Genomic DNA, 128963 nt, shown 5'->3' with positions numbered 1-128963 from the left:
TCTCCTGCCTCAGCCACCCGAGTAACTGGGACTACAGGCCACCACGCCTGGCTAATTTTTTGTATTTTTAGTAGAGACTGGGTTTCACCGTGTTAGCCAGGATGGTCTCGATCTCCTGACCTCGTGATCTGCCCGCCTCGGCCTCCCAAAGTGCTGGGATTACAGGCGTGAGCCACCGCACCCGGCCTCGGAAACATTTATTAAGCAGCAGTGTATCAGCTGCCTGTCACTACCGCTAATTATAGCCAGCATTTTGTAGAATACTTACCATTTGGCAGCTGTCATCTTTGTGCTTTCATGTGAATTACCTAATTTATGTCCTTTCATAGTCCTACTGTCTCCATTTTTGGATGAGGAAACTGAGGCTTAAAGTAAACTACTTTCCTGAGGTCACATGACTGGTAGCAGGGGAACCAGGGTGATAAACCTGGTCTGTCAGGCTGCAGAGCCTGCACTTAGTAACACATGGTCCCAGCCAGCACTGGGCTAGATGCCAGTGATTCCAGACTAAACTGGCCCCTGCCATCTGGAGCCCAGTCTGGTCGGGAGAAGAGGACCAGAGTGATGGGGCATCAGCAAAGGCCTGGAGAGCAGAGAGGAAGTCACCTATCAGGTAGGGACTGTTGTCATTTCCATTTTCCAGGTGATAAGATGGCTGCAAAGATTTACTTGCCCACAGTCTGAGAGGCAGAAAGAGCAGAACTGGGTTTTTAACAAAGTCTGATACAGGGCCTTGGCTCTTAATCACTATACTGCACATTAGAGGGCAGGATGCAAGTTATTCTCCTTTTTATTTTTATTTTTTGGGGATGGAATCTCACTCTGTTGCTCATGCTGGAGTGCAGTGGTGTGATCTTGGCTCACTGCAACCTCCGCCTCCTGGGTTCAAGGAATTCTCCTGCGTCAGCCTCCCGAGTAGCTGGGACTACAGGTGCCCGCCACCATGCCCGGCTAATTTTTTGTATTTTTGGTAGAGAAGGGGTTTCACCATGTAGGCCTGGCTGGTCTCCAACTCCTGATCTCAGGTGATCCACCCGCCTTGGCCTCCCAAAGTGCTAGGATTACAGGTGTGAGCCACCGCGCCTGAACAGGGTCACTTCTTAAGGCGAGTGCTCGCCAAGACTGTTCTTGGGCCACTTCCAGTCCCACTTCCCACTTCCTCCTGGGCAAGCAGCTGACAGCCCTGACGCCATCCATCTTCTGTCTCCAGCTCCCGCACCTCTTGCTCCATGAGTTTGGATCTGTGGATCCTACCTTGTGCCTATTGGATTTTATTGCATGGACATCCCACAAGCGTAACAAATAAACATCTACAACTTCTTCTCAAGGCGGTTCCTGCCTCTGGATTTCTTATACCTGGAAAGGGCATGACCCCTGGGCTAAGAACTCAAGCCGTAAATCTGAGCATCAGCCTTGCTTAGTTTTCTCCATCTCCATCAGTGATCAAGTGCTGTGTGACAAGTTGCCCCAATATGTAGTGGTTTAAACCCACCATAGTTTATTGCCTCCTGTGACTCGTCTGGTTTCACGTGGGCTCCGTTAATGTGGCTTCATTCAGCTGGGAGATGGTTGGAAGGTCTCAAATGGCTTCACTCTCACACTGGCCTTGATTCCCCCGTCGTGGCCTCCCTCTCTCATTTTTCAGTGGTCTAGCCTGTGTACCTTTAAATGGCAGCTGGGAATGACAAAGCTGGGAAGTGGCAGTCACTTTCACCATGTTCTCTCTGTCAAAGCGTCACAGACACAGACTCCTCCTGTTGATGAGTGGGGTACCTATACAGGGATGGGGGTTAATGTTGTCCATAGAGACGCCCACAGCACCCCCTGCATCCAATCAGAAATCAGGCCAGCAGCTGCACCCCCAGGTGGTAGGCTGGTAGCACACATGACCCCACTTCTCTCCCTGTCTGGATCTGTGCCCTTGGCTGCTGAACTTTGCAGTACCCTCCCATGTGCGGGGAGGGGGTTCCATCCTACTCCTTGACTCTGTGCTCAGGCATGTGACTTATTTTAGCAAATGTGATTCAAGCAAAAGCTTGTAATGGGGCTTTTGCCTGTTTTAATCCCTCTCCAGCTCTCCTGCCATTTAAAGGTACACAGGCTAGGAGAAGGTCTGGGCTGGCCCATGGGAGGTGAACTGGAACTGAGCTGGGCCACCCCAGTGCTCTCAGTGAAGGCCCCTTAAACCAGCGGCCCGAGACACATGAGAAGAGTCCAGCCAAGAGCTGCAGATCCACCCATCCAGACCCACAGATGCACCCATCCAGACCCACAGATCCACCCATCCAGACCCACAGATGCACCCATCCAGACCCACAGATGCACCCATCCAGACCCACAGATCCACCCATCCAGACCCACAGATGCACCCATCCAGACCCACCGATCCACCCATCCAGACCCACCGATCCACCCATCCAGACCCACAGATCCACCCATCTAGACCCACAACTGGCCATAGACGCATGAGTCCTGAAGAACCACCCGGCCAATGCACAGGCTGGTGAACTAGCTAAATGCTGATGGTTTGACACTGCTGAGTTTGGGGTGGCTATAGACAACTGACACTCCATTCCTTCCAGCATCCCTCCTGCCTCAGCTGAGGCCCCCTCCTCCTCCTGCTCCTGCAACAGTGTCTGTTTCAGCCAGGATAGGCTAGTCTATGCTGCCAAAACAGACATCCCCAAACTGAAGTGGCTCAAGGCAACCAAGTTTATTTTGGCACTTGCTCCATATGTAACTTCATGGACAGAGGTCCCTGCTCCTTGTGGTTCCTCAGGGACACAGACTGAAGCAGAGGACACAAGCCAGGGGAATTGTACCCTGGTTCTGAAATGCTTCCACTAGAAATGACACCTATCTGCTCACTTTTTATTGGCTACAATTAGTCACACACGTCAGGTGCAGTGGCTCACACCTGTAATCCCAGCATTTTAGGAGGCCAAGGCAGGAGGATCGCTTGAGGCCAGGAGTTGGAGGACAGCATAGAGAGACCCTGTCTCTACAAAAAATTTAAAAATTAACTGGGCAAGGTAATGCTTGCCTGTAGTCCCAGCTACTTGGGAGGCCGAGGCAGGAGGATTGCTGGAGTTGGAGGCTGCAATGAGCAATGAGCTGTTAACACACTACTGCCCTCCAGCCTGGGCAGCAGAGTGACACCTTGTCTTAAAAAAAAAAAAAAAAAAAAAAAAAGGCTGGGCGCTGTGGCTCACACCTGTAATCCCAGCACTTTGGGAGGCCAAGGCGGGCGGATCACGAGGTCAGGTGTTCGAGACCAGTCTGGCCAACATAGTGAAACCCTGTCTCTACTAAAAATACACAAAAAATTAGCCGGGTGTGGTGGTGTGCACCTATAATCCCAGCTACTCAGGAGGCTGAGGCAGGAGAATTGCGTGAACCCGGGAGGCGGAGGTTGCAGTGAGCCAAGATTGTGCCACTGCACTCCAGCCTGGGCGACAGAATGAGACTCCATCTCAGAAAAAAAGAAAAGGCTGGGCGTGATGACTCGTGCCTGTAACCCAGCACTTTGGGTGGCTGAGGCGGTTAGATCACCTGAGGTCAGGAGTTCAAGACCAGCATGAGTAATATTGTGAAACTCCATCTCTACTAAAAATACCAAAAATTAGCTGGGCACAGAGGCGCATGCCTGTAATCCCAGCTACTTGGGAGGCTGAGGCAAGAGAATTGCTTGAACCTGGGAGGCAGAGGTTGCAGTGAGCTGAGATCACGCCACTGCACTCCAGCCTGGGCAACAAGAGCAAAACTCTGTCTCAAAAAAAAAAAAAAAAAAAGAAGTCACGTGGTCATGCCTACAAAAGTATAGGAAGTACAGTTTTATATGACTGGAAGTGGAGGAAAACCAGATATCCAGGATCGCAGTGACGTCTCCCACAGTTCCCTGAATTGTTTCTCAGTCTTCACATTCTTTCCCTATGCAAATCAGACCAAGTCACTCTGCTGCTCATAAACCATCAATGACTCCCTATGGCCCACAGGATAAGGCCCAATTTTCACATGGTGTTCAGTGGCTTCCATGACTCATTTTGACCCTTCCAGCCTGAGTGTCACTGAGAATACCGAGTCTATTCACTAAACAGCTGGCCTTTGCCTGGCACCCTACTTCATTGCTGTTACTCACACAGGCCCTTCTGCCAGGAATGGCCATTGCCTGTCCCTCGCCTGTCTGGCTGTGGCCCAGTCCTCTGTGACAGGCCTTGTCTCAGCAGCATCTCCCCATGGAGGCCATTCCTGGCCTGCGGAACTGAACACAGTGCGTTCCAGAAGTCTGAGCACGGTTTTCCATTCTAACAACTTCCAGAGTACAAATGCCATAAACTTAACAAAAATTAGCATTTGAAATTTTGTGTAATTTTCCTTTACACTTACTTAGTTCTGTGATTTTGAAAGACTAGATTTTAAATTTAAATTTAAATTTTTTTATTTCAGTCCCTCTGACTGAAGATGGTGAACAATGACTAAAAATGAAAGTTAAATTTACAAAGCTAAGTAAGTGCCAAGGATTTAAATAGACTTCAAAATAATTAAAAAAATAAATCTGTAAAACTATAGAGTCCAAAGGTCAAGGTTGCTAGGAGTTCAGCGAGTGGTAGGGGATAAGGGGTAAACAGGAGCCCGGGGAACTTTCAGGGCAGGGAAGCTGCTCTGTGTGACTCTATAATGGTGGATGCATATCATTATGCATTCGTCAACTCCCATAGAACGTACGACACCAAGAGTGAGCCCTGATATAAACCATGGCCTTTAGTTAATAATAATGTGTTAATATTGGTTCATCAACTGTGACAAATGTACCACACTAATGCAAGATGTTAAAAATGGGGGAAACTGGCCAGGCGTGGTGCCTTATGCCTGTAATCTCAGCGCTTTGGGAGGCCTAGGTGGGTGGATCACCTGAGGTCATGAGTTTGAGACCGGCCTGGCCAACATGGTGAAACCCTGTCTCTACTAAAAATATAAAAAGTAGCCGGGTGTGGTGGTGTGCGCTTGTAGTTCCAGCTACTCGGAAGGCTGCAAGGCAGGAGAATCGCTTGAGCCTGGGAGGCGATCTCACCACTGCCCTCCAGCTTGGGCAACACAGCGAGAATCTGCCTCACCAAAAAAAAAAAAAAAAAAAAAAAAAAGATTCGTGGATTAGTGGATGAAACAAGACTAAAACCTGCTTAGAGCAGCTAAAAATTTAGCTGGTGATTTCAGCCAGACAGGGGCACTTTAAATATTCAAACAAGGTCAGCGAGGACCCTTTGAAAACATAGGAAGTGCCTGCGGTTCCTTAGTTATACCAGCAGATGGAGCGCTCCCCCCATCTATGATCAAGGTACTCAAGCAATGGAAACAAAATTAAGTTTAGGTGTAGACAATTTTCTACTTCTTCCCTGGGATCCGGCAAATTTAACAAGGGGCTATATACACACCAGGTGCTCAACACATAATTGAGTCGAAAAACAAGGCTCAGATGCATTATATAGAGAGAAACTGGAAAGGACGTGGCTCCTTGAATGCCAGGTGTTCGCGTTCAAGCTCCCTGTCTCAGTTTCCGTCTCTGAAAAATGTCAATAATAATATTCAAAGAATTATTGTTGGGAAGATTAAACAGGTTAATGAGTAAAACTGTTTTTTAGAGTGTCTGGCACATTTAAGCCCTATATAGGTGTTAGTAATTATCAGTTTATTTCTTTTTTTAAAGACACAGTCTCGCTCTGTCGCCCAGGCTGGAGTGCAGTGGCGCAATCTCGGCTCGCTGTAACCTTCACCTCCCAGGTTCAAGCGATTCTCCTGCCTCAGCCTCCTGAGTAGCTGGGATTACAGGTGCCTGGCACCACGCCCGGCTAATTTTTGTATTTTTAGTAGAGACGGGAGTTTCACGATGTTGGCCAGGCTGGTCTGGAACTCCTGACCTCAGGTGATCCGCCCACCTTGGCCTCCCAAAGTGCTGGGATTACAGCCGTGAGCCCCCACTCCCGGCCGGTTTATTTCTTAAGCTGCTTTGTTGAGGTATACCTGATATACAACAAACTGCACATATTGTGAGTATACAATTGCCAAGTTTTGACATACGTATATACCCAAAGGTTTCCTTGTGGTCCGTTCTTGTTCTTTAGCAATCACTGACGTGTTTTCTTTCACTGTAGATAAGTTTGGATTTTCTAGAATTTTATATAAATGTAGTCATACAGCATGCACACTTTTTAATTCAGCTTCTTTCACTCAGCATATTTATTTTCGTTTCATCCACATTGTTGCGTGTATGAAGCTCGTTTCCTCTGGTTGCTATGTGGTATTCCATTGTATGATTATACTACAGTTTGTTTATCTGTTAATGGACATTTGGCTGTTTCCAGTTTTGGGGTGTTACAAATAAAGCTGCCGTGAACATTTTTGTGCAAGTCTTCATAGTGACATATATCTTCATTTCTCTTGCTTAAATACCTAGGAGTGGAATGGTAGATGTGCACTTAACTTTTAAGCAACTACGAGGCTGGCGCGGTGGCTCATGCTTGTAATCCCGGCACTTTGGAGGCCAAGGTGGGTGGATCACGAGGTGAGGAGATCGAGACCATCCTGGCTAACACAGTGAAACCCCCATCTCTACTAAAAATACAAAAAATTAGCCGGGCATGGTGGCCTGTAGTCCCAGCTACTCGGGAGGCTGAGGCAGGAGAATCGCTTGAACCCAGGAGGCTGAGCTTGCAGTGAGCTGAGATCGTGCCACTGCACTCCAGCCTGGATGATGGAGTGAGACTCTGTCTCAAAAAAAAAAAAAAAGAAACTACAAAGCTGTTTTCCATAGTGATTATGCATATTCACCTGCAGGATACGAGACTTTTAACTGTTCCATATTCTTACCAGCAATGGGTACAGACAACCTTGGATTTTAAATATTTCAATAGATGCATACTGCTGTATTACTGTAGTTTTAATTTGCATTATTTTAATGACTGTGTCAAACATCTTTTCTTTTTCTTTTTCTTTCTTTCAGTCTTTTTTTTTTTTTTTTTTTGAGACAGAGTCTTGCTCTGTCCCGGGCTGGAGTGCAGTGGCCCAATCTCTGCTCACTGCAAACTCTGCCTCCCAGGTCCAAGTGATTCTCCTGTGTCAGCCTCCCGAGTAGCTGGGATTACAGGCGTGTGCCACCACAACCAGCTAATTTTTGTTTTTTAGTAGAGACAGGGTTTCACTGTGTTGGCAAGGCTGGTCTCAAACTCCTGACCTCAAGTGATCTGCCCACCTCGGCCTCTCAAAGTGCTAGGTTACAGGTGTGAGCCACCAGGCCCGGCCTGAACATCTTTTCATGTGCTCACTTGACATTACATATTTTTTGTTGAGAGTGTTCATTCAAATCTTCAAGCCCACTTTATAAAATTTGGTAATTTATTATTGAGTTTTGATATTATGTAGATATTCTGGATGGAAGTTTTTTTTTTTTTTTTTTTTTTTTTTTGAGACAGCGTCTCACTCTGTTGCCCAGGCTGGAGTGCAATGGCATGATCTCGGCTCACTGCAATCTCCGCCTCCCGGGTTCAAGCAACTCGACTGCCTCGGCCTCCCAAGCAGCTGGGACCACAGATGCACGCCACCACGCCTGGCTAGTTTTTGTATTTTTAGTAGAGACTAGTTTTCTCTATGTTGGCCAGGCTGGTCTCGAACTCCTGACCTCAGGTGATCCGCCTGCCTCGGCCTTCCAAAGTGCTGGGGTTACAGACGTGAGCCACTGTGCCCAGCTGGAAGTCCTTTATCAATAATGTGTTTGGCAAATGTTTTTTCCTAGACTGTAGCTTGTCCTTTTAGTCTCTTAAAAGTGTCTTTTGAAGAGCCATTCTTAATTTTGATGAGGTTTTATTTGTTCATTTTTTTCTTTTATGTATTGTATTTTTGATATTATATCTAAGATAGAGTTAACTGAATGCGATGTCACAAAGATTTTCTCCTGTTTTTCCTTCTAGACATGTTATAGTTTTAGATTTTACATTGAGATCTCTGATCCATTTGGAGTAAATTTTTGTAGCTAATTTTGGTATGTGGTGTGAAATATGGGTTGAAGTTCATTTTTTTCTGTTTGGATATCCAATTGTTCCAACACCGTTGGTTGAAAAGGCTAGCCTTTCTCCACAAAATTAACTTTGTACCTTCATTGAAAAATCAATGGACCATTTCTGGACTCCTTTCTCTCTCTATATATATATATGCACATACACACACATATATATACACATACATATATACACATACATATATACACATGCATATATGCACATATATATATATACACACACATATATATATACACACACACATATATATATTGAGCCGAGGTCTCACTATGTTGCCCAGGCTGGTCTTGAACTTTTAGGCTCGAGCAGTCAGCCTGCTTCAGCCTCCTAAAGTTCTGGGATTACAGGTGTGAGCCCCTTCACCTGGCCTGGACTCCTTATTCTGTCCATTGATCTATTTGTCTATCTTTATGCCAATACCATACTGTAGTTTTATAATAAGGCTTGACCATGATCATACCACTGCACTACAGCCTGGGCAACAGAGTAAGACTCTGTCTCAAAAAAAAAAATAATAAAAATAAAATAAAAATATATAAGGCTTGAAGTCAGACAGCCTAAATCCTCCAACTTTTTCTTTCCAGAGTTGTTTTCAGCTATTCTAGGTCTTTGAATTTTCATACAAATATTACAATTAGTTTATTAATTTGTACCAAAAAAGCCTACTAGGATTTTGAATGGGTTTGTATTAAGTGTATCCATTAATTTAGGAAGAATTGACATCATAACAATATGAAGCTTTCTGGTCCACACATATGACATATCTATTTAAATTTCTATTTTATTTTATCTATTTTAAAATTTCTCTCAGCAATAGTTAGTAGTTTTTTCCCCAGTCTTTTTTTTTCTCTTTGTTTTATTTTGGATACTTTCTATTGCCATGTCTTCAACTTCACTAATATTTTCTTCTACAGGGTCTAATTTGCATTGTTATGAATGGAATGTTTGTGTCCCCCCACCCCCCCGCCCCCAGATTCACATGTTGAAGCCCAAACCAAATACCAATGTGATGATATTTGGGAATGGGGACTTTGGGAGGTGATTAGAGCTAGATGAGGTCATGAGGATGGGGTCTTCATAATGAACTTTGTGTCTTTATAAGAACAGACACCAGAGAGCTTGTGCCCTTTCTCTCTCCATAGGCACACACCAAGAAAAGGCCATGTGAGGGCAGATTAAGAAGCCAGTCTGCAAGCCAGGACTATAGTCCCCACCAGAATGCAACCATGCTGGTGCCTGGTCTTGGACTTCCAGCTTCCAGAACTGTGAGAAAGTAAGTGTCTGTTGTTTAATCCCCCCCAGACTATTATGTTGTTATAGCAGCCTGAGCTAAGACATGTTCTTAATCCCATCTTGCATCAAGATGGGATCAATATTTTGCATCTCAGACATTATAGTTTTCATCTCTAGAAGTTCAGCTTAGGTTTTTTTTTGTTGTTGTTTGTTTGTTTGTTTGTTTTTAAGTATCATTCATTTTTAAGACTAAATGTGCTGAATCTTTTTTCTAGTTTCTTGAACACATAGAATACAGTTATAATAATTTAAAATATCCTAATCCACTAATTCTATTATCTGTGTTATTTCTGGTTTAGTTTCAATTGATTGATTTCCTCCCCTCATTTTGGGTCATATTTTCTTGTCTCCTTGCATGGATACTACCTTTTTTTTTTTTTTAATTGCATGCCAGAGTGCTAAAAATGCTTGTGCTTTTGCAAATATTCTTGATCTTTTTTTTTCTAGGACACAGATAATTTACTTGGAAACATTTTTGTCATTTTGAGACTTCCTTTTGAGCTTTGCTAGATGGGGCTGGGCGCGGTGGCTCACACCTGTAATCCCAGCACTTTGGGAGGCTGAGGTGGGTGAATCACTTGAGGCCAGGAGTTTGAGACCAGCCTGGGCAACATGGTGAAAACCCTGTCTCTACTATAAATACAAAAATTAGCCAGGTGTGGTGGCACATGCCTGTAATCCCAGCTACTTGGGAGCTTGACGTGGGAGAATTGCTTGAACCCAGGAGGCGGAGGTTGCGGTGAGCCAAGATCAAGACGTTGCACTCCAGCCTGGGCAACAGAGTGAGACCCTGTCTCAAAGGAAAAATTTTTTTTAAAAGTTTTGTTAGATGGGACCAGAGTGGTATAAGTCCAGAGCTCATTTTGCCCTAATACTGAGGTAAAACCCTTCTGGGATCTGACTTGATGCTACATGAATTATGACATTTTCTATTGCAGTTGTTGGGATCAGGAACTACCCAGCCTTGCATGAGCTCTGGGAATTGTTCCCTTTAAGGCCGGGGTGGTTCTTTCCCCAGCCTGGGGTTGTTTGCTTGCATGCGCCTGCTCAACTGAGGACTTAGGGGGGAGCCCTCTGCCCATCTCAGGGCATTCTCTGCGTGTCCCTCTGCTGCCTCTGCTCCATCCTTCACACCCTAGCCACATTGGCACTCCTGCTTCCCAGCTCCGTCTCTTGAAGGTCAATGGACTCCCTTTGGCGGACTGTTCCTGTGCCAACGCCTGGAAACTTTCCCCAGGCAGTCAGCTGGGCAATTATAGGACACACTTCATCTCTTTCCCACAGCTCGGGGATCGCCGTCCTTCAAGACTTGATGGCCAGTGTCTGGAATACCATTGCTTTATGGATTTTGAGTGTTTTTGGAGTCATTTCAGGTAGGAGGGTAAGATCAATCCTTGTTTACTCAATCTTGTCTAGAAGGTGAAATCTATTAGATTTTTATTGATATACATATATATGTATATTTGTATTTAAACACATATATATGTTATATATATGTTTGCTTTTATGTTTTTGAGGAATAAATATATAAATAATGGTATGGAAGGGCTTGATTGAAAAGTGAAAGTCTTCTTCTGTGCCCCATTCCCCTACTTCACACCTGCCCAGCTCCCAAAGATTTCTCACTTTGGCACTGTTTCCTGTATATCCTCCCAGAAGTGTTTGTGTGTACAATTCCATATTTATCTGCTTAAGTAGTATCACACTGTATTTGCTGTTTTATACCTTGGTTTCTTCACTTAATATATCCTTTTTTTTTTTTTAGACAAGGTCTTGGTTTGTCACCTGGGCTGGAGTGCAGTGGTATGATCATGGCTCACTGTAGCCTCCACTTCCTTTGCAGCCTCCACTTCCTGGGCTTAGGTGATCCTCCTACCTCAGCCTCCCAAGTAGGTGGGACTACAGGTGTGTGCCACCATGTCTGGCTAAATTTTTTATTTTTTGTAGAGGTGGAGTCTCACTATGTTGTCTCATTTTGGCCTCAAGTGATCCTTCCACCTCAGCCTCCCAAAGTGCGTGAGCCACTGTGCCCAGCCACCTAATATAAAATCTTTCCTTATCAGCCAATACTGGTCTGACTTACTGTTTGTTTTTGTTTTTGTTTTTGTTTTTGAGATGGAGTCTCTCTCTGTTGCTCAGGCTGGAGTGCAGTGGCGTGATCTCGGCGCAATGCAAACTGTGCCTGCTGGGTTAAAGGAATTCTCCCGCCTCAGCCTCCTGAGTAGCTGGAATAATGGATGCATGCCACCACGCCTGTCTAACTTTTGTATTTTTGTTAGAGACGGGGTTTCGCCCTGTTAGCCAGGCTGGTCTCGAACTCCTGGCCTCAAGTGATCCACCTGCCTCGGTCTTCCAAAGTGCTGGATTACAGGTTTGAGCCAATGTGCCCGGCCACTTAATATGAACGCTTTCCTTATCAGCCAATACTGGTCTGCCTTACTCTTTCTGTGTTGCTGAACTTTCTGTAGAATGGGTGTTCTATATTTTATTTAGCTGCCCTTACTTGGGGATATTTGGTCAGTTCTACCTTTTTTTGCTGCTTGCAGTCAATGCAGCAATGAACATAGTTCTGCATGTGTTTTTAGTACACGTGCGTGTGTCTGCAGGTAGATTTCCTGAAAGATTATTGGATCCCTGGATGCCAACCAGGGCCAGTGCTCTAAACACCAGAAAGATTTCTTCTGAAACTGAAAATGAAAAACAAAATGCTTTGCTATAAAATACATTTTAGGTTTCGAAGGGTACAAACTGGTAGCCGGGCATGGTGGTGGGCACCTGTAGTCCCAGCTACTGGGGAAGCTGAGGCAGGAGAATCTCTTGAACCCGGGTGGCAGAGGTTGCAGTGAGCCGAGATTGTGCCACTTCACTCCAGCCTGGGTGACAGAGTGAGACTTGTGTCTCAAAAAAAAAAAAAAAAAAAATTGAATGATACAAATTGAGATGGATGCTGAATTGTAAGCAGAGCACGTTCTTTTTGGGTTTTCTCTGTCTCGTGTGTGTGTGTGTGTGTGTGTGTGTGTGTTTGTGTGTGTGTGTCCCCATTTCCCTGTTTCCTAAGCACTGCTTAGAGCCACCTCCAGTCACAAATTTTGGCTTCAAGGAAGGCAAAGGTTAGACAAGATTCCTGCCTGCCATGGGGTGCGCCAGTGGAATGCCTGTTGGCTTGAGTGGCACTGACGACTCATTTGATCTGAGGGATTCTCCCTTTCTTGCCCTTCTTCTCCTCCATGGAGTACCACGTTGCCTCCAGCGCTTGCAGGGATCTGGGGCTGGGTGAACAGGGACGAGTGAGGCTGTGTAGCTGCTCCCGGGCTGGTTGGAGGGTGCTGGGTGCCTGCTGTGAGCAGGCTGTGAGTTGGGGCTGGGTGGGGACAAGGCCGGGAGATGACAACATGAAGTTCTCAACTCAGGAGGCTCTGCCATGACAGGGGCTCAAAACCCAACAGATGCCATTGCTGCTGCTACCACCTTCTATGCCAAGCCCTTAGGAAACATTTCTCCAAGCACAGCCAGCCTCCCTGAGTCAAACGCCAGCAAATTACATTTTCACCGTCCTATTGTGTGGTTCTCACGGAGGGGTTTCCTCTCCGCCTCCCATGCCAGGCTGAGCCCTCCAAGGTTGGGGTTTGTGTCTCATCTGTCTTTTTCTTCTTCGATGACTCCCATGCCTGAGCTCACACACAGTGCACACACACATGCACCCACACTGACACACAGCCTCACACCTCTCCAGGCTCACTCTCACACACAGAACTCGTTCACTCTCACGCTTACATATACACATGCACACACATACTCTTAACACACACTGTCACACACACCTACCCCCACTCACACCCATACTCAGCCACACACACATTCACACACTCACATTTGCTGTTTCTCACACTCACGGCACATTCTCCCACTGATTCTTTTACAGACTCACGCATCCACACTCACACATTTACACACACACTATCCTCTCACACACCCATCCTCTAACCTACGCACACAAACAATTTGCATTTGCATATACACACACTCATACTCACACACACACACTCATTCTCACTCCCGTTCTTATACACTCAACACACCTGCACTCACAGTCACACACCCAGTCTTTCACAGCTATCCGCATGCACACTCTGGCCACATCCCCTGACCCAAGACATATAATAAATGCTGTAATATGCCCCTATAGCATATAATATACCCATATGCTATAATAATACCCAGCAATATTCTGCTCCTGCCCTGCAGCCATTTAGCAATACCTTTCAATGGGTCAACATTTGGAATCAGTAATACATTACCATGGTTCAAAATACAAAATGTGCAAAAGAGCACACCTGGAAACTCTCCCTCTTGCCCTCTGCCAGCTCCTCTCCTGTCCTTGGTCCTTCTGGCGGGATGTGTGCCTCTGCAAACACCACCCTCCACCCCCGTTTTCAGCCAAATGACAGCAGATTGGAGCCTTGCCTCTCCCTGCACCTCATGTATCCCTCTTCACGGTTACTCCACATTAGCACACATAGATTTTCTAGCCCCGTGCTGTCCAATATGATAGCCACTGGCCACATGTGGCAATTTAAATTTCAATTAAGAGTTGACTAACCAGATTTCAAGTGCTCAGTAGCCACATGTGGTTAGCACAGAACAGTACATTTCCATTGCTACAGAAACTTCTGTCAGACAGTGCTGTGCCAGCTGTCACCTAAGACGGTCTCTCCAATGCATTCCTGCAGCAGGCAGATGGGTTTCACATCAGGTTCACAGATGCAGCGCGGTTTCTTTCCAGTCTGTGGAGCTCAAGCAGCTGTCTCAAAACAATCTGGGCAGGTTCCAGGCAGAGATGGCAGAAAATGGCCCGGCAACCTTGACCTGGAGCATCCAAAGTGTGGGAGGCCCAGGCGGGGGCGCAGGATTGGGAATCCTGCTCCTGGAGACAGTGAGGTCTCTGCCTGTCCCATCTCACCGACCCTCCTCCTCCAATGCCCACACAGGGTAGGATTCTGCTGACCATCTGGTATTTCAGAAAGAGAATGTGTTTCCCATGAATAAATACGGTTTAAGAGAGACTGAAAACAATGTTTTGGTGACGGACGAGAGGGCTCTAAGCGGTGGTGTAGCTAGGGTATCTGCATTGGAGTAGATCATTTTTTTTTAAACACTTTCCTCCACTGTACAACATTTTCAGTAATAGTTATGTTTTTGGTTAGTTTTATGGTTTTCTAACAAATAAAAGGAGAATATAGTTCAATTTTTGTTTTTTTTTTTTTTTTTTGAGACGGGGTCTTGCTCTGTCATCCAGGCTGGAGTGCAGTGGTAAGATCATGGCTCATCGCAGCCTCAACCTCCTGGGCTCAAGTGATTCTCTCACCTCAGACTCTCTGAATATGTGGGACTACAGGTGCACGCCACCATGCCTGGCTAATTAATTTTTTTTTTTAATAGATGGGGTCTCGCCATGTTGCCCAGGCTGGTCTGGAACTCCTGGGCTCAAGTGATCCTCCTCTCCTCGGCCTCCCAAAGTGCTGGGATTAGAGGTATGAGCCACCATGCCTGGCCAATTTTTTTTTTTTTTTTTTGAGATGGAGGCTTGCTGTGTCGCCCAGGATGGAGTGCAGTGGCATGATCTCGGCTCACTGCAATCTCCGCCTCCCGGGTTCACACCATTCTCCTGCCTCAGCCTCCCAAGTAGCGGGGACTACAGGCGCCCGCCACCATTCCCAGCTAAGTTTTTCTATTTTTTAGTAGAGACGGGGTTTCACCGTGTTAGCCACAATGGTCTCGATCTCCTGACCTCGTGATCCACCCACCTCGGCCTACCAAAGTGCTGGGATTACAGGTATGAGCCACCATGCCTGGCCAATGTTTTTTTTTGTTTGTTTTTTGTTTTTTGAGATGGAGGCTTGCTGTGTCGCCCAGGATGGAGTGCAGTGATGCGCTCTCGGCTCACTGCAAGCTCCGCTTCCCGGGCTCACATCATTCTCCTGCCTCAACCTCCCGAGTAGCGGGGACTACAGGCGCCCACCACCACGCCCGGCTAATTTTTTCTATTTTTTAGTAGAGACGGGGTTTCACTGTGTTAGCCAGGATGGTCTCAATCTCCTGACCTCATGATTCACCTGCCTTGGCCTCCCAAAGTGCTGGGATTACAGGCGTGAGCCACCGCACCCGGCCACCTGGCCAACGTTAAAGACATTGTTTGGAATCAGTAAACGATTTCATGGAGGAACTAAAAATGTCATGTTCCAAACAAAAATATTACACCTTGCAGGCTGCACTCTGCTTTACTGTTGGACTCTTGACATAGATTCTTATCTTTCTTTACAGCAGGGAAAAATGCATATGGGTTATACACACATGCACACATGGAAGCAGAGATCATATTTTGTCCATATATATTATATATGCAAAGTCAAATATCAGAAATTTGAGATTAATTCTTTCCTTCAAGGAGCCCCACCTTGCTTAGGAAGATCAAGCAAGAGCCCCAAGTGGATGGCAGACTTTCATGGGGTCTGTCCTCACTCAACTCCCCAAATCACTCAAGCAGCTGACCTGGAGCCCAGATGAGCAAGGTCCCAGACACCTCCAGCCTGCAGAGAGCAGTCCACCCTGGAAATCACCAAGGGACATTTTTTGGCCTCTTGCAGTCCTTTTCTAAGGCTCTGCCTTCCCCTCCACAGCAGCCCCTGTAACTGGCATCAGTTTGGGGGAATCTTGGGAAGCCCCTTTCTGGCCTTGGTGTTCACGCCTGAGCTCCCCTACACCAGAGCACCAGGATCCCAACCAACTCAAACAGGCAGGAGCTGCCACAGCTGAATGGGATCTGTTGACATCTGAGCCAGGGCCCAAGGAAAACCCTGTATGCTCCCCGCAGAGACCCTTAGAACAGAATATATGCACGTAAAAAGTACATAGTAATAAAGTGTATAACAAGAGGTCAGCAGGAACAAGAAATCATCAAGATGATATATTATGGGGGCCGGGCGCGGTGGCTCATGCCTGTTATCCCAGCACTTTGGGAGGCTGAGGGTGGTGGATCACTTGAGGCTAGGAGTTCGAGACCAGCCTGGCCAATGTGGGGATACCCCGTCTCTACAAAGAATACAAAAATTAGCTGGGTGTGGTGGCACGCACCTGTAGTCCCAGCTACCTGGGAGGCTGAGGTAGGAGAATTGCTTGAACCCAGGAGGCGGAGGTTGCAGTGAGCTGAGATCACACCACTGTACTCCAGCCTGGGCGACAGAGTGAGACTATTTGAAAAAATATATATATAGCAAGTAAAAAATACACACGCTCTTCAATCCTGCAGCTTCTTCTGAAGTTATCTCACATATGCCCAAAAGCGTATATGGAAGGATATTTATTGCTTTTAACATTATGCTAAGTGAGAGTGCTAGACTCAAAGGACAGCATCTTATATTATTCCTTTTATGTGACGTTTGTGGGGATCAAGGGCCCTGTTGGTGGCAGGGGGAAGGGACAAGGAGACTTCATCGGGTGATAGAAATGCTCTAATCTTGGCTGTGAGTGGGGGCATGCCTGCATGACTTATTCAGGACTCAGGAGCTATGTGCTGAAGGAGGAGAATTTCACTGCGTGAACATTGTACCTCGATAAACTTAACTTAAAAAAAATTGCACGTGGAAAGATATTTATTGCAGCAATGCTTGTGGTAGCAGAAGCCAGGGAATAACTCAAATGCCCAGCCATAGAGAATGGTCAAATAAATAATGGTATATCTGTACAATAGAGTACTACACAACTACTAAAAAGGAAGAGAGAGATGTTTATAACTCGAAGTGGTATGGTCTCCAAGAGCATTTGTTATGTGGAAAATGGTTTGTATGGTATTAACCATTTATTTTATTTATATATATGTATATATATATATATATATATACATGCAGATATCATAGATGATATTCTTCATATCATAGTGTGTTAACAACATTAGGGATATTATAAATATCATAGAGATGATATTCTATTAATACCATTGTGTGTTAACACTAGAGGTATTATAAATAAATATCATAGAGATGATATTCTATTAATATCAAATGCAAAAGCATAAAACCCCCTGAGAATTAAAATGAATGAAAATCTATTCACCTTTTTTACCACCCCGACAATCCTAGGTCTACTCATAGTAGATTAATTATTTTATTTCCCACCATGCTATTTCCTACCTCAAATCACCTAATCAGTAATCGATTGATTTCCATCCAATAATGATTAGTTCAACTTGTACTAAAACAAATAATAATCCCCCATAACATTAAAGGACAAACCTGTTCCCTTATGCTGATATCCCTAATTCTTTTTATTGCTTCAACCAATCTCCTCAGACTTCTTCCCCATTCATTTACACCAAGTACACAACTATCAATAAATCTAGGTATAGCAATCCCCTTATGAGCAGGAACAGTAATCACAGGCTTTCGCTTTAAAACCAAAATATCCTTAGCTCACTTTTTACCACAAGGCACACCTATGCCACTTATCCCTATATTAGTCTTCATTGAAACTATTAGCCTATTTATTCAACCAATAGCGTTGGCTGTGCGATTAACAGCCAACATTACAGCTGGTCACCTACTAATACACTTAATAGGAGATGCCACACTAGTACTGTCAACTATTAGTATCCCCACAGCTTCAATATCTCTCATTATTCTAATCCTACTGAGTATTCTCGAATTTGCCGTAGCTCTTATTCAGGCTTATGTCTTCACACTACTAGTAAACCTTTATTTATATGATAACATGTAATGACCCACGAAACACATGCCTACCATATAGTTAATCCCAGCCCCTGACCACTAACAGGAGCTCTCTTGGCTCTCCTAATAACATCTGACCTGGCCATACAATTTCACTTTAATTCTATTATCCTTTTAACCCTAAGCCTAGTAACCAACACACTAACTATGTATCAATGATGACGTGGTATTCTCCGAGAAAGTACATTTCAAGGCCACCATGTGACAATTGTCCAAAAAGGTCTCCGAAAAGAAATGCTTCTATTTATTATCTCAGAGGTGTTTTTCTGTACTGGTTTCTTCTGGGCATTCTAGCACTCTAGAGCTTAGCGCCAACTCCGGAATTAGGGGGATGTTGACCTCCAACAGGCATTCTTTCCTGTAACCCTTTAGAAATACCTCTCCTCAATACATCTGTGTTACTTGCATCAGAAGTTTCCATTACTTGAGTTCACCACCGCCTGATAGAAGGTAGTTGAAAGGCAAATAATTCAAGCATTATCCATCACGATTACCTTAGATATCTGCTTCACCCTTCTACAAATCTCAGAATATTTCAAGACCCCTTTTACTATCTCCGATGGAATTTATGGCTCGACATTCTTTATAGCCACAGGCTTACGCAGACTTCACGTCATTATTGGATCAGCATCTCTCACTATCTACCTCCTCTGCCAATTAAAATATCACTTTACATCCAACCACCACTTTGGCTTTGAAGCCGCCACCTGATATTGACACGTCGTAGATGTAGTGTGATTATTCTTACATGTCTCTATCTACTGATGAGGGTCCTACTCTTTTAGTATAAGCAGTACCGTGGACTTCCAATCAATTAGTTTCGATAAGATCTGAAAAAGAATAATTAACCTGACACTAGCCCTAGCAACCAACACTTTACTGGCCCTATTACTAATAATAGTTACATTTTGACTCTCACAACTTAATATTTATATAGAAAAATCCAGCCCTTATGAATGTGGATTTGATCCACTAGCCTCTGCCCGCCTCCCCTTCTCCATAATATTCTTCCTAGTAGCCATCACATTTCTCCTGTTCAACTTAGACATCGCTGTACTACTACCCCTGCCATTGAGCCCTTCAAACAAACAACCTAACACTAATAATTAGCACAGTCCTTATATTAGTTATCATTTTAATCCTAGGCTTAATTTATGAATGAACCCAAAAAGGGTTAGATTGAGTTGAATTGATAAATAGTTTAAGTTAAAATAAATGATTTTGACTCATTAGATTATGATAGACCATATTTACTAAATGCCCTTTATTTATATTAACATATTAGTGTATACCACAGCACCGCTGGGAATATTAATCTATCAATCCCACTTAATATCATCCTTATTATGCTTAGAAAGCATAGTATTATCAATATTTATCATAAGTACTCTTGTAACTTTAAATATACATTTTATTCTAGCATCCATAATGCCCATTATCCTCCTAGTATTTGCTGCCTGCGAAGCTGCAGTGGGCCATGCCTTGCTAGTTTTAATCTCCAACACATATAGCCTAGATTATGTAGAAAATTTAAATTTACTCTAATGCTAAAAGTTATTATTCCAACAATTATACAGTTACCAATAACATGACTCTCAAAAAACTCTATAATCTGAATTAACATAACTATTCACAGCATATTCATCGGCCTCATTACTATTTTTTAACCAGTTGAACGATAATTCATCTAACTTCTCATTAACCTTGTCTCCTGACCCGCTAACGTCACCCCTTCTAATCTTAACAGCCTGACTACTACCTCTTATAATTCTAGCAAGCCAATATCACCTGTCCAATGAATCACTTCTATGAAAAAAACTCTACATTTCCATATTAATTTCCCTATAAATTTTTTAATTATAGCATTCACAGCCACTGAACTAATTATATTTTATATCCTCTTTGAAACTACACTTATTCCTACCCTAATTATCATCACCTGCTGAGGTAACCAAACAGAACGCCTCAATGCAAGCTCATATTTCTTATTCTGTACACTAGTGGGATCCCTTCCCCTACTTGTCACACTTATCTATGCTCAAAATGTCTCAGGTTCACTAAGTATGCTAATAATGATGTTTACCACTAAAGATCTATTAAATGCCTGATCTAATAACATTATATGACTAGCATGTATCTTGGCTTTTATAGTAAAAATACCTCTATATGGACTTCACCTATGACTTCCCAAAGCCCACGCAAAAGCTCCTACTGATGGCTCAAGAGTACTTGCAGCAGTACTCCTAAAACTAGGCGGCTTCAGTATCATACAGCTTACCCTTATCCTCAGCCCCCTAACAGAATACATATCCTACCCTTTCCTCATATTATCCTTATGAGGGATAGTCATGACAAGCTCTATTTGTCTACGACAAACCAATTTAAAATCACTTATCGCTTACTCCTCCGTAAGCCATATAGCACTTGTTATTACAGCTATCTTCATTCAAACCTCTTGAAGCTTTACAGGCGCAGTCACCCTTATAATTGCCCATGGACTCACTTCATCCTTACTATTCTGCCTAGCAAATTGGAACTATGCGCAAGTCCATAGCCGAATTATACTACTTACCCAAGGCCTTCAAACATTGCTTCCAATAATAGCCTCCTGATGACTTCTAGCAAATCTTACTAACCTTGCCTTACTCCCTACTAATAATCTAGTAGGAGAACTCTTCATCACTATGGTTTCATTCTCCTGATCAAACACCACCATTATGCTTATAGGACTTAATATGCTAATCACACCCCCTTTTCTCCCTGCGTATGCTAACCATGACACAATGAGGAATGCTTGCATATTACATTAACAGTATTAAACCCTCCTTTACACGAGAAAATACAGTAATACTTATACACCTTGCACCTATTTTCCTATTATCCTTAAACTCTAAAATTATTATGGGATTTGCGTGCTGTAAATATAGTTTAACCAAAACATTAGACTATGAATCTAACAATAGAAGCCCGCAACTTCTTATCTACTGAGAAAGTATGCAAGAACTGCTCACTCATGCCCCTGGGTCTAACAACATGGCTTTCTCAACTTTTAAAGGATAAGAGTTATCCGTTGGTCTCAGGAACCAAAAACATTGGTGCAACTCCAAATAAAAGTAATAAACATGTACTTTTCCACTACTATAACAATCTAATTCCCTTAATCTTACCAATTATTATTAACTTAGCCAACTCCTGCAAAAAAGATTCATACCTATACTATGTAAAAATATCTACTGCGTGCGCCTTCATCGTTAGCCTCATCCCTATGGCAATATTTATATATACAGACCAAGAAGTAATTATCTCAAACTGACATTGAATAACAATCCGAACTCTTAAACTCTCACTAAGCTTCAAACTAGATTACATCTCCACAGTATTTCTCCCAGTAGCAGTATTTGTTACTTGATCTATTGTAGAATTCTCAATATGATAAACTCAGACCCTAACATTAATCAATTTTTCAAATACCTACTCATTTTCCTCATCACAATATTAATTCTAGTTACTGCCAATAACCTCTTTCAACTTTTTATTGGATGATAAGGTATAGGAATCATGTCCTTCTTATTAATTGGCTGATGATACGGCCGAGCAGATGCTAATACAGCAACCCTCCAAGCGGTTCTTTATAACCACATTCGTGACATTGGCTTCATTTTAGCTATAGCATGATTCCTCTTGTCCTCCCACACATGGGAGCTTCAACAAGCATTTATTATAGATTCTGCCTCCAATTCCCTTCCGTTAATTAGTCTTCTCCCAGCAGCAGTAGGAAAGTCAGCTCAATTCGGCCTTCATCCCTGACTTCCTTCCGCCATGGAAGGCCCAACCCCACTCTCAGCCCTACTCCACTCCAGCACTATAGTGTAGCAGGAGTTTCCCTGCTCATTCGCTTCTACCCTTTAATAGAAAATAAACTATTAGTGCAAACCTTCACATTATGCTTAGGGGCTATGACCACTTTATTTACAGCAATCTCTGCTCCAACACAAAATGGCATCAAAAAAATCGTAGCATTCTCCACCTCAGGCCAACTAGGCCTTATAATAGTCACAACTGGCATTAATCAACCACACCTAGCATTTCTTCACATCTGCACCCATGCCTTTTTTTTTTAAAGCTGTATTATTTATATGTTCAGGATCCATGATCCATAACTTCAATGATGAACAAGACATCCGAAAAACAGGAGATGTATTCAAGACTTTACTCCTGACTTCCTCCTCCCTAATTATTGGTAGCCTCATACTTACAGGTATGCCTTTCCTCACAGGCCTTTATTCTAAAGCTCTTATTATCAAAACCGCAAACACATCATATACCAATGGCTGAGCCCTCTCTATTACTCTTATTGCAAACTCCCTAGCAGCTGTCTATAGTATCCGAATTATTTTCTTCGCTCTGATAGGACAACCCCGCTTTACAAACCTGATCATTATTAACGAAAATAACCCCTTCCTAATTAACTCAGTTAAATGCCTAATAATTGGCAGTATCTTCGCTGGATTCCTTATCACCAACAGTATTATTCCTACTTCATCCCCCCAGACAACTGTACCGCGTCACCTAAAACTGACAGCAGTAGGTGTAACCACCCAAATAAATTAAAAACACTGTTAACCCCATGAAAGTTCAACACAATACCACAGCCTACAGCACCACTGACAATTAACCCTAAGCCCCCATAAATGGGAGAAGATTTCAAAGAAAAACCTACAAACCCTATAACCAAAAGAATACTTAATAAAAATAAAGCATATGCCACTGTTCCTACATGGACATAACGATGGCTAATGGTATGAAAAACCATCATTGTACTTCAACTATAAGAACACTAACGACCAAAATACACAAGACGCACCCACGAATAAAAATTATTAACCATTCATTCATTGATTTCCCCATACCATCCAACATTTCCACATGATGAAACTTCGGCTCACTTCTTGGTACCTGCCTAATTCTCCAGATTATCACGGGATTATTTCTAGCCATACACTATATGTCAGCTACCTCAACTGCTTTCCCTTCAGTCGCCCACATCAGCCAAGATGTAAATTATGGCTGAATAATCCGCTATTTTCATGCTAACAGCGCCTCAATATTCTTCATCTGCCTCTTCCTACACATTGGCCGAGGCTTATACTACGGGTCATTTATATTTCTAGAAACCTGAAATATTGGTATTATCCTCCTACTCACAACCATAGCAACAGCATTTCTAAGCCACATACTTCCATGAGGCCAAGTATCATTGTGAAGTGCTACAGTAATTACAAACCTAATATCAGCCATTTCGTATATTGGAACTGGCCTTGTACAATGAATCTGAGGTGGATTCTCAGTTGACAAAGCCACCGTTACATGATTTTTCGCCTTCCATTTCATCTTACCTTTCATCATTACAGCTCTAGCAACTGTTTACCATTTATTCTTACGTGAAACAGGATCTAACAACTCTTCAGGAGTCTCATCAGACCCAGACAAAATCACTTTCCACCCCTACTGCATGATCAAAGATATTCTAGGTTTAATTTTTCTCCTCCTCCTCCTAATAATTCTAACACTATTTTCACCTGAACTTCTAAGCGACCCAGATAATTACACTTTGGCCAGCCCACTGAATATTCCACCCCACATTAAGCCAGAGTGATATTTTTTGTTTGCGTATGCAATTCTACGATCCATCCCTAACAAACCAGGAGGTGTACTAGCCCTGATATCCTCCTTTCTCATTCTAGCAATTATCCCATGCTTCACACATCTAAACAATAAAGCATAATATTCCGTCCATTAAGTCAATGCCTGTTCTGAATCTTAGTAGCTGACCTGCTCACCCTCACATGAATCAGAGGACAGCCAGTCCACTACCCTTTCATTATTATTGGACAAACAGCATCCATTATGTATTTCTCCACTCTCCTCACCCTTATGCCACTCACTGCCCTGATGGAAAATAAGCTACTTAAATTAAACTACCCTTGTAGTATAATTCAATACTCTGGTCTTGTAAACCAGAAATGGAGAATTCTCTTCCCAGGACAACTCAGGCAAAAAGCATTCCCACTTCACCATCAACACCGAAAGCTGAAATTCTAATTAAACTATTCCATGTACTTTTCTCAGCACACATTTTAGCTACCATGTCAGTATTAATAAACTAGCACTAATACATTAGTGCTTCTATGTACTTCGTGCATTACTGTTAGTCCCCAAGAATAATATATTGTACTATATATGCTTAATCGCACATAGTACATTCATATTTTAAAGTACATAAAAAGTTAGCCCACATACATATAAGCATGTATCAAAATTTCTTAATCAACTATAGAACATATACTATTATTAACTGTACAATAAAATCTATCCAACACGCATATTCACCTATATGAAAAACCCTTAATATTACATAGGAATATTACTCCACGATATGGTTTGCAGTATCCAGGAGGGAAGAGGGGGTGATATTACTCCTCATATCGGGGGAGGTGTTCACCCACCCACGATATGGTTCGTAATATCCAGAGGGGGAGGTGGGGTGATATGACTCCCCATATCGCAGGAGGGTGATCATCGCCCCACGATATGGTTTGTAATATCCAGGGGGGGCGGGGGGATGGTATTACTCCCCATATCGCGGGGGGTGTGATATGCTTCATAATATCCAGGGGTGGGGAGAGGAGGGTGATATTACTCTCCACATCGTGGGGGGTGTGCTGTGGTTTGAAATATCCAGGGAGGGAGAGGGGGGTGATATTACTCCCCACTTCGCAGAAAGCGTTCACCCCTCTGCGATGCGGTTGGTAATATCTGAGTGGGGGGAGAGGGCGGTGATATAACTCCCCATATCGCGGGGGTGTTGACGCCACTGCAATGTGGTTTGTAATATACAGGGGGGAAGGAGGGATGATATTACTCCATATATCGCGGGGAATGTGATATAGTTTGTAATATCCAGGGGAACAGAGGGTGATATTACTCCCCATATCGATGGGGGTGTACATCTCCCTGTGATATGGTTTGTAATATCCAAAGGGGGATAGGGTGATATTACTTTCCCTATGAGGGGGCTTGTACAACTTCCCGTGATATGGTTCGTAATATCCAGGAGGAAAGAGTGTGATATTACTCCTTATATTGGGTGGGGTGTACACCCCCTGTGATATGGTTCGTAATATTCAGGGGGGGAGAGGGAGATATTACTCCCCATATAGCGGGGGGTGTACACCTTCTTGTGATGTTCGTAGTATCCAGGATGAGAGATGATAATATTACTCCCCATATTGCCGGAGATGTACAACGTCTTGTGATATGGTTTTTAATATCCAGAGGGGGAGGGGATGATATTTCTCACCATAGCGCAGGGTGTACACTTTCACGTGATATGGTTCATAATATCCAGGGGTGAAAAGGATGATGTTGCTACTCATATCATAGGGGGTGTACCGCCCTTGCAATATTGTCCGTAATATTCAGGAGGAAAGAGGATGATGTTACTCTTCATATCGCAGTAGGTGTACAGTTCCCTGCAATATTGTCTGTAATATCCAGGGTGGAAGAGGATGATATTACTCCCAATATTGCAGAATGTATACACTCCCTTGTGACATATTTCATAATATCCAGCAGTGAAGAGGATGATATTACTCCTCATACTGCAGGGAGTATACACCTCCCTGTGCTATTGTTCATAACATCCAGGGAGGGAGAGGGTGATATTACACCCAATATCGCAGAAAGTATACACCTTGCTGTGATATACTTCATAATATCCAGGGGTGAAGAGGATGATATTACTCCCCATATCGCAGGGGGTGTACACTCTCCTGTGTTATTTTTCATAATATCAAGGGAGAAAGAGGATAATATTACTCCCAATATCACAGGGGATGTACACCACCCTGTGATATTGTTCGTAAAATCCAGGAAGGGAGATGATATTATTCCCCATATCGCAGTAGGTGAACACCCCCTGTGATATTGTTCATAATATCCAGGGGGTGAGTGGATGATATTACTCTACATGTCACAGGGGATGTACACTCCTAGTGATATTATCTGTAGTATCCAGGTGTAGAAAGGATAATGTTTCTCCCTGTATCGCAGCGGGTGTCTGCAATATAGTTCCTAATAGCCAGCATAGCCAGCAAGGAAAAGGATGGTGTTTCCCCATATCGCAGGGAAATGCTATTCTCCTGATATCACAGTGGATGTACATACCATGTGTACGCTCAGAAATATTATTCATAATATTCTGGGAAGATATTACTCTCCTAATAACAGGGGGTGTACACTATGTGTGTACACCTTGGGATTTTATTCGTAATATCCTGAGGAAATACCCTGAGGAAATTCGAAATATCCTGTTCACACCCACTGTGATATTATTCATAATATCTGAGAGAGATATTACTGCTAATATCACAGTTGGTGTACATCATGTGTGTACATCCTGTGATATTAGGAGTAAAATCCTAGGGAGATATTACTCCTAATATCATAGTAAATGTACATCATGTGTGTACACCCTGTGATATTATTTGTAATATCGTAGGGAGATATTATTCCTACTAGCACAGTGTGTGTACACCATGTATGTACACTCTGCAATATAATTCATAATATCCTCCAAAGATATTACTCCGAATATCACAGTGGGTGCACACCCTGTGATATTATTTATAATATCCTAGGGAGATATTACTCCTAATTTCTCAGTGGGTGTACACCCTGTGATATTATTCATAATATTCATAATATATGGTGATATGTTACTTCTAATATCACCATGAGTGTATACCCTGTGATGTTATTCCTAATATCCTCAGGAGATATTACTTTTAATATCACAGTGGGTGTACACCATGTGTGTATGCTTTGTGATATTATTCATAATATCCTGTGGAGATATTACTCTAAATATAAAAGTGAGTGTACACAGTGTGTGTACACTCTGCGATGTTATTTGTAATATCCTTGGGAGATATTTCTTTTAATATCACAATGGATGTACACCATGTGTGTACACTCTGCGATATAATTCATAATATCCTCCAAAGATATTACTCCAAATATCACAGTGGGTATATACCATGTGTGTGCACACTGTGATATTACTCGTAATACCGTCGGGAGATGATATTACTCGTAATACCGTCGGGAGATGATATTACTCGTAATACCGTCGGGAGATGATATTACTCGTAATACCGTCGGGAGATGATATTACTCGTAATACCGTCGGGAGATGATAGTACTCGTAATACCGTCGGGAGATGATAGTACTCGTAATACCGTCGGGAGATGATAGTACTCGTAATACCGTCGGGAGATGATAGTACTCGTAATATCGTCGGGAGATGATAGTACTCGTAATATCATAGTGAGTGTACACTATGTGTGCAAAGCCTGTGTTATTATCTATAATATCCTCAGGAGATATTACTTCTAATATCACAATGAGTGTACACCCTGTGATATTCTTCATAGTATCCTAAGGAGATATTACCCCTAATATCACAGTGAGTGTACACCATATTTGTACACTCTTTGATATTATTCATAATATCCTCAGAAGATATTACTTTTAATGTTACAGTGGGTGTACACAATGTGTGTACACCCTGTGATATTATTTATAATATCCTAGGGTGATATCACTCTTAATATCAAAGTGGGTGTACAACATGTGTGTACACCCTGTGATATCATTTGTAATGTCCTAGGGAGATATTACTCCTAATAGGACAGTAGTTGTACACTTTGTGATATTATTTATAATATCCTAGAAAGATATTACTCCTGATATCAAAGTGGGTGTACAATGTGTGATATTATTCATAATATCCTAGTGAGATATTACTCCTGATATCCCAGTGGGTGTACCACCTGTGATACTGACCGTAATATCCAAGGGAAATATTACTCCTAATATCACTGTGGTTGTACACCCTGGGATATTATTTGTAATATCCTAGGGAGATCTTTCCTTTAATATCACAGTGGGTGTACACCATGTGTCTATATCCTGTGATATTACTGGTAACATCCTGGGGTGATATTACTCCTAATATCACAGTGGGTGTACACCATGTGTCTATATCCTGTGATATTACTGGTAACATCCTAGGGTGCTATTACTCCTAATATCACAGTGGGTGTACAACATGTGTGTACACCCAGTGATATTATTTGTAATATACTAGGAAGACATTACTCCTAATAGCACAGTGGGTGTACACCCTGTGATATTATTCATAATATCCTAGGCAGATATTACTCCTAATATCACAGTGGATGTACACCATTTGTGAACACCCTGTGATATTATTAATAATATCCTGGGGAGATATTACTCCTAATGTTACAGTATGTGGACAGCCTGTGATAATATTATTCATATTATCCTAGGGAGATATTACTTCTAGTATCATGGTGGGTGTACATTCTTTGATATTATTCATAATATCTTAGGCAGATGTCAATCCTAGTATCACAGAGGGTGTACACCCTGTGATATTATTTGTAATATCCTAGGGAAATGTTATTCATCATATCTTGGGGAGATATTACTCCTAATATTACAGTAGAGGTACCCCCTGTGATATTCGTGATATCTCAGGGATATATAATTTCTACGATCACAGTGAGTGTACATTCTGTGATATAATTTGTCATACCTTAGAAAGGTATTACTCCTCATATTACATTGGGTATAAACCTGTGATATTATTCATGATATCTTAGAGGGATATTACTTTTAACATCATAGTGGGTGTACACCCTTTTACATTATTTGTAATATCTTAGGGAGATATTACTATGAATATCACAGTGAGTGTACACCCCATCATATTATTCATGCTATGTTAGGAAGATATTACTCCTAATATCACAGGGGATGTACACCCTTTGAAAAGATTCGTGATATCTTAAGGATATATTACTGCTAGTACCATGATGGGTTTAATCCCTGTGATATTACTTGTGGTATCTGAGGGAGATATTACACTTAATATCACTGTGAGTGTACACCTAGTGATATTATTCATGATATCTTAGGCATATATTACTTTGAATTTCACATTGGGTGTACACCTTGTAATATTGTTTGTAATATCTTAGAGAGACATTACTCATATTGCAGTGGATGTTTACCCTGTAATATTCGTGATATCTTACATGTATATTATGACTAATATCACAGTAGGTGTACACCATGTGTGTACACCCTGTGATACCATTCATAATATCTTAGGAAAATGTTACTCCTAATATCACAGTGAGTGTACATTATCACCCTGTGATATTATTCGTAACATCTTAAGGAGATTTTACTCCTACTCTCACAGTGGGTGAATACAATGTGTGTGTACACCATGTGATATTATTCATAATATCTTAGGAAGATATTTCTCCTAATATCACAGTGGGTGAACACCATGTGTGTACACCTGTGATATTATTTGTAATATCTTAGGGAGATATTACTCCTAATATCAAAGTGGGTGTACACCCTGTGATATTATTTGCAGTGTCTTAGGGAGATATTACTTCTAATATCACAGTGGGCATACACCTTGTGATATTATTTGTAGTATCTTAGGGAGCTATTCCTCCTAATATCACAGTGCATGTACACCCTGTGATATTATTCATAGTATGTTAGGGAGATATTACTCCTAATATTACAGTGGGTATACACCCTGTGATAGTATTCATAGTACCTTAGAAAGATATTATTCCTAATATCACAGTGGGTAGACAGCCTGTGATATTATTCATAGTATCTTAGAAAGATATTACTCATAGTATCACAGTGGGTGTGCAGCCTGGGATATTATTTGTAGTATCTAAGAAAGATATTACTCCTTATATCACAATGGCTGTACACCCTGTGTTATTATTTGTAATATCCTAGGGAGATATTAGTCTTAATATCACAGTGGGTGTACACCCTATGATATATTCATAATATTATTACAAATATTAGGATAATATTAGTAATATCCTAAGGAGATATTACTCCTGATTTCACAGTGCATGTACACCCTGTGATATTGTTTGTTGTATCTAAGAAAGATATTATTCCTAATATCACAGTGGGTATACACCCTTTGATATTACTCGTAATATTTTAGGTAGGTATTACTCCTAATATCACAGTGGGTGTACACCACTTCTGTGATATTGTTCCTGATATTCAAAGGTGAAGAGGATAATATTATTCCCAATATTGCAGAGGGTGTACACCCCCCTGTGATATTGTTCCTAATATTTAAAGGAGAGAGGCTGAAATTACTCCCAATATTGCAGGGGGTGTACACTTTCCCTGTAATATTATTCATAATATCTAGCAAGGAGAGGATGATATTACTTATAATATCACAGGGGGTATACACTCCCCCTGTGATATTATTTATATCCAGGGGGAGAGAAGAGGATATTACTCCCAATATGGCAGGGAGTGTACACTTTCCCTGTAATATTGTTCATAATATTCAGGGAGAAAGAGGATGATGTTACTTACAATATAGCAGAGAGCGTACACCTTCCCGTGATATTGTTCCGAATATCCAGGAAGGGAGAGGATGTTATTACTCACAGTATTGCAGGGCGTGTACACCCCTTCTGTGATACTGGTCCTAATATCCACGGGGAGAGAGGATGATATTACTGTCAATATTGGACGGGGTATACGCCCCCCGATGATATTATTTCTCATATCCAGTGGCAGAGAGTATGACATTATTCCCAATATTGCAGGGGGTGTACACCCGCCCTTGTAATATTGTTTCTAATATCTAGGCGCGGGGAGAGGATGTTATTACTCCCAATATCGCAGATAGTGCACACCGCCCCTGTGATATTGTTTATAATATTTAGGGGGTGAGAGAGTGATATTACTTCCAATTTTGCAGGAGGATGTTCACATTTTCTGTGATATTATTATTAATATCCATGGGAGGAAAGGATGATATTACTCCCAATATCGCAGGGGGTGTAGACCTCCCCGGTGATATTGTTTCTTATATCCAGGGGAGCAGAGGATGATATTACTCCCAATATCGCAGTGGGTGTATGCCCCTGCTGCGATACTGTTTTTAATATCCAAGGGAGAGAGGATAATATTACTCCCAATAGCGCAAGGAATGTACACCCCCCTGTGATATTGTTCCTAATATCCAGGAAGGGAGGGTGATATTACTCCCAATATCACAGCACGTGTGCACCCTCCCCCTCTGCTATTGTTTATAATATCCAGAGGGGGAGAGGATGATAGTACCTCTAATATCGCAGGGGGTGTACCCTCCCTCTGTGATATTGTAATGTTCTAATAACCAGTTGAAAAGAGGATGATATTACTGCCAATATTGCAGGGTGTGTACACCCCCCTGTGATATTTTTTGTTTGTTTGTTTTGTTTCATTTTGTTTTGTTTTGTTTGAGACAAGTCTCACTCTGTCGCCCAGGCTGGAGTGCAGTGGCGCGATCTCGGCTCACTGCAAGCTCTGCCTCCCGGGTTCACGCCATTCCCCTACCTCAGCCTCCCCAGTAGCTGGGACTACAGGCGCCCGCCACCACGCCCGGCTGATTTTTTGTTTATTTTTTAGTAGTGACGGGTTTTCACAGTGTTCACCAGGATGGTCTCGATCTCCTGACCTAGTGATCCACCCACCTCAGCCTCCCAAAGTGCTGGGATTACAGGCGTGAGCCACCGCGCCCGGCCGATATTGTTCTTAATATCCAGACGGGGAGAGGATGATATGACTCCCAATATCGCAGCTGGTGTACATCTTTCCTGAGACATTGTTCCTAATATCTAGGCGGGGAGGGAGAGGAGAATATTACTTTCAATATCGCAGGGTGTGTACACCTCCCCTCCCTTGATATAGTTTCTAATATCCAGGGAGGAAAGGGATAATATTACTCCCAATATCGTAGAGGGTGTACACACCCCCCTTTGATATTGTTCTTAATAACCAGGGAAAAAGAGGATGATATTACTCCCAATATCGCAGAGGGTGTACACCCCTGTGTGATATTGTCACTAATATCCATTGGGGGGGAGGATGATATGTGTCCCAATACCGCAAGGGGTGTACACACCACCTGTGATATTGTTTATAATATCCAAAGATATGAGAGGATGATATTACTCCCCAAATAGCTGGAGGTATACACCCTCACTGTGATATTGTTTATAATATCCAAAGATATGAGAGGATGATATTACTCCCCAAATAGCTGGAGGTGTACACCCTCCCTGTGATATTGTTCCTCACATCCAGGGGTGGGAGAGGATGATATTACTCTTAATATCATAGGATGTGTACAGCCCCCCCCCTTGGTATTGTTTATAAAATCCAGGGATGGAGAGAATAATATTATGCCCAGTATCGCTGGGGTTGTACACTCCCCTGTGATATTGTTCATAATAATAACCCATTATTATTATTGTGATATTCAGTGGGTGAGAGGATGATACTGCTTTGAATATTGCAGAAAGTGTACACCCCTCTGTAATATTATTTTTAATATCCAAGGAAATGAAGATGATATTACTCCCAATATAGAAGGAGTTGTACAACCGCCTGTTATGCTGTATGTACTATCCAGGGGGAGAGAGGATGATGTGATTCCCATTATCGTAGGGGGTGTACTCCCCCCTGTGATATTGTTCGTAATATTCAGGGGAGAGAAAATGATATTTTTCAAAATATCGCCTGGGGTGTACACCCTGCTGTGATACGTTCATAATATCCAGAAGTGGAGAAAATGGTATTACTTTCAATATCGCAGGGGTTGTACACTCTCTGTGATATTGTTTGTAATATTTAGAAGGGTAGGGGATGATAGTATTCCCAGTATTTCAGGAGGTGTACACCCCTCCGTAATATGTTTCTAATATCCAGAGGGGAAGAGGATATTGTTACTTTCAGTATCTCAGAAGGGTGTACACCCCCCCCCACGCGTGACTCATATCCAGGGGGTGAATGGATGATATTCGTCCCAATATTGCAGGGAGAATGTACACTCCTTCTGTGATATTGTTCCTAATATCCGGGGGGGGGGGGAAAGGATGATATTACTCCCAATATCGCAGGCTGTGTACACACCCCTGTGACATTATTCGTAATATCCACTGTAAATAGGAAGATGTTACCACCAATATCGCAGGAAGTGTGCAGCATTTCTGTGATATAGTTCCTAATATCCAAAGGTGGAGAGAATAACATTACTCCCAATATCGCGGGGGTTGTACACCTCCCCTGTGATATTGTTCTCAATATCCAGGGAGGGAGAATATGGTGTTACTTCCCATATCGCAGGGAGTGTAGAGCTGCCCGTGATATTCTTCCTTTATCCAGGAAGGGAGAGGATATTACTCACAATATTGCAGGAAATGTACACCCCTCCTGTGACATGGTTCCTAATTTCCAGGGGGAAAGAAAGGTGATATTACTGTCAATATTGCAGGACGTGTATACACCCCTGTGATGTGGTTCCTAATATGCAAAGAAGGAAAGGATGATATTACTCCCAAAGTCACAGGGCGTGTACACACGCCTGTGATATTGTTCATAAGGTCCAGGGTGGAGAGGAAGATATTACAACCAATATCCCAGAAAGTGTACAGCACTTCTGTGATATTGTTCCTAATTTCCAGGGGAGGAGAAGGTGATATGACTGTCAAAATTGCAGGAAGTGTATACCTATCTGTGATGTGGTTCCTAATATCCAAGAGTGGAAAAAAAGATATTATTTCCATTATCTCAGAGGGTCTAAACCCCCTCCTGGTGATATTGTTCGCAATATCCAGTGAGGGAAAAATGATATTAAACCCAATATCGCAAGAGGTATATACTCCCCTGTGATATTGCTACTAATATCCAGGAAAGAAGAGGGTGATATTACTCCTAATATCCCAGCTGGTGCGCAAATCCCTGTGTTATTTTTCCTAATATCCGGAAAGGAGAGAATGATATTTCTCTTTCTATCGCAGGGAGTGCAGACTCCTCCATCATATGGAGATGATATTTCTTCCAATGTCGGAAACACGGCGAATGAGAGGGGGGAACAGCCGTGGCTCCTAACAGTCAGGGCGGGATAGGGGGGTGCTGTTAGTCCCCATATCGCGGGGGTCGTTCGCCCCTCTGCGATGTGGTTCGTAATATCCAAGAAGAAATTGTATAATATTACTCCTTATGTCACGCGGGGTGTACACCCTCCTTGTGATAGGATTCGTAATATTCGGTTTGGATTTGGTGATGTCACTCCCCATATCGCTGGCGGTGTTCACCCCCCTGTGATATAATTTATAATTTCCAGGGTTGGATAGGGTGATACTACTTTTTAGATCGCGGTGGGTGTTCCATCCTCTGTGGTGTGGTTCTTAATATCCAAGAGGAAAATGTATAATACCACTCCTTATATCGCGCGGTGTGTACATCTTTTCTGTAACATTGTTCGTAATATCCGGTGGGGAATTAGTGATAGTACTCCCCGTATCATTCACCCGTGGTATGGTTCGTCACATCCAGAGAGGGAGAGGGTGATATTTACTACCCATATAGCGGGGGGGTGTACATTCACCTGCGACGTGGTTAGTCACATCCAGGAGGGGAGAGGGTGGTATGTACTACCTGTATAGCGGGGGGTGTACACTTTTTTATGATGTTGTTCGTAATATCCAGGACGAGAGACGATACTATTGCTCTCCATATCGCTGGGGGGTATAAAACGTCCTGTGATCTGGTTTTTTAATATTCAGAGGGGTCATGGATGATATTTCTCACCATACCTCATGGTGTACACCTTCATATGATATTGTTTATAATATCCAGGGGTGGAGAGGATGATGTTGCTACCCATATTACAGGGGGTGTAACCTCCTTGCGATGTTGTTGGTAATATTCAGGGGTGGAGAGGATGACGTTACTCCCCACATCGCAGTGGGTGTACGACATCCTGCGATATTATCCTTAACATCCAGGGAACAGAGGATGATGTTACTCACCTTATCGTAGGAGGTGTACACCCCCCTGCGATATTGTCTGTAATATCCAGGGTGGAAGAGGATGATGTTACTCCCAATATCACAGAAAGCATACACCCCCTTGTGCTATATTTCATAATATCCAGGAGTGAAGAGAATGATATTACTCTCCATACTGCAGGGAGTATACACCTCCCTGTGCTATTGTTCATAACATCCAGGGAGGGAGAGGGTGATATTACACCCAATATTGCAGGAAGTATACACCTTGCTATGACATATTTCATAATATCCAGGGATGAAGAAGATGATATTACTCCCCATATCGCAGGGGGTGTACACCCCCCCATTTTATTTTTCATAATATCCAGGGAAGGAGAAGATGAATTATTCCCAATATTGCAGGGGATGTACACCCCCCTGTGATATTGTTCGCAATATCCGGGAAGATAGAAGATGATATTACTCCCCATATCACAGTAGGTGAACACCCCCCTGTGATATTGCTCATAATATCCAGGGGGTGAATGGATGATATTACTCTGCATATCGCAGGGGTTGTACACTCCCCTGAGATATTGTCCGGAGTATCCAGGTGAAGAAAGGATAATGTTACTTCCCGTATCGCAGGGGGTGTATATAGTCCCTAATATCCAGTGGGGAAAAGGATGATGTTACACCCCATATCGCAGAGTGTATTATTATTCTCCTATTATTCTCCTAATATCACAATGGGTGTACACACCATGTGTACACCCAGAAATCTTATCCATAATATCCTAAGGAGATATTACTCTCCTAATAACTTAGTGGGTGTACACCATATGTGTACACCCCTAAGATTATATTTGTAATATCCTGAGGAAATATTACACTTCTAATATCACAGTGAGTGTATGCCATATTTTCCCACTCTGGGATATTATTCATGATATCCTGGGGAAATATTTCTCTTCGAAAATCACAGTGGGTGTACACCACGTGTGTGCACCCTCTGATATTGTTCATAATATCAGAGGGAGATACTACTCCTAATACCACAGTGGGTGTACACCCACTGTGATATTATTCGTAATATCGTAGGGAGATATTACAGCTAATATCACAGTAAATGTACACCATGTGTGTACACCCTGTGATATTATTAATAATATCCTAGGGAGATATTACTCCTAATAGCACAGTGTGTGTACACCATGTGTGTACAGCCTGTGATATTATTTGTAATATCCTAGAGAGGTATTTCTCCTAATAGCACAGTGTGTGCACCCCTTATGATAATATTTGTAATATCCTAGGGAGATATTACACCTAATATCTCATTGAGTGTATACCCTGTGATATTATTCATAATATCTTTGGAATATATTACTTCTAATATCACAGTGAGTGTACACCTTGTGATATTATTTGTAATATCCTCTGGAGGTATTACTTTTATATCACAGTGGGTGTACACCATGTGTGTACACTCTGTGATATTATTCATATTATCCTCCAAAGATATTACTCCAAATATCAAAGTGGGTGTACACCATGTGTGTACACTCTGAGATATTATTTGTAATATCCTCGGGAGATATTTCTTTTAATATCACAGTAGGTGTACACCATGTGTGTACACTCTGCACTATTATTTGTAATATTCTTGGGAGATGTTATTCCTGATATTGCAGTGGGCGTACACCATGTGTTTACACCCTGGGATACTATTTGTAATATCCTTGAAAGATATTACTTCTAATATCAAAGTGCGTGTTCAACCTGTGTATACCCCCTGGGATTGAATTCGTAATATGATGCAGAGATACTTCTTACAGTATCACAGTGGGTGTACAGCATCTGTGTACACCCTGGGATAGCATTGGTAATATCCCGGAAAATATTACTCCTAATATTGCAGTGACTTGGGGAGATATTACTCCTAATATCACAGTGCATGTACTCCATGTGTGTACACACTGGTATAGTATTCATAACATCCTAGGGGATATTACCCTTAATATCACAGTGGGTGTACACCATATGTATATATTCTGTTATTGTATTCTTAATATTTTGGGGAGATATTACTCTAAATATACAGTGGTTGTACACCATTTGTGTACACCCTGTGATAGTATTCATAATATCCTAAGAAGATATTTCTCCTAATATCACGGTGTTTGTACACGATGTGTGGGATAGTATTTGTAATATTTTCTGGATATTTCTGGATATTTGTAGTATTTGGGATAGTATTTGTAATATTTTCTGGAGTTACTACTCTTAATATCTTACTTAATATATATAAGTAGTATATAAGTAGTAACTTCTGGAGTTACTACTCTTAATATCACAGTGGGTGTACACCATGTGTGTACACCCTAGGATAGTATTCATAATATCCTGGGGAGATATTGCTGTTAATATCACCGTGGGTTTACACCATGTGTGCACACCCTGGGATAGTATTTGTAATATTTTGGGGAGATATTACTTTTAATATCATGGAATATTATTCGTAAAATCCTGGGGAGATATTGCTCCTAATGTCACTGTGGATGTACACCATGTGTTTAAACCCTGAGATAGCATTCATAATATCCTGTGGAGATATTAGTCCTAATATCACAGTGTGTGTACACCATGTGTGTACACCCTCAGGAAGTGTTTGTAATATCCTGGAGCGATATTTCTACTAAAATCACAGTGAGTGTACACCATGTGTGTACACCCTGGGATAGTATAGTATTTGCAATATCCTGGGGAGCTATTACTTCTAATGTCACGGTAGGTGCACATCATGTGTGTACACCATTGGATAGTGTTTTTAATATACTGAATAGATATTGCTCGTAATATCACAGTGGTTGTACACCATATGTGTAGGGCCTGGTATAGCATTCGTAATAACATTGGGTGGTATTACTGGTGATATCACAGTAGTTGTGCAATATGTGTATACATCCTGAGATAGTATTCATAATATTCTGAGGAAATATACTCTCAATATCACATACATGGTGTACACCCTGTGACAGTATCCATAATATCCTAAACAGATATTACCCCTAATATTATGGTGGGTGTAAACCATGTGTGTGCACCCTGGGATGGTATTCGTAATATCCTGGAAAGATATTACTCCTAATATCACAGTGGGTGTACACAAGGTGTGTACACCCTGGAATAGTGTTCATAATATTCTGGGGATATATTACTCATAATATCACTGTGGGTGTATGCTATGTGTGTACACCCTCAGGTAGTATTCATAGTATTCTTGGGTGATATTTCTTCTAATATGACACTATGTGTGTCTATTATTTCTTCTAATATGACACCGTATGTGTACACCAGGGATGGTATTCATAATATCCTGGGGAGCTATTACTCCTAATATCACAGTGGTTGTACACCATGTGTGTACACCCTGTTTTAGTATCTGTAGTATTTTGGGGAGATATTCCTCCTAATATCACAGTGGGTATACATCATGTGTGTACACCCTGTACACCCTCGTATAGTATTCATAATATCCTGGTAAGATATTACTCCTGATGTCATGGTGGGTGTACAGGATGTGTTGGATAGTACTCAAAATGTCCTCGAGAGATACTACTCCTAATATCGCAGTGGGTGTACACCATGTGTCTACACCCTGTAATAGTATTCGTAATATCCTTGGGAGATATTACTCCAAATATCACAGTGGCTGTACACCAGGTGGGTACACCCTGGGAGAGTATTCATAATATCCTGGGAAGATATTACACTTAATATCACAGTGGGTGTACACCATGTGTGTACACCCTAGGATAGTATTAGTAGTATCCTGGGGAGATATTACTCCTAATATCTCAGTGGGTGTACACACATGGTGTATACATTATTCGTAATATGCTGGGAAGATATTTCTCCTGATATCACAGTTGGTTTACATGATGTGTGTACACCCTGGGACATTATTCATAATATCCTAAAAGATATTACTTCTAATATCACAGTTGTTGTGCACCACATGTGTACACCCTGGGACATTATTTATAATATCCTGGGGAGATATTACTCCTAATATCACAGTGGGTGTACACCATGTGTCTACACCCTGTAATAGTATTCGTAATATCCTTGGGAGATATTACTCCAAATATCACAGTGGCTGTACACCAGGTGGGTACACCCTGGGAGAGTATTCATAATATCCTGGGAAGATATTATACTTAATATCACAGTGGGTGTACACCATGTGTGTACACCCTAGGATAGTATTAGTAGTATCCTGGGGAGATATTGCTCCTAATATCTCAGTGGGTGTACACACATGGTGTATACATTATTCGTAATATGCTGGGAAGATATTTCTCCTGATATCACAGTTGGTTTACACGATGTGTGTACACCCTGGGACATTATTCATAATATCCTAAAAGATATTACTTCTAATATCACAGTTGTTGTGCACCACATGTGTACACCCTGGGACATTATTTATAATATCCTGGGGAGATATTACTCCTAATATCACAGTGGGTGTACCCCATGTCTTTACACCCTAGGACATTATTGTAATATCCTGGGAAGATATTACTCCTAATATCAAAGTGGGGGTAGGTACACCATGTGTGTACACCCTGGTATATTATTAGTAATATCTGGGGTGATATTACTCCTAATATCACAAAGAGTGTACACCATGTGTCTACACCCTGGGATAGTAATCATAATATCCTGGGGAGATACTACTTATAATATCACAGTTGATGTACACCATGTGTGTATACACTAGTATAGTATTCGTAATATCCTGGGGAATATTACTCTTAATATTACAGTGGGTGTTCACTATGTGTGTACACTCTGGGATAGTATGTGTAATATCCAGGGCAGATATTACTCCTAATATTACGGTGGGTGTACACGATGTGTGTACACCCTGGGATACTATTATTAATATCTTGGGGAGATCCTACTTTTAATATCATAGTGTGTGTACACCATGTGTGTACACACTGGTATAGCATTTGTAATATCTTGGGGAGATATTACTCCTAATATCACAATGCTTTTACAACATGTGTGTACACCCTGGAATAGTATTAGCAATATCCTTGCAATATATTACTCCTAATATCACAGTGGGTGTACGCCATGTGTGTATACCCTGAGATAGTATTCATAATTTCCGGGGAGATATTACTTTTAATATCACAGATGGTGTACACCATGTGTGAACACACTGGGATATTATTTGTAATATCCTGGGGATATATTATTTCTAATATCACAGTGGATGGACACCCTGGGATATTGCTTGTAGTATCCTGCAGAGATATTACTCAATATCACAGCGGAGTGTACACCATGTGTGTACATCCTAGAATATTATTCATAATATCCTGGGGAGATATTACTCCTAATATCCCAGTGGGTGCACACCATGTGTGTACACCATGGGAAATTATTTGTAATATTCTGGGGAGATATTACTTCTAATATCACAGTTGGTGTATACGATGTGTGTACACCCTGGGACATTATTGATAATATCCTGAAAAGATATTACTCCTAATATCACAGTGGGTGTACACCATGTGTGTTCACCCTGGGACATTATTTGTAATATCCTGAGAAGATATTACTCCTAATATCACAGTGGGGGTACACTGTGTGTGTACACCCTAAGATATTATTAGTAATATTCTGGGGAGATATTACTCCTAATATCACAATGGGTGTACACCATGCATCTACAGCCTTGTATAGTCTTCATAATATCCTATGGAGATACTACTTATAATATGACAGTGGGTGTACACTGTGTGTGTACATGCTGGTATAGTATTTGTAATATTCTGGGGGATATTAATTTTTTTTCTTTTTGAGACAGAGTCTCGCTCTATCGCCCAGGCTGGAGTGCAGTGGCGCGAACTGGGCTCACTGCAAGCTCCGCCTCCTGGGTTCACGCCTTTGTCCTGCCTCAGCCTCCCGAGTAGCTGGGACTACAGGCGCCCGCCACCACGCCCAGCTAATTTTTTTATATTTTTAGTAGAGACAGGGTTTCGCCATGTTAACCAGGATGGTCTCGATCTCCTGACCTCGTGATCTGCCCGCGTTGGCCTCCCAAAGTGCTGGGATTACAGGCATGAGCCACAGAGCCCAGCCTTAATCTTAATATGACAGTGGGTGTACACCATGCGTGTACTGTTTGGGATATTACTTGTAATATCCGGAGCAGATATTGCTCCTAATATCACTGTGGGTGTGCAGGATGTGTGTTCACCCTGAGATAGTATTCATAATAGCTTGGGGAGATATTACATCTAATAACATAGTAGGTGTACACCATCTGTGTACACCCTGGTATATTATTCGTAATATCTTGGGGAAATATTACTCCTAATATCACAGTGGATGTACACCCTGGAATTCACAATATTCAGGGAAGATATTACTCCTAATGTCACAGTGGGTGTACAACATGAGTGTAAACTCTGAAATAGTATTTGTAATATTCTGAGGAGATATTATTTTTAATATTACAGTGAGTGTACACCATGTGTGCACACACTGGGATATTATTAGTAATATCCTGGAAAGATACTACTCTTAACGTCACAGTGAGTGTACACCATGTGTGTACACTCAGGGATATTATTTGAAATATCCTGAAGAGATATTTCTTCTAATATCACAGTGGGTGTACACTGTGGGAAATTATTTGTAATATCATAGAGAGACATTACTCTTAATATCACCATGGGTGTATGCCATGTGTACACCCTGGGACATTATTCATAATATCCTAAGGAGATATTACTCCAAATATCACAGTGGGTGTACACCATGGGTGTGCACTCTGGGACATTATTTGTAATATCATGGGGAGATATTATTAATATCATAGTGAGTGTACACTGTGTGTGTACACCCTAGGACATTATTCGTAATACACTAGGGAGATATTACTTGTAGTGTCACATTGAATGAACATCCTGTGTGTACGTCCTGAGACATTATTTGTAATATCCTGGGGAGATATTACTCTTAATATCCCAGTGGATGTATACCATGTGTACATGCTGGGATATTATTTGTGATACCCAGAAAAATATAACTTTTAATATCAGAGTGGGTGTACACCATGTGTGTACACCCAGGGACATTATTTGTAATATTTTTGGGAGATATTACTACTAATATTACAGTGGTTTACACCGTGTGTGTACACCCTGGGAAATTATTTATAATAACCTGGGGAGATATTACTCCTAATATCACAGTGGGTGTACACCCTGTGTGTACACCCTAGGACATTACCCACAATTCCCCAGGGAGATATTACTCCTAATTTCACAGTGGGTTTGCATCGTGTGTGTACACTCTGGGACATTATTTGTTATATTCTGGGGAGATATTTCTCCTAATATCACAGTGGGTGCACACCATGTGTGGTCACCCACTGTGACATTAGGAGTAATATCTACTGTGATATTATTTGTAATATCCTAGGAGGATGTTATTTCTAATGTCACAGGTCGTGTACCCCTTTTTGATACTATCAGTAACATTTTAGGGATATGTTACTCCTAATGTCACAGGGGTGTACACCCTTTGATATTATTCTTAATATGCCAGGGGGATGTTACTCCTAATGTCACAGGGTGTATATACCCTGTTATATTATTTGTAATATTTTAGGGTGATGTTACTCCTAATATCACAGGGGGTGTATACCCTGTGATATTATTCATAATATTATAGGGGAATTTTAATCCTAATATTACAGGGAGTGTATACCCTGTGATATTATTTGTAATCTCCTAGGGAGATGTTACTCCTAATGTCACAGGGCATGTAAACTTGTGATATTATACTTAATATCTTAGGGGGATGTTAATTCGAATGTCACAGGGGATGTACACCCTGTGGTATTATTCCTAATATTCTAAAGAGATGTATTCCTAATGTCACAGGGGGTGTCCACCATGTATGTACACCCTGTGATATTATTCGTCTTATTCTAGGAAGATGTTACACCTAATGTCACAGCGGGTGTACACCATGTGTGTACATTCACTGTGATATTATTCCTAATATCCTCTGGGGATTTTACTCCTAGGATGTTACTCACAGGATGTACACTCTGTGATATTATTGATCATATTCTAGAGAAATATTACCCCTAATGTCACAGTGGTTGTATACCATGTGTGTACTTCTTGTGATAGTATTCATAATATCCTAGGGTTATATTACTTCTCTTGTCACAGTGGGACTACACCATGTGATATTATTCATAATATCTTAGGGGGATGTTACTCCTAATTTCACAATGGACATACATCTTGTGATATTATTATTATTATTATTATTATTATTATTAATTTTTTATTTTGAGATGGCATCTCGCTCTGTTACCCAGGCTGGGGTGCAGTGGCACAATCTCGGCTCACTGCAAGTTCCACCTCCCAGGTTCACACCATTCTCCTGCCTCAGCCTCCCGAGTAGCAGGGACTACAGGTGCCCACCACCACGCCTGGCTAATTTTTTTGTATTTTTAGTAGAGACGGGGTTTCACCGTGTTAGCCAGGATGGTATCGACCTCCTGACCTCGTGATCCGCCCGCTTAGCCTCCCAAAGTGCTGGGATTACAGGCATGAGCCACCACGCCCAGCCTGTGGTATCATTTTTAATATATTAGGGGGGATATTACTCCTAATGTCACAGTGGTTGTACACCCTGTGATATATTTCATAATATCCTAGGGAGATATTACTCCTAATGTCACACTGGGTATACACCTTGTGATATTATTCATAATATCCTAGAATGTCACAGGGGGTGCGATATTATGGATATTTCATTAATATCCTAGTGTGTTAATGCTAGATATTATAAATATCGTGGATGCTTTCTTAATGGCATAGTGTGTTAGCACCCTGTGATAACATTAGATATTATGAATATCATAGATATATTATTAGTATCACATCTGTTAATACTAGATAGTATAAATATCATGGATATTTTATTAATACCATAGTGTGTTAACACTGGATATTTTATTAATATCATAGTGTGTTAACACTAGATATTATAAATATCATGGAAATTTTATTAATGTCATAGTCTGTTAACACTGTGTGTAAACAGTAGATATTATAAATGTCATAGATATTTTATTAATATCATAGCATTTTAACACTAGATATTATACATATCATAGATATTTTATTAATATCATAGTGTGTTAACACCAAATATTACAAATGCCATAGATATTTTATTAATATTATAGTGTTTTAGCACTAGATATTATAAATGTCTTGGATAGTTTATTAATATCATAGTGTGTTACCTCTAGATATTATAATTATCATGGCTATCTTATTAATATCCATGATATTAATTCCTGAATATATATTATGCATATTTTATTAATATCGTTGTTTTTACACTAGATATTATAAATATCATGGATATTTATAATATCATAGTGTGTTAACATTTGCTATTATAAATACCATGTATATTTTATTAGTATCATACTGTTTTAACGCTAAATATTATAAATGTCATAGATATTTTATTAATAGCATAGTGTGTTAACCCTGTGTGTTAAGACTATATATTATAAATATCATGGATATTTTATTAATATCATAGTGAGTTAACAGTGTGTATTAACACCAGCTACTATAAATATCATAGATATTTTATTAATATCTTAATGTTTTAACACTAGATATTTTCAATATCATAGATATTTTTTAATATTATAGTGTTAACACTGTGTGTTAACACTAGATACTATAAATATCATAGATATTTTATTAATCATTGTGTGTTTACATTAGTTATCATAAATATTGTAGCTATTTTATGAATATTATAGTGTGTTAACACAGTGTGCTAACTTTAGATATTATAAATATCATAGATATTTTATTAATATCATAATGTATTAACCCTGTGTGTTAACACTAGATATTATATTTATCATAGCTATTTTATGAATATCATAGTGTGTTTACTCTGTATGTTAACACAAGGTCGTGTAAATATCATACATATTTTCTTAGTATCATAGTGTGTTATGACTAGATATGATAAATATAAAGATATTTTCTTAATATCATAGTGTGTTAACACTGTAAACACTAGATATTATAAATATCATAGATAGTTTGTTAATATCATAGTGTAACACTAGATATTATAAATATCATAGATAGTTTGTTAATATCATAGTGTAACACTAGATATTATAAATATCAGATATTTTATTGATATAGTGTGTTAACACTAGATATTATAAATATAGAGATTTTATTAATATCATTATGTGTTAACACCATGTGTTAGCACTAGATATTATAAATATATTTTATTAATATCACAGTGTGTTAACACTAGAATTTGTAGATGTGTTAGTTTACTAATATCACATTGTGTTAACACTAGATATTATAAATATCATAGATATTTGTTAACATCATAGTGTGGTAACACTACATGTTAACACTTGATATTATTATAAATATTTTAGATATTTTATTAATATCATAGTGTGTTATATATGACATTATCTAGATATATGCTATATATGTATGAAATATTTCTGGAAAAATCTGATAATATTAGTTCTATCTGAGAAGGCTACAAGAAGCCAAGGATGATGAGAAACCCTAAATTTCACTTTAAACTTGTTGATGTTACACAAAAAACCTTTTTTCCCCTCGCCTCCCCCTACACTTCCTCCAAAATAATATTTTACCATAACCATTTAGTGCTTAAAAAAATACCCAAATCTTTTTCGTCCATTTCTTGGCTGCCTTCTGTGTGCAGGCCCCTCCTGTATGTGACGTCCCAACTTAGAAGATCCTGAGAGGTAAGGGTTGTGAACGTTGGGAGGACCAGGGCCTTCTGATCCCACACTGGAAGATGTGGGTGTGAAGCCTTCCTTAAAGGTTTTCTGTGGAAATGAAATAAATGAGTCTACGTAAAACACAAGAACCTTGAAGGTGCTTACTAAATGTTATCTATCTTCACTTTTGCTGCCTTGGTCCTCTCATACCCACTCCTGATTTTAGGCGATTGGGGGAAAATTGCTATTGAATATCGTACTCTACTAACAAAGACCATTTGAGAGTTAGATTCATCTCTTTCCCAGTTCAACAGCAGAAAGAAGCCCCACAAATCAAGCACTCTTCTTGTTCTGTACCTTGTCACTTTGTTGCTACTCTCACCAGCCAAAGAGGGAGGAAAGTTTCTTGGTGTAATTAAAATATTGTTATAGGCTGAGTGGTGGTGGCAGGGTGGGGGTGGGGGGCTCATGCCTGTAATCCCAGCACTTTGGGAGGCCAAGATGGGAGGATCGCTTGAGGCCAAGAGTTTGAGACCAGGCTGGGCAACATAGTGAGACCCCCATGTCTACAAAAAAAAAAGAAAAATTAGCCAGGCATGATGGCATGCATCTGTAGTCCCAGTTACTCAGGAGGCTGAGGCAGGAGGATCACTTGAGCCCAAGGGTTTCAGGCTGCGGTAAGCTACAATCATGCAACTGCACTCCAGCCTGGGCAACAGAGAAAGAATGTCTTTCTGAAAACAAAAAATTGTTATAGAATATAGAGTTAATAACTTTTCTGGAACAAGAAAGCTCTCATTTTAGATACCCATTCATTCACTCATTCGATAGTGTGCTGGATGCCAGGAATTTAATGGTGAGCAAAATAGACAGTCTCTGCCTCCTGATGCTCAAGATCCCTCCCTCTATTTTAAAAAATCAGGTTATTGAAGTATAATTGATGTACAATAAATTTTACTCTTTTTAGTGGAAACTTCTATGGGTTTCCACTAAATGTGTAACCAACACAATTAAGATCTAGAACATACTGTCTCGCCCCTCCCAATTTTCTTGTGCTCCTTTGGAGTCAACAACTCTCCCCCAACCTCTAGACCCTGGCAACCACTGATCTGTCCTCTGTCCGTATGGATTTGTCTTTTCCAGAATGTGATATACATGGACTAATACACAATGTCATCTTTTGAGCCTAGCTGCTTCCACATAGCTTAAAATTTGAGATTCATTTGTCCTGTTTTGAGTAGTATTGCTGAGTGGTATTCCATGTTACCAATGAACCTTCTTTTTTTATTGGAGATAGGCTTGCTCTGCCACCCAGGCTGGAGTGCAGTGGTGCAATCACAGCTTACTGCAGCCTCCACCTCCTGGACTCAAGCCATCCTCCTGCCTCAGCCTCCTGAGTAGCTGGGACCGCAGGTGCCAGCTACTGTGCCCAGCTCATTTTAAAATTCTTTTGTAGAGATGGGGTCTCAATACACTGCCCAGGTTAGTCTCCTATACTAGTAACTCCTGTACTCAAGTGATCCTCTGGCCACAGCCTTCCAAAGTGCTGAGATGACAGGCATGAGCTACCATGCCTCACCTCAGATGGACCATTTTGATGCCATGTTGGGGACAAAGAAAGAAAGAAAACAACTCGCTTTGACCAAATTGTCCCTGAGCTGATTGAATTCACTGGCTAAACTACATTAATTTTCCTCCCGCCCAGTTGTAATAGGAAGATAAAATGTCACTTCTTGCAACTGAATCTGTAGGTTATGAAACTCACATTCATTTTACTGATTATCGTTTTTGTCTGTTTGTTTTGGACAATATGGCCCCAGCTGGCCTGTAAGTGAGCAAAGGCCCCGCTAAGAGTCCCTCTCCCCAGGCTTTATGACACCAGTGCTGAGTCATAGAGGTTCTGCTAGTCCCCAAGAGAAGCACTTTCGCCTTTCCTGGTGATAGCTTTGGCTCCTTGAGCAGAGTTTTGCCCGAGTGGGGCTCATGAGGGAGGATGGAGTTTCTTGGGACCACTCAGACCGCCAGTTACTGTGGTCCCAGGAAGTGCTGTGGCTTGACCTCACTGCCAGCTGTACAGGCGCCAGTGATCCAGGAGTGCTATCAGCCCTACTACCTGCCCGGGTACCGCTACCTCAATTCATGGAGGCCTAGCCTCTTCTACAAGATAGCCAATGTCCAGACCTGCCCGGACGAGAGCACCAGTACCCTGCGTCCGCCCACCATCCTGCCCGCGCTACGCTCAGCACTCTTCTCTCGTTATAGCCCCCACGACTGGGACCAGTCCAACCAGCTGCAGGTGCGTGGGGCTGAGGCCTCCCGGCTGTGGGCCAGCCAGCTGACGGACGACTCCATGAGGCTTTTGCAGGACAAGGACCAGCTGACGCACCAGATGCAGGAGGGCACCTCCCGGAACCTGGGCCAGAGGCTGTCGGACATTGGCTTCTGGAAGTCAGAGCTGAGCTATGAGCTGGACAGGCTTCTGACTGAGAACCAGAACTTGGAGACGGTCAAGAGGCGGCTGGAGTGCGCGGCCGATGAGGTGAACTGCCCATTGCAGGCGAGTACAGGGGTGGGGACAGGGCTGTGGCTGTCTGATGCGGATACTGCACGCTCATTCCACTTCCCTTGACTGAAGATCAAGGTGGCAGGCACCTTGCAGGTCGGTTTCAGCTGCATCATCGAATACGATCAGTAATACAATCTTAGTCAATTCAGGATAATCCCAGTCAAATCAGGGTTTCTTGGACTGAACAGAATTTCCTTTTCTCCTTGAAGCTACATCAAAGTTGTAGGGGTTTCATGAAAATATTGTGTGCATACTTATGCATGCCTGAGCATGTGTGTGTTCTGGTCCTTAAAGCACATGCTTAAAATAACTGACTTATTTATTTATTTATTTATTTATTTTTTACACAGAGTCTCCTTCTGTCACCCAAGCTAGAGTGCAGTGGCTTGATCTTGGCTCACTGCGACTTCCGCCTCCTGGGTTCAAGCGACTCTCTTGCCTCGGCCTCCCGAGGAGCTGGGATTACAGGCGCCCGCCACCATGGCCAGCTAACTTTTGTATTTTTAGTAAAGACAGGGTTTCGCTATGTTGGCCAGGCTGGTCTCGATCTGATCTGTCCGCCTTGACCTCCTAGAGTGCAGGGATTGCAGGCGTGAGCCACTGCGCCTGGCCTATAACTGCCTTATTTTTCCCCGTAATACTTATCCTCTAACATGCTCTATACTTGATTGAATATTAGAATACAGGATAGTCTCCATCAAGGTAGAGATTTTTGCCTGCTTTGTCACTGATGTATTCAAGACTGCTATTCAGTGCAGGGCACCTGTATGTCTGTGTGGGTCCGTAGTGACCAGTGTCGGTGCTGATTGGTGTTGTTTACACTAATGTTTTGAATGTATTCCCAGCCTAGGACAGAGTGAAGCACAGAGTAGGCATTCAATAAATACATGCTGAATAAATGAGTAAATATCTAACTGTGACTGGGCGCAGTGGCTTACGCCTGTAATCCCAGCATTTTGTGAGGCCGGGGCAGGTGGATCACCTGAGGTCAGGAGTTCGAGACCAGCCTGGTCAACATGATGAAACCCCATTTCTACTAAAAATACAAAATTAGCTGGGTATGGTGGCACATGCCTGTAATCCCAACTACTTGGGAGGCTGAAGCAGGAGAATCTCTTGAACCCAGGAGGCGGAGGTTGCAGTGAGCTGAGATCGCGCCACTGCACTCCAGCCTGTGCCACAAAACAAGACTCCATCTCAAAAAACAAAACAAACAAACAAACAAAAACTAAATGTGGACATTCCTAACACTTCCTTGGTCTCCTAACCTCCAGTTGTGTCCCTGCTCAGTTAGGATAGCTTTTAGCTGCATGTAACAAATACTCCACGATAGTGGTTTAGCCAAACAGGAATTTATTTTTCTGTCATAAGGAAGATTCCAGAGGGAGACAGATCAGGCGGCTGCAGCCTCAACTTGGTGCCAGAAGGGACCCAGGCTCCTCTCTCTGCTCTGCCACCCACAGCATGTGGTTTTTGTCCTCCTGTTCCCAAAGAGGTTTCGTATTTTATACTGCAAGTTCCTGCGTGCCAGGGGCCTCTTGATATTCTCATTCGAGGCAGGAAGGCAAGGGTAGAACAAAGAGCAGACGCATCAATGGGCACCATCGCTTTTTATCAGGGAATGTCTTTTCTAGAAGGTCTGTCCTGTGTTTCCATTTTTAGCCTATTAGCCAGCACTCGTATGGACTCTCTGGATGCAAAGAGGTCTGGATAAGTGAATGTTTCTCATCACATCCAGGAGAAAATCATGGAAGGAGTTGAGTGGACACTGAGTGAGGAATCAGCAGCACCTATAGGAATTGACTTTGGCCACATAGGAAGATGATTGGCTGCTCCCTGGAGTGTGTGGGGAAGTCAGGACCTCTTGCCTGGAAGCCTCCTGCAGCTACAGGGGCTTCCGTAGGAGAGATCCTGCCTCTGGATACCCCTGGGAGACATGGCAGAGTTTTCCATCACTCTTGGATGTCCAAACCCATGGAATCCAGGGAGCAGATTCCATACAACCCTAGATTCTCCCTGGGAAGGAGGATGAGCAGGGCAGCTTTTCAGAGCCCTACAGCAGCATCCCAAACCTACTGCTCTCCCTCCCACTCTCTTCTCACTCCCCCATCCTGTCTGGAAAGTCCAGCTCTGCCTGGTCACATCTGGCTTTCTCTGATCAGCCAAGTGGTGGCAGGGGGACCATCGACATCTCAATTCCATCTCCCGGGCTGCCCCCACAATCCAGGCAGCCTCTCCCTGCCCAGTGTAAGCCACCTCCGCCCTGGTCTCCCAATTCCTGCTCCCTTCCAACCTGTTGTCCTCACAGCAGCCACTGGTTCCCTTGATGGCCTCCCAGAAATTAACATCTTTTTTTTTTTTTTTGAGACGGAGTCTCGCTCTGTTGCCCAGGCTGGAGTGCAGTGGTGCGATCTCGGCTCACTGCAAGCTCCGCCTGCCGGGTCCACGCCATTCTCCTGCCTCAGCCTCCCGAGTAGCTGGGACTACAAGCGCCCACCACCATGCCCGGCCAATTTTTTGTATTTTTAGTAGAGACGGGATTTCACCGTGTTAGCCAGGATGGTCTCGATCTCCTGACCGCGTGATCCACCTGCCTCAGCCTCCCAAAGTGCTGGGATTACAGGCATGAGCCACCATGTCCGGCCCCTCAGAAATTAACATCTTAATTCCCGAATTCCTCCACCCCTCCCCATAACCCCTGTCCCCGCTATTGCTCTAGCCTCACTTCCTCTAATCCAGTGCCAATGGCTTCCTGTCTGTGTCTCTGCTGACCTCAGGGCCTTTGCACCTGCTGTTTTCCCTTCTGGTGCATTCCTACCCAGCTCTGCATCTCTGCTTCTCATGACACAGTCCTTCTCCTCCTTAGAGAATTCCTCTCTGATCACTCTGCTGGTTACTCCTCACCCACTCACCTCACCCTGAATATTTTCCTCTTGGCCCTTCACACAGTTGGAAATGATTGAGTTCCTGGTTTGCTGATGTCGTTTGAGACAGGGTCTTTCTCTGTTGCCCAGGCTGGAGTGCAGTGGCATGATTTTGGCTCATTAGTTGACCTCCTGGAGTTAAGAGATCCTCTGACCTCAGCCTCCTGAGGAGCTGGGACTATAGGCATGCACCACCATGGCTGGCTAATTTTAAAATTTTTTGTAGAGATGGAGTCTCACTATGCTGCCCAGGCTGAGCTTAAGTAATCCTCCCATGTTGTCTTCCCAAAGTGTTGACATTACAGGCATGAGGGAGGCACTGTGCCCCAGCCTGACTGAGTTTCTTATGGGTGTTCTCTCCCCTAGTAGAACACAGGCTGTGTGAGAGCAAGGACTCTCAGCCTGGTTCATTGTGCTATCCCCAGCACCTCAACAGAGCATGACTCACAGAAGGGGCTCCGGAAATCTTTGTGGCACGGGTCAGTGACCCCCTCCCATTTCTGAGTTCTCACATACATTTGCATCCTGACATCCAGACCTTGACATCCTGCTTCCTTCTGCTCCTGGGCCTTTTGTGACATCATGGGCTGGTTTGCCAATCACTGCTGTTCGTCAGCTTCCTATCATAGAGCGCCCCTGAAAAGCCACTTGTCCTGTCCTCTCTTCTGCTCTGCCCAGGTCTGCATGAGAGTTGTAAGGCCCAGGGCTAGGTGGCAGGGTTGTCCTGACCACTTCCCCAAACTGTCCCTCCACTGGGAGATCTGCAGAGAGGGGTGTTCATGCATATTCACAGGTAATATTTATGGGCAGTGTTCTCAGTGATTTATACTTGTCAAGCCAACTTCACCTGCACAATGAACCTGTGAGATAGGCACCAATATGGCACCCATCTGCAGAGGAGGAAACCAGCAGAGAGGTTAAGCAGTTTGCCCAAATGCACACAATAGGAAGTGGTCAAGACCCGATTGAAGTCAGAAGAGAAGCTACATGGAAGATGGCAGCCAACACCATCTTATCTGAAATTATTATGAAGTTTTATTCTATGTATTATTGCATTGTGGGAAGGCTTGGGGCTGCTGATGCAATTATGGGAATCAAAATTGGTTCTTGGGATGCTACTTTATCCTGTTTTCTCTCTGTGGGCCTTGCATCTCCAGATGCCTTGGTCATCTGGCAACCCACAGCTCTCATCCGGGGAGAAGGGGAGGCAGAAGCCCATCCAATGCCCAGTAATGAGGTCACATGAAGCACCCAGGTTTCCAGGAGAAAGGAACAGATTGTGGCAAGGGTGGATGTGGGTCCCTTCTGCTCAGGGTCTACATACAGCTGCAGGAAGAATACGCTCTTTCTGCTGCTTCCCACAGGTGGCCTTGGAGTGTCTGTACCATCGAGAGAAGAGGATTGGGATTGATTTGGTCCACGATAATGTGGAGAAAAACCTTATCCGGGTAAGGTGTCTCCTGGTTCTGCCCAGCCCTGTGAAGGAGGTGGGAAGGCCAGCAGGTCAGAGAAGTTACTGAGCTACCTGTCAGGAGCAGAAGCCACACGTGTCACCCTGTGGAAAGCGAGGGCTCAGGAAGCATGCCACCCATGCAAACCCTAGTTTGCAATTTAGGAACAGGGAGAAATGGAGTCATTTGACCCTCAGTCTTTTCATCTCCAAAAAGGGCATGATAATAATATACCAATAACAATAATAAAAGCTAGTGTTTATTGAGCACCTACTTTATGTCATAGGCTGTACCACGTCATATGCATCATTTAATGTAATGATAAAATAATCTATAAGTGAGTGCTTGGCACATAGTAGGTGCTAAATTTTCTTTTATTCTGGGATTCTATAAAAAGAAAGTAGGCCAAAAAAAAAAAAAAAAGGTGGCGCCTCCACAGTCAACCATTAGCTGCCTGGCCCTGGGGTCATGTGGATTGAGGCAGGGGCCCCACGCTGACACTTCACCTCCTGGGGTTGGGAGTGGTCAGTGAGAGGAGAGGGGAGAGGTGAGGGCTCTGGCCTGAGAGACAAGACTGTGAGGTTCTAAGAGGCACCGCTCTTTCTGACATTTTTCATTTCAGGAAGTGGATTTGCTAAAATGTTGCCAAGAACAGATGAGAAAATTAGCTCAAAGAATAGATATCCAGATGCGGTAAGGGCTTTTTTTTTTTTTTAATTCCCTCTCCTTGGAGTTTGTTTTAGGACTCCCAGTTTTCTGGGGGACAAGCCAGACGGGCCCACTTGTCTCTGAGTGGTTCTTTTGGTCAGCGGTGTGCTGGTAAACGTTCAACAACCAGCTTTCTAGGAAAAAAAAAAAAGAGTCCTGATCATAGGATCTGCCAGTTTCGCTGATGTAAATGCTACCACAAGGGCTGATTTTAAGCTGATGATATGATGTTACTGAGATGTGCACAGTTGACTCTTACAACCCGTGCATCACTGGTTTCTCTTGTTTACAACGAGGGCCCTGGCAAGAGGCAACTGGACTCCCTGAGGCCCCTCTTAGCGTGTGGCTTCCCCATTTGAGTTCTGAACCTTGGGAGATGACAGAGGGTAGGTGGTATCAGGTAGCAAGGCCAGGGGCTGGGCACCTCCGCAAGGGAGCTGATGGACGCATTGAGCCAGGAGTCTTCAAATAAAATCAGCTTTTTGTTCTTACAAGATTATGTAACCAGTATCCCGACAAGCCTGGGGGCCCCTCTCATAATTAAAGGGAGACAAGTTTTACGGGGCTTGGGGCCCATAGCGAAGCCCTTGGCACCAGCTCCCCCTGGAAGCAGCCGCCTCACCTCCACCTGCAGCTGGCACTCATCTTTGACTCTTTCAAGGCACGCTGCTCTGCTGGTTTTTCCACTTCATTCACTCTTGACACAGAGACACAGAAAGCACGGGACAGGCTGGCAACCTGGCAGTGGCTGTCCCTCCCACTGCCTGGTGCACATGGGCAGTCGGGGTGGATGCAGGGGGGCTGGGCAGCTTCCAAATCAGCCCTGGGAGCACACGTCTTGGTTTGCTGTGCCCCAGAACCCACCTCCTCCTCTAGGAGCCCTTGGATCCCCCAAAGTGGTTAGTGCTGGATGTTAGGGAGAAAGACATCGCAGGCAAGCTACCCGTAGAGCAAAGAGCTTGGTCACGGACAGACACATTGGAGACCCCTAGAAAGACATCAGGGGTGGAGGTGTACAGAGAAGGTACAAATATAGCAGGAGGGATGATGGATGAAAGGACAAAAACAGAGTGGAAGTTCAATAATTTGTATGCCCCTGTCCTAATTTCTCACAATTCCACCTGTCACCGGGACTATTGTTACCTACAGTTTGTCTATAAATTGATTGGCTTAAAAAAACCACAGGCACAACAGGGTGACTACAGTCAACAATAATTTATTGCACATTTAAAAATAACTAAAAGAGTATAAATGGGAATGTTTGTAACACAAAGAAATGATAAATGCTGCAGGGGATGGATACCCCAGTTACCCTGATGTGATTGTTACAAATTGCATGCCTGTATCAAAATATCTCAGGTACCCCACAAATATATACACCTACTATGTTCCCGTAAAAGCTTAAAAAATAAAATAAAATAAAAATCAATTCAGCAAATAAAACCCCTTAAATGTTCATATTTATTTGTTTATTTATTTGTTTGAGACGAAGTCTCACTCTGCTTCCCAGGCTGGAGTGCAGTGGTACGGGCTCAGCTTACTGCAACCTCCACCTCCCAGATTCATGCGTTTCTCCTGCCTCAGCCTCCCGAGTAGCTGGGATTACAGGCCCATGCCACCACACTCAGCTATTTTTTGTATTTTTAGTAGAGACAGTGTTTTGCCATGTTGGCCAGGCTGGTCTCAAACTCCTGACCTCAGGTGATCTGCCCACCTCGGGCTCCCAAAGTGCTGAGATTATAGGCGTGAGTCACTGCGCCTGGCCTAAATACTCTTAAACAGGCAAATTTTAACAAAGGGAGAATTGGGACAGGCCAGTGTCTGTTTTATTGCATTTTTCTTACACTTATTTTTTAAATTACTTATTCATTTTTAATTGACAAAAGTGGTATATGCTGTATCATATAAAACATGATGTTTTGAAATTACATGTATATTTCAAAACATTGAACTAATTTGAACTAATTAACATATATCTTACCTCACATGCTTATTTTTTGTGATGAGAACACTTAAAATCTCAGTGACTTTCAGGAACACAGTACATTGTTATTAACTATGGTCACCAAGTCTCTAGAACTTATTCCTCCTGATGAACTGAAATTTGTACCCTTTGACCAACATCTCCCCAATACCCCACCCCCAGCCTCTGGTAACCACCATTCTACTCTGTGCTTTTATTAGTTCACTTGTTTTAGATTCCACATATATGTGAGATCATGAGATATTTGTCTTTCTGTGCCTGACTTATTTCACTTTACATTATATCCTATAGGCTCATCCATGTTGTCACAAATGACAGGATTTTCTTCTTTTTTTAAGGCTGAGTAGTATTCTGTTGTGTATACATGCCACCTCTTCTTTATCCATTCATCTGTTATGAAATACTTAGGTTGATTTCATATCTTGGCTATCGTAAATTGTGCTGCAATAACTTTGTCCATTTTAAAACTGGGTTGTTTTCTTGCTGTTGAGTTGTCTGAGTTCCTTATATATTTTGGATAGTAACCTCTTATCAGAAGTATAGTTTGCAAATATATTCTCCCAATTCTTAGGTTGTCTCTTCACTCTCTTGATTGTTTCGTTTGCTGTGCAGAAGCTTTTTAGTTTGATGTAATCTCATTTGTCTATTTTTGCTTTGATTTCCTGTGCTATTGGGGTCATTATCCAGACCAATGTCATGAACTTTTCCCCTATGTTTTCTTCTAGTAGTTTTACAGTTTCAGGTGTTACATTTTAGTCTTTAATCTTTTTTTTTTTTTTTTTTTTTGAGATGGAGTCTCCCTCTGTCACCCAGGCTGGAGTGCAGTGGTGCAATCTTGGCTCGCTGCAACCTCCTCCTCCCGGGTTCAAGTGATTCTCCTGCCTTGGCCTCCTGAGTAGCAGGGGTTACATGTGCCTGCCACCATGCCCAGCTAATCTTTAATCTATTTTGAGTTGATTTTTGTCTACAGTGTGAGATAGAGCTCTAACTTATTCTTCGGGATGTACATTTCCAGTTGTATCAATACCATTTGTTGAAGAAGCTGTCCTTTCTCCACTGTATGTTCTTGGCATCTTTGCTGAAAATCAATTGACTGTAAATGCCTGGATTTATTTCTGGGCTCTCTATTCTGTTCTTTCTTCCAGTTATTTTTGTGATCTTCTATTTATGGCACGAGAGAATGGTTTTCCATTTGTAGCTGCCATGGGATGTGACAAACCATGGTGGTCACATCCCATGTGACAAACGCTGGTGGGGACAGGAGGGCTGACATTTGGGAAATGGGATAGTTTGAGCCGGCACAGTGAACCAATCCCAGACTTGAAGTGGGGAGCTGGACCTCAGAGGAGAAATCCTGAGACTGGGATCAGGAGGCCGCTTGTGCAACCCCAGATGATGCAACCAGAGGCGGGGGGATCTGGGAGAACCAGGAAGACTGAGACAGATGGAGACAGTGCCAGAGACTGAGAGACACTGAGACAGAGATGAGCACTGACATCAAAAGAGACAGAGAGACATGAAGAGATAAACAGAGACAGGGATGGGGAGTAGGGAGACAGAGGGACAGAGAGGCACAGAGTCAGATATGCCAGAAATATCTGGCAAGAGATGAGATAGAGACAGAGAAAGGCAAAGAGATGGAGAGAGACAGATATGGAGAAAGAGGAAAAGAAGCTGGGCGTAGAGGCTCATGCCTGTAATCCCAGCACTTTGGGAGGCCGAGGTGGGTGGATCACCTGCGGTCAGGAGTTCGAGACCAGCTGGCCAAAATGGTGAAACGCCGTCTCTACTAAAAACACAAAATTAGCTGGGTGGTGACACATGTCTCTAATCCTAGCTACTCGGGGGGCTGAGGCAGGAGAATCGCCTGAACCCAGGAGGCGGAGGTTGCATTGGACCAAGATCGTGCCACTGCATTCCAGCTCAGGCCACAGAGCAAGAATGTCTCAAAAAAAAAAAAAAAAAAAAGAGAGAGAAAGAGAGAGGGAGATGCTTGAGCTTGGATAGAGACCGAGAGACATGAGAGCAACTGAGGCAGACAGCAAGAGAGAGAGAAACCAAGCACAGAGTGAGTGAGGAAGAGGATGAGAGCAGGTCAGGGCAGCATTTTACTTTGTGGAGACTGGAGGCCGAGCCACACCAGATGGAGGCTGTTTGTTGCTGGGCGGTGGCTGTGTCAGATGACTCCTGCCATCTCACAGCTTGTGCTGCTAGAGGGATTGGGATTATACTAATTAACCGAGAGCCAGCCAGAGCCTCATTAGCCAGGCAGAGTCTGGTGTGTCCTCACCCACTTGGGGAAGCTCTGCCGCTGACCTGCTCAGGTGGCCAACACCAGGCTGTCGGCTCATGGTTTTCTGCGAAGCCTGAGGCCCGCATCTGGGCAAGGCGGTGTCCTTGCCTCACCAGGTGAGAAAAGGCTCTTCCTGACAGAGAAGGAGCCACGTTTGGGCTTTACCTGGTGGGCTGACAGCAGGGTGAGCTTGGCACTGGTCTGGCCCTTGGTTGTGGGCCAAGTAGGGAGGACAGGACTGCCTCCTCTTTCCCCAGGCCTCATGACAAGGGCCAGGCAGCTGGACACGCTGGACTCTGAGGCCCCCAGGTTTCCCTATAATTCTCTGACATGTTTGCTTTCCACATCCTGGCCTCGCTTCGCATTCCAGCTCATTAGGCAGGACAGGGCCCCATTTCTCCAGGACTCTGCCAATTTGGAAATCCCAAGGGCCCCGGGACAGGGGTTCCTCCTGCTCTGACATGACCCGAGCTTCCTGATAGGTGGGAACCCCCACCACTGTGAGGATTTCACTTCCTGGCTCCTGCCCTGCTGGGAACCCCTCACCCGCAACCAACATCCACAGCAGAAAAAAAAAAAAAAAAAGATACAGATGGAGGGGAGGGAGGGAGAGACCCAGAGAGACACACAGACGCTCAGACAGAGAGAAACCAAGAAAGAGACAAAGGTTAGAGAGACAGAGACATAGACACAAGAAGGGAGCGAGAGAGAGGGAAAGACAGGCAGATAGAGAACAGATAGAGACACTCGGTTTAGCTGGTGTCTGACATACCCTCACTTAATGGAAGTTACTCCCTTCTCTACTCTTACGATTCTTCTAAACACTCCAAGGCAAAAGTTTCAGCTGCTGCTTATATGTCTGTAACATCAACTGATCTTTTTTTTTTTTTTTTTTTTCCAGCCAACAGGGAAACAGAAAAAGGTCCAGGCTTAGAACCTTCTGGAAGAAATAGATTTTAGCTAGGATTTAGTGAGTGCCTACTTAGTATTAATATTTAGGTCTGAGGTGATCTTCTATTAATGGAAAGGGTGCTGGGTTTTTCTTTAAAGACAGGGATGTAAATTTTCCTTTTATCATACATTTATTTACATTTTAAAAGTGATTTTAGGCCAGGCGCGGTGGCTCACGCCTGTAATCCCAGCACTTTGGGAGGCCAAGGCAGGCGGATCGCCTGAGGTCAGGAGTTCAAGACTAGCCTGGCCAACATGATGAAACCCCGTCTCTACTAAAAAAACATAAAAATCAGCCAGGAGTGGTGGCAGGTGCCTGTAATCCCAGCTACTAGGGAGACTGAGGTAGGAGAACCCCTTGAACCCAGGAGGCGGAGGTTGCAGTGAGCTGAGATCATGCTACTGTACTCCAGCCTAAGCGACAAAAGGAAAACTCCATCTCAAAAAAAAAATAATTAATTAAATAAAAGTGATTTTAAAAAGGAAAAATAAGTAAATAGTAGAGTTTGGTATTTGACAAGAATCATGGAAGTGGTTCTCAAATGTCTGGAATTTGGCAGTAATCTTTAAGTCTAAGCTTCTTAGCCAAGATACCAACCAGCCCTCCTGGCTTAAGCCCTGGCCCTGATCGATTGTCTTCTCTTTACCTCAGCCCAGTCTCTGACCCCACCCAGCCCCAACCCTACCCAATCCCTGTCTTCACCTAGCCCCCGACCCCACCCAGTCCCTGAACCTACCCAATCCCTGTCTTCACCTAGTCCCTGACTCCACCCAGTCCCTGAACCCACCCAATCCCTGTCTTCACCTAGCCCCCGACCCCACCCAGTCCCTGAACCCACCCAGTCCCTGTCTTCACCTAGTCCCTGACTCCACCTAGCCCCTGACCCCACCCAATCCCTGTCATCACGTAGCCCCTGACTCCACCCAGTTCCTGATCCTGAGGTCCCTAAACATCTGGTGTTTCTAGCTTCCCTGTGTTGGCACGTGTGATGTTCTCGGCTTGGAATTCTCATTCCCGCAGCAGCAATTGCTGCTCCTATTTATTGTGTAATGTCTCCTATTTATTGAGTAATGTCTACTCCTATTTATTGTGAAAAGCCAGCTCAGACACCTCCTTGGAAAGCCTTCCCTGACCACTCTCGCACCCTCAGTTAATGGTTTCCTCCTCTGTGTTGTTTCGTATTTTCAAACCTGCACAATGCCCTTTCTATTCTGTTCTGTGTGTGTGTGTATATATATGTATATATGTAGTATTTGTTCACACAAATCTGTGAGCAACTTGAAGACAGTGACTGGGTCATCTTATTCGTGTCTCATCCCTTGGTGCCCAGCATAGGGTAAGACACAATGATTGATTTACAAAGTGATTTGACTTGCATCAGGCTTTGTCCAAAGTGTGGGTTGATATCTTCAAAATTCGGTCAGCAAGCTACAGCTGGAGGGACAAATCTGGCCCACCATCTATTTTTGTAAATAAAGTTTTATTGAGATGAAGCCACATCCATTTTTACATATCTGCGACTGCTCTCGTGCACAGCTGAGTAGTTGCAACAGAGACCATATGACCCACAAAGCCTAAAATATTTATCATGCAACCCTTTACAGTAAATTCTTACCCATCCTTCCTTTAAAGGACAACAGGGGCCAGGTGTGGTGGCTCATGCCTGTAATCTCAACACTTTGGGAAACTGAGGCAGGGGGATCACTTGAGCCTCGGAGTTCAAGACCAGCCTGGGCAACACAGCAAGACCGTATCTACAAAATATTTTAAAAGTTAGTCGGGCTTGGTGGCCCGTGCCTATAGTCCCAGCTACTCAGGAGGCTGAGATGGGAAGAGTGCTTGAGCCTGGGAGGTCAAGGCTGCAGTGAGCCATGACTGCACCACTGCACTCCAACCTGGGTGACAGAGTGAGACTCTGTCTGGAAAAAAAAAAAAAAAAAAAAAAGAATAAAGGACAAACCTGTTTGGACTGGGGGGAGCCTCTGGGTATGTGGTAGGGCATGGAGCTGGGAAAAGGACTGAGAAGCTACTGGGTGGCTTCCTGGGAGTCCAGGGCTTGCAACACACACCTGCTGTGTGGCCCAGGCTGGGAACTCTGCGCAGGTGCATAGTTCAGGAATGACTCCTCCCTCCCTGCAGGGATAACCGGGATGCTCAGCACGCGCTGGAGAGGGACCTTGAGGACAAAAGCTCGGCCCAGTGCATCGATGAGAAGTGCTTTAACCTGAGAAATACGTCAGACTGCATCAGCTTCTTCCATGGCATGGAGAAAATTGACGGCACGTAAGTATCAGACTCCCCCTCCCCATCCCTGGCGTGTCCAACTGGAGTGAGGGCTTCTGCTCCTGCCAATGAATGGCGAAGGGGCATCGTGCACCAGTTAAATGGGAAGTGGTGTGGTTGAACGGGGATCCTCTAGCGCAGGCGGCAGAATCCAAGTCGGGTTAACTTAAGACAACATGGAATTTACGGAGGGGCTATGTGGGAGCCACGAACTCAAGGGGAAGGCTGGAAGGAAAGGTTCTGGCAGTGGGAGCTGTGTGGTCAGAGCACCTTCATCTTTCCATCCTTGCCCCACTGTTCAAGATCCAAATTTCAGGAAGAGAGAGCATGCCATTGGCTTAGTGAGGGTTGCACAGCCACTGCCACTCAGCAGTTTCACCAAAAAAAAAAAAAAAAAAAAAAAAATTCCAAAACAAGTGTCAAGCTCGGCAGCGAGGCCAACTGGGGTCAGCTGGTGTTGGTAGTGGTTTAACAGAGTAAATTCTTGCCTGGCCAGGCTTGGTGGCTTACCCCTGTAATCCCAGCCCTTTGGGAGGCCGAGGCTGGAGGATTGCCTGAGGCCAGGAGTTCCAGGAGTTTTCCAGATCAGCCAGCCAGAGAGAGAGAGAGAGAGAGAGAGGAATCTGGAGCCAGGCTGCCTGGCTTCAAATCCCAGCCTCTAGGCTAACACTGAGCAAGTCACTTCATTTCTTTGGGCCAATTCTGAATCTATACCACTGGGAGAAAATTAGTACCCACTTCCCAGGGCTGCTGTGAGTATGAAAAAGGTGGGTGTGTGAAGTTTTAAGCACAGAGCCTAGTATAGAATAATAACAGCCAACATTTATCAAGTGCTTACTGTGTGACCTCATTTTCTCGTCACAGCAGCTATGAGGTGGTGCCTTCTGTGAGCTTGTCATGATCGTGGGCATATCACAGCATTGTGAGATTTTATGCAGAATGAAAACATGCTTCCCAGTTGGTAGTCTGAGGTCTGAGAGATGCTCAGGATGAGAAAGAGGGTGGAGTCTATCTTAGTTCCACCTTTTTCTGTTAAAAAAAAAAAATCCCTAGCACATAGAATTGTGCTTGGCACATGTTGGTATGCAATACATTTTTATCGAATAAAAGAATGAATGAAAGGAGGAAGGGAGGGAAAGAAGAACCATAGGAAGAGAGGAAGGGAAGCGAGAAGGAAGGTGTTCCTTGGCAGTCTCCTTGGCCCAAGCCTGGGGTCACTTTCTGGATCTTACAAATGTTGAAGTGCTGAGGTGACCCTTTGGGACTTCCGGTAATGACAACTCCTGGGGACTTTCCTCCTCTTCCTGACAAGGTGCTCTCCTCCATGGCACTGGCAAGGTGAGCAGGACTTTGGGGGCTTGGCCTCCCTCATCTGCACAGGGAGTCCAGAGGGTCTCTCTTCCCAAACAGATTCCTCTCCAGAAACCTGGCAGCCCCGGAGCCTCCAATTCCCCGGGGCCTGCTACTTAAAGTACCCCATCTAGAGACTCCATCTGGAGAAGAGAGCTGCCATTTGTGGCAACTAATGGCTCCCCAGATGTGCTAGCTTGGGGCTTTGTATTTGTGGTTTTCTTATTTATCTATCTATTTATTTATTTATTTATTTGAGACGGAGTTTCGCTCTTGTTGCCCAAGGTGGAGGGCAATGGTGCGATCTCGGCTCACCACAGCCTGCATCTCCCGGGTTGAAGCAATGCTTGTGCCTCAGCCTCCCGAGTAGCTGGGATTACAGGCATGTGCCACCACGCCCAGCTAAATTTTTTTGTATTTTTAGTAGAGATGGGGTTTCTGCATGTTGGTCAGGCTGGTCTCGAACTCCTGACCTCAGATGATCTGCCCGCCTCGGCCTCCCAAAGTGCTGGGATTACAGGTGTGAACCACCACGCCTGGCCTTGGGGTTTTCTTAAAGCAGGTTTTCTTATGTCTGGACGGATGGAAGAGGACGTTTGGTGACTGTCTGAATTGCAGTATCTCTATTCACTGCAGTTCTTGTTACCATGGATTAACAATGATGATGATGATGATGATGATGATGATAGCGATGATGGTGATGGCAGTAGACACCTTTTTTTTTTTTTTTTTTTAGACAGAGTCTCACTCTATCACCAGGCCAGAGTGCAGTGGCACGATCTCGGCTCGCTGCAACCTCTGCCTCCCAGGTTCAAGTGATTCTCCTGCCTCAGCCTCCTGAGTAGCTGGGACTGCAGGCTTATGCCACCACACCCAGCTAATTTTTGTATTTTTAGTAGAGACGGGGTTTCACCATGTTGGCCAGGAAGAGGCACCTTTTACCTGGTGTTTGCTATGTGGTAGACATTGTGCTGACAGCTTCATGTGCAACATCTCATGAATAATAAACATTTTTCGGGCGCTTACTCTGCCCAGTGCCATGATAAGGACTTCACATTTAAACACTCAGCAACCCTGGGGGTTGGTACCATTATTATCTCCATTTTACAATGAGGAAACTAAGGCTCGGAGAAGTGAATCGATTGGCTCAAGCTCACACAGCAAATGGCAGAGCTGTGATTCTGAATCTACATTGAATACTGAGCCCGTGTGTTTTACCAGTGGTGCCTTCCTGCCTCTCCAGCAAAGCCAGCTGTCCTCTCCATCTTTAGAGGACGAAGACTCCAGAAAGCACTTCCCCCAACTGAGACACACTGCCTTCTGAGGAGGCAGACTGTCTTTGGCTAATTCCTCCCCAGGGAGAACGTGATTAAACGGGTTATTTTCTCTGGGGAGCTCAGCTGTCTGCTGCAGGGGAGGACAAGGGCTTAGAGGTTGCTGTTTATGACATTGACACTGTCCCCCCATTCAGAGGCAACAGAGACACTCAAAATAAATCTGCATGTTTCTCTCTGCTGTCCTTATCGTCTCCTCTTTCCTCAGTATCCTGGGATGGGGTGTTGTTGTGTGGCCTTGAACAAGATGCTTCACTCTCCGAGCCTCAGGTCTTGGTTGGATGAAAGCTCTGAACCTGACTTAGTGCCACTCCTATCTCCAGAAGCCCGAGATGCCTGTTTATTGCTTGATTTTTAACTCCTGCAAAAGCCAGGCAAAACAGTCACACACACTATATGATTTTTAAAACTTTCTGTGCACCATGCAACCTAAGTGTGCTTTAAAATGTCTGAAAAGAGGCCGGGCGCGGTGGCTCAGACCCGTAATTCCAGCACTTTGGGAGGCCGAGGTGGGCGAATCACGAGGTCAAGAGATCCAGACCATCCTGGTCAACATGGTGAAACCCCATCTCTACTAAAAATACAAAAATTAGCCAAGCTTGGTGGCACTCGCCTGTAGTCCCAGCTATATGGAAGGCTGAGGCAGGAGAATTGCTTGAATGTGGGAGACAGAGGTTGCAGTGAGCCGAGATCCTGCCACTCAAGACCTTGAGAAGTTACCCAGGACCTGAAGCCAGCTCAAAGAAATGCATGCCCTTCCTCAAAGCCTTCCCAGATGAGAAAACCCCACATGGTCCATTGGTTGCTTGTTGCAGGAATTTACACTCTCTGCCAGGAAGAACTTTACTGAGGAGTTCCTCATGTGTCACCACCTCTGAGAAGCCTTCCCTGCCTGCCTTTGCTAATGTAGCCTGTGTCCATGTCCATTGATCTCCCCAGGTCCATTCTCCAGCTGCCACGCTGTGTGTCCTGCATGGCCGACTGTCCTCTGCAGACCTCTCCTGGGCTCTCTGTCCTTTGGTTTCCAGATGGTTTCAGCCAGGAGGAGGGGCACCAGCAGAAGACAGAGTGTGGGAGGGGAGAGGCTGCGATTTCTTCTCCTGCTACCTCCTTCCCAGACCCTGTGGTCAACCATGGTTCCTCCTCTTCTGGGGCTTTTATAACTCCTATTGCTTCCTTTTCTCTTGCCCTTTACAGCTGGGATAGTGACAGCTTCATGAATTTTCTTTTTATTTTTTGTAGGGGGGACAGGGTCTTCCTCTGTTGCCCACGCTGGAGTGCAGCGGCGTGATCTCAGCTCACTGCAATCTCTGACTCCCAGTTCAAGTGATTCTCCTGCCTCAGCCTTCCGAGTAGCTGGGATTACAGGCGCGTGCCACCAAACCCGGCTAATTTTTGTATTTTTAGTAGAGACGGGATTTCACCATGTTGGCCAGACTGGTCTCGAACTCCTGACCTCAAGTGATCCACCCGCCTTGGGCTCCCAAAGTGCTGGGATTATAGCCATGAGCCATCGCATTCAGCAATTCATACATTTTCTAATCCCAGACGATCTGAACACCCTTCCGAGTATTCCATCTATTCCCGTTTACAACCCTGACCATCACATAATGACAACACTCCATTTGTCTTTTTCATCCTCCTGCTGCTGCTGCTTCTTTTGAGACAGGGTCTTGTTATGCTGCCCAGGCTGGAGTGCAGTGGTGCGATCATGGCTCACTGCAGCCCCGAACTCCTGGGCTCAAGCGATCCTCCCACCTCAGCCTCCCAAGTAGCTGGGACCACAGGCATGCACCACCACACTTAGGTACTTTTTTTTGACTTTTTTTTTATAGAGATGTGGGTTTCACCACATTGCCCAGGCTGGTCTTGAACTCCTGGGCTCAACTGATCTGCCTGCCTCGGCCTCCCAGTGTGCTGGGATTAGACGCATGGCTGTCCCAGCCCTCCAGTTTCTAAATCCCTTCCCAGCACATAACACAATGTGTAACTATCTCCTCACTCACCGTCAATCTCCCTCCTCTGGCACTTAACCGCCATGAGGACACGGATGTTGCCGTTCTTGTTCATGGCTCTCTCCTAAGTGCCTGGAACAATGCTTGGCATGTAGTAGAAGTTGAAGAAATATTCCATGAATGAATGGCAGTGAAAGTAGTGTGGCCATATTCTCATCGCAGAGTTGAGGGGTTCAGGGACCCCAATGCCTGCTTCTTGGCTTGTCCACATTGTGTTTCTGGTGGTGGTGGTGTGGGTGTTAGGGAGAAGAGCTCTCTGCGGGAGCCCCTCTCTTTGACCCACTCACTGAGTGCCCTTCTGCCAACCAGCTGCTCTCTTTAGGGTTCGCTTGCCTCCCCTGTAAAATGAGGGTATTGGATCTGGACAGTGGTTCTCAACAAGGTGTGACTGCACCCTCCCATTTGGCAGGGTCATTTGGCAATGTCTGGACCATTTTTTGGTTGTCACAACGGGGTGGTTGGGGAGCTACTGGCATCTAGTGGGTAGAGGCCAGGGATGCTGCTAAACATCCCAAATATCCCACAATGCACAGGACAGAGAATAATCCCGACCCAGAGGCCAAGACTGCCAAGGCAGAGAAACCGCAGATTCTGAGGTCTCCCGGGACTGCTGCAGCTCACCCTTGTGCCTTTGCAGGATCTCTGTACCCAAGACCTGGGCCAAGTTCAGTAACGACAACATCAAACACTCTCAGAACATGCGGGCCAACTCCATCCGGCTGCGGGAGGAGGCGGAGCACCTCTTTGAGACCTTGTCGGATCAGATGTGGAGGCAGTTCACAGACACCAACCTGGCCTTCAACGCCCGCATCTCCGAGGTGACGGATGTGAAGAATAAGCTGCAGACACAGCTGGCGAAGGTGAGCAGATCCTCCCAGGACCCCTGCCTTCTTTGCCAAGCCCTCACCCTTCTCCCGTGAATCTGAGTGTTATCTGGGCCAAGCTGGCCCTGCCCCTGGTGCCAAACCAGTACCCTCCCTCCCAAGGTCTGTGGTCTTGTTCTTTCTAAAAGGGGCCAAGGGCTGAGCTTCCTGGGGGGATTTAAGCATCCATAGTCCATCCTGTCTTGCTCACTGGAGGATGGAGCCTGGAGTTTGGCCTAGCTGACCCCAAGATGCTGTGACGCTCCCAGGACCCCTTATTCTCCATCTAAGACTCATGTGGCTGAGCGCGACAGGTGCAGAGAACGGAGCCCAGCAGACCGTTGTCTCTACCACTCCAGCACATCTTCTCTGCCCACAGCAGCATCTTTGGAAGTGTAATCTTTGACTTCCAAAGGCCTGAAGAGTACCGTAACAGCCTAAAGCTTCCCTGCTGAGGGGTGGGGTACTTTTTGGATCTGAGGAGTCTGCAGCACTGCTCGATTCTGTCGTCTGCCTGCTATCCCCACACCAGTGTGCCCTTTAGGCATTTTGCGTCATGCTATTTCACACCTCCGGGTTGGCTCTTGGAGTCCTCTTTGGATGGAATTTATAGTCCCTGCTCAATGCAAATTTAGATTCCCACTGGGTGCCAGATGCTGCACTAGGCAATAGGAATAAAATGAGGAGCCTTATAAACATGGGCCCTGGCCTCTGGGGACTTGACATTCTCCTGGAAGAACAGTGGTGGCTGTGAAATTTATACACAGAAAGAACTTGGATGATAGTCAAGTCAGAGGGAATTTGCCTTGAATTTATATTTGCAGAACAGTACCCCTTTTTAAGGCCAAGCACAGTGGCTCACACCTGTAATCCCAGCACTTTGGGAGGCTGAGGCGGGCAGATCACTTGAGGCCAGGAATTTGAGACCAGCCTGGCCAACATGGTGAAATCCTGTCTCTACTAAAAATACAAAAAATTAGCCAGGTGTGGTGCTTGCCTGTAATCCCAGCTACTTGGGGAGGCTGAGGTGGGAGAACTCGCTTGAACTTGGGAGGCAGAGGTTGCAGTGAGCCAAGATCACACCACTGCACTCCAGCCTGGGTGACAGAGCGAGACCCCGTATCAAAAAAAAAAAAAAAGAACTGTGCCCTTTTTTATTGTGTCTCTATCTTTGGGGGGATTAGTGGACTGCAGGCAGGGTTTGATGGAAATTACAGTGGTAGTTTCAGCCCACCTACATCTGCCACCTTTGGTCTGGTACTCCAAAAGAGACAATAAAATAAATAAATAAAGTTTATTTTTCTTTTCTTCTCTCTCTCTTTTTTTTTTTTTTTTTTTTTCTGAGATGATCTTGCTCTGTTGCCCAGGCTGGAGCACAGTGGCACAATCACAGCTCACTGCAGCCTTGAACTCCTGGGCTCAAGCGATCCTCCCACCTCAGCCTCCCAAGTAGCTGAGACTACATGTGCGTGCCACCACACCTGGCTAAGTTTTTTAGTTTTTTGTAGAGACAGGGTTTCACCATATTGCTTAGGCTGATCTCAAACTCCTGGGCTGAAGCAGTCCTCCCACCTCGGCCTCCCAAAGTGTTAGGATTACAGGCGTGAGCCACCATGCCTGGTCTCGAAACAGGAGTTTCCATGAAATCATTGCAACATTTTTATAGGGAGGGAGCAAGGGTGGGTGAGCCAGAGAATTCTCATGGGACCCACACTGGGTGGAGCAGAGAAGCAGGGGACATTGCCACCAAGAACAGATCAACAGGGAGTTGAGCAGCCAAAAGTTGGTGGTAAGAGGATTCCGGAGAGAGCAGCAAGGGCAAAGGATGCGTCCGGGACGAAGCTGGAGGAAGGGGCAGCTGGGTCTGGGTAGGCCTGGTGAAGGGTTTGGATTCCTACCTAAGAACAATGGGGAGCCTTCGAAGATTTTAAGCAGGACAGTGTTTGGATCCAAGCTTGTCCTTTTGTTGATTTCTTTTCTGCCTGGGTGGCTGAAGGGATGCAGAGGTTAAAAATGGATGCAGGGGCTGGGCGTAGTGATCATGCCTGTAATCCCAGCACTTTGGAAGGCAGAGGCAGGAGGATCACTTGAGGTCAGGAGTTCGAGACCAGCCTGGCCAACATAGTGAAACTCCGTCTCTACTAAAAATACAAAAAATCAGCTGGGCGTAGTGGCATGCACCTGTAATTCCAGCTACTCGGGAGGCTGAGGTGGGAGAATCATTTGAACCCAAGAGGCAGAGGTTGCAATGAGCCGAGATCTCACGACTGCACTCCAGCCTGGGCGACAGAGTGAGACTCTGTCTCAAAAAAAAAAAGAATAGATGGAGTGGTTAGGAGGCTCCAGAAGAGGCCCAGGGAGGGGGAAGGCTGCCTGTGCTGTGGTGGTGACATCAAGTGGAAGAAGGACCAGAAAGGGGTGAGATACCTGGGGAAGGCAAAGTTGGCATCAAGTTGGCCTGTGCACCTTCCCTTTATCTTTCATGAACTATTTTCCTATTAATCCTCTAGGACAGGGTTGGCAAACTTTTCCTGTCAAAGGCTAAATGACAACTGTTTTCAGCTTTGCAGGCAATATGGTTTCTGCCCCTATACTGCAAAAGCAGCCGTGGACAATCTGTACACAAATGAGTGTGGCTGTGTTCCAATAAAACCTCACAAAACTAGGCAGTGGGCCGGATTTGGTCCACAGGTTGTAGTTTTGGGAAACCCTGCTCTGGAACTTAGCTCAAAAGTCGCTTCCTCCAGGAATCCTTCCTAAACTCCACGGTTTATTTGCACTCACCATCTCTGGGTGGCCACTGCGTTCTGAGACTGTGTTTTCATTGCTTCTTCCATCTCATATCTTTTGGCTAGAAGCACTGACCCTGAGCCAGACTGCATGGGTGTGATGAATCCTCTATAACCTTGGACAACTTTCTTAACTTCTCTGAGCCTCAGTTTCCTTGTTCGTAGAATGAGGATAAGAATTACTGTCACAAGAGGCTGAGGCAAGGAGGATTGCTTAAGCCTGGGAGGTGGAGGCTGCAGTGAGTTGTGATTGCACCACTGCCCTCCATCCAACCTGGACGACAGAGCAAGACCTTGTCTAAAAAAAAAACAAAACCAAAAATGACTGCCGTGAGGATTATTTGCATTAATGCAGGTATAACACCTGAAGGAGTGTGGGCACATAGTAGGCACCATGTCTGTGCTAGTGGCTGTGATCTTACTGTACTAGTTGATTTACTTGCCTATATATCTTCAGAGCACTGTCCTGATTTAACCTTGTTCTCCTACTGCTTAGTAACTGCCTGATACTCCTTACATCTTTGTGCAACGAATGGAAGGAATCTACAATGTTGAGGTGGTTTTTTTGAGACAGTCTCGCTCTGTAGCCCAGGCTGGAGTACAGTGGCGCAATCTCAGCTCACTGCAACCTCTGCCTCCCTGGTTCAAGCAATTCTCCTGCCTCAGCCTCCTGAGTACCTGGGATTACAGATATCCCCTCACCACGCCCCAGCAAATTTTTGTATTTTTTGTAGTGATGGGGTTTTGCCATATTATCCAGGCTGGTCTTGAACTTCTGGGCTCAGGTCCCCTGGGCTCAAGTGATCCGCCTGCCTCTGCCTCCCAAAGTGCTGGAATTACAGGTGTGAGCCAGCATGCCCAGCCTACAATGTTGAGTTTTGTACTGAGGTTTTTTTTTTTAAAGAATGAAGCATGCATGAATGAATGCTTTTAATGTCTCCTTTTTTTCATGCAAAAATCCATTTTTATTATCGTAAAATACACATAACATAAAACTTAGCATTTTAACCACTCTTAAGTGTACAGTTCTGTGGCATTAAGTACATTTACACGTTGTGCATCCATCACCACCATCCATCTCCAGAACTTTTCCATCTTCCCAATCTGAAACTCTGCACCCATTAAACACTCCCTCCCCTTTTCCATCTCCCCCCATATCTATGGTGGTATGGTTTGGCTGTGTTTCCACCCAGATCTCATCTTGAATTATAGCTCCCATAAACCCCATGTGTCAGTGGGAGGGAACCGGTGGGAGGTAATTGAATCACCGGGGCAGGGTTTTCCCGTGCTGTTCTGGTGATAGTGAGTAAGTCTCATGAGACCTGGTGGTTCTATAAAAGGGAGTTGCCCTGCGCATTCTTTTGCCTGCTGCCATGTTAGACGTGCCTTTGCTCCTCCTCTGCCTTGCACCATGATTGTGAGGCCTTCCTAGTCATGTGGAACTGTGAGTCCATTAAATCTCTTTTTCTTTATAAATTTCCCAGTCTTGGGTATGTCTTTATTAGCAGCATGAGAACAGATGAATATAAGCAACCTCTGTTCTGCTTTCTGTCTCTGGGAATTTGACTACTCTATGGACCTCATATAAGTGGATCCATACAGTAGTTGTCCTTCTGTGACTGGTTAATTTCACTTGACATAATGTCTTCAAGGCTCATCCATGTTTTAGCATGTGTCAGAATTTCCTTCCTTTTCAAGTCAGAATAATATTCCATTGTCTGTCTATACCACATTTTCTTTATCCATTCATCCATTTATGGACACTTGGTGGCATCCATCTTTTGGTTCTTGTGCATCTTCTTTTAATGAGGCATCTCATATGGTGGATCAAATGTAGTTCATTGTCATGTTTCATTGCCTGAAGTTTGTGGTCTGGGGATGACTTGGGAAGGCTCTTTTAGTTGGCTATTGGTACCTGGTTTCTCACCTGTGAAACAGCGATAAGAATTTCTACATGGTAACGTTACTGTATTAATGAATTAATCTCTGGAGCTCTTAAAACAGTGCTTGACAAATGATAAACACTCAGTAAAAGTGAACTGTAAGTATTAATATAATTACTGATGGAGAGAGAAAGGATCTTTTGAATGGAGGTGGGGAGAGCAAAACCTTTTCCCTTTCCAAATTCCTCTAGTGAGGATCCCTTGAGCCCAGGAGTTTGATGCTGCAGTGAGCTATGATCGTGGCACTGCACTCCAGCCTGAATGACAGAGCAAGACCTTGTCTCTAAAAAATTAAAATTAAAATAAGTTGAAATAAATAAATAAATAAATAAATAAATAAAAATAAAAATTCCTCCAGGGAAGTTTTGAATTATTACTAACAACCTCATCACTGCAGACTGGAGGGTTTTTGCAACCTCATGGATTTTTATTAATAGTCATAATTTAATCACCAGCTGTTCTGCAAATAAGCTAGCACCCAACTGAAATGCACCAAACTCCAACCCTACACTATTGACATTTTCCTGAGCAAGGATTTGTCTTCTGGTTGGTGAATTTCACATGGTGTTTTTCTAAAATAATAAAGAAATTTGACACAATGAAGATAAATATATAGCAACCATTTCACCTTTCAACAGTTTACTTTGGCTAGAGGATTTGAAATGCTCTCTTTTTTTGAGATGGAGTCTCACTCTGCCGCACAGGCTGGAGTGCAGTGACAAGATCTTGGCTTACTGCAACCTCTGCCTTCCAGGTTCAAGCGATTCTCCTGCCTCAGCCTCCTGAGTAGCTGGGCGCCTGCCACCATGCTCAGCTAATTTTTGTATTTTTAGTAGAGATGAGGTTTCACCGTGATGACCAGGCCGGTCTCAAACTCCTGATCCCAGGTGATCCACCCGCCTTGGCCTGCCAAAGTGCTGGGATTACAGGCTTTAGCCACTGTGCCCGGACTGAAATGCTCTCTTTAAAAATGTAACTGTTGTTAGTTGAGCTCAGCCTGATTCTCCTTGGCAAAAGGCATTTCTGGAAAATTCCAAGTGCCCATCCTTATCTGTGCTGCAAGGCAGTTATTTCCCAAGTGGTCATAGGAATCCACCTTGTAAGGCCAGATCTACACAGCTCCACATGCAGACAGTGGTTTGGGGCTGTGCAGACAGCCTCATCTGTTCATCGGGATGCTAGAGTTCTGTCACCTCGGCCATACCCCACGCTTGCCCCGGGGCCTCATCCTTGCACTTTGAGGCTCCATGTATCACTGTGTCGTACTGACCACTGCTAGCAGAGAAGCTGGTGACTTCTCTGGACTAAAGAAGTTGGTGGCCACAGAGTTGGTTGCTGCCTTTGAGTGCTGATTCCTCTGAGACCCAGGGCCCTGGAAACTTCCAGAAAAACAACCCCTCATTTACATGCAATTACCCAAGTGAATGTGCATTTGAGTGGGGGATCTCTTAATGTGTGGGGGGAAAAGATGCACAAATATGGTTTTTGGGGTAGGATGTGTGGGGTCAGGGATACTTCTATGGAGAAAGTGCTTATTCTGACGTTGTGGGAACTACACCCTGGCAGGTGAAATATTACATGTGTTACATGGATGTAGCATTAATATCACTGAATCATACAATGAGAAGGTTATTCCTTCTTCATTGCTTCTGACCATCTCAAAAGTGCTAGAATGCCTTCCTTACCTCTTTTAACACCTGCCAATCTCCCTTTTATAATTTTTTTTTGGAGACAAGGTCTCTCTTTATTGCCCAGGCTGGAGTGCAGTGGCGCGATCTCGGCTCACTGCAACCTCCGCCTGCCAGGTTCAAGTGATTCTCCTGCCTCAGCTTTCCGAGTAGCTGGATTACAGGCGTGCACCACCTTGCCCAGCTAATTTTTTTTTGTGTATATTTAGTAGAGATAGGGTTTAACCATGTTGGCCAGGCTGGTCTTCAGGTGATCCACCGGCCTCGGCCTCCCAAAGTGCTAGGATTACAGGTGTGAGTTACCGTGCGTGGCCTCACCTGTTGATAAACATTTGAGTTGTTTCCAGTTTGGGGCTGTTACAAATAAAGCTGCTGTGAACACTCATGTACACATAGTTGTATGTACTCTCATAGAGTTCAAAAAATATTTGGTAAAAAATAGGGATTTCACATAAAAAAAATTTCAGATTTCCATCATCTCTTGAAAAATTAGTAGCTCTAGCAATTCAGAGCTCATGTTTCTACAAGGGAACAGTGGGTAAGGGTTGAGTGGCTGCTGCCTCTCTTTGGGGTCAGGTGCTCCAATTAGCCTCAGGCCCCACCACTCCCTATTACAGCGCACTTCCCTCATTTGCATTATTTACTTGATCCTGTAGCCTGTATTTGTGCATTCTGCTTTATATATCAGAGGAAATTCAGAGAGGCAGATAAAAAAACATCCAGGCATAGGAAGAGTTTGAACAGAACAGAGAAGGGCTATGAATTTTAACCTCGAAGGGCTTTTGTTTCGTTCTGAAGTTTCTTTGGGGTTTTGACTCCCAAGCAGCCATTGTTAGCATCAGCAAAACCACCCCTTCCCAGGAAGGCCTGGTCAGCAAGGCCTGGCATCTGAGGGGTGAGGGCCCCTGCTGGTGATCTGAGGCCCTGCATGTCTACTGCCAACCCGTCTGTTTGTCCAAGGAGGTCTGGAACCCATTGTGCAGTGGGAAATGCTTTTGTGCTTTGCAGCCGATTCCTTCCAGCACCGGAGCCTGCAGCCAAGCTACTGACGGCTGGTTTCTAAAACCGGCCCAGCCCTGGGGAAGTGGAGCTGGCAGCCTGGCCCTGTGCTACCCTCCTCATGAAACACCACTGCATCCCGGGGAGAAAGTCTCTCTTTTCTGATGGTGTCACGGAGGAAGACTCATCATGATGCCAACCTTTCTTTAACACCTATCCTTCCTTTGCCCATCTACCTTTCTAACAAAGGCATCAGGCCTCAGGCTTAGAAGCTTTGGAAAGCAATAGAACCTAGATACAATTATTAACTTCTTTTTCCAGCTAGGTGTGGTGGCTCACATCTGTAATCCCAGCACTTTGGGAAGCCGAGGCAGGCAGATCACCTGAGGTCAGGAGTTCCAGATAAGCCTGGCCAACATGGTGAAACCCCCGTCTCTACTAAAAATACAAAAATTAGCTGGGCGTGGTGGCGCATGCCTGTAGTTCCAGCTACTTGGGAGGCTGAGGCAGGGAATGACTTGAACCTGGGAGGTGGAGGTTGTGGTGAGCCAAGATCATGTCACTGCACTCCAGCCTGGGTGACAGAGCGAGTCTCCATCTCAAAAAAAAAAAAAAAAAAAGAATTATTAACTTATTTTTCCCATTTTCCCTATTGTTATGGTACCTTCTATTTGTGGAAAACAATAGTAGCTTTCCACTTGTGGAAATAATTTAAAGATTTCATTTCAAATACATATGTGAAAGGCTGAAACAGGCTTATTTGAAGAAGAATATTAAATGATTATGTAGATGGTATGTGGATATGGGAAATATGATGACAATGCTGCCCAGTACCTGAAATTTGGGAAAGTTAAAAGAAAAACTTAAAGCAGATTAAATTTAACAGAATTTAATTGAGCAAAGAATGATTTGTGAATTGGGCAGCCCCCTGAACCAGAATGGATTCAGAGCAACCCCGAAGCTGCCACGTGGTTGGATGATATTTACAGACAGAAAAAGGAAAGTGATGCACAGAAGACGGAAGTCAGGTACAGAAACAGCCAGATTGGTTACTGCTCATTGTTTGTTTGCCTTATTTGAACATGATTTGAACGGTTGGCTGCCTGCGATTGGCTAAAATTCTGTGATTGGTACAGGAGTCGGTTCCAGGCTGTTCACACATCCAGTTAGGTTACAGTTCACTGTGTACGGGAGAGACCTTTAAGATACGTAAGGCAGGAACCAGGCGTGGTGGCTCATGCCTGTAATCCCAGCACTTTTGGAGGCTGAGGTGGGAGGATAGCTTGAGCCCAGGAGTTTGAGACCAGCCTGGGCAACAGAGTAAGATCTCCTCTCTACAAAAAACATAAAAATTAGCTGGGCATGGTGGCATGCTCCTGTAGTCCCAGCTACTTGGGAGGCTGAAGTGGGAGGATCGCTTGAGCCCAGGAGGCAGAGGCTTCAGTGAGCTGTGATTGTGCCACTGCACTCCAGCCTGTGCAACAGAGTGAGACCCTGTCTCAAAAAAAAAAAAAAAAAAAAAAAAGTAAGGAGCCAGTGTTAGGCTGAATGAAGTTTAATTCATTTCATTGGAATCCCTGGCAGAATAGTTACCCCTGCATCAGTGTAGATAGTTCATATGGGCAATTGTGCCATGAAAGTGACTGCCATGTTTTAGGAAAACACACCCACATCAGTTTTCAACTAAGGAAACAGCCGTATGTCCTGATGGAGGGATGATCAGGTTTCAAGGGCACTTTTGACCAGACACAGTTTTCACGCCTTGTATTGACTTCAGAACAACACCCCATCCCTGGCTTCATAAGATGATCCACCCATGCAGACACTCAGTAGTCAACGGCTGCTGTTCGTTCCTGTGCAGGCGTTCCCCTCTCTCTGCAGTGTGCATTTTCTTAGAAGTTATGGCCTGAGTAATTCTTCAATGCAGTGGTTGTCAGCTGAAGGCAGTTGTGTCCCCCAGGGGACACTTGAAATGTTCGGAGGCATTTTTGGTTGCTATAGTTGGGTGAGGGGGTGCTGCTGGCATCTACTGGGTAGAGGCCAGGGATACTGCTAAACATCCCACATGGCACAGGACAGCCCCCCACGGCAAAGAATGATTGGGCCTGAATGTCAGTAGTGCTGAGGCTGAGAAACCTTGTTTTAAAGGAATTCCAGGCACCACTGAGGAACAGGAGGGGAGGGCTTGAGGAGGTAGAAGACCTCCAGAATTCTTCAGATCTGCATGAGTCCTGAACTCATGGACTGTTGCCTGAAGAGGCCAATTGCCCTCTTATAAACTACAAGATTCCAGAAGATAGGAAGAATCTGGGTGTATAAAACCTGGACTGTGCCTGCTCCCCATGGCTTGGTGAACAGGGTGGTTCTTCAGGGCATCCACACCCCTATATGGGTGCACACCACCATGCCCGGCTAATTTTTGTATTTTTAGTAGAGGCAAGGTGTCACCATGTTGGCCAGGCTGGTCTCAAACTCCGGGGTCCACCAGCCTCGGCCTCCCAAAGTGCTGGGATTACAGGCCTGAGCCACCGTGCCCAGCCCCCTGTTCTGTTTAACACTATGTTCCTGTAGGTGCTGGGCTTGGTGTGAATGTGGCTTTCAGAGGCTCTGCTATCTATGGGTTTCTAGCTATCTCAGGCTATAGCTCTCAGGAAAAGGCTCAGGGCCATATGCATGCATAGGTCGGTCTCTACCTGATGCCCACCTTAGCACCAGGAGGAATCAAAAGCCCTTCCAGTGTCATGTGGGCTCAGGTCTCATCATAGTACGTGGGTGGTGTGTGCCTGGACGGACCCAGCATGAGGGGTCCCTGGGAGCTCAGACATGGGAAATTCTGAGAGCTGTGCCAAAAGGTGGGCTGGTCAGGGGGACTGTGTCACTAGTTAACAGTTCATGGGAACACTATGCCAAATGGGAGAGGAGCTGCTGGAATCACGAAGGTGGAGCCAAGGTCCAGAGCTGGGGAGGTAGGCAACAGATGCAGGAAGTTGGAGGGACCATGCAGGAGATGGAGAGAACGAACATGGGAGAGGGCAGCACAAATGAGGCTGTTTCTAGCTCATTTTGTGAACACCACCTATGCTCAGGGACGCTAGTACTTTCTTCCTCCCGTGGCTGGCTTCAAATGGTGACAGCCAATCATATGCTTTGCCTGGAAGCCCTGGGCAGGGCAATCACTGGGATTGGTTCCTGGTGAGATGAGAAGAATATAAGGTGCAGCCTGGCCAAGGCAGAGGGTTGCAGTGGCATCTCCCGGGTAATGTTATGCCCCAGCAGTCCCCTAATATTTTCCAAGTCATGACTCGTCCGCCTTTGTGTCTTTGTCTGCTTGCTAGCATGGGACCTACTGGCTAGCCTCACCTATGCTCCAGCTTTGACATCTGCTGGCCTCCTCCTTGGTCCAGCCTCCCCTTCCACCTCCACCTTCTGTGTCCCCACAGGTAAGACCCATAGTATATTGCAGAGGGCTGGGCTCAATTCTGGCTCCAGCACTTCCTGGCTGTGTGGCCAAAGTCAGGTTGCCCTACCTCTCTGTGCTTCAGTTTTTTCCTCTGTCAAATGGAAGTAATGATGATTGACAAGCAGTTGTGAGAATAACAGCAGCTGTGCCCATCCCTTAGTTATAATGACTATTAGCTATAAAAATAGTACAAAGCTATGGTCTGCTTTCTGATCTGCTGAAGTGGGAGGGATGACAAAGCAACTGATAGAACCTGGCACCTGGTTTGAATTTTGGTATGACTAAGGGGTCTTGAGGAAGTAACTAACCCTTCTGAATCTGTTTCCTAATCTATAAGAAAGGAACAATACTACCACCTGTGAGGAACAAGTGAGAAGATGCACGTGAGCCGCTCTCAGCCTTAGTGCCACATTGGAATCGCCCAGATGCCTGGGCCTCACTTTCGGGATTCTGATTTAATTGGCCAGGAAGTGGCCTGCAGCAGATCTTTTTAAAGCTTCCCAGGTGACTCTAATGCACAGCCCAGGACTGAGGACCAAAAGTTAGGTCTTCAGACCAGTGGTTCTTAAAGTGTGGTCTTTGGACCATCAGCATCAGCATTACCTAGGAATTTTTTAGAAATGCACGTTCTCAGGCTCCATCCAGGACCCACTGAATCAGAAAGTCTGCAAGTGGGGTCTAGCAATCTGAGTTTTAACAAGCCCTCTAGGTATATCTTCCAGGTGTAGACATGCAACAATTATCTGTTGTTCCCTCCCTCCCTCTTCCTTCCCTCCCTGCAGCAGATATGTACTTAGCCCATCCTATGTGCTAGACTGAGTTAGGCGCTGGGGATTCAACAGTGAACAACAGACAAGATCCCTGCCCTCAGGGGGCTTACATTCTAGAGGGGGAAATAGAGTTAAAAAAAAATAAGCAAACACACAATTAATTAAAAATGGTAATAAATGTTAAGAAGGAGACCCTCAAAGGCCTGAGATGATGCATTATCATGAATTTTTTTTTGTTTTTTTTTTTTGAGACGGAGTCTTGCTCTTTCACCCAGGCTGGAGTGCAGTGGTGCGATCTCGGCTCACTGCAGGCTCCACCCCCCGGGGTTCACGCCATTCTTCTGCCTCAGCCTCCCGCGTAGCTGGGACTACAGGCGCCCACCACCTCGCCCGGCTAATTTTTTGTATTTTTACTAGAGACGGGTTTTCACCATGTTAGCCAGGATAGTCTCGATCTCCAAACCTCGTGATCCGCCCACCTAGGCCTCCCAAAGTGCTGGGATTACAGGCGTGAGCCACCACGCCCGGCCATGAATTTTTTTAAGAGCATATTGGTCTCTCAGGCAAGAAAGCTTCTACCCATTTCTAACCCCATTCAGGACTTTCAGGACCTCTGACCTCAGACAGCCTCTCAACAGCTGATGCATGTGCTGGCCTGACATTTTCCAAAAGCAGCTGGGCCACCACTTGACAGAAACGGCTGTGAGTAGGACCTGCTCAACATTTATCTCCTGGAGTAGTGGTTCCCAACCAGGGTGAATTTGCACCCCACTGGCATTTGCCAATGTCTGCAGACATTTTTGGTTGTTGCAATGGCTGGGGGTGGAGAATGCTACTAACATCTAGTGGGTAGAGACCAGGGATGCTATGCTAAACAGCCCTCAATGCACAGGACAGCCCCCACAGCTCAGATATATCTGGGCTCAAATGTCAAGAGTGCCAAGGGTTGAGAGTCCCAGCTCTGGGGCGTTCATGTTCTGAATCCCTGGCCGGGTCCCTCCGGAGCGCTCCTCTCCTCTTTCTCGCTATTCTTGCTCCTGAATTTGGCTGAACTTGAAAATCTTCCACCATTTGACCAGAAAAGGATTTTAAGCTGCCTTCCCCTTTCCTGAGCTGGGGATCTGCACTGAGCCAAGCATCTCCTTGGAAACTCCTTGGCTTCATGCAATTTGGAAAACAATAAATTTGCAAGGTTGCACAAAACATCCAGAAGCCTAAAGCTGGCTGGAACTGCTAAATCCATTTTTTTCCTTCCACATCAAAAATAATTTCTTGGCCTTAGAGACTTTCTCCACTGTCACAAGACACAGGCAGATAGTTTTACATGGCGAACAACCCTGCCAAACATATCTCTGCTTTCAGAGCTGTTGGGTGGATTTCTAGTCCAGCCAGGAATATCAGCACACTTTTCCACTGAGCCGAGGTTGGTTTTATCTGAGGCAGACCTGATAATTGCCTTTCACACTCCATGCATGGCCAGAGACCATTCCCAGTGCTGACCTCATCCCTTTCCACATTCTGGGTGCAGGGTTGAGGGTGAGTGGGTGGGTGGAGTGGAGATTTGCTTCCGGCTTCTCCTCTGCAGGGGGTGAGAGTGGGTGATCATAATTGAGTTTTCCATCCTGCTGCAAGCAGAAGGAGAAAGAAAATAATAACTTACTGTAACAACGAAAGACATATTAGCCTTACTGAGTGCTTTACTTAGGTGAGCTTATCTTTCCCTCCCATGAAGAAGGGGTTATTATTAGACCCATTTTACAGATGAGAAACTGAGGACTCATTACAAAAAGTGATTTGCCTAAAGTCCCCACCGCTAACCACTCCAGCTAGGAAATGGCAGAACTGTGATTTTACTCCAGGTGGTCCTGTCATGGGTGCAACTGGCGGGGCCAGTGTTGTCGATGGTAAAAGAATTTGCCAAGATAGTCACGGGTAAAGAAAGGCAGATGTGTTGGAGAAAGTACAAGGATATGTTACAAGAAAGCAATGGGCAGCACAGCACAGAAGGGGCTGCCTGCAAAGAGGCAGGAGCTGGAAGGAAGTTTTATAGGGTGGTGCTGCTGGGGCTATGTGCAGAACAAAGTATTTGGGAACAGAATGCTGTGCAAGTGAGTTGTTTGTGGTTAACCATCTCTCAGAACAATTGTTCTCCCCAGCCTGGGGCCCCCTCCTCGTTGTTGCTAACTTATTAGGACTCCACAAGTCCTGCTCTAGATTCTGGGCTTCAGGTTAACAGGGACACTTCCCCCGCTACCCAGCCTAATGATAACAATAATAGGTCAACATCTAAAGCAGTAGTTCTCAAACAAGGTGGTTTTGCCCCCATTTCCCCCAGAGGCATTTGGCAATGTCTGAAGACATTTAGTTGTCACAAATGGGGATGAGTGCTACTGATGATTGGCATCCAGTGAGTAGAGGCCAGGGATGCTGCCAAACATCCCACAGTGCACAGGACAGTCCCCATTCCCCACCATGGAGAATCACCCAGCCCCAAATGTCAATAGTACCGAGGCTAAGAAACCCTGATCTGCTAGCATTAAGGTTTAATTTAAAAAGAGAGAAAGGAAACAAGATAGTAGATAGGTAGATGGCTAGGCAGATGGTAGGATAGATAGTGTGGAGGCTGAGGGACCCAGGGCTCTGAAGGGCTTGCTACGTGCTGGCTGCAGTGCTGAACATATTACATGGGTTACCTAAATCCATCCTAGAAGTCACCTTCTGGGATAGGTGCTATTATCATCTTCTTTATACACATAGGGAAACTGAAGCTCAGAGGTTTGGTGATTTGCCAAGGCTACACGAGATTGGCAGTGGCTGGTGGCTCCCCAGCCTCTCTTCTAGAAGGTTCCTCTGGATTGTAGTGAGGTGGGCACACTGGAATCTGAATACCACTGGCCTCGCCTCACTCCGCACATTCCATAAGTTCTCAAGTCCTTCCTACTTCACCTTTTGGATACTCTGGTGACCTCATTCCTTCTGCTGTTGTCCACACTGCCTGGGTGTGAGTCCTTCTGTCTCTCAGCTTATCCAGATTGTCCCCTCTGTCCATCCTCCAAATGGCAGCCAGAGAGATCTGCATAAAACTACAAACATAATCATGTCTTTCTCTTGCTTTAAAGCTTTAATATGCATATGAATAGCTTGGGAGTTTGTAAAAATGTAGATTCTGTGCTGAGATCAGGGGTGGGGCCTGGGTTTCTAACGAGCTGTTCAAGTCCAAAGATGCTGGTCCAGGGACCACACTTTGAGTAGCGAGGCGCTGGAGAGATTGTTCTCTGAACACAGAAACCTCAGAGGAGCAGCAGACTTATATGAGATGGGCAGCTTTGGGGGATCATGGTTTCCCCTGGAATAGTTTATAACAGAGGTTGCAAACTCACAGCCCCAAGGGCCAAATCCCCGCCCCTCAACCTATTTTTGTAAATAGTTTTATTGGAGCACAGCCATGCCCAATACAATTTCATGTTGTCTGCGGCTGCTTTTGTGCTACAGTGGCCAGGTTGAGTAGTTTCAACAGAGATCATAAAGCTGTATATTGAGACTTGCAGCAGTTTAAAGAGGATGGACTTGAAGAAGTAAAAACAAAACACAGCCGGGCATGGTGGCTCATGTCTGTATCCCAACACTTTGGGAGGCCAAGGTGGGCAGATCACTTGAGGTCAGGAGTTCGAGACCAGCCTGGCCAACATGGCAAAACCCTGTCTCTACTAAAAATACAAAAATTAGCCAGGTATGCTGGTGTGGGCCTGTAGTCCCAGCTACTCAGGAGGCTGAGGCAGGAGAATCTCTTGAACCCAGAAGGTAGAGGTTATAGTGAGCCGAGATCATGCCACTGCACTCCAGCCTGGGCAACAGAGCGAGACTCTGTCTTCAAAAAAAATAAATAAATACCTCCCCACCACCCCCACCCACCCCCCCACCCCCCACCCCCCACAACACAGCCTTGCACTCTTGCTGGTAACATTCTCAGACTGGCTTTTGAAGGAAGTGGCTCCGGGCATGTGTGAGAGTTTGAAGGTGGAATTCATAGAGAATGTTACCCGGCCAGTCTCTATTTCCCGGATGAGGAGATAGCGGCTCAGAGCAGTCAGGGGTTCTGAGTGGGGGTCTGGGCCCCACAGTTGGTTTGTGTTAGGGCTGAGATGGGAACCTGGGCCTCCTGACTTCCTACCTAGGGTTTCTACCTCCAGGACGCCCTGCACAGAATTCTGCCAGCAGGTGGGGATGCGGTGGGGGGAGTTACTTAACATGAAAACCTTTGGTCAGCCAAAGGTGGGGGCCACCTGCCACCTGCCTTGGGCAGGCTCTTTTTCTGAGCCACATTCCAAAGACTGAGGAGAGCCCTTTTCTATCACACAGGCAACCCCTGTCTTGACCCGTTACACTGGAATAAGTGGGTTGATGGAGGCTGGGCTAGGGTGGGGGATGTTAAATTGGACCCCATACTGGAGGTCTGGGGATCTGCCTCTCTCCAGCTGTGACCTCATCATGTTGCCTAATGTCTCAGAATGTTGCCTGTGATATCCAGGGAATTGGATTAAATGCTTCTGAAGGTGGATTCCTTTTAAATTAAAGTAGTAATAGGTATTGGGGGTGGTGGTGACAAAAATGAGCTTTTTCCTTTATTAAGGTGAAATTCACATAACATAAAATTAACTACTTTAAAGTGAACAATTTACTGCCATTTAATATTGATAATATTGTACAACCACCACCTCTACCTAGTTCCATTTCCGTCATCCTGAAACAAAACCCTGTGCCCTTTGAAATCTATCCTCCCCAAACTTCACCCATTCACCTTTCGCCTTTAAGCTAACGTAACACTAATAATGAGCATACAGGCTTTTCATGGTTTTCTTATTTTGAATGTGAATACATTGATTTGTTTTCTCTGCAGTTGCCTTATTAAAACTTTTTTTTAAAGTGAGGTATTACCCGGAGCAGTCGCTCACGCCTGTAATCCCAGCACTTTGGGAGGTTGAGGTGGGCAGATCACAAGGTCAGGCTAACATGGTGAAACCCCGTCTCTACTAAAAATACAAAAAATTAGCCGAGTGTGGTGGCGGGCACCTGTAGTCCCAGCTACTCCAGAGGCTGAGGCAGGAGAATGGTGTGAACCCGGGAGGCGGAGCTTGCAGTGGGCTGAGATCGCACCACTGCACTCCAGCCTGGGCGACAGAGCAAGACTCCATCTCTAAATAAATAAACAAACAAACAAACAAAGGTATAACACAGCAAAGAACACAACGGTATTAGTCTTCAAATTTTTAAAAATGTTTAGTTATTATGGAGACATAATAGTTGTACATATTCATCAGGTACATGTGATATTTGACTGCATTTATCTGGGTACAGCTTGAATTTGATTTTTACGTGTATGCGCACCTGTGCGACCAGTACCTAGTTCAGTGGCTCTCAGTCATGGGGTGATTATGCCCCTCAGGGGATATTTCGCAATGTGGTTGTCACAGCTTGCGGGGTGGATGCTACTGACATTTAGTGGGTAGGGGCCAGGGATGCTACTAAACATCCTTCATTGCACAGGACAGATGCCACACACAGAATTATCTGGTCCCAGACTGGGCATCGTGGCTCACATCTGTAATCCTAGCACTTTGGGAGACCGAGATGGGTGGATCACTTGAGGCCAGGAGTTCGAGACCAGCCTGACCGACAGGGTGAAACCCCATCTCTACTAAAAATACAAAAATTAGCCGGGTGTGGTGGTGCATGCCTGTAATCCCAGGTACTCAGGGGGCTGAGGTACGAGAATTGCTTGAACCCGGGAGGCAGAGGTTGCAGTGAGCTGAGATGGCACCACTGCACTCTAGCCTGGGCAACAGAGTGAGACTCTGTCTCAAAAAAAAAAAATAAAGAAAAAGAAATATGTGGTCTTAAATGTCAATAAGGTGATGAGGTTGGGAAATCCTGTTCCAGATCAAAGTCTAGGACATTTCTAGTTCCAGGAGCCCCCCTCATACCCCCTCCCAGTCTACAACCCGTCCCCAAAGGAACCATCATTCTTACTTCTATCACCAGCCGTTAGATTTGCCTGGTCTTGAAATTCATAATGATGCAATCATGCAATATGTTCTTTTCTTGTGCTTGGCTGCTTCCACTTAATATAATATTGGTGAAGTTCATCCATTGTATTGTTGTGTGTGTGTTAGAAGTTCTTTTTTACTGCTGGATAGTAGTCTATTGTGGGACTATTCCACAATTGATTCATCTTCCTGTTGATAGATGTTTAAGTTGTTATGAACATTCTAGTATAAGTCTTTTGGTGGACATATGGACTCCTTTCTCATGGGCGTTCCCAGGAATGGAATCCCTGGCTCATAGTGTGGGTGTATCTGCAGCTTCAGTAGGTTCTGTCAAACGGCTTTCCAGAGGTTGACAAATATTGACTTCCACCAGCCGCATATAAGTGGTCCAGTTTCTCCGCATCCTAGTCAACACTTAGAATTGTCATCTCTTTCATTTAGATTACAAGACAATAATCAGATTCAAAGACAGGGGATACAAAGTTTCTTTTGTGGGTGAGTAATGAAAATGTTCTAAATTAGATTATAGTGATGGCTGGACAACTGTAACTATACTAAAAACCACAGTACATTTTAAGTGGGTGAACTTTTTAGTAAATTGTATCTTAATAAAGATGTTGGAAAAAATTGAAAGGGGAGGCCAGGCGCGGTGGTTCATGCCTGTAATCCCAGCACTTTGGGAGGCCGAGACAGGCAGATCACGAGGTCAGGAGATCGAGACCATCCTGGCTAACACGGTAAAACCCCGTCTCTACTAAAAATACAAAAAAAAAAAACCATTAGCTGGGCGTAGTGGCGGGCGCCTGTAGTCCCAGCTACTCGGGAGGCTGAGGCAGGAGAATGGCATGAACCCGGGAGGTGGAGCTTGCAGTGAGCCGAGATTGCGCCACTGCACTCCAGCCTAGGTGACTGAGCGAGACTCCATCTCAGGGGGAAAAAAAAAATTGAAAGGGGAGTGACTTTTCTACAATTTGACTTAATGTTATCATTTACCACTTAAAATCACTTTGGAAGTCATTGGTTATAGCATTGGATTCACTCCTATTTCTCTACTGTCTTATCCTCTTGATTCCTATCCTAAATACAGTTGTTTAAAAGCAGCTCTAGGCCGGGCATGGTGGCTCACGCCTGTAATCCTAGCACTTTGGAAGGCCGAGTCGGGTGGATCACCTGAGGTCGGGAGTTCGAGACCAGCTTGGCCAACGTGGTGAAACCCTGTTTCTACTAAATACACAAAAAAATTAGCTGGGCATGGTGGTACATGCCTGTAATCCCAGCTACTCAGAAGGCTGAGGCAGGAGAATCGCTTGAACCTGGCAAACAGAGGTTGCAGTGAGCCAAGATCACACCATTGCACTCCAGCCTGAGCAACAAGAGTGAAACTCTGTCTCAAAAAAAAAAAAAGGCAGACCCTATTTTTGGCTTTATATACAACTAATTGTCCATCAATCTGAGTCTAGGCTTGAATTTCAAGTCAAAAATATAGGCTGGGCGCAATGCCTCATACCTGTAATCCCAGCACTTTGGGAGGCTGAGGTGGGAGGATCACTTGAGCCCAGGAGTTCAGGACCAGCTTGGGCAATCTAGAAAGACCCCATCTCTACACAAAATAATAAATTAGCCAGGCATGGTGGTGTGCATCTGTAGTCCCAGCTACTCAGGAGGCGGAGGCAGGAGGGTCACTTGAGCCCAGAAGATCAAAGCTGTAGTGAGGAGTGATTGCACCATTGCACTCCAGCCTGGGCAACAAAGCAAGACCCTGTTTCAAAAGCAAAACAAAAAATAGTTTGCATGTACCCAGTTGAATACTTTTCTGGAGAGATCAGTATAACCCAGATGTTTGTGCCTTTGGTTATCTTTTCCTCTTGACCTCACTTTATTGTATCTCAGGTGTTTGTATTCATTTCTAGGGGTTCACTTCTATAGGCCTTACCTCTTTGGCTTCCAAATTTCTCAACAAATAAATCAAGATGGCTGGGCGTGGTGGCTCACACCTGTCATCCCAGCACTTTGGGAGGCCAAGGCAGGTGGATCGCTTGAGCCCAGGAGTTTGAGGCCAGCCTGGGTAACATGGTGAGACCCTGTCTCTAAGAAAAACAAAAATAATTAGCTGGGTGTGGTGGCACATGCCTGTAGTCCCAGGTACTCAGGAGGCTGAGGTGGGAGAATCGCTTGAGCCCAGGAGGCATAGATTGCAGGGAGCTGAGATCACGCCACTGCACTCCAGCCTAGGTGATGAGCAAGACTCTCAAAAAAATAAAAATAAAAATAAATAAATCAAGAGCAGTGGTTCTCAACCTGGGGCAATTTTTTCCTCTAGTGGGTAGTTGGCAGTGTCTGGAGATAATTTTGGTTGTCACACTGGAAGTGGGTGCTACTGGCATCTAGTGGATAGGGACCAGGGATGCTGCTAACTAAACATCCTTCAATGCACAGGACGGCCTCCTCCACCAATTTTATCAAAGAGTCTATCAAAATGTCAGTAGTGCTGAGGTCAAGATACCCTCATCACGGATGATTTGCTATGAACTCTTTGGTCATATATGACAACTTATTTGGGATTAGGTTCAGCCACATGTAATAGAAAACCCCACATAACACCAGTTTAAGTAAGTTAGAAGTCTACTTTCCTCTCACATAAAATAAATCTTGGGTTGCAAGATGGCTTTATGGTATCATCAGATGCCCAGGCCACTATTTTTCTGCTTCACCATCCAAGCATTTATTTTTCACACTTAGACCTCATGGTCCAAGGAGGCTGCTGGAGCTCCACCATCACATCTTAAGTTTGAGCTAGCAGGAAGATACCTGAGAAAGAGAAGGGTACAAACACCCCCTTTTAAAAGAGACTTCCCGAGAGTCCCAAACAACATTTTGATTCCTTTCCACTGGCTAGAATTAGTCACATGGCCTGGAGCTACAAGGGAGCCTGGGAAATGTAGTCTTTTATAGTGTTCCACAGGTTAAGAGGAGGTGGGTATTAATATTGCCCTTTCTATGTGTCAGGTAGCCACAATGCCACAAACATATAAACATATATAATCTTACATAACCCTCACAATAATCGTATATGGCAGGCCTTAAAAATATTATTTCATAATTTAAAAAAAATAGGTTTAGAGAGATCAGGTAATTTGTACAAGGTTGAATAGGGGGTAAGTAGTGGAACTGGGACTGGAACCCAGGAGTTCCGGTGGGTTCTGAAGTCCTTCTTTTCCTAATGGACTACACTCCCTCTGTTTAGATTGGGAGCAATAAGAATGTGTAAATATGGTTGGAGGCTGTTTGTAAAGGCAACATGCTTTATGTAATTGGCTTTTGAGTTACCTGTTCAGCATGTGTGTGTATGTAAAAGAGATAACAATTCTTGAAGGATAAATGTAGTCCTCAATTGCTTTTTTAGGAAAGGCAGTTATTTCTCCAGCAATAAATCTCTCTTCCTGCCTTACAGAATTTAAGTTGCCTGCAAAGACAAATTCTTTCAAGTGAATCTGAATTTCCTATTGTCTTACATTAAAAAAACAAAACAAAACAAAACAAAAAACAGTGATCCCAAGTGAAAAATCTCATCACAGACTGTGGGGGGTGGGGGAGGGGAGGGTGGGGAGACAGGACAGTCCATGGCATGGTGGCAGACACTGGACTAAGCAATTTACACACTGTTTTAGGGGTCTCCAGAGAAACAGAAGCAATAGGATATATAGAAATTTATCTGAGAGGAGATTTGTTGTAGGAATTGGCTTGTGAGGTTATGGAGGCTGAGAAGTCCCACAACCTGTGGTCTGCATGCTGGAGACCTGGGAAACCTGGTGGTGTAATTCAGTTCCAGTCCTAAGGTCTAAGAGTCAGGGGCTGAGGCTGTAAGCCTCTGTCTGAGTCTGAACCAGCAACTCTGATCTCCAAGGGTGGGAGAAGATGGATGTCCCAGCTAAAGCGGAGAGAGCGAATTCACCCTTCCTCTACCTTTTTGTTCTATTCGGACCCTCAGTGGGTTGGGTGATGCCTGCCCACATTGGACATGACTGCTGAGTTCATCAATTCAAATGTTAGTTTCTTCCAGAAACACCTTCACAGACACACCTCAAAATAATGGGTTACCAGCTATCTGGGTATCCCTTTAAATTAACATATACAATTAACCCAGTCACGCCAGTCAAATTGACATATAAAATTAACCACTGGGTGGGTGCAGTGGCTTACATCTGTCATCCCAAGCACTTTGGGAGGGTGAGGTGGATGGATTGTTTGAGCCCAGGAGTCTGAGACCAGCCTGGCCAACGTGGCAAAACCTCATCGCTATGAAAAACACAAAAATTAGCTGGGTGTGGTAGCATGTGCCTGTAGTTCCAGCAACTCGGGAGGCTGAAGTGGCAGGATCCCTTGAGCCTGGGATGTTGAGGCTGCAGTGAGCCGTAATAGTGCCACTGCACTTCAGCCTGGACAACAGGGTAAGAACCTCTCCCAAAAAAATGATAGAGCAGCCACCACACAAACACACACACACGTTCACAAACACACAATTTTACTTAGTCCCCCCAATAACCTTGTGGGCAAGTGTTTTTCTTTTGTTTTTTGTTTTCATTTTTGTTTTGAGACAGAGTTTCACTCTTATTGCCCAGGCTGGAGTGCAATGGCTCGGTCTCGGCTCACTGCAAATTTTGCCTCCCAGGTTCAAGCGACTCTCCTGCCTCAGCCTCCCAAATAGCTGAGATTACAGGCGCCTGCCACCACACCTGGCTAATTTTTCTGTTTTTAGTAGAGATGGGGTTTCACCATGTTGGCCAGGCTGGTCTCGAGTTCCTAACCTCAGGTGATCTCCCTGCCTTGGCCTCCCAAAGTGTTTGGATTGCAAGCGTGGGCCACCACGCCTGGCTGGGCAAGTTATTATTAAGCCAGTTTTTACAGACAAAAGAACAAGTGCCCTACACAGTGTCTGGCAGCTAGAAAGGGCTCAATCGATGTTGAGTGCAGATTACATGAGGCACAGAGAGGTTGTGATCCATGCAAGGTCACACAGCAGGAGGTGGAATTGAACTTACATCTGTGCAACTATAGAGAGGCTCGGGAAGGTGAAGTAACCTGTCGCCAGGTGTACAGCACGTGGGAGGCTTAGGACTCCTCCTCCCCAGTCTCGCCTCATCTCCACTGGCAGGCAGCCTACTGTATGCAAAGCACAGAGTTTGGGCGGGAAAGGGAGTGAGGTGAGCCCTCTACGCCACCACCCTCTTCCCACCAGAGTTCCAGCTCCCAGGCACGGCTGGGCGGGGAAGGCAGGGCTGGCTGCCAGACCCAGGATGCCAGGACTCCTCCCATGGGGTGACCCCCCGAGCCAATCCCCAGCAGCCTCGCCCAGCCACTAGGATATGCCAGGCTGTGCCCCATAAGCCTCTTTTCCCCAGATTTCTCCAACTTCACGGGAACAGGAAGGTTAACATCCCTGGGGAGGGGGCCTGCAGTGGGAACTCTGGGGAAGCCCCTCAGAGCTTGGGGGATGGGCAGAGAGATGCCAGCTCTGTCTGTGCATGTGTGTGTCTCTGCCTGAGTATATAAGAGATTGTTCTGCCTGACCTGGAGAGGGTGGGGGTGTGTGTGCGTCTCTGCCTGTGTATATAAGGGATCGTTCTACTTGTCCTGGAGAGGGTGGGGGGTGTGTGTGTCTCTTCCTGTGTATAAAAGGGATCGTTCTACCTGGCCTGGAGAGGGTGGGGTGTGTGTGTGTCTCTTCCTGTGTATATAAGGGATCGTTTTACCTGATCTGGAGAGGGTGGGATGTGTTTGTGTCTCTGCCTGTGTATATGAGGGATCGTTCTACCTGACCTGGATGGTGTGTGTGTATGTGTCTGCCTGCCTGTGTATATAAGGGATCGCTCTACCTGACCTGGAGGGTGTGTGTGTGTATGTGTGTGTGTGTGTGTGTGTGTGTGTGTCTGCCTGTGTATATAAGGGATTGTTCTACCTGGCCTGGAGGGTGTGTGTGTGTGTGTGTGTGTGTGTGTGTGTGTGTGTGTCTGCCTGTGTATATAAGGGATTGTTCTACCTGGCCTGGAGGGTGGGTGGGTGGGTGTGTGTGTGTGTGTGTGTGTGTGTGTGTGTGTGTGTGTGTGTGCGTGCCTGTGTATATAAGGGATTGTTCTACCTGACCTGGAGGGTGTGTGTGTGTGTGTGTGTGTGTGTGTGTGTGTGCCTGTGCCTGTGTATATAAGGGATTGTTCTACCTGACCTGGAGGGTGTGTGTGTGTATGTGTGTGTGTGTGTGTTTGTCTGTGTCTCTGCCTGTGTATATAAGGGATTGTTCTACCTGGCCTGGAGGGTGTGTGTGTGTGTGTGTGTGTGTGTCTGCCTGTGTATATAAGGGATTGTTCTACCTGGCCTGGAGGATGTGTGTGTGTGTGTGTATATGTGTGTGTGTGTGTGTGTGTGTCTGCCTGTGTATATAAGGGATTGTTCTACCTGGCCTGGAGAGAGTGGGAGGGCAGGTGGGGAGAGGAGCAGGACTTTCCTTTGGCATTTTTCAGAATGTGTGGGAGAAAAGCATGCACTGTGGGAAGAGCTGGGCATGCCACGTTTGCTCTGTGACCAGAAAGGTGTCTGCGTCTGCCAGCTCTGTGTGCCAAGGCAGTGAAGGGGTTCCATACTTGCTAAGGTTTTCAGGAGTTCCTCCTCCCAGACCCTGTGCTAATCACATTGCTGGATTGTCTCACTAAACCTCACCTCCAGCCCATGGACTAGGAATGATTATGATCCCTGCTGTAGTGGAAAGGCTCAGAGAGGGTAGGACATCGGCCCAAGGCCCCCCAGCTTGGATGTGCTGGAGCTGGGATTTAGATAGTCTGGTGCCAATGCTTGTCCTCTTGTCTTTTTTATTTTTTTGAGATGGAGTCTTGCTCTGTTGCCCAGGCTGGAGTGCAGTAGTGCCATCTTGGCTCACTGCAACCTCTGCCTCCTGGATTCAAGTGATTCTTCTGCCTCAGCCTCTCAAGTAGCTTGGATTACAGGCACCCACCACCACACCTGGCTAATTTTTTTGTATTTTTAGTAGAGACGGGGTTTCGCCACATTGGTCAGGCCAGTCTCGAACCCCTGATCTTAGGTGATCCTCCCACCTCGGCCTCCCAAAGTGCTGGGATTACAGGTGAGAGCCACCACACCCGGCTGTGTACTCTTGTCTTAAACACACACCCCATGGTGTGTATTTGTCCATCCAGGGAGCCAGTGTTTGCTGAGCACCCACTAATTGACTAATATATGCAAAGCCCTTGGAAAAGTGCCTGGCATACAATAGCAGTATGCTAAGTGTTGCATATTATTATTATCATCATCATTATTATTTACTATGCTCCAGACATTGATCCCGTGTAGGCACTGGGAATTCAGAAGTGAGCGAAACAGACCAAAACCCCTTCCCAGAGAATAAGCTTGCTTTTGGGTTAGGGGAATTAACAACAAAATTAATGAGGAAAACATACAGTATGTCAGGGATAAGGGCTAGAGAGACAATGAAGCAGAGAAGCAGGCGATTGGGGGTGCTGGCTGGTTTAGGGCTGCAATTTAAACTGGGATGGTCAGGGAAGGCCTTCTTGGCTTTTTAGCCATAGCCTGAAGGAGGTGAGAGAATGAGGCATGTGGATACCTGGGGAGGTGCATCCCAGGTGGAGGGGCAGCTCCCCGATTTGATCTTGTTGCATTGGATTGCCCTGCAGAAAGACCGTGTCACTAAACTGTCCCTCCTGCTCAGGATGACGGTCCCCTGGGCTTCCTCCTCAGCATGAAGCTTCAGGCTGCTCTGTCTCCAGCCCCTGCCCCTGGCCAGCCCATGCAGCCGTCTGCCTCTCTGGCATTGGGAGTCCCATTCCTCAAACTTCTGGAAGCTGTCATGGTGTCCCAGTGTTTCTAGTGCACAAGCAGGGGCTGCCCCCCAGACACAGTGGGTGTGGCTTTTTTTTTTAGATGGAGTCTTACTCTGTTACTCAGGCTGAAATGCAATGCCACAATCTCTGTTCACTGTAACCTCCGCCTCCCAGGTTCAAGTGATTCTTGTGTCTCAGCCTCCTGAGTACCTGGCACACACCACCACGCCTGGCTGATTTTTTATATTTTTAGTAGAGACGGGGTGTCACCATGTTGGCCAGGCTGGTCTCGAACTCCTGACCTCAGGTGATCCACCTGCCTTGGCATCCCAAAGTGCTGGGATTACAGGCGTGAGCCACCCCACCTGGCCAGATGTGGCTTTTTTCCTCCCTTCTAATGAAGATGACCCTGGCCTTGAGTGACAGAGTCTGGACAAGATGTTAAGGGGCATGTTTTTTGGCAGAGTGCACACCCACGTGGGCAGATTTGCCTTGGGTGTGAGTCATCGATAAGTTCTAGGGAAGCCAATTCGGGAAAAGCTGCAGACAGGCCCCGTAAAGATATGGGAGGGGTACCGGGCACAGTGGCTCACACCTGTAATCCCAGCACTCTGGGAGGCCGAGGTGGGCAGATCACCTGAGGTCAGGAGTTCGAGACCTGCTTGGCCAACATGGTGAAACCCTGTCTCCACTAAAAATACAAAAATCAGCCTTGTCGCACACACCTGTAATCCCAGCTACTGGGGAGTCAGAGGCAGGAGAATTGCTTGAACCCGGGAAGCGGAGGTTGCAGTGAGCCGAGATTGCGCCACTGCATTCCAGCGTGGGCAATAGAGCAAGACTTTGTCTTAAAAAAATAATAATAAAAATAAAAATAAAAAAAGAAATGGCAAGGGGAGTGGGAGGGGACAACAGGGGGAGGAAGAAAGTGGAATGGGGTTGGAGGTGGTGGAGAAACAGGTAGCTGTCAGTTCCAGTCTCCAACCTGAGAAGGATGTGGGGTAGGAACAGGCTCCGCAGTGGTCCCTGCCCCTCAGTGTCCTCCTCCTAGCTCTGCTTCAATTCTCTCTCACCTGCATTATCTATGTACCAAGCGCAGGAATGCCATGTTCTCAATTTTACCATATTCATGTACCACCTGTACCGTTACTGATTTTGTATTTCTATTTAAATTGAGTCACCTAAAAATTTCAAAAAATAGGCCGAGTGCGGTGGCTCATACTTGTAATCCCGGCACTTTAGGAGGCCAGTGTGGGACGATCACTTGAGCCCCAGAGTTCGAGACTAGCCTGGGCAACATGGAGAGACCCAGTCTCTACAAAAAAATACAAAAACTAGCTGAGCGTGGTGGTGTACGTCTGTAGTCCTAGCTACTCAGGAGGCTGAGGTGGGAGGATCACTTGAGGCCTGGAAGATCGAGGCTGCAGTGAGGAGAAATTGTGCCACTGCACTCCAGCCTGGGTGACAGAGAGAGACCCTGTGTTAAAAAGAAAACGAAAATTTAAAAAATAATAATTTTAAAGAGACACAGCTGAGTGCATTGGCTCATGCCTATAATCCCAGAACTTTGGGAGGCTGAGGCAGGAGGATGGCTTGAGGCTAAGAGTTCGAGACCAGCCTGGGCAACATAGCAAGACCCCATCTCTACAAAAAATTAGCCAGGCATGGTGGCACACACTTGTAATGCCAGCTACATAGGAGACTGGGTTGGGAACATCACTTGAGCCCAGGAGTTCTAGGCTGCAGTGAGATATGATAGTGCCACTGCACTCCAGCCTCGGCAACATAGTGAGATCCAATTTCTACAAACAAAATAAAAATAAAAATAAATAGCCAGGTATGGTGGCATGCACCTGTGGTACCAGTTACTCAGGAGGCTGAGGCAGGAGGATCACTTGAGCCCAGGAGTTTAAGGTTGCAGTGAGCCATGATCATGCCATTGCACTCCAGCCTGGGCAACAGAGAGAGAACTTGTCTCTAAAAGTAAAATGAAAAATGAAAATAAAAGAGAAACTTCAGGTCACTTCAATAAATGGAAAACCATTAGCACTTGCTGTGAGCAGAGGGTAGCTAGAAAATAAATATAAGGGAAGCAGAGCCAACCATTCAAATGCAGTCTGAGCCTGTGGCCTGCAGAAACTGCTCAATGCTGAAGCTGCTCTTTGTGAACCACGCAAGATGGCCAAGGGCTAGAGAGACAAAGATACGCTGGCACCACGTGGGGCCTCATGCCTGGAAATGGTCAGCAGGTTTGAAAGAGAATTGACAAGGAGGTAACTGTCTCATTTCTGTCATCTAAAAACCAGGGAATGCAGGCAGGGCGTGGTGGCTCATGCCTGTAATCCCAGCACTTTGGGAGGCTAAGATAGGTAGATCACTTGAGGCCGGGAGTTCGAGACCAGCCTGGCCAACATGGCAAAACCCTGTCTCTACTAACAAAAATAAATAAATAAATACAAAAATTAGCCAGATGTGGTAGCACATGCCTGTGTCCCAGCTACTCAGGAGGCTGAGGCAGGAGAATCACTTGAACCTGGGAGGTGGAATTTGCAGTGAGCCGAGATCATGCCACTGCATTGCAGCCTGAGTAACACAGCAAGACTCTGTCTCAAAAAATAAATGATAAATAAAATAAAAATAAAAGCCAGGGAATGTTGCTAGAACCTTCTGCATAGGATTGGTTTGGTCCTATAATGAGATGATTCATGTAAGAGTCTTGGCGCAGGACCCGGCCTGGAGTAAACACTTGATAAATGGTCGTGTGTCGCTGTGCCCTTGTTCCTCTGCTTACACAGGAATTCCAGGAGAACTGACATGGTGCCTTTCTTTGTGGCCCTGTCCCCCACCCATGTGCTGTACATCAAAGGCATCTAATAAATATTTTTAACAGGTGGTGGAAGGGACTTGAGTTCCTGTGATGCTGACAGTGACCATTTGTATCACTTGTAGCGAGTACTCGTATGTGCTCAACAAGTGTTTGTTGCGTAAAAAAGCAAACAACAGAGTGTAAAGTCCCCCAGAATGTCCACTCCACAAGGACAGGGTTTTCCAGCTGTTCTGCTTACTGCGGATCCACCGCCTAGAACAGTGCTTGGCACTAAGTAGGTGCTCAACGAACATTTGTTGCATCGATGAATGAATGAATGAAGAAAGGATTGAGCTTATGAATGAGTATTAGCTCTTCCTTTCCCAGACCCAGGAGACAGGCCTTTTGTAAAGTTTCAGGTCCCCATCACAGGCTGACTGAGCCCTAAGCATGGTGACCAGGGAGTGGAGAAAGTGAACAAAGAAAGAGACAAGGTGGGCTCAGGTCTCTGGCCTGAGGCATCTCTAGATTTCCTTAGCAACAGCACCTACTGGTGGAGAGGAGCATCCTGGGAGCTGCCCTGGATGGGCTCAGGGTGGGGTGGGGAAGGCGTGTACCACAGGTGGCTGCTGCTTTTTTTTTTTTTTTTTTTTGAGACAGGGTCTCACTCTGTCACCTAGGCTGGAGTGCAGTGGCGTCATCATAGCTCACTGCAGCCTCGACATCCCAGGCTTAAGCGATCCTCCTGCCTCAGCCTCCTGAGTAGCTGGGACTACCAGTGTACACCACCATGGCCGGCTTATTTTCTTTTTAATTTTTTGTAGAGACAGGGTCTCACTATGCTACCCAAGCTGGTTGAATTCCTGGGCTCAAGCAAGCTGCCTGCCTCAGCCTCCCAAAGTGCTGGGACCACAGTTGTGAGCCACCGCGCCCAGCCCAATGGTAGCTTCTTATCACCCGCTGAACCCTCAGTAATGTCCCCTCCACCCCAGCAATAGGCTCTTCAAGTAGTGACGCCTAGATGATAGGGGCTGTTTTCCATGACAGGGCAAACACTGGGCAAAGTGGCACCAAGAAGCATTTTTCATCTATATAAGGCTTTATTTTCTTCTGAGCTGGGCTGAAGTGGTGCATTCTAAGGGTTGTATATCCCACCCACTGCCCCCACAAAGGGGAGGTTTCTGAAGAAAATCCCCAGGGCTTCCAAGAGAGGTGTTCCCCCATTGAGTGTTTATATGCCACTCACACGCTGGGCACAGAACATTCTTATGGGATAATGTTTAACAAGCATGTGGGCTGAGTTGCTGTGGCTCACGGAGGACCAGGTGAAGGGCTAGCCTCCTTCCTAGGTGGGCTCTGGAGGAGGCTGGGCCTCCCTGCCCTCCCATAACCCAGCTTCCCATCTTGACTCCACTAGTAGGAAACAGGCATCCTTTTGTCCTCTTTAGGAAGCAAACTGCTATCTATTTTTCCTGGATTTTTTCTTAAGCTAATACAGAAGCCAGGACTTTGATTCTTTGAAAAAATTCTGTTTTAAGCAATTTATTGGTGCCCATAGGGTATGGGCCCAACCTCACTCAAATAGTCATTCCTTGCATATTAAGATGTGTGAATGTTTTACAGCTTATGAGAAAGGAAAAAAACAAAGTGATTGTAAAATCCTTGAAGGCAGGGACTGGGTGTTATACTTGCAATCCCACCTCGTTCAGGAGGAATTTACTGTGTAATCAGTTTTCCCCTATCTTAAAATCTGAGATGCACAGAACTCTATAATTTGTAGGGCAGGTTGTTCCCAAATTTGAGTGTGCACAAGAGTCACTGGGGGGAAGCTGGTTAAAAATCTAGACTTCCAGATCCCACTGTGATTCATTCATTCAATTGATGTTTATTGAGCTACTACCATAAGTAGGGTTTCCAGATTTAGCAAAGACAAATCCAGGATGTCCATTTAAACTTGAATGTCAGATCAACAAATTTTTTTTTTTTTTTTGAGACAGAGTCTTACTCTGTTGCCCAGGCTAGAATGCAGTACAGTGTTGTGACCATAGCTCAGTGCAACCTCGACCTTCTGGGCTCAAGCAATCCTTCCTCAGCCTCCCAAGTAGCTGGGACTACAGATGTGCACTATATGCCTGGCCAGTTTTTCTTCTTTTTTTTTTTTTTTTTTTTTGTAGAGATGAGGGTCTCACTATATTGCCCAGGCTGGTCTCAAACTCCTGGGCTCAAGCGATCCTCCTACCTCAATGTCCCGCAAAGTGCTGGAATTACAGGCACTAAGACACTATGGCTGGCCAACAAATTTTATTTTTTTATTTTATTTATTTTTTTGAGACAGGGTTTCACTCTTATTGCCCAGCCTTGCGGCCCAGTGCAATCGTGTGATCTTGGCTCCCTGCAACCTCTGCCTCCCAGGTTCAAGCGATTTTCCTGTCTCAGCCTCCCAGTAGCTGGAATTACAGGTGCCTGTAACCATGCCTGGCCAATTTTTGTATTTTTAGTAGAAATGGGGTTTTACCATGTTGGCCAGGCTGGTTTTGAACTCCTGACCTCAGGTGATCTGCCTGCCTTGGCCTCCCAAAGTGCTGGGATTACAGGCGTGAGCCACTGCGCCCGGCCAAATTATTATTATTATTTTTTGATATAGGATCTTGCTCTGCTGCCCAGGCTGGAGTGCAGTGGTGCATCACGGCTCACTGCAGCCTTCACCTCCTGGGGTCAGGCAATCCTCCCACCTCAGCCTCCTGAGTAGCTGGGACCACAGGTGCATACCACCACACCTGACTAATTTTTTTGTATTTTTTGTAGAGATGGGTTTTCACCATGTTGCCCAGGCTGGTCTCGGACTCCTGGGCTCAAGCAATCCTCCCACCTCGGCCTCCCAAAGTGTTTAGGATTATAGGTGTGAGCCACTGTGCCTGACCTACAAATCATGTTTTAACATCAGTATGTCTCATGCAATAACTGGGGGGGCTTGCCTCCGTGCGTACCACCGTAGGCTCGGTGGTTTGTAAACAACAAAATGTATTTCTCACAGTTCTGGAGGCTAAAAGTCTGAGATGCCAGCATGATCGCGTTCTGGTGAGGGCCCTCTTCTGGGTTGTAGACAGCCTTTGTTTTCTCTTCACCTGGCAGAAAGAGAGTAAAGTAGCTCTCTGGCCTCTTCTTATAAAGGCACTAATCCCATTCACGAGAGCGCCACTTCATCACCTAATTGCCTCTCAGAGGCCCCACCTCCAACACACTGGGACAGATTAAGCTTTCAATATAGGAATTTTGGGGGAACACAAACATTCAGACAGTCCATTACAGAACATACACGAGAAAGTGCTTTGTTGTTTATATGAAATTCAAATTTAACTGGGAGTCCTATAGTTTAACTGGTAACCCTAATGCTGCACCAAACACTGTTCTAGGCGATGGGAGAACAGTGTGAACAGAACACAGCCCCTGATTTCTGATAGCTTATGTTCTAGTGAGGAAGCCATTTCCTGGTGCCCCTATAGGGTCTGGAGACAAATCGATCCATGCAGACAAATAGATCTAGGAAGGAAGGGGGAAGCCAGCTGAGGGGTGGAGTGATGGAGGTGGCTGTCTATTTTGAATAGAGTAGACAGGGAAGCTCTTTCTTTGGAAGTGACATTTAAACAAGGACCTGGAGAGGTGAGATTTGGATTCAGTAAGTGTGTAGGGCTCAAGGATCCGCATAGATAATAAGCCATTCTGGAAGAATCTGATGTGGGGGTCTGCGAACGCCACATTGAGAAAAATGACTTTAGGGTTTCAAGCCTCATGTCCACCTCTGATGATGCACTTAGATGTTTACAGCCCCTTTCTGGACCTCAGTTGACTTCATATGTGCAATGGGAATAGTAGTCACTGACTCGCTTTCTCACAGGGCTGTTGTGGGTATCAAATGATGTAAAAGATGGGAAAGGACTTTGTAAACTGAAAAGTGCTTAGCAGGGTCTCGACTAGCGCTGTCCATTAGAAATACAATGCAAGCCCCTTGTGTAACTTTAAAGTGTCTAGTAGCTGCTTGAAAAAGCAAAGAATGTGAAATTTATTTTATTTTATTTTATTTATCTTTTGAGACAGAGTTTTGCTCTTGTTGCCCAGTCTGGAGTGCAATGGTGCGACCTCAGTTCACTGCAACCTCCTCCTCCCGGGTTCAAGCGATTCTCCTGCCTCAGCCTCCCAAGTAGTTGGGATTACAGGCGCCCACCACCACACCCGGCTAATTTTTTTCTATTTTTAGTAGAGACGGGGTCTCACTATGTGGCCCAGGCTGGTCTGGAACTTCTGACTTCAGGTGATCCACCCATCTTGGCCTCCCAAAGTGCTGGTAAAACAGGTGTGAGCCACCCCACCCGGCATGAAATTGATTTTAATAATATGTTTTATGTAATGCATAATACTTTGGTAATAATATACCAAAGTGTTATTTTTACATGTTGTCAATATAAAAATTATTACAGAGATATTTTATAACATTTTTCTTGTGCTAAGTCTTCAAAATCTGGTGCATGTTATGAGCTTACTTACAGCTCATCTCAATTTGCACTAGCCATATTCAGGTGCTTAACAGCCATATGTGGCCCTCGGCCTCATGTTGGACAGCACAGGCTATAGCATGAATATTATGTGAAGAGCTGGCCTCATTGTTTTAAAACACAGTGTGTTAGTGGAAATTTTGAGGTATAATCATACAGTAAATTTTTTTATATTTATATTTTACTTTTACTTTTTTTTTTTTTTTTTAAGAGATGGAGTCTCGCTCTGTCGCCCAGCCTGCAGTGCAATGGTGCCATCACAGCTCACTAGAGCCTCAAAGTCATAGGCTGAAGCTGTCCTCTCACCTCAGCCTTCTGACTAGCTAGGACTATAGACATGAGCTACCAGGCCCAGATAATTTGTTTTTTTTTACAGATGGGGTCTCACTATGTTGCCTAGGCTGGTCTCAAACTCCTGGCCTCAAGTGGTTCTCCTGCCTTGGCATCCCAAAGTGCTGGGATTACAGGCATGAGCCACCGTGCCCAGCCTTTATTTTATTTTTTAAATTGACACAGTAATTGTGCGTATGTTTCGATGCACACCATGTGCAGTGATGAGGGTAACTTGCATTTCCGTCATCTCAAACATCATTTCTTTGTGTTGGGAACATCCACTATCCTCCTTCTAGCTATTGGGAACTTATATTTTAGTCATCCTACAGTGGCATAAAACACTGGAACTTATTCCTCCCGCCTCACTGTAACTTTGTATCCTCTAAGAACTCACTCTTTATCTCCCGCCCTTTCCCTTCCCCTTCCCAGCCTGTAGTATCCTCTGTTCTACTGTTTACTTCTATGAGATGAACACTTTCGCTTCTGCATATGAGTGAGAGCATGTCGTGTTTAACTTTCTGTCCCTGGTTTACTTCTGAGGTGGAATATTGAACAGTAAAGTGAAACAGACCAGTGACACAGTATGAATGATTCTTACAATAGGCTAAGTAAAAGAAGCCAGACTAAGGGCAACAGATCAACAGATGATCACCATCAAAAAGATAGTTCCCAAGAAGAGGGGGCATTCCACACCACAGGGGTCCACAGCGGGAGCACTGGGGTGGCTCAGGAAGGAGGGAGGGAGGGGGAGAAATGTGGGCAGGAGCCTTTGTTATGGTTTCCATGGGAAGGACAGGGTGGGGCAGGGTAAGAGACTTAGGAATGGCTAATTAGGATCATTTCAGTGGGCCCTGGGGGATAGGGACTGTCCCTAGTTGAATAGTACCTGGCCTGGGGTGATTAGAGCAGGTGTATTGTGGCCTGGTGGACAGTGAACGCCCAGTAAAGGAGGTGGTTGGACTATGGGCTCTAGGTTGGTGTCTTTGCATTTGAAGAGTGTGCTCCAGGGTGACTTGTCTGCTTATCGCTAGGTTATCACTGGCTAATCCTGGGAGGGCCAATGCCTCTAGGGTCAGCAAGGCCTCAGATATCAAAGCTCCAGAACACAAAAGATAAGACATGTGTCATGCACTCATACTGCAAGAGGTTTGGCCAGGGGCACGGCAATCCAGATTGGTTTGGTTGAGTGTCAGTAGCTCTATCATTTCTCAGCCCTGCCAGCCTTCGGCCAGCCCCTTAGCTTTTAACAGAAAGAGAGATTTCAAGGAATTGCCTGAACTGAGCTTCTTCAGAGCTTGTTGCTCTCTGCAACTGTTCTTTGGAGCTAGTCTTGTGCTAGAAGTTGTGAAGGCTTTGCCTAATTCCAGTTGAGAAGTTCAAGGGACAGGGTCCCTTTCTCCTCCTTTCATGTGATTATTTATTTATTGTCTCACTGTGTCACCCAGGCTGGGGTGCAGTGGCATGATCTCAGTTCACTGCAGCCTCGACCTCCCATGCTCAAGTGATGCTCCTGCCTCAGCCTCCCTTGTAGCTGGGACTACAGGCACGCATCACCATGCCTGGCTAATTTTGTCTATTTTTCATGGAGACAAGGTCTCACTATGTTGCCCCAGGCTGGTCTCAAACTCCTGGACTCAAGTGATCTTCCCACCTCATCCTCCCAAAGTGCTGCAATTACAGGCATGAGCTACCACGCCAGGCTTCTATGTGATATTAATGCCCAACTCCAAACATGGTAGGGTCTGGGGGAATTTAGGGGTTTCTAGTGCCTGCTTATAATCACCTAAGTGTATTGGGAGATGAGGAGCGGTATTTTCCTCTCCCTTGGAAATACCAGGCCCCTCTTGGCGGTAACGTCTCAGTGGCTGGTGCTTGGGGACCATGGGAGGAGAGTGTGGGGATAGGAGCCTCTTTCGGTTAATATCATCTCTGATGCTCACCCCTCAGGCCCCACCCCAACCCGCCTGCCCACCGGTACCACCTGGGCTAATCCACATGCTTCTCTGAAGACCTGCTCTTCAAAGAGACAAGCACAATGCAAATTAAAACCATAATATACCACTGCATGTTCACGAGAATGGCTGAAATTAAAAAGACTGACCACACTAAGTGTTGACAAAGGTGGGGAGCAACTGGCAGTCTTGAATACTGCTGGTGGGAGTGAAAACTAGAAACCTGGGGGAAAACTTTGACAGTTTCTAAAAAAGTGAAACGTTGACCTATTCTATGATCCAGCGATTCCACTCCTAGGCATTTACCCAAAAGAAATAAAGTATACATCTCCCCAAAGACTCAGATACAAATATTCATAGCAGCTCTCATTTGTAATAGCCCCAAAGTGGAAACAACCCACATGTCCATCAACAGGTGGCTAGATGAAAATTGTGGTCTAGCTATATGGTGGAATATTGTGCAATGAAATGAAACAGATCACTGATACACACAACAACATGAATAATTCTCAAAATAATTATGCTGAGTGAAAGAAGCCAGACCCGCCCCCCTCCAAAAACAGATATATATATACTGTCAGATTCTGATGGTAGAAAGGCAAACTAATGCACTGTGACAGAAGCATTTATCTATGATCAGTGGTTGCCTAGGGTAGGCAGAGGCAGGAGGGAGGGATTATAAAGAGGTATACAGAAACTTTTGGGAGTGATGGATTCATTCACTATCTTGATTATGGTGATGATTTCATGGGTATATACATAAGTCAAACCTCAACTAATTGTAAACTTTAAACATGTGTAATGTATTGTATATCAACTATGCCTCAACAAAGCTGTAAAGCTTAAAAAAAATCTATTTTTTAGAAAGTCATGTACAGGCCAGTCATGTGGCTCACATGCCTGTATTCTCAGTGCTTCAAGAGGTTGAGGCGGCAGGATCACTTTAGGTCAGGAGTTTGAGACCAGCCTGGGCAAGAGAAAGTTAGCTGAGTGTGGTGGCAGGCACCTGTAGTCCCAGCTACTGAGGAAGCTGAGGTGAGAGCATCACTGGAGCCCGGGAGGCAGAGGTTGCAGTGAGCCATGATCCCGCCACTGCTCTTCAATCTGAGCAACAGAGACCCTGTCCCACGGAGGAGGAGGGGAAAAACGGGGGAGGAGGAAGGGGGGAGGAGGAAGAGGGGAGGAGGGGGGAGGGAAGGAAGAAAGGAAGGAAGGAGAAGAAAGGAAGGAAGGAGAAGGAGAAAGAAAAAGGAGGAGGAGGAGGAAGAGAAAGAAGGAGAAGGGGAAGAGAAAGACTGAGAAGGAGGAAGAGGAGGAAGAAAAAGAAGAAAGAAGAAGCGTGCATAAGCTTTAGGGGTGGGCTGGTGGGAGATCAGACTGTGAGGCAGTGCCAGCCTCCAGTCCCAAGGCAGATCTGGGAGCAGGCGCTAGGATGTAGATGCAGAGGGAACACAAAAGGGGACAGGTGGGCCTGGACTGTCCCGAGGAGTGGCTCACACTCTGATTGGGGGACCCAACCTACCCTGCTGTGAACCAGTCTGTCTGAGGTGTGTTAGTGGAGACACAAACCTTTGCTTATGCCAGAGATGTGATTTGTTTCAACTGGGAGGATGGGATGAAGCTTCTTGGAAACAATGGTATTTCAATGTATTGGTCTCTTATTTGAAAAATAGAGTGTGATCACTGGAATAGCTAACCTCTGATGAACACTTAGTATGTGCTAGGGACTCTTGGAAAGCTGCACATGCAGTATTCCATTTTATTCTTGTCACACACTTGCTGGGCGGGCACTTTTATCACCTCCATTTAAGGACATGGATGCCCAGGGTCTTATAGGTATAGGTCTTATAGGTATAGTGGTGATACCAAGATTTGGCCCCTGGTGGCCTAATTTCCAATTCAGCACTCCTATTATTCACAATCTGTCTCTGGTGTGTGGGTGTATGGATGGAGAATATATTGGAATGTACAACTGTTTGGGTTTTTTGTTTTTTGTTTTTTGGAGATAGGGTCTTGCTCTGTCACCCGGGCTGGAGTGCAGTGGCGCAATCATAGTTCACTGCAACCTTGAACTCCTGGGCTCAAACAGTTCTCCAGCCTCAGCCTCCCAAGTGGCTGGGACTACAGACATGCACCAGCATGCCTGGCTAACTTTTAAAATTATTTTGTAGAGATAAGGTCTTGCTCTGTTGCCCAGGCTGGTCTCAAACTCCTGGGCTCAAGCGATTCTGCCACGTTGGCCTTCCAAAATGCTGGGATTATAGGTGTGAGCCACTGCACCCGAACTTGAGTATGATTTGAAGGTGCCTTTGGGACCCTTCTGTTGAAAATCATTGTCACTTACCACTAGTCTAAAATGGAAAAGGTAGACGGTATTGAACAAATGTTGAATTAATTACCTCCGTCACTTGCAGATAGTACTTTTTGTTTTACATCATAGTCTTGTCTGTCTCTTTCCCCAGACCTCCATGGTTTTGATGATGAAACTTTCAAGTAGGGCTTCACTGGTTGTTTCTTTGAATTATCCTCTACATTAATGACATGAACAGGGTAGAAATGGTCAAAGCTGTTGACTCACCGTGGTCTTATATCAAGGTAGCAGTTACACTCACAAAGCAGATGCCCTTGTACGGAAGAGCAGGTGCATCTCCAGCAGTGACCCTATGGAGACATTCCTGGTGGAGCTGATGAATGGCTTCTTTAGGTAGTATGGAGTCTCTGGGCAAATGAAATCGAACTCTTCATGATCACGAGTTGCACTGGCACATCCTTCTGATCATTGAAGGCCATCATGGCAGGACATCACTGCATCATTTCTAGGCTTCTCAGGGACTGAGCACATGCAACCTCACCATTGTTTTCTGCTGAGTCTGGGAAGGGGTGTCAAGACAGCCTGTCCTCAAAGGGCCTTGTCACAGGAGAGGGACACCATGACCAGCAGAACTGCTCACAGGTCGAGGGCCACTGGGTGACAATAGGGTAGAGAGTGGATGTTTCAGTCACGGTGAGGTGACATCATTTAGTACTAGTGTCTCAGTTCCAGGTGTGTTTGTGGTTGGCCAAGTGCAAGGACAGGTTCCTTCTTTAATAAATGCATAGGCTTTTGAGCCTATTCTTTGTTCATTCTCTCATTCTTTTATTTTTTGTTGTGGAAAGTTTCAAACACACAGAAGTAGAGAGAATCATATAAAAGACTCCCACCAGGTGCTGTGGGTCACACCTGTAATCCCAGCACTTTGGGAAGTTGAGGCATGATGGTTGCTTGAGCCCGGGAGTTTGAGACCAGTCTGAGCAACATAGCAAGCCCTAATCTCTTGAAAAAAATTAAACAATTAGCCAGGTGTGGTGGTGTGTGACAGTAATCCCTGCTACTTGCGAGGCTGAGGCGGGAAGATCATCTGAGCCCTGGAGGTCGAGGCTGTGGTGAGCTGCGATTGCGCAACTGCACTCCAGCCTGAGTGACAGAGCAAGACCCTGTCTCAAAAAAAATAAAATAAATGAAGGACTTTCATGTACCCAACACAAATGTTGACATTTCACTAGTCGTGCCTTGTATTTGACTTTTTCTGATTTTCATTGTATTTTCTGTTGAGGCATAACAGTCAGTAAAGCTCACAGCTTGTTGGATTTTGAAGATGAATTTTCGTCTATGTTTATATCTGTGAAACCTTCAGATCAAGATGTAGAACATTCTCAGACCTTAGCAGGCTCTTGTCTGCCCCTCCCTGAGATCTGCACTTTCATAAATTGTAGGGTACAATGGTGACATCATATTGGGAAAAATATCTTGACAGATAAAAAGTTTTGTCTTCCTTCTTGCCTTCCTGCCTTCCTTTCTCCCTCCCCTCCTCTCCCCTCTCCTCTCCTCCTTCCTCGTCCCCTCCCTCCCTCCCTCCTTGCATTGTTTCCTTCCCTTCTTCCTTCTTTATTCACTGATCTAGTTACTAAGACGGTAAACTCTGGATTTTTTTTTTTTTTTTTTTTTTAAAGCGGGCTGGGTGTGGTGGCTCATGCCTGTAATCCCAGCACTTTGGGAGGCCGAGGCAGGTGGATCCCTTGAGGTCAGGAGTTTGAGACAAGCCTGGCCAACATGGCGAAACCCCATCTGTACTAAAAATACAAAAATCAATCCTGGCTAACACGGTGAAACCCCGTCTCTACTAAAAATACCAAAAAAAAATTAGCCAGGCATGGTGGCGGGCACCTGTAGTCCCAGCTATTCTGGAGGCTGAGGCAGGAGAATGGCGTGAACCCGGGAGGCGGAGCTTGCAGTGAGCCGAGATCACACCACTGCACTCCAGCCTGGGCGACAGAGTGAGACTCCGTCAAAAAAAAAAAAAAATCAGCCAGGTGAGGCAGCAGATGACTGTAATCCCAGCTACTTGGGAGACTGAGGCAGGAGAATCACTTGAACTTGGGGGGTGGAGTTTGCAGTGAGCCCAGATCACGGCACTGCACTCCAGCCTGGGCGACAGAGCGAGACTCCATGTCAAAATAATAATAATAATAATAATGGAAAATACATACAGATCCAGAGTTTACCTTCTTAGTAATTAAGAAGGTAATTACTAAGAAGGTAAACTCTGAGTCTGTTTGAATACACACACACACACACACATATATATGTATGTATGTATGTATATATGAAAAAACCCAGATGAAGTGAAACTGGCTTAGAGATTGGTTTAGAGATTGTTTCAGATTAACAGTCTCTGTCAATCTGAAAGGGCTGCCTTCCTCCTTCCCTTCCTCTCCCTCTTCTTCTCCCTCACTCCCTTACTTTGCTTTCTTCCTGCTGAGCACTGATTGGCAACTCTAATGGCTACTGGAGGTTCAGAACAAAACCAACCATGGTACTGGCCCGTCTTCCATGTCCACAGTGCCCCGGTGACAAGAGGGTACCTGAAGCGGCTTCTCAGGGTTTCTAACCCTTTTTTTTTCTTTTTGAGACAAAGTCTCACTCTTGTCCCCCAGGCTGGAGTGCGATGGCACGATCTCAGCTCACTGCAACCTCCGCCTCCCGGGTTCAAGCAATTCTCCTGCCTCGGTCCCCCGAGTAGCTGGTATTACAGGCACCTGCCACCACGCCCGGCTAATTTTTGTTTTTTTAGTAGAGACAGGATTTCACCATGTTGGCCAGGGTGATCTAGAACGCCTGACCTCAGGTGATCCACCCGTCTCGGCCTCCCCAAATGCTGGGATTACAGGCATAAGCCACCGCGCCCAGCCTCAGGGTTTCTTAGGAAGGGTGAGCTTCCTGCCCTAAAGGTGTTCAAGGCCAGGGAGGGGGTATCTTAAGTGCCTGGCTGGAGGCTGACCTAGTTAACTTGAGCTCCCCCCAGGCCCCCAGTCAGAGGAGGTCAGAAGGGCCTGGTGGGTGGTGACACCTGTGTGTTCCCTCGCAGACGCTGCAGGAGATCTTCCAGGCCGAGAACACCATCATGCTGCTGGAAAGGTCCATCATGGCCAAGGAGGGCCCACTGAAGGTGGCCCAGACAAGGCTGGAGTGCCGGACCCGGCGCCCCAACATGGAGCTGTGCAGGGACATCCCTCAGTTCAAGTAAGTGAGGGAGGCCAGAGGAGGCGGGAGAACCCCTGGGAATCCAGGAACGGGAAGGGGTGAATCTCAGGAGCTTCTAGGTGCACTGGGTCTGAAAAATGGACCTTCCCTCAATCAGGACATTCAGTCCCACAACTCAATAGAGTGCAGGGTGTGGGTGGAGTTCTGAGATGCAGCTCGGGCTGTACCACTGCGTGGCTTCCTCATCACTGGGAGCCCCACCCTGTGCACTGTGGTCTTCTCACTTGCCTAAACTAGGGGTGGTTTTGTAACTCCGTTGTGCTGTGGAAACCCTCTTGTTTCCCTTCAAAGCCAAGGCAATGAATGGTAGCCTCCCACGTGGTGGCTTTACCTTCTCTCTCCAGGCTCCCATGAAAGAGGCACCCATTCCTCACTCATTTCCCACCTCCCTTTTTGTAAAGTTCTTACCATGAAGCCCCGGAAGAGCCTCAAGAGCTCCTGGCTGATGGATCCCACACATCCTGCTGTGCTAAGGAGGCTGGCGTCTGTTGACGAAGGGCTTTCTCACAGGACAGGGGTCAAAAGCTCATGCCAGCCCAGAAAGGAGGTTTGTGGGGGGCGGGGAGTGGGGATTGTAATAGGATGATGGCCAGGCCAAGAAGGAACGGGTCATCAGATATGGGAATTATTTCCCATGAGTGTGCTGTATGACTTGGGGCAAACCACTTGGCCACTCTGTTCTCCCCATGCTAGGGGCATGGACTGGGGGAAGGTTCCACATCCAAGCTCACTCACATGATTGTTGGCAGCAGTCAGTTCTTGCCCCATGGGTCCCTCCAGCATGGTGGCTTGCTTCAACAAAGCATGCAAGCCAGAAGGACAATGACAGTACCAGCAGCAAGGACGTCACAGTCTTTTGTAACCTAACCGTGGAAGTGACAGCCCATCACTCTTTCTGCATGCTCTTCTTTAGAAGCATCTCTAGGTCCACACTCAAGGGTGTGATACCAGGAGGTGGGGATCATTGGGGGTCATCCTTGGAACATCCTCCTATGGGCACTAACAGGGTTTCTGGGGGAGTGGCAAGAGACTGAGTCCGGCCCCATTTCAGCTGCTCATTTGCTCCATAAACCTTATTCTGCATTCACTGTGCCCAGGGCTGTGCTCACCGGGTTTCATAGCAGTACTTCTTTTGACAAGATACTGAGTTGATATCCCCCAAGAGAAAAAGATGGAAAGGACCATCCTCAGGCTTCCTTGGGCATATTATTTCAGCCTTGGCCTACAGCAAGGGAAGTTCACCCTGATGGCTAACTGCAATCCTTTGAGCTTCTTTTGAGTTCTATCCCCTTTAGTCTTACTCCTAGGGGAGTTGGGAAGTCAGTTACTCTTACTGTTGTCAAATGGGAAGATAAATTGAGGTCCAGAGAGGTTGAAAAAGCTGTCCCAGTCACACACCACTAAGCCAGGGCTTCACTGGGCAGGGAGTGCAGGTCTTGGTCCAGCGATGGACCCTGCTCCCTCCATCCTGGTGTGGAGACCCCACTGCTAGATATGAAAAGATGTCAAGAAGAGAGCTATCAGTTAGGAGAAAGAGGATAGATAATCAAGAAAAAGTATTGGGTGGTGCCCAGGCGATGGTTTTTGCACAGCCTCAGTTACCGCCTAAGTAACCATTTAGGAAATGGAAAAAGCAGGGTATGTGTTGGGGTGGGGTGGAGGGGCAGGCAAATTGATCCAAGGCTTTGAACTTGAGGGCCTGGAGTCCCTCCCACTTTGGAAGGCCAGGGCAGGAGGATCACTTGAGGCCAGGAGTTTGAGACCAGCCTGGACAACATAGCAAGACACTATCTGTAAAAAAAAAAATACAAAACTTAGCCAGGCATCGTGGCATGTACCTGTAGTCCCAGCTACTCAGGAGGCTGAGGCAGAAGGATTGCTTAAGCCCAGGAGTTGGAGGCTGCAGTGAGCTATGATTGTGCCATTGCACTCCACCCTGGGCAACAGAGCAACACCCAGCAGACCTGCTGCTGGCTTGCTAGGTCTTCAGCCCTGGAAGTGAGATGGATAGGGTCTGGGTCCTGGGTGCAGGAGAGTGGGGGCTGGGCTCTGCTGACCTCTCTTCCATCTGCCCCTGCTTCTTCGATGCTCAGGCTGAACCCCAGTACCTCCTGGAGTGGAGGGCTCAGGTGATCCCTTTGCCTCCCCGAGACTTTTTTTTTAATCGAGTCTTTCTCTGTTGCCCAGGCTGGAGTGCAGTGGCACAATCTTGGCTCACTGCAACCTCCATCTCCCAGGTTCAAGAGATTCTCCTGCCTCAGCCTCCCGAGTAGCTGGGATTACACTCGCCTGCCACCATGCTCGGCTAATTTTTGTATTTTTAGTAGAGGCAGGGTTTCACCATGTTGGCTAGGCTGGTCTCGAACTCCTAACCTCAAGTGATCCAGCCACCTCGGCCTCCCAAAGTGCTGGGATTACACGCATGAGCCACAATGCCCGGCCCCGCCAGGGGACTTCTACAGAACAGGGCTTCTGGGGGAGTTGCCTAGAGGACCTACTGCTTTGGGGCAAGCTCTCTGCCTTCCCGTTTCCCGTTCAACAGGCACACCACTGAGGAGGACAGACAGAGAGCAAGGAGGTGGAGCATGTTTGGTTCAGGAGCCGGGCCGTGTGTGTGTGTGTGTGTGTGTGTGTGTGTGTGTCTGCATCTGTGTATGTTGTGTTTTGGTTTGTATGCATGGCTGTCTTGGGAATTGAGCAGATGATAGGGTTCAGGTTCAGTCTCCCTTCTCCAGTGGCTAAATTGTCCCATCTGTGCATGATCTTCCTTGTCCCCGTCCTCTCCATTCCTGCCTTTGGGCCATCTTTTTCCTTTTCCTCCTACAAGTGGTCTCTCTTCTCCTGACCTACTCCAATCACTGGGGTCCCATCCATGCCTATCCCCCAGAAAGAAAGTCCATTTAAAATTGAACTTTAAAGGCTAGGTGTGGTGGTTCAGATCTGTAACCCCAGCACTTTGGGAGGCTGAGGTGGGAGGATCGCAAGAGGCCAGGAGTTCGAGACCAGCCTGGACAACATAGCAAGACCCCATCTCTACAAAAAATACAAAAATCAGCCAGGCATGGTGGCGTGCCTATAGTCCAAGCTACTTAGGAGGCTAAAGCAGGAGGATTGCTTAAGCACAGAAGTTGGAGGCTGCAGTGAGCTATAATAGTGCCACTGTACTCCATCCTGTGGAACAAAGCAACACCCTGTCAAAAAAAAAACCAAAAGCTGAATTTTAATTAAACTTAAATAAAGTTAAAAATTCAATTCCTTATTCACACCAACCATATTTCAAGGGCTCAGTATCCACATATGGCTAGGGTCCACCATATCAGACAACATAGCACAGAATATCTCCCTTGCTCTAGAAAGTTCTATTGGACAGTGCTGGTGGAAGTTTCCAGGCTGCTTCTGTCACTTCTCTTTGCTTCTCTCTAGCCCAGGCTTACCATGGGGAAATTCGCCCAGCTTCATGCCCTCTGGTCCTGAGCACAGTTTCATTGTCTCTTCTCCCCAGAGGTGGGACCCCCAGCGCAGTCCCACAACCAAGCCGCCATCACAGCTCACCTTGCCACATTCATTTCCCAGGGCTACTATCACAAATTACTACAAACTGGGTGGCTACAGACAACAGAAGTTTATTCCCTCACAGCTTTGGGGGCCAGAAGTCCCAAATCAAGGTTGCTGTTCCTGGAGGCTCTGAGAGAGGCTCTGTTCCCTGCCACTCTCCCAGCTCCGGAGGGCTGTCAGCAATCCTTGGTATCCCTCAGCTTGTAGCCTTATCTCTCCCATCTCTGCCTTTGTCTCCACATGGCCTTCTCCCCTGCATGTCTCCGTGTCTCAAACCTCCCTCTCCTTTCTCTTATAAGGAGATCAGTCATTGGATTTAGGTGTCACCCTAAATCCAGGATGATCTCATCTTAAGATCCTAAACTTCATTACACCTGCAAAGACCCTCTTTCCTCATAACATCACACGCACCACGTCTTAGGACTTGAACATATCTTTCTGAGGAACACCATCCAATCCGCTCCGTGTAGATTCACAATAACCTCCTAACCTTTCTCCTGCCTCTACTCTTGCCCCCTTCCAGTCTCATCTTACACAGCCGCCTGGAGGTTATCCCAAAACTTGAGTAAGCATGCCATTCCCCGTTTCAAGCCCCCCGCCCCCACGCCATGGCTTCCCACAGCACTGAGAACAAACCCAAGCCCTTTAATTTTGCATGTGCTTTTCTCTCTCTCTCTCTCTTTTTTTTTTGAGATGGAGTCTTGCTCTATTGCCCAGGCTGGAGTGTAATGGCGTGATCTCAGCCCACTGCAACCTCTGCCTCCCGGGTTCAAGCGATTCTCCTGCCTCAGCCTCCTGAGTAGCTGGGATTACAGGCACCTGCCACCACACTTGGCTAATTTGTGTGTGTGTGTGTGTGTGTGTGTGTGTGTGTATATATATATATATATATATATATATATATATTTTTTTTTTTTTTTTTTTTTTTTTTTTTAGTTGGGACCGGCTTTCACCATGTTGGCCAGGCTGATCTCAAACTCTCGACCTCAAGTAGTGATCTGCCACTTTAGCCTCCCAAAGTGCTGGGATGACAGGCTGCAACCTCTGCCTCCTGGGTCAGCCTCCCAAGTAGCTGGGATTACAGGTGTGCACCACGAACCCTGGCTAATTTTTTTGTATTTTTAGTGGAGACGGCGTTTTGCCACCATGTTGACCAGGCTGGTCTCGAACCCCTGACCTCAAGTGATCTGCCCGCCTCAGCCTCCCAAAGTGCTGGGATTACAAGCGTGAGTCACCATGCCTAGCCAAAATTTAAATTTTAAATTAAAGTAATACAACTACAATTCAGCTTCTCAATTGCATGGCCCCATTCAAGTGTTCATTAGCCCCATGGGGCTGGTGGGTACCATATTGGATGGTGCAGATATAGACCTTTCCATCTTCACAGAAAGTTCTACTCCACGGCACTGCTGCAGCATACTTTCCCTCTTGGCCTTCAACATGTCCAGCTGTCTTTTTTTTTTTTTTTTTTTTTGAGGCGGAGTCTCGCTCTGTCGCCCAGGCTGTAGTGCAGTGGCGCGATCTCGGCTCACTGCAAGCTCCGTCTCCCAGGTTCACACCATTCTCCTGCCTCAGCCTCCCGAGTAGCTGGGACTACAGGCACCCGCCACCACACCCGGCTAATTTTTTGTATTTTTAGTAGAGACAGGGTTTCACTGTGTTAGCCAGTATGGTCTCCATCTCCTGACCTCGTGATCCGCCCTACTTGGCCTTCCAAAGTGCTGGGATTACAGGTGTGAGCCACTGCGCCCGCCAGTCCAGCTAAGTCTTATCTTTCTTCTCTGCTCAAAGTCCTCTCCTGGGAGGCGGAGGGAGGAGGATCACTTAAGCCCACGAGTTTGAGACCAACCTGGAGGCAAAAAAAGAAAGCCCATCTCTATAAAAACTTTTTTTTTTTAATTAGCCAGGTGTGGTGTTGCCTGCCTGTAGCCTCAGCTATTTGGGAGGCTGAGATAGGAGGATCTCTTGAACCCAGAGGTTTGAGGCTGCAGTAAGCTATGGTGGCACCACTGCACTCCAGCCTAGGTGACAGAGAGAGACCCGGTCTAAAAAAATAAATAAATAAATAAAATCAGCTGGGTGCGGCCTGTAATCTCAGCATTTTGGGAGGCTGAGTTGGGCAGATCGCTTGAGCCCGGGAGTTTGAGACCAGCCTGGGCAACATGGTGAAACCCTGTCTCTACAAAAAATGTAAAATTAGCCGAGTACAGTTTTGCATGCCTGTAGACCCAGCTACTTGGGAGGCTGGGGCTGGAGGAATGCTTAAGCCAAGGAAGTTGAGGCTGCAGTGAGCTATGACTGCACCACTGCGCTCTGGCCTAGACGGAGTGATACTCTGTCTCAAAAAGAAAAAAGAAAAAAAAAAAGTCCTCTCCTCGGAAAGTTCTAGAAAAGCAAAGCCTCAGAAGGAGAGGGGTGGGGAAGTAGTACGGGGCAGCCCAGTCCCAGCTGATCCTGCAAGGGGCGCCATACCGGGAAGTGCATCACAGACATGTCTGCACCAGAGGCCTTTTGTACCTGAGTCAGCCAGCCATTGTCTGTAGCCGCTGGCAGGGGCTCTCCTCCCAGGTGAGATAGCTCCGATTGGCTGAGCAACATAATTGTCTGGAGAAGTGCGGACCTGTGGGCCATTAGCAGCCAACGCTCACTCGTAGCAGCTGGGGATGGTGCCCTGGCCAGTAAGGAAGATCTGTGTGAGGCTCTTATCTAGACAATGCTGGCCCTGTTATCCTGTTTATTAAAAAATTATAAGGCCAGGCGCGGTGGCTCATGCCTGTAATCCCAGCACTTTGGGAGGCTGAGACTGGCGGATTGCCTGAGTTTAGGAGTTTGAGACCAGCCTGAGCAACACGGTGAAACCCTGTCTCTACTAAAACATGAAAAAGTAGCTGGGTGTGGCGGCACGCACTCAGCTACTTGGGACGCTGAGGCAAGAAAATTGCTTGAACCCGGGAGGCAGAGGTTGCCGTGAGCCGAGATTGCGCCACTGCGCTCCAGCCTGGACGACAGGGCGAGACTCCATCTCAAAAAAAAAAAAAAAAAAAAAAAAAATTGTGATAAAGTACACGTAACACAAAATTTACCATCAGTGACATTTGGTACATTCACGATGTTGTGCAACCCTCACCACTCTCTAGTTCTGTGATGTTTTCATCAACCCAAAAGGAAACCCTGTACCCATTAAGCAATCTTCTACATTCCCCCCACCGCCTGACCTCTGGAAGCCACCAGTTAACTTTCTGTCCGTATGGCTTTGCCTCTTCTGGACATTTCCTGTGCATGCAGTCATGCAATATTTGTCCTTTTGTGTCTGGCTTCCTTTGTTTAGCATCATGTTTTTCAAGGCTCATTCATGTTGTCGTAGGTATTAGTATTTCATTCCTTTTTTTTTTTTTTGAGACGGAGTTTCCCTCAGACGCCCAGGCTGGAGTGCAACGGTGTGATCTCAGCTCACTGCAACCTCCCTCTCCCAGGTTCAAGAGCTTCTCCCACCTCAGCCTCTCGAGTAGCTGGGATTACAGGCACCCACCATCATGCCCGGCTAATTTTTTGTATTTTCAGTAGAGATGGGGTTTCACCATGTTGGCCAAGCTGGTCCTGAACTCCTGACCTCAGGTGATCCACCTGTCTCGGCCTCCCAAAGTGCTGGGATTACAGGTGTGAGCCACCACACCCGGCTATATTTCATTCCTTTTTATTATAGCTGAATTATCTCCCATTTTGTGGCTGGATTACATTGTGCTTATCCACTCATCCATCCATCCATGGACATTTGAGCTGCTTCCACCTTTTGGCTACCGTGAATACAGCTGCTGTGAACATTCATATACACATTTTGGTTGGAACACCTTTTTTCCGTTCTTTTGGGTATATACCCAGGAGCAGAACTGCTGGACTGTATGGTAAGTCTATGTCTAACTTATCGAGGAATCTCCAGATTGGTCTCCTGTCCTGTTTTACTATCCTGTCTTATTTCTTCCTTTGTGTACATTACCCTTGACAGTTCTCTTGTGTATTTACTTGTCTGCCTGTTCTGCCTCTGCCTCCCCCTGGAAGGCTGAGCCTTGCCTGTCTTGCTTGCTGCTGTCTCTCAGTGCCAGGCACAGTTCCCAGTGCACCGTGAGTGCATCTACCTTGAACCGAATAACCTGGGCTAGGTCGGGCACTGTGGCTCATGCTTGTAATCCCAGCACTTTGGGAGGCCAAGGCAGGTGGATCACCTGAGGTCAGGAGTTCTTGACCAGCTTGACCAACATGGTGAAACCCCGCCTCTAATAAAAAAAAAATATACAAAAATTAGCTGGGTGTTGTGGTGCGTGCCTGTAATCCCAGCTACTCAGGAGGCTGAGGCAGAATTACTTGAACCCGGGAGGCAGAGGTTGCAGTGATCCGAGATCGTGCTACTGCACTCCAGCCTGGGTGACAGAGTGAGACTCTGTCTCAAAAAATAAACAAATAAAAATAAATGAATAACCTGTGCCTTCTCCTCTGCCCTCACCCCAGGCTGGTGAACGAGGTGTTCACCATCGATGACACGCTGCAGACCCTCAAGCTGCGGCTGCGGGAGACGCAGGACACGCTGCAGCTGCTGGTCATGACCAAGTGCCGGCTGGAGCACGAGCTCGCCATCAAGGCCAACACCCTCTGCATCGACAAGGAGAAGTGCATGGGCATGCGTAAGACCTTCCCCTGCACCCCGCGCCTGGTGGGCCACACCTGAGCACCGCCCTGGCGCCTTGTTCCATGCTGGCGTAAAATTGGAAAAGGCTGAGAAACAAAGTAAAACAGTATTTTGTTTGAAAGGGCCGAATTTCTTTTTTTCTTACCTGTTTCTTCTCTGCCTTTCTTTCTTTCTTTTCTTCTTTCTTTCTTTCTTTTTCTTTCTGTCTTTCTTTCTTTCTTTCTCTTTCTTTCCTTCTTTTTTCTTTCTTTCTTTTCTTTTTCTTTCTCTTTCTTTTTCTTTCTTTCCTTCTTTTTTCTTTCTTTCTTTCTTTCCTTTCTTTTCTTTCTTTCTCTATCACCTGTTTGTCACCTTAGGAACACAGTGTAAACCATGGTGTTTTAAGATTAGACTTGGCAGCTCAAAATCTAGACCCCAGCTCTGTCACTTAGAAGCTGTGTGGCCTTGAACAAGTTTCTAACCTGCGGTCCTCATCTATGGAATGAGGGTAGTCCGAGGTGCAGGGGACTGTCAGCAGTGTGGGGCACAGAAAAAAATAAAAAAATAAAAATAACCAGGATTTGCAATCAGAAGTTCCAGGTTTGAATGCCAGCCTTGGTAGATGGAGTATTTATTTATTTATTTGAGATGGAGTTTTGCTCTGTCACCCAGGCTGGAGTGCAATGGTACAATCTCGGCTCAACTGCAACCTCCACCTCCTGCGTTCAAGCGGTTCCCCTGCCTCACTAGCCGGGATGACACGCACCTGCCACCACGCCTGGCTAATTTTTGTATTTTTAGTAGAGAGATAGGTTTTCACCGTGTTGACCAGGCTGATCTCAAACTCCTGACATCAGGCGATCCACCCATCTCGGCCTCCCAAAGTGCTGGGACTACAGGTATGAGCTACCGCGTCTGGCTGATGGAGTGTTTTAGAAATAGCTATGGGAGGCCAGGTGTGGTGGCTTACGCCTGTAATCCCGGCAGTTTGGGAAGCCGAGGTGGGCGGATCACGAGGTCAGGAGATCGAGACCATCCTGGCTAACACGGTGAAACCCCATCTGTACTAAAAATACAAAATATTAGCCGGGCGTGGCAGTGGGTGTCTGTAGTCCCAGTTACTTGGGAGGCTGAGGCAGGAGAATGGAGTGAACCCGGGAGGCAAAGCTTGCAGTGAGCCGAGATTGTGCCATTGCACTCCAGCCTGGGCGACAGAGTGAGACTCCGTCTTAAAAAAAAAAAAAAAAGAAAAAAGAGAAATAGCTATGGGAGGCCAGGTGTGGTGGCTCACGCCTGTAATCCCAGCACTTTGGGAGGCCGAGGTGGATGGATCACTTGAGGTCAGGAGTTCTAGACCAGCCTGGCCAACGTGGGGAAACCACATCTCTACTAAAAATCCAAAAATTTGCCAGGTGTGTTGGTGCAAACCTGTAATCCCAGCTACTGGGGAGGCTAAGGTGGGAGAATCGCTTGAACCTGGGAGACAGAGGTTTCAGTGAGCCAAGATTATGCAACTGCACTCCTCAAAAAGTAGTTACACATAAAACTGCCGTATGACTCAGCAATTTCACTCCTAGGTGTTTACCCAAGAGAAGTGAAAACGATCCTCAAATACTCATACACGAATGTTCAGAACAGCACTGATCACATTAGTCAAAGGGTGGAATGACCCAAATGTCTATCCATGGATGGATGGGAAAACAAAATGTGCTGAATCTGTACAACGGAGTCTGATTCAGCCATAAAACGGAATGAAGCACTGATCCACGGTACAACGTGGATGAACCTTGAAAACAGGATGCTAAGTGAAAAAAGCCAGACACAAATCCCACATAGTGTATAATTCCATTTATATGAAATGTCCAGAATAGGCAAATCCAAATAAATAGATGCAATTGCTGGGAGAGGGTAATGGGAGTGACTGCTTAGTGTGTGCAGGGCTTTACTTGGGAGTGATGAAAATGTTTTGGAACTAGAGAGAGGTGGTCGCACAACATTGTGAATACACTAAATGCCATAGAATTGTTTGTTTATTTTTGAGTTGGAGTTTCTGTCACCCAGGCTGGAGAACAATGGTGCGTTCTTGGCTCACTGCAACCTCCGCCTCCCAGGTTCAAGCAATTCTCCTGCCTCAGCCTCCCAAGTAGCTGGGACTACAGGCGCCCGCCACCATGCCTGGCTAACTTTTTGTATTTTTAGTAGAGACGGGGTTTCACTGTGTTAGCCAGGATGGTCTCGATCTCCTGACCTCAAGATCCACCTGCCTCGGCCTCCCAAAGTGCTGGGATTACAGCCATGAGCCACCACATCCAGCCAGGCCTCTGTTTCTTAATATACCTCTTCCATAGGAGATTTCACTCCTTCCCTTCTTTTTTTTTCTTTTTCTTCTTTTTTGAGATGGAGTTTCGCTCTTGTCACCTAGGCTGGAGTGTAATGGCATAATGTCGGCTCACTGCAATCTCTGCATTCCTGGGTTCAAGCAATTCTCCTGCCTCAGCCTCCCGAGTAGCTGGAACTACAGGTGCACACCACTGTGCCCAGCTAATTTTTTGTATTTTTAGCAGAGACAGAGTTTCACCATGTTGGCCAGGCTGGTCTCGAACTCCTGACCTCAGGCGATCCGCCCACCTCAGCCTCCTAAAGTGCTGGGATTATAGGGATGAGCCCAGTGTGCCTTCCCCTCCTTTTAATCCTATTCATCCCCCTACTGACTCCCAAATTTCTGGTTTCTAAATCCAGACTCCTGAACTCAGCTCCTGATGACATTTCTAGCTTTACCCACCGAGCTCCAGACCACCCTCTGTTCCTCCCTAAGTAAATGCCCCACCAGCCGATCCCCAACCTTGGAGTCATCCTTGATTCCTCTCTTTCTCCCACACCCCACATTTAATCCATCAGCAAGTCATGTGCGTACTACCTTCCTAATCTTTCTTGAATTTGGCCACTGCTCACCTTCTTTTCTCTTCTCAGTGTTACCATCTGAGATAAGCACCTGTTATGTCTCCTGGGCAACGTGGGCAACAGGTACCATGGGGAATGAAGATGAGTCAACTTGGACTGTGACCCCCCCGAGGCACTTACAGGTGCTACGAGGAGACACAGGGCCTATACACCATCAGATGCAGCTACATTTAGGCAGACGGGGGCCAGTGATCTTTCAGGAAAAATCAACTTTGAAGTCAGGCGCTTGAGTTGGGAAGGTTCCTGCACTGCAGTGAGCCTCAGTCACCTTGTCTGTATAATGGTTCCCCCAACATGAGGATGTCTAGGAAAACCTCAGCATTATTGGGACAGAATCCTTGAGCCCATCTGAGCACCAAAACATGGGTAGAAAAAAATAATAGATCTCCAACACTTTTTAAGCTATTATTGAAATGTTCGTGGATGCCATTGGATTCAACCAATACATTATTGAATTGATACTGGCCTCCTGTTGTTTTAGATTTTCTTTGACAAATCCTGAAAATATAAAGAAAATATAAAGAAGGGGGCCACCTAATCTCTTGTGGAGACAGGGTTCTCCTCTTCTGTCATTATTTAAAAGAGGTGGTGGGATGACACCATGGTCAAGAGCAGAACCCTCCCTCCCTCCCTCCCTCCCTCCCTCCCTCCCTCCCTTCCTTCCTTCCTTCTTCCTTCCTTCCTTCCTTTCTTGAGACAGGGTTTTGCCATGCTGCCTAAGCTGGTCCTGAACTCCTGGCCTCAAGAGATCCTCCCGCCTCAGTCTCCCAAAGCACTGGGATGTCAGGTGCTAGCCATTGATCCTGGCATGAGCAGAACTTTCACACTAGATCTAATTTGACTGCACTCCTCACTAGCTGTGTTGCCCTGGGAAAGTCACTGAGTCACTGAACCTCAGTTTCCCTATCTGTCAAAGGGGGCCAATATTCATTTCCCCCATTCATGGGTGACTGTGAGGACTAAGTTTGGATGATAGGACTAATACCTCCCATATCTAAGGGGTATTCAGTAATATATTAAGAGTAGCAGCTCATATTTATTGAGGATTTGCTCTGTGCCAGGCAATTTTAAAAGTACCATCTCATTTTAATCATCACTCCGCCCTGAAACATGGAAATGGAAATTAAGGCACAGCGAGGTTAAGAAACTTACCCGTAGCCACACAGTCTCCTTATCTATATAATGGTCCCCCTAAGTGAGGATTTGCAAATAATAAATGACTGAGACAGGATTTAAGTCCAGTTATGAGAATCCAGGGTCTGAGCTACTACTGACCACAGCTTCCCAAATAAAGAAAAAACTATTGTTTAGGGTAGACCCACAGACCAAAAAGGGTCAGGCAAAGGCCAAACCCCATAGGGGCATCTAAAAGAGCAGAGGACCCCACAGCCTTGCTCTCAGAGGGGCTGATTTGATTAAACATTTCTCCATTCTCTGGAGAAGAGAGTAATGATAACAATAATAATTGTCCAAGGTGGGAGGGTTGCTTGAGGCCAGGACTTCGAGACCAGCCTGGGCAACATAGCAAGACCCCATCTCTAAAAAAAAAAAAAATTCGCTGGGCACGGTGGCGTGCACCTGTAGTCCCAGTTAGTTGGGAGGCTGAGGCAGAAGAATCACTTGAATCCAGGAGTTCGAGGCTGCAATGAGCCATGATGGTGCCACTGCACTCCAGCCTGGGTGACTGAGCAAGACCTTATTTCTAAAAAAAAAAACAAAAAACAACAAGTGGTGCTAACAGCTTGAATGCTTGGGAGATAGATGCCAAGTGCTCTATCTAATCCCCATGCTCAACCCCACTTTACAGGTAAGGAAACCGAGGCACAGCGAGTCTAGGTCCCTTGCCCACAGTTACACAGCTAGGATGGGTTGGCCCTGGCCTTCAGCGCTTATGTACCCACCACCCAGGTGGCCCCCCACTGGCACTTCTGCCCCCGCTCCTCTACTCCCAGCCAGTGTCAGTGACAAGGCACTGCCTGGGAGGGAGGCGGCTGCATTTTTTGCCTGGTCCAGAAATGTCAGTGCGTCACTGTCACACAAAGTCCTAGCTGTTCGCTCCTGTGATTCCCAAGGCACTCTAAACAAGTGTCCCTGCTCCCAGGGTGAGGGGTGAGGGGCGGAGCAGGAATGGGAGACAGGTTTAAAGCACACAATTAAAATTCCTAAGGGGCGATATGGAGTCTTATTCCATATGCAGAACATTCTTGGTCTCCATATGGCACAGGGGGCTGGGCTATAAGCCTCTTGCCACACCTTCTCCCATCCCATGTGACCCCAGACTAGCTCCCCGGTGGAATTCTCTGTGTCTCCGAGACAGCTGGCCCCTCCCTCCTCACCCCCACCCAGCAGGGCTGCTTGGGATTCCTGGCGCTCCTCCGGGGGCAGGCACGGGTGTGGGCACCCATGGGCCGCAGAACCCTGGACAGCCTGAGTCGGGGATATCCGAGGGGCTGTTGGCCCAGGCCACATGCCTGGTAGGTCAGCACCTGGCAGTATGTGTGTGTGTGCTGGGAGTGGGTGTCTGCAGCCGCCCGTGCTGGGCCCTGGGCTGTTGGTGGTCTCGGAAGATAAGGGAGACCCATCAGCTGAGGGTGTGAATGAGAGAGACCTGCCTTCCCCAGGCGTGTGGGCCTCCTCTCCTGATAAGGGGCTGCCCTTATCTTGGAGCTGAGAGCAGATAAGAGGCTGTCCTTATCCACGAACTGAAAGGCAGATCAGGGAGGACCAGGGCGAGGCAAGCCAGGCAGGACACTGGGAGTGCAAAATCTAAGAAGTCTTCACTTTGGGTCACTTCTAGTGTTTTTTTTTTTCTTTTCTTACTTTTCTTTTTTTTTTTTTTTTGTTTGAGACAGGGTCTTACTCTGTCCCCCAGGCTGGAGTGCAGTGGCGTGATCTCGGCTCACTGCAACCTCTCCCTCCCAGGTTTAAGTGATTTTCATTCCTCAGCCTCCCAAGTAGCTGGGACTATAGGCCCATGCTACCACACCCGGCTAATTTTCGTATTCTTTGTAGAGATAGGGTTTCACCATGTTGCCTAGGCTGGTCTTTGAACTCCTGAGATCAAGTGATCCACCTGCCTCGGACTCCCAAAGTGCTGGGATTACAGGTGTGAGCCACTGAGCCTGGCCTTTTTTTTTTTTTTTTTTTTTCAGACAGGGTCTCACTATGTCACCCAGGCTAGAGTGCAGTGGTGTGATCATGGCTCACTGCAGCCTCCAACTCCTGGACTCAAGCAGTTCCCTGCTCTCAGCCTCCAGAGTAGCTGGGACTACAGGGCTACAGGCACACACCACCCTATCCAGCTAATTTTGTTTATTTCTTGTAGAGACAGGGTCTCACTGTGTTGCCTAAGCTGGTCTCCAACTCCTGGCCTCAAGCGATCCTCCTAAAGAGCCTACCGAAGTGCTGGGATTACAGGTGTGAGCCATGATGCCTGGCCTCACTTCACTCTTGATGGTCTGGGGGAAGGGACTGGGGAGCAACTCTCCAAGGGTACATGGTCTCCGGTTGGCAATGAAAATGTTTTAGAATTAGATAGAGCTGATGAACATTGTGAATTCACTGTGAATACTCCTGAACACTTTAAAATAGTTAATTTTATGTTATACTAATTTCATCTCGATTTTTTTTTTTTTTTGAGACAGAGTTTCACTCTGTCGCCCAGGCTGGAGTGCAGTGGTGCGATCTCAGCTCACTGCAACCTCCGCCTCCCAGGTTCAAGCGATTCTCCTGCCTCAGCCTCAGGTGCCTGCCACCATGCCCAGCTAATTTTCATATTTTTAGTAGAGACGGGGTTTCATCATGTTAGACTGGTCCCGAACTTCTTGACCTCGTGATCCGCCTGCCTCTGCCTCCCAAAGTGCTGGGATTCCAGGCGTGAGCCACTGCGCCCGGCCTTCACCTTGATTTTTTAAGAAAGAGAAAGGGTCAGTTATGGCTGGTGCAGCCCATTCTCTTCCTTCCTCCAACCTTATTCTTGGACCTTTCTAAGGAAGTTTCTGCATGGAAATTTCCATTAGATACAAGAAAACTTAATGATTAAAAATTTGGAAAATATCTTGAAAATTTACGTAATAAATAAATCTATATACACATAAGGAGGACCTGCTCTCATGGCCCTTCAACTATAGGGTCTGCATTGGCACAAACCCACGGACCTCATCAATTGTACGCCTCCCTTGGCTCACCTTAGACCTGACTCAGGCCCCTGTCACCTTTTAAGGGTGCTCTGTGCTTTTGCATCCTGTCACCCTATGTTCCTCCCAGCACAGATGACAGCTTTTCACCCTCTTTGTGGGTCAGCACTTGAGTTTAAAGCACCCACTCTTACGTCTGAAGCCCCTCTGCCTGGATTTAAATCCGAGTTCTTCAGCTCCCCCTCTGGGTGCCTCTGCAACTCACATGCTCCAAGCCTCGGTTTTCTCATCTGTAAAATGGGGACAATGACAATAGTCTCTACTCATAAGGGCTTACTTAGCAAGGGTTATTTGAGTGAATGTATATGAGGTTGGGGCCAAAGAGACTGGCACACAGCAGGCGCTCACTAGCTGGTCCTGCTGGCCTAGGAGCTGTTAGGGACACCTTGCTTCAAAACGGAGAGCTACCTGGCAGGTGGGAGACCCTGCAGGGGCTTTGCCCACCTAGGACTTGCTGACTTGCACTCGGATTTAGCAAGACAGTGGTGCATGCTGGGTGAAAGTGGCTTCTCACTCACTGCTGCCTCTGGAATAAGAGGAGGAGGAGGAGAGAATTTGAGGACCCCAGGAGGCTGGGGAAGAGAGTAAATGACCCTTGGAATGGAAGGATGCAGAACACGCTGTTGGGATATGACCCCCTCCCTGTCGCACCTCTCCATACTGGTTTCTCAGAAATCCCAGTGGACTTGATTTTTTTCCAGAAGTGGAATAGGGAGCAGTATCATCAGTTTGCAGGGCAGGGTTCATTCTGTCCCCAACCCCCATCTATCTTCCCTGGATTCCAGGAATTTGGTTTAGGAGCATTAAATCTAAGAAAAGAGGAGATAACGAGGCTGGGTGGGGGAAAGTCTGGCTGCTGCGGAGGTGGGGAGATCGCAGATCAAGAATTATGGTAGGCGGCAGGGCCCCGCCCCTCACGGTTGCAAGCAAATGAAGCCACTCTGTAGCCCCGCCCTTTGACGCGCACCACACCCGCCATACCCCTGCGCAGACCTCGGGCACCTGGCCAGCTCTGTTCCAACCCAGCCCACCGTGGGCACTGCCCACCTGCTCTCCCCACTGCCACTGCCTCCTACCCACCAGCTTCTGCGGGATTGAGAAGCCGTTGGGGATCCCCCTGCTCCCCGTTTGCTCCCCAAGACTTTGGAGCATATGAGGTGGTGGTGGGAGCGCGGGGCTGAGTCAAGTGCAGGGATGAGGACTCTGCCCGAGGGGCCGCATGCCTGCTCCTCTGAGCTCCCTGCAGCCCATCAGTTAGCGTCTTGGCAGGTGACCCCTTATGGGCTGGAGGAGGTGGGTGGAATGTGTGTCGGGGGATGGGGGGTAGACCTGACATCACCTTCTGGAGAGCAAAGGGGTTTTTGGCAGTAGGGCCAACAGATTCCCTAGGGGGTGTCCACCCACCGCTGAGTCTGGGGGGATGCTGAAGCAGGCACAGCCGGTGGGAGAGGCCAAAACCCAGTCTACAGCTTTCTGTGTGCCAAGACAAGGAGAGAAGTGGAGCTGGGGCCTCCAGGCCACTTGGGCTTCCCCTCCTCCCTCTGCCAAGGCGTGCAGAAGCCAGGCTAGCCAGGGCCCGACAAGAAGAGGGAATTGGGAGAGAAGCCTGATTCTGCCAGAACCTGGCACGGGGCCTGTATGGCTCAGTACAGGCATCTGCTGAATGAGAAACCTTTTCAAAACAATGATCACAGCAGTCCTCTTGCACAAAACCCTCCCAGGGCTCCCCAGGGCTCCTAGGACACCCCATCTCCGACTTCAACTCACTGCCACTTCTCCAGCTCCCCATTACCCCCGAGCTGCGCTTTCCCACATCAGGGTCTTCGCGCGTGCTGTTCCCTCCTCGCTGAACATTGGTCCCTGTCCCTCCCTTCTTCCCCCGGTTCACAGCTTTGTGCTTGAGGTCACAGCTGTCAGTCAGTTTCCCAGGAAAGCCTTACCGGATCTCACTGATGGGTCCTCTCAGCTTCTTTTTTTCCCCAGTCCAGTAGATTTGCTTTCCTTAGGATGCAGTTTCCCAAACTGCCTTGAAAATAGAGTCATGTGAAATATATATGTTGTAAAAATACAGATTGCTTGACCCTTTCCTATGCCTAGAGTCAGAAGCTCCGAGAGAGGGAGCTGGGTGATGTTGAACCACCACCATGGGCTGGCAGCAGAGGGACGCCCCTACCCTAGGTTCTAAGCACCAGGAAGTGGGCACCAGCGTTTCTTTATCGTTGCAACCCCACCTCCAGCACAGCGTCTGGCATGGGATCTGGCTCGAGACATATTTATTAAGTGGATGGATGGCTATAGAATGAATGAAATTAGTCACAGTAACTAACTGTGATTCAATTCTGAGCATACTGTACTTCTTACCCGGCCTACACAAGACTAGCCCACAGGAAGAAAGCCGAGGTGGATGATGTGGGTGCTGGGAATCAGAGCTGAGAGAGAGTGAACAGGATGTTAATAAAACCCAAATGGGGTCCAGGATCGAGGCGAGTATGGGAAGAGGACACAAGTACCCACCCTGATGTAGCTGGACCCACCTCCTGCTGGGAGGGCATCTCTCCAAAGTCAGGTGGAGGCAGAGAATCGGTTACACCTGTGGGAAACTGATGACCCAGACAGGACAGGTTAACAACGACAGCAATGAAGATGTGCCTTTTGGGCATCCAGATAATGCTAGGCAACTGCTTTGAGCATTTTGCACTTCAGGTCATGCAGTCTAGTAGCTGCACCTGCTCCCTTGCTCCCTCTCCCTCTCCAGATCCTGCCATGCACCGCTTTCCTGTCTTTTCCCTCCCCTTCCCGTTCCTCCAAGTGTTAAACTTGGAATTGAAGTATTCATTCCACCACAGTGTGTCCTGGATTTCAAACAGCTCCTCTATCCCTGCCAATCTCTCCATTGGAGCCCCTCTCCATCTGTATTTTTTAATTTCGGGTTCTGTGAACATCACCTCTGCTCTGGAGGTCAGGTGTGGTGGTGGGGCTACCCCATCTGCTGTGAGAGTGTGGGGGTGAAGGGAGGAGGGACTGGGGATGGCAGAAGGAGCCAGCCTCTTTCCCCAGCTCTCCTGTCTCTTGGCTACCTGCCCTGCAGCCAGGCGGGCACCCACAAGAGGCTGCAGCCTGCGTTTCAGGATTTCTAGCTTGGCAGGGCGCCAGAGGGGGCAGGAAATGGAAAGAGAGGGCGGGAGGAGCCAGAGGCTTTCCCAGTGCCCTGCCCAGGCTGGGATGAACAGTATCTTTGAGATCAAAAACCAACTGGCCCACACCCTGCAGAGCTGGCCTTGTCCCTGCCCCCTTGATGGGAGGGGAGGGCTGAATCTGCAAAGTAGGAGGAGTGGGAGGTAGGGGCACTAGGGAGTGGGTGGCCCCTGCTGTCACTGGGCCCCAGGGGTTACTGTCAGGCCACACCCCCGGGAGACAGAAAGGACGCATTTCAGAGCTGGGTGGGCTGTGCTGACACTGAACGCTTGTTTGTCTGCCGCCCACACTCTCTGGGAATCGCCTGTGTGGCCGGGCACCCCAGGCGGAGGTTGCCACTAACAGGAGGTCAGTGGCCATCGGCTCCCCCTCCCCAGAGGGGCAGCTCTGAGAGTGCCCCAAAGGACAAGGGACTGGGACTCTGGGTGGTGACCTTTGGGGTAGGACAGGGAAAGACCAGGGTAAGCCAGAGCCCTGGATTTTGCCAGGCCTGGTGAACAAAGCACCCAAAAGGTTTTAATAAAAGGCTCTGAAGACTCTGCCAACCTCCACCTCCACCCCCACAAGGAGAGTGTGGCCAACTGGGTGACTTGAGGGTGAAGGGTGAGAGTGTTGGACAGGCCAGGACTCGCTCCTGCTGCTGCGGGCTCCCTGGAGCAGGCGTCCCGGGAAACCAAAAATTCTCAGCCCACTCCTGAGCGCAGAAGCAGTCTGAGCTCTGCCCTTCCTTTCTCGAAGACTGGCCTCCAGCTCACATGGGGCCCGGAAAGGAGCCCCCAGCTCCCCGGAAATCCTGGGTCCAGGATTTCACAAGACAGCCAGCATTAGGGCTCCACAGAGCATTTGCTGAAGTTCTTTTTTTTTTTTTTTTCTCAAAATGTACACCTTGGCTGGGATTCCCTGGGGGCAGAGAGGTGAGATGTGTTCACAGCCAGGAGGTCACGGACCTCCTGACTCAGGTGGGGTGGAACAGACTAGGTAGTTGGCATCTTGGATTCTGACTTTGCTCTCTTAATCTATAGTCTTATTCACGGCTGACTTCATGGACATTCTATCACACAGAAGTACCGTCTTAAAATTCCTTGTAATATTGAACAAGGAACTCTGTGTTTTCATTTTGCACTGAGCCGTGACAATTATGTAGCTGCTCCTGGTCTTAAAACACAAGGGGCTGGGTGCAGTGGTTCACACCTGTAATCCCAGCACTTTGGGAGGCCAAGGCGGGTGGATCACCTGAGGTCAGGAATTGGAGACCAGACTGACCGATATGGTAAAACCCTGTCTCTACTAAAAATACAAAAATTAGCTGGGCGTGGTGGTGTGCACCTGTTGTCCCAGCAACTTGGGAGGCTGAGACAGGAGAATCACTTGAACCCGGGAGGTGGAGGTTGCAGTGAGTCGAGATCGCGCCACTGCACTCCCACCTGGGTGACAGAGTGAGATTCCGTCTTAAAAAAAAAAAAAAAAAAACTCGAAAAATTAGTGGCTCTAAGATTTCTATTTAGGAGAAGCTTTGAAGTAAAAGGCTCATTAGGAGTGAGGTCTAGGCAGTTTATTCTGAAGCTGCACTTGGATAATAATAATAACAAAAACAGCATATTCTTATAGCACTTATTATGTACCAGTCACTATTCTAAATGCTTTATGTGGGGCCAGCCACAGTGGCTCAAACCTGTAATCCCACCACTTTGGGAGGCTGAGGGGGGCAGATACTTGAGGTCAGGAGTTAGAGACCAGCCTGGCCAACATGGTGAAAACCCCCGTCTCTACTAAAAATACAAAAATTAGCCAGATGTGGTGGCGGGTGCCCGTAATCCCAGCTACTCTGAGGCTGAGGCAGGAGAATTGCTTGAATCCAGGAGGTGGAGGTTGCAGTGAGCCGAGATTGTGCCACTGCACTCCAGCCTGGGCAACAGAGTGAGATTCCTTCTCAAATAAATAAATGCTTTATATGAGTTAGCTCATTTAATCTCCTTCCTTAGCATATCAATTATACTATTTTTCATCAGAACTACTACTATTCTGATTTTATAGAAAAGGAAACTGAGGCTTATTAAAATGAAAGAAGTGGCCAGGTGTGGTGTTTCATGCCCGTAATCTCAGCACTTTGGGAGACTGAGATGGGAGGATTACTTGAGCCCAGGAGTTTGAGACCAGCCTGGGCAGCAGATTGAGACCCTGTCTCTATAAAAAATCAAAAAATTATTGAGGCATGGTGGTGTGCACCTGTGCACCTGTAGTCTCAGCTACTTAGGAGGCTGAGGCAGAACGATTGCTTGAGCCCAGGAGGTCAAGGTTGCAGTGAGCTGTGATTGCACTGCTGCACTCCAGCCTGGGTGACAAAGCAAGACGCTGTCTCAGAAAAAGAAAGAAAGAGAGGAAGGGAAGAAAGGAAGGGAGGGAGGAAGGAAGGAAGGGAGGGAGGGAGGGATGGAAGGAGGAAGGAAGGCAGGAAGGAAGGAAGGGAGGGAGGGAGGGAGGGATGGAAGGAGGAAGGAAGGAAGGAAAGAAAGAAAGAAGGAAGGAAGGAGGAAAGGAATTAAAGAAGTGGCCCAATAAATCCTGGGCAGTTTGGCTCCACCACCCTTCACCCTCTGCTAGCACTCCTGTTTGTATTTAAAGTGGGTTTCTTGTGGACAACACATAGTTAGGTCTTGATTTTTCTCATCCATTCTGAGGTCTGTGTCTTTAATTGGTGTATTTAGACCATTCACATTTAAAGTGATTGTTGATGTAGTTGGATTAATACCTACCACATTTGTAACTACTTTGCATCCAGTGCACTTGTTTTTGCTTTTAAAAAATCTTCTCTTTTTCTGCCTTCTCTGGTTTTGAGTGTTTTATGTGATTCCATATTCTCTCCTTTCTTAGCATATCAATTATACTTCTTTTAAGCAACTTTTTGGTGGTTGA

General features: G+C 45.7%; 1 protein-coding gene and 2 pseudogenes across 3 annotated transcripts; all 3 read left to right on the top strand.

The window, feature by feature from the left end:
• Nucleotides 1–17451: 17451 nt before the first annotated feature.
• On the top strand, nucleotides 17452–18131 carry LOC129016081 (ATP synthase subunit a-like; annotated as a pseudogene).
• Nucleotides 18132–21089: 2958 nt separating this feature from the next.
• Nucleotides 21090–22753, top strand: LOC129016080 (NADH-ubiquinone oxidoreductase chain 5-like; annotated as a pseudogene).
• Nucleotides 22754–47506: 24753 nt separating this feature from the next.
• TEKT5 (tektin 5) lies at nucleotides 47507–119120 on the top strand. Of its 3 annotated transcripts, none has more exons than XR_008494736.2 (8): nucleotides 47916–48555; nucleotides 52853–52936; nucleotides 53562–53632; nucleotides 61016–61159; nucleotides 66496–66718; nucleotides 107308–107462; nucleotides 107885–108030; nucleotides 115542–115614. XR_008494736.2 is itself a non-coding variant. In XM_054455168.2 (8 exons), the coding sequence occupies exons 1-8, from the start codon at nucleotides 47992–47994 to the stop codon at nucleotides 118887–118889; spliced, it is 1635 nt and encodes a 544-aa protein (XP_054311143.1). In that variant the 5' UTR covers nucleotides 47968–47991; the 3' UTR covers nucleotides 118890–119120. The 3 variants fall into 3 exon arrangements, 2 of the variants coding, with proteins under 2 accessions (XP_054311144.1, XP_054311143.1); XM_054455168.2 differs by lacking the exon at nucleotides 107885–108030 and adding an exon at nucleotides 118669–119120 and having other exon boundaries at nucleotides 47968–48555; nucleotides 115542–115714; XM_054455169.2 differs by lacking the exon at nucleotides 107885–108030 and having other exon boundaries at nucleotides 47507–48555; nucleotides 115542–116285.
• Nucleotides 119121–128963: the final 9843 nt, after the last annotated feature.

The sequence above is a fragment of the Pongo pygmaeus genome, chromosome 18 (genome assembly GCF_028885625.2).
Source record: "Pongo pygmaeus isolate AG05252 chromosome 18, NHGRI_mPonPyg2-v2.0_pri, whole genome shotgun sequence".
NCBI lineage: Eukaryota > Metazoa > Chordata > Mammalia > Primates > Hominidae > Pongo > Pongo pygmaeus.
The sequence above is the reverse complement of the archived record's forward strand: the minus strand, read 5'-3'. Positions and strand labels throughout refer to the sequence as shown.

Coding starts and splice junctions, on each gene's coding strand:
- TEKT5 (XM_054455168.2), top strand. CDS start 47,992: ATGGAGTTTCTTGGGACCACTCAGACCGCCAGTTACTGTGGTCCCAGG. Junction 53,633..61,015: donor AGAATAGATATCCAGATGCG/GTAAGGGCTTTT, acceptor CCCTCCCTGCAG/GGATAACCGGGATGCTCAGC. Junction 107,463..115,541: donor AGGGACATCCCTCAGTTCAA/GTAAGTGAGGGA, acceptor CCCTCACCCCAG/GCTGGTGAACGAGGTGTTCA.